Source organism: Nothobranchius furzeri, chromosome 6 (assembly GCF_043380555.1).
Source record: "Nothobranchius furzeri strain GRZ-AD chromosome 6, NfurGRZ-RIMD1, whole genome shotgun sequence".
Lineage (NCBI taxonomy): Eukaryota > Metazoa > Chordata > Actinopteri > Cyprinodontiformes > Nothobranchiidae > Nothobranchius > Nothobranchius furzeri.
This window is the reverse complement of record NC_091746.1, coordinates 60,544,924-60,663,739: the sequence shown is the minus strand read 5'-3', so window position 1 is coordinate 60,663,739 and position 118,816 is coordinate 60,544,924. Positions and strand designations below refer to the sequence as shown.

Sequence of the window (118,816 nt, the reverse complement as noted above, 5' to 3'; positions counted from 1 at the left end):
CAGTCAAACTTTGATCATGCTTTATACAGGTATTGTGCTTGTAAATAAAATTGTTTGATTTTGACATTGTACATTTGTAAATATGTATATATATATATATATATATATATATATATATATATATATATATATATATATATATATACTGCTCACAAAAATTAAAGGAACACTTTAAAGAAACACATTAGATACATCAGATCTCATTATGAAGTTGAATATCTATACAAATAACGACAGGGCAATGTCTTAGGAACAAAAGGATGCCAAGTCTTTTAATGGAAATACAAGTTATCAGCCTACAGAGGGCTCAATTGTGTAGACACCCTAAAATTGGAGTGAAATGAAGATGTGGCAGGCTAGTCCATTATTTCAAAAACTTAATTTCTGCAACTCAAAATGCTTTTCAGTATCTTGTGTGGCCCCCACGAGCTTGTGTGCATGCTTGACAACGTCGGGGCATGCTCCAAATGAGACAATGGATGGTGTCTTGTGGCATTTCCTCCCAGATCTGTGTGAGGGCGTCCCTGAGCTCTTGTGCAGTCTGAGGAGCAACCTGGCACTGCCTAATGGACCGAAACATAATGTCCCACAGATGATCAATTGGGTCAGGGGATTGTGAAGGCCATTCAGTTGTTTCAATTCCTTCATCCTGCAGGTCCTGCCTGCATACTCTTGCCACATGAGGCCGTGCATTGTCGTGCATTTGGAGAAAACCAGGACCTACTGCATCAGCGTAGGGCCTGACAAAGGGTTCAAGGATTTCATCTCGATACCTTATGGGAGTCAAAGCACCATGGAGATCTCTGCGTCCCTCCATGGATATGCCTCCCCAGACCATCACTGACCCACCACCAAACCTGTCATGTTGAACGACGTTGCAGGCAGCATAACGTTCTCCTTGTCTTCTCCAGACTCTTTCACGTCTATCACAGGTGCTCAGGGTGAACCTGCTCTCGTCTCTAAAAAGTATAGGGCGCCATTGGCGGACTTGCCAATTCTGGTGTTCTTGAGCAAACGCCAGTTGAGCTCTACGGTGCTGGGCAGTGAGCACAGGGCCCACTACAGGACCTCAGGCCATCTTCATGAAGTCTGTTCCTGATAGTTTGGGTAGAGACATTCACATCACTCCTCCATGTTCTGGAGATTGTGCTGAGAGACACATTAAACCTTCTTGCTGCAGCACGTGTGGATGTGCCATCCTGGAGAAGTTGGACAACCTGTGCAACTTCTGTAGGGTTAAGGAATCGCCTCATACTGCCAGTAGAGAGCCAAAACTAGCACGAGTGGAAAACCAGCCGAAAAAGATCAAGAGGGAGAAACTTGAAATGACCTCTACATGTTAAACCAGTCCTGTTTTGAGGGTTTTGTAATTGTTGCCACTTTAGTGCACCTGTCGTTAAGTCCATGAACACCAATACAGCTGAAAGTGAATAACAATGCCCTCAGCTGCTTAATCAACCAGGAAATGATCAGACAGGTTTAATTGATTTCATGTCAGGCCCAATAAAAAAGTGTTCCTTTAATTCTTGTGAGCAGTGTATATATATATATATATATATATATATATATATATATATATATATATATATATATATACACTCACCTAAAGGATAATCAGAAACAACATACTAATACAGCGTTTGACCCGCTCTTGCCTTCAGAACTGCTTTAATTGTAGATGGCATTGATTCAACAAGGTGCTGAAAAGCATTCTTTAGGAATGACTGCCACATGGATGGCATGTTTTTCCCTTTTCACATCATTCTTTGTAAACCCTAGAAATGGTTGTGTGTAACTGAGCAGATTGTGAAATACTCAGACCAGCCCGTCTGGCACCAACAACCACGCCACGCTCAAAATTACCTAAATTACCTTTCTTTCCCATTCTGACATTCAGTTTGGAGTTCAGGAGATTGTCTTGACCAGGATCACACCCCTAGATACATTGATGCAAATGCCATGTGATTGGTTGATTAGATAACTGCACTAAGGAGAAGTGTTTGTGTGTGTGTGCGTGTCCATGTGTGTGTGTGTGTGTGTGTGTGTGTGTGTGTGTGTGTGTGTGTGTGTGTGTGTGTGTGGTACTTACCAAAAAAAACCTTTACGATCAATACTTACTAAATGTGTTCACTTATGCCACCCATCCATTTTCAGCTGCTTATCCAGAGTCAGGTCGTTGGGGCAGCAGCCTAAACAGAGAGGCCCAGACTCCCCTATCCCAGCCACTTGGGCCGGCTCCTCCAGGGGAATCCCAAGGTGTTCCCTGGCCAGCTGAAAGGCTTATAGGGGTTACACATCTATGCGTTGCACATGTTGTTTTCATACCTGGCTGGTCCGGGCCAACATGCCCACTGCGACTGATTAGTCGGCTCAAATCCACGCCCACCATTAGGGGGAGCCCCTGAATGGCAGATATCAACCAGCAGGGGTTTCCCGCATGTGCGATTCATCATCATTCTGGATGTTGAGACCAGTGTTGGGAACGTTACTTTAAAAAAGTAATTAGTTATAGTTACTGATTACTTTGTCAAAAAAGTAACTCAGTTACTAACTGAGTTACAAGATCATAAAAGTAACTAATTACCAACAAAAGTAACTACTTAGTTACTTTTTTCATTAAAGCATGCAAGAATTACTACAATAGTAAAATATAAATGACTAATGACTGAACATAATAAAATGTATGTCCAAATGTTTTATATAAACCTGAATAATTTAAACAAATAAGCACTTAACAGGAGGAACTACTAATAGGAACATTACACTAATCTAGACTATTAAAAGGTCACTGTGTGATATTTAACAAAAACCCAATCAGCTAAAATTTAAAATTGCAAATAGAAACACCTGTAAAGGTTCCCGAGCCTTTAAATGGTCTCTCAGTCTAGTTAAATTACAGAAATAAATGTAATTTTGCACAGCATTCTAATTTTTACAGCTTCACATAATTGTGTCTTTTTAGTAGCATTTCTGTTGCTACTAATCTAGTATCGGTTAAATAAATAAATAAATATCCTTTAAAATGACACTAGAAGAGGCACAAGCCTAGGACTTAAATGTACTAACATGGGTCAGACCCAAACACAGAAGAGCTGAAGCTGGGTGGTGAACACACACAGGTAGTTCTAATAACACCTGAGCTCCATGCCGTCTGAGACTGATGCATCAGTGTTACAGCGTGACTAAAGACATGATCAGGAACAGGTTACAGCTGGATGATCTAGGAAGGCAGAAGATCAGGACGTCTGCGGTGAACAGGTGAGCGGACCTTCGGGACGTCCCGCTGTCACGCTAAGAAGGGCATGGCTGCAGACCCGCAGATTCGCTGCTGCAGCAACAAATCTGCGGGTCTGCAGCCGTAGACTATTCATCACGTCTTCCTCGTTCTTCACGGGCCGTGATGCTCTTAAACATCTGCCTCTTTAGCTCCTGATCAGCTGACGACAGCTTCAACACACCGCACTGCTTAACGCACGCATTTTCTTATCAGTAACAGGAACAACGTTTTGATAAAAGAAGACGTAATTAATTAGTTTGCTTGTTACAGAAAGACATATTTTTTATTAACGCGGTTATTTTAAACGGAGTTATTCCCGTTGTGTCTACAGAATGCAGTGACTGAGACCGTGAGGGTCTCCGCCCACTCGGCCAATCATCATCGTGTTTGTAAGTGCGTTACCGACACCTCTCTCTCCCTGGCTGCAGCTGAAGTGTGGCGGTCGGAAAGCCTCACACTGTTGCTCAACGTTCGACAAGCACATAGTAACGCACAGCGTTCCGTCCCCAGTAACGGTAACGGCGTTGCAACGGCGGGAAAAGTAATTAATTAGATTATTCCGTTACCTATAAAAGAACGCCGTTAGAAACGCCGTTATACTTAAATGGCGTTACTCCCAACACTGGTTGAGACATTAACGTCACCTCTGACTGCAGCTGTAGCAGGCAGCTCTCCATCTCCTTCTCATTTCTGTGAGGAGCGTGTGCGCGCACACACGCGCACACACACACACACGCACACACACACACACACACACACACACACACACACACACACACACACACACACACACACACACACACACACACACACACACACACGGCCACATTTGTTTAAGGGAGACACGTTCTCAGATATTTCCCCATTCCTGAGAAGTGTGTTTAAACAAACCCTCTCAGTGCAGGAGCTGGACCGGCGCCACCCAGCCCAGTCCGTGCTGGCCCAGATCAGAAACTGCCATTAGTCCCTCCAGCATGTCCTACGCCTTCCTTTAGGTCTTCTCCCAGTTGAACGTACCCGGAAAACCTCACAAGGGAGGTATCCTAACCAGATGTCTGAGCCACCTCAACTGGCTCCTCTCAATGTGGAGGAGCAGCGGGTCTACTCCGAGTCCCTTCCGGATGACCGAGCTTCTCACCCTATCTCTAAGGGTGTTCACTTATGCTTCTGTAAAATTGTGTTAAGATGTACTTGGATTAACAGCAGATTTAGTTACCTCACCTATTTTGTGAAATGAAAATAATTTTACTAAAATTCAGAACTTGCCGGATACCGAATGTCAAAGAGGGCAAATGAAGCAAAACAGGAAATATGGTTGATTGTAGCTTAAAGTCACTAATGAACAATTGAAACTAGCTAAAAGCCATGCTACATTCAAATTAAACTGTATTCCTTGTCACAAGCTTTCATAAATGTTTCCACAAATAAATTAATACCACGAGGGACATTTATAAACTCTTTAAACATGATTAAAATAAGCTTTAATGCAATTTAACACGGCTAGCCTTAACACAACATTCAGTAGACAGTTGCTAATCAGGTTAGCTAACTAAAATGAACACAGTTCACGAGTAGCCAAAGTCTCCTCCTGTTCCGGTCGGCTCAAAGGTCCCTCAACCAAAAGGGTTAGGGCTTCCGGTCTGCTTGCCTTACGACCTGAATCACACTTCAGTTTCAATGATAAATAATTACCATATGACGTAATTTGAGATTTATTAGCTTTGAAAAATTTGTCATTAAATTAACTACAAATCAGACATCGCATTTAAGCAGAATCTCTTCTCGCCAGCGTAGCTGCTACTTACCACATAGCCGGAGTGGTTTTCTCCACATTTCATGCTCCTTCTTTCATCCTGGAAAAAAGCAGCAAAGCTCGAGAAAATCACAGCCATTTTACCTCTCCCTGTCCTGTTTGATGATGCAAATTTTGCAAGATGAAAAGTTGTAGTCCTCTACATGTTTTCACACAAAATCAAAAATAACTTTTGGTGTCTGTCGACAATATGCGCTATCTTGGCATCAAACTGTGTCTTTAAAATTCACGGACACCATACACTAAATCCATGGCACATAAACAGGAATCAGAAAATAACTTTTATCCTCTCAGAAATGCCCATTCATGTTTTTGGACAGTAAACTAAGCTAAACTAAACTAAGCTAAGCTAAGGTATCTTAACCCTCTGATGCATGAATTATGAAATCTTCAACCATGATTTTTTTAACAATTTTTTTCATTCGTCTTTAGGTGTGAATGAAACAAATTTCAACAACTATTTTTGTAAAATTTCATAATTTACAAATAATTTATTACATGTCCACCTCAGTGGACAACGTGCATTCTGAGCATGAAATATGTTGGCTTGGCTTACTGAAATCCAAATGGAGGGGCTCAAATGCAATAAAGTCTTCAACAGCTGTGCTTAATGGCAAAAACAAATAAATAACAATTTTGAGTACCTGTCCACTGTAGTGACCATTATGCATCAAAGGGTTAATCCATACCACCACATTTATGAATTGTTTAAGCAAGGTAAAACAAACTGTTCATCTATCTTAAAAAAGCTTAGACAGTAAACTTATAGAAGAAAGAGCAGAAATTAATTTCAATGTGTTTGATAATATGTGGACCCAAAACCCAAAAGAAAAGCTTTCTGCTGACCTGCATTAAGATTAAGCAACAAGGTGAGAACAAAGTAATTTAAATGAAAATTTAAGGCTTATATTACTGAATAATATTAATAAAAACAATTATATCATTTTCTTAACAAACTGAAAATTTTAAGTTTTACATGGAAATTTTAACTGGATTAATAGGAACAACTATGTGAGAAGCTGTTTTTAAACAAAATGAATGTATATAATGATTCAAAATGAGTAAACACATAATCAGCATTCAGTTGTTTTATTTAAGTGAAGTAAATCTTCATGGATATGAAAAAGGTTTGACTCTGTTGTCATCCCTTGGCTCGGTAATCTGATGTTGAAAGATCAATATGACCAAACTTTGCCCTTCCCCTTTAAGCTACTTTATCAGGTGTCAGATGGCAGCAATAAGACTAATGGGAAAATGTAGCTTCTGATCAGGTGTGCCTGTGAGTGACAGTGGGATGGTGCAAACAAATGTAGGAAGGAATTTAATCTATTTAAAAAAACGATACATGATAAAGGAAATTATTATGTCATGCATGCTCAACAAGATAATTAAATATGATAGTAAGGAGTTTAAAATAAAATAGTAGTTAAAACAGAACAACAAAGTTATTTTAATCAAGTAACAAGTAACTAGGCTGCATGTGAAGGAGGGACATGACAAACATTCAGTAACGTACAGATGAGCGTGGCCAACACCTACAGAACGAGGAAGAGTCCGATCGCCATGGGGGAAAGGATTTCCTGTGGCGTTCCGTTCCGCATTTGCAGAAAAACAAACACAAAAACCTAAATTTTTTATGGAAACCGAAAGAAATTTCAGGATTTTCAACTCCTCACTAGAGGCTTCTTACTGTATGTGCCTGCCTGCTTCAATTGAACTGAATTTAAATTGAATTTATTTATTGTCATCATGCAAAAAGAAAGCACAACGAGATTACTTGGGCCTCATCTGACACAGTGCCACAAACAACGTATGTAAAAGCCAGATAATCAAAAGCAACTTTACTAAAAAGAACTCTAAAATGAGCAATAAATATTAATAATGTAATTGGCTAAAAAACATCCACCGTAAATATCCCTAAAAACATTGTCATTCAGTGGAGGGGGGAGTAACAAACTCCTTCTCTTAAAAGAAAATAATGAAGGAGGCTCACCCTGTGAAAACAGTCCTTTAACTGATCAAGAGCTCGCTCTGGCCAGATCTTAATAACTCTGGTCAAAGTCTTGGTTCTCCTGCCACAAGGAATGTAGGCAGGGGCTAGGAGCAGTGAAAGGTGGTCCGACTTGTCCAGATGGGGCAGGGAAACAGTCTTACAGGCCTGTTTCAGATTGGAATACACATCATCCAGTGTATTTAGACCCCTGGTGGAACAATGCACATACTGCACAAAAGTGGGGAGCACTGTTTTCAGACAGGCTTTGTTAAAGTCACCAGCCACAATAAAAGCACCTTCAGGGTAGGGATTCATCTGTTTGGAGATAACATCATGCAATGTTGACAGGGTTGAGGTCATATTAGCACCTAGAGGAATGTAAACTGCTGTTAAAACTACCACCGTTAGTTCTCTGGGTAGATAAAATGGTCTGCACATGACAGAAATAATCTCCAGGTCTGGGCAGCAATGGGTGTAGGAAACTTTGGTGTGTGAGCACCAGAGGTTGTTTGTGTAAATGCAGACACCGCTCTCTCTTCTCTTTCCCGATTCACCACTCCTGTCGAGTCGATGGAGACTACGACCCGGAAGCTGAACCGTAACATCAGTAACAAGTGGATGTAACCAAGATTCCACTATAATGATAGCACAGCAGTCCTGAATCGTGTTGTTTTTAGCCAATAGAGCCTGTAGTTCATCCATCTTTTTGACGATGGATCTGGCATTTGTCATGAAGATGCTTGGGACAGTAGGAGTGTGTGGCCGCTGCGCTAACCTCACCAGCTGTCCCGCTTGACACCCACGCTTCTGTCTGCAGAACCTCCGTCGGCGCTGCCTCTTTTCCCTCCCGACAGCAAGCCACTGAGAGCCCGGAATTCTGGCAATGTCCTTAGGTTTGTTGTGCAATCTCTGAAACTCGCTCGAAATCTCTATTTTACTTGCGATCCCGATGTCCCTGAGTTCCGTTGGGGCATTGAAAAAGCTGTTCCTGTGCTGGCAATCACACCAGCTCACAAACAAACATACAAAAAAAAAAATAAATAAATAACGAAAAAGACAGAAAAGCAGCACCGTGACAGAGAGCCAATAGCTGCTGCGTCCGTACATGCCGCCATTCTGGTCAGGATGACACCTATCCTCCACCATAGTCCTTGTCCCCAAGAAGCCAAGAATCAATGGACTCAGTAACTACAGACCTGTGGCACCATACCATACCATACCATACCATACCATTTATTTATAGAGATCATTTAAAAAAGCATGTCAGCTGAACAAAGTGCTTGAACACAGAAAGAAGGCAAACGTAAAAGAGACAAAACAGCAGTAATCCTATTAAAATGAGCTTTCACAATAAAAGAGTATACACCAGGCTGATAAAACATAAAATCAAGAATACAAACCAAATAGCTAAATCATAAACATTTGGTCAAACAGTTAAAGAAAATAAATACAATTCGAGGACAAAGTCTGCTAATTAAAATGTTATGGTCCAAAAGCCTTTCTGAAGAGGAGTGACTTAAGGCTGAATTTAAAATGTGCTAGTGATGGAGCCAGATGTACTGAGAGTAAAAGTGCATTTCAAAGCTTAGGAGCAGCAAAAGCAAAAGCCTGCTCTCCAAGGCATTTGTATTTCATTTTGGGAATGCACATAAGGTTTGAGCACCTGGTTATTCCCCACCTCAAGACCCTCACAGACCCCTTCCTGCACCCCCTGACTCCCCAGGTACCTACACCAGGTTCATGTTCATGGGTTTCAGATATGCCTTCAACACAATCCTCCCAGACAAACCGTCCAGATGAACATGCCTGACCCCATCTGCAGGTGGATCACTGACTTCCTGATGGACAGAAAGCAGCAAGTGAGGCTGGAGAAGAATGTCTCGGAGCTGCGGACCATCAGTACCGGTTCCTCTCAGGGCTGTGTTCTCTCCCCTCTGGTCTTCTCCCTGTACACCAACGTCTGCACCTCCAACCACAAGTCTGTCAAGCTTATCAAGTTTGCAGACAACATGTGTGTGTGCGTGTGCATGCGTGTGCATGTGTGTGTGTGTGTGTGTGTGTGTGTGTGTGTCTGCTCTGTCTTCTCGATCCCCAGTGAGTCGTGGAGGATGGCTGCTTATACTGAGCCAGGATTTTCTGGAGGTTTCCTGTTAAAAGGGAGTTTTCCTCTCCACTGTCGCTTTATGCTTGCTTAGTATGAGGATTGCTGTATAGTCACTGACACTAGTCAGTGACTTGATGCAATTTGCTGGGTTCCTTATATAGGAAACATTATTTCTGATTGGCTTAATGAACTGACCTGAATTGGAATGTTTATTATGTGAAGTGCCTTGAGACGGCTCTTGTCGTGATTTGGGGCTATATAAATAAACTTGAATTGAATTGAACTACCATCATCAGACTCAACTCTGATGGGGATGAGTCTGCCTACAGAATGGAGGTGGAACGGCTGGTGTCCTGGTGCAGCCACAACAACCTGATGCTTAACACACAGAAGACAGCGGAGGTTGTTGTGACTTTAGGAAGCACACAGCCCCTTTCCCCATAACCTTGTCTGACACTCCCATCACGATGGTGGACTCATGTTGCTTCCTGGGCACCACCATCACCCAGAACCTCAGATGGGAGCCCATCATCGCCTCCGTCATAAAAAAGGCCCAGCAGAGAATGTACTTCCTGAGGCAGCTGAAGAAATTCAACCTATCAGCACAGTCGATGAGGCAATTCTACACTGCAGTCATAGAGTTCACCCTCACCTCTTCAATCACCGTGTGGTACACTGGAGCTACCACCAGGGACATGAAAAAGCTGCAGCGGGTTGTACGCTCTGCTGAGAAGGTCATTGGCTGCAAACTCCCCTCCATACAGGACCTTTACACCTCCAGGATATTTAGGCATGCAGGTTGGACCACAGCTGACCCGTGTCACCCTAGACAGTCTTTTTGACTCGCTCTCATCTGGTAGGAGGCTCAGATCCATTCAGACCAGAACCTTTCACCACAAAAACAGTTTATTTCCCTCTGCAGTTGGACTCATGAATAACAATCCTAGGGCTGCCCACTCCAGTCGCTCAGTTTCAGTCACATGACCCGGTGTTGCACCTGAACCGATCAGGTCTGATTAGTACCTACACAGTAGCTGTTTCTCTAATTATTGCCACTTTCTATTATTATATTCATCATGATTTTACTCTTACTTCCTGTAATTGCTTATCTTTCCTTTTTATTTTTCTATATGCACCAAATACAGCAGCAATTTCCTAATGTGATTTCTCACACATATGGCTATGAAACTTTCTGATTCTGAAATTAGACATTATTTGTACATTTTTCATTGACTGAATCTTAACAACGTGTATCTCTCAGTTCCTATAATTAAAAAGCACAATTTTCCAATTTCTTATCAATTTATGTAAATTGTCACTATCTAAATCCCTAGTGCAAAAAGTAAAATATATATAACATTTTGGTGGTTTGGATTTACATCATGATTGATGTCATTTTTAAAAGTGATACTTGATTAATACTGACTAATTAATTTTTAATAATGTGATTAGAAGTAATGAAAAGTTTATTTTATATTAATTCACTCATTTTGTTTGAGTAATCTGTAGAACATGGGTTGACAAATTCCTTCCCCGAGGGCCGGTATCCAGCATGTTTTTAGTGTTTTCCCTGCTTCAACACACCTGATTTTAATCAGCAAGTGATTAACAGCTTCTGCTGAGCATGATGAGATGTTGAACAGGTGAATCAACTGTATTGAAGCAGTGAAACAACCAAAACGTGTCAGATACCAGCCCTCTGAGAAGTGAGTTGCCAACTGCTGTAGAAAGTGTTAAGACTACTTGTGGCAAATTATACAGAATTTTAAATTAATATCTAAAGAAATATGTTTACATGCTTGAAAGCTTAGAAATTCAGTTTACAAGTCATCTCTTTATTTTCCGCCCCACACCTCTCAGTTTCTATAAATCATGCCCATCGTTGTGTACTGATAGATTAATGTCATTATGCTCTCTTTACGCTAATTTAATCTCACTGCCTCAATCTTTGGGAGAACAAATTTAAGTAGAGTAGTGAGGACATATGTATTTTTATGTGTGTGTGTGCGGCAGCAGGTAAAAGCGAGATGCCCCAGCCCGTAAAGCGATCCTGGCACCATGAATAATAGAGAATGTTGTAGCAGAGAAGATAAGTTCCCTCTGCAAGGCTCCTTTTTCACAGGGCTTTCTCCTGTGGATCACGTGACCACAGAGGTGACAGTAATTTTTCATGAGATGTGTTTGTGGCTTGTATGTTCATACATCACCTAGGTAGCGAACCATCAGGTGGTGATTCCCTGAGAGTGTCCTGACTCGGGATATCTCCAACTGTGCATTCCCAGGCTCCTCCTGGATCCCCAGACTCTACCTGAAGCCAAGGGTCAAATGAATTGTCTTACACCATTAGAAACTCAAGGCAACACTTACGAAACTAAAAGCCAGGGGAAGGAATGAATAAAAGATGCCGTCGAAACAGAAAAAATCCACAACTTCGGAGGAAACCGAGGAGGTTGATGACGAAGTGGAGGAAAGCGAGCCAGATTTAAAGGAGAGGGGCAACGATTTGACCCATGGGGACACCACGACAAGAAAAAAGAGTTGGAGGAAACATAAGAGCGACGAGCACTCAGAGATTCAGAAGAAGGAAAAAGAGGGTGACAAGGTGAAAGAAAAAAAGAGGAAAAAGAAACCAGATGATGGTGCTGAAGCTGATGCTGTGGTTTCAAGCAAGGATGCTGAGAGCGAGCAGAACAATAATGAGGCTACGACCAGGCGCAAAAAGGAGAAATCTGAGTGGCTTAAAGAGGAAGTGACAGAGAACGCCAAGGAGGACAAGAAAAAGCAGAGGAAGAAGTCGTCTTCAGAAAATCTAGAAGTAGGGGAGATGGGGTCCAAGGAGAAGAAGTCTAAAGACGGTAAGAAGAAGAAGAAAAAGTCTCACAGTGATGATGCAGAGGACTCCTTAGTAGAGGAGCAAGAAGAAGAGGAGGAAGACTCAAGGAAAAAGAAAAAGAAGAAGGCAAAAAGAGGCTCAGCAGGCAGCGATGAAGACAAGAAGAAAAAAGGGAGAAAATCCAAAAGTAAACAGGTGGACTACGCTGCGATCTACCAAACCGAGTTGCTTAACTACCACACAGACTCCTCTGATGGGTATGAAGATGAGTATTATAAAAAAAAAGGTAAGGGACGGAGGTGTTGAAGGGTAAAAGTTTTCAGTCAGACTGCAAGTTTCTCCTTTTGGCCCTGAGTGGGAACAACACGGGGAATCCCTCTGTGATTGTTCTGGATGAGAGCTCAGTTATGTTCCACATGAATGGAGTCAAACAGAGGCCCCAGGGAACACGGGTGCTGGGTGCCGTCCCAGTAGCAGACTGGGAGCACCACAGGGCCACTGGCAGGAGAATCGAGAGTCAGAAGGTTATCAGATCACACCTTCACAAAGAAAAAAAAGTACATTTTATTATGTCTTTTTGTTAGAACATGTCATGTAAATATACGCTGAAGTTAATCCTTTTCATGTTGGATAAAAAAACTTCAGAAAGCATGAAATATTTTATGCAAAATGCTGAAGTTTTTATTCAACTCTATATCTTTCCTTTGTTTATGTTAAACAGAAAATAATGATTTTTCCCCAAGTGCCTCTTGCTTGAATTACTTAGAATGCCCAAAACGGCATTGCCATTATTTAGCCTGCAGAGAATTAAACTCAGTTTAAAAAAATACTTTGTTAACTGAAACCTTGTATTAAACTCAACTTAAACAACCCTCCATTTCCTTCATCAGAACAGCTGTAGCATTTCGAAGACATGTTTTACCTGTCATTAGCTTTTAGCTCAGTGTCATTTAGGTTATCCTTGAAATCCAAAGCAGTAATAAAAGTCTCTTTTTTTTCTTTTTTTACTGGCTCAGCCAACTCCCCGATACCCTGAGGAGCCTAACAAGGCTCAGTTTTACTGGTCCACTCACTTTCTGATTTTATCAGGTGTTTCTCTTTCTCGTTAATCTGGTTTTAGTAGCTCAGCTTTCTGTTAATAGGGTCTCTGTGTTCTGTTTGGACTGACCCCATGCCTTTTCTTTCACAAATGTTTCTCAGACAATAAACATATACTTTATTTTCATTATCATTTGGGAATAAATCAAAATTATTTCCAAAACTGTACATTTATAATGTAGACTTTTTAATATTTTCTATTGTGTACATCCTTCAGAAAAAAGCCTTTTAAAACAATCACCTTTCTGCTTTGACTTGGTTTACTATGGAAGCCCATATCTGCCACACTGATATGTTTGTATCTCATAACTGAAATCTTTTTTAAAAATCAGATTGGTGGAAACAGGCTTCCACAGTAATGTTTATACTGTTAAGACATTCAGTAAACATCCAGTACTGACCACTCTCTCCCAACGAAAATTTAATGTTGTTAGTGTAACTTTAACAATGGATGCTCCTTGGTGTAATTGAATAAAGACAACCATAAAGGCATTCTAATGGAATCATTATCATTTAAAAAGATAAATGGAAAATAGAGGAACATATCTCTTGTGGTACATGAGGCGTGTTTCCACTATGGGAACTTCAGGGTAATTTATCGGAAACTTTCCGGCATAATTGTGTCTCCACTTCACCGGGCCAGCCGAAAAGGCCATTTACTGGGACCTTTTTCAGGAACCAACAAAATACCCGAACAGGGGTAGGTACTCAGAAAAGCTGAGTAGAGTAGCTGGGCAGAACTTTTTTGTTAACACATGCTGATTGGTTGTAACGCAGTAGGAAGTTACTAGCCTAGTGAACTAGACCAAATTCATGCTTTGCAAAGTTTGGTCTAGGCACGCTCCATTGGAACCTCCACAGCTCCTACCAGGACTCTGGCTGGCCAATCACAGCTCTCTACAGGGGTTTCAAACACATAAAGAGCTGTGATTGGTCCATAATGGTGGGCCAGTCATAGTGCTCTATCTGCTTAGTGAACAAATCACAGAGCTTTATCTGCTTTGTGGGCCAATCAGGGCACTCTATATGCCTGGTGGGTGGGATGATGCAACAGAGTGAAACAAGATATGTCACATTAATTGTCCAGTGGAATGCAGAAATCATTTGAAAGACAACGGTAGAACCCGCCCCACAACCGAGAGCCGTTAATGGAGCGTGGCCAGCCTAGGAAGTTACATCAGCAGACGTCATCCCAAAACAACTGGCATTAGTAAAATTAGAATAGTTGCTTGTGAAGCAGGATTGGAAGCACAAGGAAATAAGTAATGTTCACGCTGCTTTGAAATCGTCATTATCAAACTCCCAACATCGATAAACGAAGCGGAAATTCCTCCACAGCACAATTCACGGATCTTTGGTATTCTCACAGAGCACCGTAAAAAACTTCTTTTGGTCACTGAACACCACGTAGTACATCGCACAGCAGCTCTCCCGGTCCTTTGAAAGAATTAAATTGCTGTACTTCGACAATAAAACCTTTAAAGTTACTCTGGATACTCTTTGTCGCTCACTTTTTATTCTGATGTGCAAAGTCTTGAAAAGGCTTAATTTGTATGGTACATGGTGTTAGGTTTTTCATTTTCCCATCCAGGGTTACCTGAAGGGAAAGTTCACCACGCAGAGGTTTTATTATCAAGCTGATCAATTTAACCCATTTTAATCTTATTAACAAAAAACCATTTAGATTTTCCAAAGTGGACAGAGAGATAAAATGATACACACAAGTCGGTGGTCTCTTTACTCTCTCGTCGGACCAAAGTCCTCCCAAGAGTATTTATTAAAAGACACAGAAATGAAAAAATGCACACACATTTAGGGAGACAAGCATGCGCTGGCACAGGGCGTTCTAACTGATAAGCTAGGACTGGGAAGAGGCAAGGTCAAACGACTGTCTGTTGCCAGGGAAGAATAAGCTGGATGAGTTTCATTTAAAACAATGTATCCATAATTTATCCAACACATGGCCTGTATTTGTATAGTGCCTTCTTGGGATTCTACAACCCCCCCCCCCCCCCCCCCCCAAGGTGCTTCACAAAGCAATCAGTCATCCACCCATTCACACACTGGTGATGATGAGCTACACTAAAGCCACAGATGCCCTGAGGCGCACTAACGGAGAACTGCAGAGCACAGGGGCCACCGGTCTCTCTCACTACCACCAGTGGGAAAGGCGGGTTGCATGTCTTGCCCAAGGACACAACAGCAGCATTCTCTGGCAGAGGCCGCGATCGCACTTACAACCTTCCGATTACCAGACAACTGGCTCTGAGCTGGATCTGCCCAGTATGGAGACACAACAGCTCAGAGGACTGGACCATTCCCAGAAATTACCCTAAAGTTCCAACAATGGAGATACGCCTAGACCTTCTTCAGATTTCCTGCTTTTTGTTCCCCGTTTTATTTTCTCATTTATTTACGTTACTTTTGGTCTCTGAATGTTTTTTATTATTTGAGGATTTTTTTAAGGAGTAATGTTTATTTAAATTTTTCTGTTTCTTCTTTCCTACAGTGTTTGAGGTGGTCACGATTACAGGTGATGTAAAAGGAGCTGGAACTGACGCTAATGTCTTTGTTACCCTTTTTGGGGATTTTGGTGTCTCGCCCAAGGTTCACTTAGCAAGCAAGTAAGATTATGTTGCTTTTGTTTAATTATTTTATAACTAATACCCTTAAGAAATCAGGACCATGTCTGGATGATTAAATGAGCGCTGAATTGTTTGAAGTTTTTTCAAATATGTGCTTTTTGCTAAATTTTCAGGCTTCTGAAAGTCAGCAATAAACTTTTCATGTTTTCTACTCTTCTCTTTTCCTTCAGCACAGAAAAGAGGTATATTTTAATCAGCCTGAAAAAGGATGGTGATGATTATGTCCTTGTGTTGGGTTTTATTGTAATATAATGCTGTATGAGAGAGACTCCCTATATCTAGAGGACATATGCATTTTTGACACTAAAACTCTCTTTAAAAGTGATCGACTTCTTTAATTAAAAGTGTTTAAAACTCAGGAATCTCTCTTGCATACAGCTGAAGATGGTGCTGGACTCAGAATATCTGGAGTAAGGAGGAACTAAATGACATGGCTGGTCTTCTTTTCCATTCAGAAAGTAATGAAAGAAGACCACGATGTCATTTATGCAGATGATCAAATGACTCTCAAGGGATTTTATGAGAAGCAAACTCCTTTTATCTTTGCACACATTGATTGTCAGATAGGGTTACCTGTGAGGCGTATAAGCTACACCAATTTATTGTCACCCACTCTGAACCATGTCACCCACACCTCACCATGGTCCCATTCATTCACCTCCGTCTTCCTCACCACGCCTTGTATTCAGTATCTCCATGCTGTGTGACTGCCGGGGTCCTTGTCTGATTAAATCCCAGATGAGGAACGTGAATGCTAATCAGTTTTTTAATGAGCAAACTGCATAGTAAGGAGTTTCGCCTTACTCCAATATACATTAGGTCCTGCCTGTATTGTGTTTGTGCATTTTAAACATCACAACACAATACAGGTAAGGAGGTTTTGATCTCTCCAATCATATTCCCCCAATTTATGTATAAAAAATCAAGACAGATGAAAATGCTTTGGATATTCAGCGTGATCTCAAATTGCATGAATTCCAAAGTTTGTAGCTTTTTTCTGTCATTGTCTTGCATATTAATTAACAAGGAGTATGAGTGTGATGGTAGTATTTTATGATCAGTATTTACCAGTTAGCATCATAATTACACGAGCCTTGGTTTTATTTGTTGCTCAAAGATTTTAGACAAATAGAAGCTGACAGGTTTGAACGTTTTTAAAAGAATAGGTGGGATGTGCTCATGTGTGCACTTAAACTCGTGTACACGAGGAAGATGAGGGCGTGATGAAGTGGCAGAGCCTGGAGGATGGTTTCAGATTATACCACCACCAGGGAAGATTAATTAGGATCAGTTGGGAGGGGGGGAGGGTGCCATTTACAGATTCAGAGTTCCACTCCTTTATCTACATGAGATAATCTCACTGGATTATATAAAGGAAGTTACTTGCTGCATCTTTCTCACACATTTTAACGCTTTTCCTATCTGTCCAATTTGCAGAAGCCGGACTGCATTTGAGAAGAATAAGACGGACGTTTTCCATGTTAAAACACACAATGTGGGACCTCTCAGGAAGCTGAGGTACAGTGTAACAGACAGAATATCTCCAAGTGCTATATCTGTTGTGTGTTTTATGATAATTTACATATGAATGCAAACTGTTAAAATGCAAGTATTTGTTTCTACCATTGAATCCAGCTCATGGCAGGAACTGGTCACTCACAGATCCATGGTTGAAAATTTCTCAGATGGGACAGCAGTGGCTTACGCTTCTGGCCATCCTGGGATTTTATTATGGGATGAAAGGTCAAGTCCCCCATCTGTTGTTGTAAATGTGTGCCTAACTGGAGGCAGAGCTGCATCACAGCCAGCCAATAGAGATTAAGCAGTCCTGAATTCCTGCTCATGAACAAAATCACACAGGTGCTTTTATTTTTTACCTCTCACGCCTCCTTCAGAGTCGTCATCGTCTCACTTACTTATCATGGTTGTCATGGAGACATGCTCCACTGACAATCAACATGTGATCTTAGTAATTGTTCACCATCTGTCTGGACTGTTGAAATGACAACGGTGAAGCAAACTTTAGTCTTTCTGTTCGAAAACGTCTTTGGAATGTAGCATTCTAAGACGAGTACTGAGCTTCTGCATCATGTGGCGTGACATCATACTTTCTTTGGAAAAGTCTTGTGTGTAATACAGATGACGTAATCAATGTAGATACTAGATATTTGTCTTTGGTATCTGATCAGTATGGCAACATGTCACATTTCATTGCTAACTTACTAATATATTAACTTACAATCATTGCCAAAACTTTTAACGTTATTATTAAACTTTTAATAAAACAAAAGCACCAATGGCTACAAAGTTAGTAACCTCATTGTTTTCTTTAAAGATGTGGACCACTCGTTTAATCAATACATTTGCACGGATCTCTAGTTGGAATGAATGCCTTGTAAGTCGTACTCAGGGGGCAAAAAACACAGGGGCACCATTTCCAGGAACTTGAAGTGAGTCACTTCACAGCTGAGCTTCAGACGGCAGGATTTGGAGTCTTATATCCTGATATTTGGACATCTCGCCTTGTATTGGATATCAGCAACGTGACTCTACCACTTTAATGTTTTATCTCCACAAATAGCACAAGCCTGAAGAGTTCTGCCGTGTGGTGGAGATGCTAATGCTTACGGTTAGCTTAAACTAGCTGAGACTTTCTCTGCTGTTTCCTGCACGCTAAACCAACAACAGCCTAGTCCATGAATGTTAAGTGACAGTGTGAATTAGAGCTGTCAAGATTTTCAAATCCTAAAGTTTCACTGTCTATTTTCTATCAGAAGCTAAAGCAGGAGACAGGTGTATGAGACTGGGCGTGGCTGACTATAATCAGAAATAAGATTTTAAACATGTTTTTTCGGTGTTCCACACCTTTAATCTTTTAATGGATAATGTTTGTGTCATTCTTCAAAGTTTTGTCTACGGATGTGATTTCCATCTGAGACAACAATAAGGGAATGCACTCCGTCGTGTTTGAAGTCTGTTTTGCAAATTAGAATGATCAAAGGCTTTGTAGCATTTGTTTGTTACAAATGCTAATGAATAAAATGTCAGATTTGCAACCAAATTACATTAACTCATTGTTAATGTGTTAATGTTATGTAGTCTGTTTGGTAAGACAGATAAAAAAAGCAATGCTTGTTATCGGATCAGAATGGAGGACTAAACGTCTTGCAGAATCCTTAGTTTGTGATATAAAATCCTATGAGACCTAATTGAAGTGCTGTCCAGACTGTGAACTTTGTAGCGGATCATTTGTGACACTGGAGCAGGTTTACTGGGGCCTGATGAAACATATCTGTTCCCATTAAGCCAGGTGAAATCTCATAATCTGGGTGTATTATTTATACTCTGGTTCTACATCATCATGCTGAGTCTCTGAGTCATTTCTGGTATCTGTCAGCTGCAATGTGCCAGAACAATTATATTTAGAATGTTTTGCTCTTGTGAAGCACCTCGTGATTTTTATCTTGAAAGGCGCAATATAAAAGACTTTCTTTTTCTTTCTTTATAGTACTTGTATAAGGAAATCAAAAATGATTCTAACATATAAGCTCATTATGGATTACCTGTAGGTGAAAATCGTTTCAGTCTCTGTTTTTATTTCTTTAGAATTGAGCACGACAACACAGGAATGAGCGCCAGCTGGTTCTTGGACAGGGTGGTGGTGACGGACGTAAATCGGCCCAATCTGCGTTATTATTTTGCTTGCAACAACTGGCTGAGTCGAGAGGAGGGTGACAACCTGTTTGTCAGGGACCTGCTGGGAAGCCTGAACCCCATGGACGTCCCAAAGTGTGAGTCCCTTAGAGAACAAATAATCTTAAAAGAATGCTAGGCAGTTTTGCTTGCTTTTAGCACCCCTACTGTCCGTTATTAATTTTCTGTGGTAAAACCAAAAATGAAACGTTTCTCCTTGCTGTGAGTTTGTCTTTTTAACACCGTAATCTAACTCCTGAAATGTCTCCTCAGCCCTCATTAGTTTCTAGAGGAGCGGTTCATCATTAAATGAAACAAATCAGCAGTGTTCACAATCTAAAACGTGCTGGAAGCAGACTGCAGCTCCACCATGTCAGTTGCACCCAACTCCACAGCTCCCTACCAGCAGGTAGCAGCCCGTCAACTCTAAAGTTGCAAGTCCGGTATTCCGGCCACAGGGGTTGGTGGGGTCTGAGTAACATTTCATCAACCCTGTAAAGGGTCACTTTAGCACATACTCAAGAAAATGATTTAAAAATATGAAGAATTTGCATACTATCTCTAAGCTTGGTGTCAATAAGACAATGTTCAGTGTTGTGTTTGAAACATATTAAGATGCCAAAAAGTTCATCCCTAGCACAAAAATATATTTTTAATGATGAGATGAAGCACTTTTTACCTGAATGGTTCTCAAACCTTTTAGCGTCAGATCTTCAAAATAGCAGTAATCAAGACATACAAACCCAGACACCTCTGATTTGACAATACAAACACAAAAGCTAAATAATTCAGGGCACAAAGAAAAACACTTCTGCTCTTTTCACTTATGTCCATTTATGATCATTTGGTTGAGCTAAAATTGTGCTAAAATATAGCTTTGGCATTGTTCTTCCCTTTTATTTTGCTTTCTGGAAATCATATGAAGACCTCCTGTGTAGTTCTTGGTGACCCACAGTGAGGTCCCAACCCCAACTTTGGGAACCCCGTTTTAACTAACACTGATGGTAGTAAAACCGTGTGTTTGACCAGCTGCACACCCCGATGCCTGATGGTCTGAGGCTCTTCCTAAAGTTTCAGCTTGAGTTTCAGTGTAATCTTCAGGTAAAACCAGTACCTGTGACCTCTGTTGTAACGTAATCCAACATCTTAGCACCTGCAGTCAATCAAGAGGACGCTGCGCCTCGAAGGAGTGGTTGGAGCTCTGCCGCTGTTGCTCAAATATAAACCACATATACAATATTTATTCATTGTTGAGTTGCAAGACATTTTTAGTTAAAACAAAAACCTTGATCTGATTTGTAGTTACTTGACTTCATTTCTATTATTTAATTGCACTATTTAGGAATTATATTGTTTTTTTAATTGAATGTTTTCTGTTCCATAATTTGCAGTGAACAAATATCTCGTGAGTGTGTTCACTGCTGATATGAAGGGAAGTGGAACCGATGCCGATGTCTTCCTCAATATCTTTGGAGAACACGGTGACACAGGTAGAGTGAAAGTCCTTGTTTTATTTGTTATTTGTCATATTTTTAGTTTGCTTGATGACATAATGGAAACAGTTTTAAGAGTTTAAATTCATTAAAATAAAGAATAATGAGAAAAAAAACATGTATTTATATAGCAACACCCACAGGTGATGTACTAAGTTAAAGCTCTCACCCCATCTACTTCCTGATCATAGACCCCCGGAAGAACGAAATAATGAATGCAAGTCATTTATATTTTTGTTCTTCCAAGAACCCATGAGCTGACTGGAGAGGGAGGGACTTAGGCTTCCTATGCAGGTGGTAGGGGTTGAAGAAAATGTTCACATTCATCCTGCATGTGAAACTCAGCATGACTTTGAAAAAGAATACATTTCACATGACTTCTCAGTGAACGAGACCATAAACGCTTTCAACTGAAGACTCATTGTGTTTTGTTTTATTACAAAAGGAGAGAGACGACTGGACAGTGACAAAGACAACTTTGAGCGGGGCTCGGAGGACAAGTTTACCATAGAAGCTCCAAACCTTGGAAGACTGAGAAAAATCACCATTGGCCACAACAACCGAGGCTCATCAGCTGGATGGTTTTTAGATAAAGTGTGTAAATACTGTCAGGCATATGAATAAATGACCTTTAACACTGAGCATTTTATTAGTAATAACACTCCTATATGTGTTGTTTCTTTGTAGGTGATGATAGATGACATGGGGAACAAGGAAATTTATGAGTTTCCAGTTAATCGTTGGTTTGCCATGGATGAAGATGATGGTAAAATACAAAGAGATGTGCTGGTTGGATCACTGCAGCCAATGGGTGAGAAAACAAGAGCCGTTTGTTCAGTGGATTAGAAATGTAGCTGAAATGAGGCGTGTTATCTGAAACTGTTTGATTAAAAAATAAACTTAGACATACTTTGCTTTCGGCTTCTAGTTACTGCACACCGAGGTAGTTTAAAGAGGTTGTTCACTGGGAAACAATTTTTAATTTAATATTTATGAAAATGATCGGTCTCTGAGTTTAACATGCAGGCTGAATGTAAAAATTGTGTCCTACAACTAGAGTCTGCCTTTGCTTCTGATAGAAAATAGGCATTTGAAAAGCCTGACAGATCTATGTCGCACTGGCACACGTCACAAGTCACCCATCTTGACTCACGACGGGGAAGGCTGTTGTTGTTTTAACGTTGAGGTAACAGCAGAGAACGTGTCGGCTAGCAGAAGCTAACTGTTAGCATTAGCAACTCCACAATATGGCAGAACTCCTGTGTTTTGTGTTATTTGTGGAGATAAAACATCAATGTTGCAGAGCAAACAGAGTCAAAGGATGTTTCTCAATGCCAAGGAAGCTTGCCTTGATGTCTTGATCCCGCCATGGTTGCCTAGGAGATCAGGAACCGCCAAGAAAAGTTCTAATGTTCGTGTTTTACCGGGGAGTGTGTTCTCTGTTTGTTAGCCGTTTAGCTAGCTGAGCAAGGACACATGAGATGTGCCTTCAAGTCTAGCCTTGGTCAAAAAACTTCCCAGAATAAACCGCTGTATTTTCTAAAGGATGGTGGGTCAGAAGCCGACAGCTACTTCAGGGAAACATTTCAAGTTTAAATGTAAGCTAACTAATTGTAGCTATCGGGCTGATATCTGAATTTTTTTTTTTAGATCCAAATCAGTTATCTATGGTTGGTTAGTTGCTTAGTAGTTGCAGCTTTGGTGGCTAGCAGGTACTAACTCACTTACATGTTTAATTTAACAAATATATACACAATATAAAACTTAAAAGGCTCATTATATATTTATATTGAAACTTATACGTATAAAATATATTGTTACTTCCTGTGTCACGTGACATTATTTGACACGTGGTCACATGATGCAAGTCTGATCCATTTAACCATTTTCTTTGACCAAGGATGGATACTGTCCTCGTAAACAAGGCGCCTGACCTCGAAAGACATCACCTTGCGAGGTCAGGCAGCTTGACTTTGAGTAACACCCAGGGTCTTGTTGCTGCTAGCCAATCAGAAGCGAGATCTCCAGATATCAGGAAGAAAGAATCCAAATCCTTCTGTCTGAAGTTACTTTCTCCTCTAGCTGAATTCTCTTTGCTGAAACAGGTGTACCTGGGCTTTTTTTCCCCAGAGTACAACTTACTTACTTATTCCTATATACTAGAGACTTTTCCAAATGTTTAAAAAATATTAGTGAAGGACTTCTTTAATTGAAAAAATTAATTGGACAAAAACAGATTAATACAATAACTAAATAATAATGGAACAAAATCTTTAAAATATTTTCATAGAAATTGCTTTTCCACAACAAAACGTTTTCTAGAAAAACAAAACCTTATTTTTTAAATTAGCAATTAATTTTTTTTTTCATCTATTCAGGAATTATTTACAATGTACAGGTGATGACTGGAAACGTTAGAGGTGCTGGAACAAACTCTAAGATCCACATGGTCATGCACGGCTCCAAGGGCTTGAAAAACAGTGGAAAGATTTTCCTTGAGGGTGGTGCTTTTGAGCGGGGTCTCATTGACATTTTCAATGTTGAGATCTGTGCACTGATCAGCCCTCTCAGCAGGATCACCATTGGACACGATAATGGAGCCGTAGGTGCTGGATGGTACTGTGAAAAGGTACTACACAGTTCTGTTTAATCACAGTCACACAGGAAGTGCCATTTATTCCTCAAAGATCCCTTTTCCTTCCAGGTGGTCATTTACTGTCCGTTCACGGGCCTTGAACAGACCTTTCCATGTGGGATGTGGCTGGACGAGGACGAGGGGGATGGACTGATTGAGAGGGAGCTCTATGAGATGGTGTCTCTCAGACAGAAAAAACATAAAAGTGGGTCATCAATTTCAACCGTCTCCCTTTAACGGTTAAAGAACTGCAAATAGCTATGGCTGAAAACATAATTTTAAATATTAGCTCCTCCTCCTTTTCTAATCACTCCAGAATACCCTTGGTCTCTGTGGATTTGGACCTCTGATATCAAAGGTGCAGGGACAGACGCCCAGGTGTTTCTGCAGATCTACGGAGAGAAGGGCAAATCTGATGAAATCAAACTGGAAAACAACTCTGACAGTTTTGAACAGGGGCAGATTGACAAATTCATGGTAGGCTGAGAGCAGAGCATGCTTTTATTGTTTATGTTTCTCAGTAATACACGGTAATCTCCCATGAGGTAATTTTGGAGCATTTAGTGATATCTTACATTTCTGGGATTACTGTAGATTGAAATGCCGGACATGGGAAAACTGCTGAAACTTCGGATCTGGCATGAGAAGAGACATCCGTTTGCTGGTTGGCATTTAGGAAAAGTGAGTCTGCTCAGTCTGTCAGAGCTGTTCTACACTGTAGCCTGAGACTTACTACATTTTTTTTATCTTGCACAAATGTCACAATGCAAATGATTGGGGGGGGGGTTGCTTTCTCACTGAGGGCAGTAATTCAACAGCTACTTTTGCATTTGAATCAAAATTTGGCTCGGAAAGATATTTCCCTCATGAGGACTCATGTGACATTAATAGTTATCATTCTCAGTAAAACCATCATCACGTTTGGGATGCATTACCATAACTTGTTGTATTCCACTTCAGCAGGTTAGAGTTTGTCGTAAAAAAACTTTGAATTCAGTCCAAATTCCACCACTCACTTTTGTTGTGCCTCTTGTTTATCACTATTTCTGAGACATTATCATATTATTGGGCTTAACTAAGCCTACTAATATGGTAAGAATTATACCTGCTGAAAAAACCCATAATGCAATTATATTTTCTTCACAAGGTCTCATGTTACACATCTAAAAACAATCTGTAGTCATTACAGTTCATATGCCCATTGGTGTCTGTTGGCATGGGTTCAAACATCTAATAGTATTGTTTCCAAAACAGATTATGGTGGATGAATATATAACTGGTTCAATCTCTGTTTTATCCAAAGAAAGATGAGAAACCAGAGTTCACGTGATAATCTGTGTGAAACAATGATGGCAGAGAAGTAAGGGTCGTGATACACTTGCTGTTAAACAACACAAACACGTGTTTAAAATGGCTGCCATGCGTTACTTGCGTTGATTTGAAATGTCGTTTGTGCGCGTCCTCCGAAATTAATGTGACGCATCTGAAAGCTGCAATATACAAGTAACCAGTAGGGGGAGTTGACAAAATAAGTGATACACACCATGGTAACTCTGTTTCTGGTTTAGATGTCTTTCATTAGCCTGGCTTGCCAGACTCATCCTCTGTCTACACAGAGAACTGGTCTGGTTACTCACAGGCAGAGAGGCACACAAGGGGCGGGACTAGCTAGCGCAAAAATAACCAATCAGAAAAAAGGCAGAAATGCAGCTGTAGTTTTTTAGTTGTAGTCAAAAATGGCATCTGGTGACGGCGCAAACGTCTTTTTTTTTTAGAAGAAAAGCTTGTAATGCTTCTTCTTGTTGTGGTTTTAAAGACATGTTCAAGTAATTTAGAAGAGAGAAAAGAACCGCAGAGAACTCCACTTCAATCTTTGTTGTTTATGAGAAACTGAGCGTCACTGTGTATTTTTTAGCTGTAGTCGAAAATGGAGTCTGGCGACGGCGCAAAGCTCTTTCTTTAGAACAAAGGCATTTAGCGTTTCTTCTTGTTGGGGTTTTAAAGAAATGTTCGTCATTTAGAACAGAGGAAAGAGCCACAGCGAACTCCGCTTCAGACGCCATGTTGATGAGAAACTCAGCATTGTGTGTGTGATGTACGCTGCTCAGCGCTGATTGGCTTGGTCAGAATTCTCAGGAGGTGGGGTTATTTGAATAGGAGAATTCCCCCGTTGCTTCCCATAAGGAAGCAAGGGCTGGCTGGTCAGGCTAGTCTTGATACCATCTATGATACCACTGCTTTTTTTCACGATGTCAAAATTAACTAGTTAGTGATCTCCTATTGACACCCACAAACCCAGCTCTCCGTACGGTCTGAGTAGTCTAATGTTCCCCCAGTGGAACAGCCCAGTACTACATGCAATGCAGTGCCATGTAGCAGCAAGAATGTGAACAAAGACACAGCCTACTCCCTGCGCCACCACAAGGTTTAACAGCAAGCATATCACTGCCTTTAGATGACTGTTTCGTAAACAGAGGGATGTGGGATTAAGACCCGCTCACAGTCGTGTCCTTGCGCAAGACACTTAACCCCCCTTGCCTGCTGGTGGTTTTCTGTGGGACTGGTGGCACCTGTGCTCGACAGCCTTGATGTATATCATCACCACCAGTGTGTGAATGTGTGTGTGTGTGTGAAGTAAGGCATTGAAGGGTTGTAAAACCCTAGAGGGTGCTACACAAATACAGGACTTTTACCATTTGATGAAGACGGATGAGACTGTCATATTCTGCAGGTCACTTTGCTCAAGACGCTAACCATGGAGAAATATTCCTTTGATTGCGGCCGTTGGCTGGACATTAATGAAGATGACAATGAAATTGTAAGAGAGCTTCCAGCTACAGGAGCGTTCACCGAAGAGCCGCTGCCCTGTAAGAAACACACTTAAGGCTTGGTTCACACAGCAGGATTTTAAAATTGTCCAACATTTTTCAAAGCATGAGAGGCCACACACATGAAGATAAAAAAGAACATAGATATACCTAGCCTGGCAACACTCCATTGATGGTACTTGGTCATGGGGCGGGTTCTACCATTGTCTGTCAAACGATCTCCGCATGCCTCTGAACAACGAACAATGTGATGTACTCACTGCAATGGATATTGGTAAACAAGGCAGTCCACTGTAGAAAGAGGCAAAAATGCATCTCTTTTCTAAATAAAGGACTTAAATACATCTATCTGCTTCTTATTCTAATTAACCCCAAGTCCAAATAGTTCAAAATTGATGTAAACGCAGTTTCAAATGAGCTGTTGCTATCTTGTTCCACTCCATCTCATCATCCCGCCTACCAAACCAATAGAGCATCTTGTTTGGCCCACAAAGTCGATAGAGCGCTATGATTGGACCACAAAGCTGATAGAGAGCCGTTATTGGCCCACGAAGCCGATAGAGCACTGTGATTGGCCCTTGAAGCCGATAGAGCATTGCGATTGGCGCACAAAGCCGATAGAGAGCTGTGATTGGCCTGCCAGAATACTGCTAGTGTCTATGGAGGTTCCAATGGAGCATTCTTAGACCAAACTTTGCAAAGCAAGAATTTGGTCTGTTTCACTAGGCTAAGATATACCAGATTTGGTCCTATAGTGTGTGGTGTCTGGTTAACACTGCAAAACCTGCCGACCCATTTCACACACAAACAATTCCCAGTCAGATGGGAAATTTCTCAAGATCAAGTGTGACTTCAGGGTAAGCAAAATTGGTGAAAGAAGGGCTGAGCAGGATGCTTCGGCCATTTTGCTTTCTGACTGACCAGATGTCACATTTAACAGGAAGCATGCTTGTTGGTCCTTGAAAATTGAACCAAGAAAGTCAAACTCATTTGAAGGCCTGGATTTATGATTGGAATGGTCATGATGCTCTTCTGAGCAAAGCAAAGCACTTGTAACAGGCCACACAAGGTAATCTGGTGGATCTTAAAGATAGTTAGAAAGTGAGAATTGGGTTAAAAATCGGCATGTCTATCCTGTCGTGTGAAACAGTCCTGAGACATTTTCAAGTAAACACACTGAACATAGTTACAGTGAAACAATAATGCCTCTATATTTTATTTTTCAGTGATAAAGTATCGTGTCACAATCTGCACTGGTGACGTCAGCGGCAGTGGAACCGATGCCAGTGTGTTTCTTAATGTAATTGGTGACTTAGGTGACACAGGCGAGCGCCTAATGGTTACGAGCAAAACCAATGTCAACAAATTTGAAAAAGGGAACGTGAGTGAACTACTTATTAAATGACACATACTTGCTTTTATGACATCAACTAGCCATTTTTCTCTGTCCTCCCACAGCACGACGAGTTTCTCATTGAGTCTGTGTTCCTGGGCCCAGTGCGTAGAGTTCGAGTAGGGCATGATGGCCGTGGGGGAGGTTGCGGCTGGTACCTAGATAAGGTGATGGTCAGAGAGGATGGGCAACCAGAGTCTGCAGCCATCGAGTTTCCCTGTTCCAGGCAAGGCACTTTTGACATGCTGTTGATTTCTAGTCAGAATAGAATGCGGATAGGGTGACATTCCTTATTAGATATAGCTTTTAAATATATTATTTAAGTGACAATGTGTAGTTTTTACCATTAATCTCTGGAAATATCCATCGACATGTTGTTGTAAATGAATTAAAAGATGAAAAATATAGGCAGTTCCATAACCATAGAAATCTGTTCTAAAATACATGGGAGCAGGTCTAAGTCTCTGGGTGACGCCATATTGGATGCCATGTTTCCTTCTACGGAAGCCCGTGAGGACAAAATGCATTTACTGATTTTTAACAAATGGTTACAAAACTTTCACCATTAACTCATTCACTGCCATTGATGACTAAAGTCGTCATTTTAAATCCAACCGTTTACTGCCAATGTTTATACTGTGTGGGCATCGGAACGAGCCCCCGCACCATGAGAACAAACATCTCAGTTCTGAAGGTGATCTTCATCAGCATACGTCACATGCCACGTGATCAGGAAGCAGAAAATCCATGTGTTAGGAGCTCGTTTTGGCACGCTGCTGTAAAAAAAGTGAGGAGCGAACCGGAAAAGCTTCTGCCGATCACAATTCAACAACGGATTATGAAAGAACGGATAACACTTGAAACGCGCAGATTCTTCCTGATGTAAGAGGTGAGTCTCCACTTTGTTTTGGTTGTTTTGGCGTCGACATCATCCTAGCGCGCAACGTTCTGTGACTCTTAAAAGAAACAGTAAAAACGGTGAGAAACGCTGGCAGCAAAGGGTTTTACCGATCAGGAAACGACTGGCAATGAATGAGTTAATAAAAATTGCTGTTTTACACATTTACTTCTTCACTTGTTGACAGTGATGAAAGGGAATATGATGTTCTTATTATTTTTGCTGGAGTTTGTGCTCCAAGAGATTTTTGACCCTAATGGCCATCCATTGTGAGGTCTTACTTGAACAAAAAGTAATGCTTGCTTTCAGTCATTTAGGTATGTACTGCCCCATATCTCCAGGGAAACTACACACTGTCACTTTAAGTACCATCTGCCCTAAAGCTTCAAAATTATGTTGTGCAGTAAATATATTTAATAAAATCTGCTTCGGGTCAGCTAAAGTTAAGACATTTAAAAGCAAATTTCACTGAAAACAATTTCTTTAATTATTATTTCTGATTATAATCAATCACACTGAGTTCAACATGGTGGCAGAACATGAAAATAGTCTCCTACACCTATCTCTTGCATTAGCTTCTGATAGAAAATAAAGGGTGAAACTCAAGGATTTGAAAATCCTGACAGATCTATGTCACACTGTCACTTAGCAATCGTGGACTCCCCCATCTTGACAGTAAAGTTTGGCATCCAGGATAAAGCAGAGAGCAGCCTAGTAGAAGCTAACCATTAGCATTAGCACCTCCACCACACCGCAGAACCCCTCCAGGCTTGTGTTATTTGTGGAGATGAAACATCAATGTTGCAAAGCAAGTGGAGTCTGTGGTCGAGTCGTGTTGCTGTTAGCCAATCCGAGGCAAGATGTCCAAATATCAGGAAATGAGACTCCACATCTGATGCTCAACTCGGATCTGGCTCATTTCTAGTTCCTGTAACAAACGCACTAGAGCTCTTTTTTCCCCAGAGTAAGGCTTACAAAGCATTCATTCCTACTACAGACCATTATGAGTGTTTTAAAAATATGAGTAAAATTGATCTTTAAAGAAGTTCACTGATAAACCACTATTTACTTTTTATGTTTGAAATGCTGTCGGTCCATTTGCGTTTCACATGCAGACTGAACAAGAAAATAGTCTTCTACCTCTATTTCCTGCATTATCTTGCATTATCAGGACTATTTAAAAATATTCTTAATAGTTATTCTGTAATGTTCTCATCCTAGATTTCTCTGGAATCTTGAATAATTTAAGCAGTTCTGACCTCTGATACAAACATCTAATAAAAAGCTTTCAAACTCATTGTAAACAGCTCATGGGTGGTCTTAATTTGTTGCCTTTGCAAATACTGTAAATAGGAAACACTGTGGACAAAATGTATTTTCATACCATAACAATGATGTGAATTTTTATTTTATTTTCTTAACAATTTATTTTTAGTGAATGTAGTAACCCACATTTCCATGCAAATAAGTAATATCAATACAATGTTTTGCATATTATAATCATATAATAATATTATCTAAAATCCACCAAGCTACCAGCCAGAAAGTTAAAACCATACCAATGTTTTCAAAGCTCTCCTAAGTGATGTAAATTGTTCATGCTTGGGTTCACTGGGTTTCTGGTGGCATGTGTTCGAGTAGTTAGGTAACTGATGGATGGCTAAGCCATTACAAATGGACACTAAATGCATGCAGCCAGCCTGCTCTCTTGTCCTGTAACTGGAGTCCAACCACAAGGCTAGGTGCAGTGTTACTTTTGAGAGAAAAAAGGAAAATAAAACATGCTTGTTAATTAGATGGTCCGGTAGCTTTAAATGAAGAAACAAGGTAGAAGAGGCAGCTGCTTTACTATGTAGCATCACACTTTATAGCGTAACGACTGCATATGACCAATAAGATGTGATAATTCCATATAAATATGAAAAATCAACCTGATTGATCTTTGAATGTTTAATCAGAAGATTTTAGGATTATTTGCTTGTTCAGGGATCATAAACATGCTTCCTATTAATTCAGGCAGAGTCAAGTACATGACAAGCTATGAATAATGATATGTGATGGAGTGTATATGTGGTGATGGAATGTGAGTTGTAGGTGGTGTGGTGTAAAGTAGATGTGTATCAGAACCTTTGTATCTGAAAGAGATTGTGAATTCTGAGTGTAAAAGAATTTGGTGTCTACTATAAACTAGAGAGTTGATTATTAATAAAACAACATCAGACGCAATCTGCTGTGTCTACAAACCCTGATCGGAGACCCCCGGTCAGATCCGGAATGTCAGGAAGTCGGGTGGACCTCAAGGCACCGAAATTCGTAGATGAACCGCGGTGCGACCAGTCCGGTCTAGAGATGTCTCCAGGTCACAACAGGCAGGAAGGTTCGTTGCATCTAAAACGGAGGTGCTCTTAAGGAGCCGTATGGCTGTGTCAGCTGGTGGTGTGCCAACAGGTTTGACTGTGTGCCAAAAGAGAAAGGTGTCTCAAGGAGGCTGGTTCCGAATTGGCCACTTCTGAGTTCCGCTCAAAACTGAGTAACTCGGGAAGTCATTCTAGTTTTAATAATCCACTTGTTGTGATTTCTGGCGAATCAGAATTTGACATGTTTGTAGGCTTTACCAAACATCCCTCAGAAAACAACACCTTCCAGATACAAGCTGTTCTAATTCTGTGGATAAAGAATCTTTAACTTTATGTGAGGTGACTTTAACCTTAATTTGCATCTAATGAACATTGTGTATGAGTGTAGATAATTATTAACTTGTTAAATCAAACAGTACTGATCATAAGATATAAATGGATCATTGTAAGAACAATATTTATTTCAACTTCACTGAATTAGGCACAGATTATTCAAACATTTCATGTAACATGTGGTTTATTCAACCATATGAATACTTAACTTATGAGTTGTAAAAGTTCACTTTTTATTCAGAGTGTCGAATCCAGAAGTCTGAGATAAGAGGACAGCCTTTGTTTGGAGACCCAGTTTGACAATCTTGTCTTCGTGGAATGTTAACAAGCACTGCAGAATCTTCTGGGTGTTAGAAGATAGAACAGAAAATCCACCTAGATAGTGGAGTTATGTCTGTAGATGACCGATCACTATGTAGGTCAATATATGGATCAAAATGGACCCTTTCTGGATGTTACAGCTACTTTTTCCTTTACTGTTTTTTTCTCTCTGCTGAACTGATTCATATTATTCTAACAGAGATCTGGTTAATATGCACATTTTATTCCAGTTTCTTGCAATTTAAAGAATCAAATAAACAAAAACAAAAGTTTGTTTTTTTCCAGGTGGTTGGACCGTAATGAGGATGATGGACAGATTGTCCGTGAGCTGGTTCCAGCCGGAGAGGGGCTTCGTCTCTTTAGTATGACCTGAAAGTTTCATGCACACAGAAGCTACATTAGGGCATTTTCCTTTGCTTTCACCTCAACATAAATATTCTACTTGCTTTCAGATGTCAACTACCACATAGCAATCAAGACAGGCAGTGTTAATGGGGCCAGTTCTGACTCCAGAGTGTTTGTAAAGCTGTACGGGGAGAAGGGTGACACCGACAGGGTCATTCTGGCCGTCTCCGACAATGACCTTCGGAACTACTTTGAGACAGCACGCACCGATATCTTCATCCTTGAAACTTACGACGTTGGAAAGGCAGGTTCTCCAACGTTCGGTAATACTTGGCAGATAACTCCGGTTTAAATATTTAAGTCTCTTGAAACATTTAATCTGGTGCTTGTAGATTAATCGTCTTCTGATTGGCCACACAAACGAGGGCTTACGGGCCGGATGGTTTCTGGACAGTGTGCAGATTTCTGTCCCCATTCACGGGATGCAGTACATGTTTCCGAGTCACCGCTGGCTTTGCAAGGATGAGGCAGACGGAAAGGTGGAGGTGGAAATATATCCCAGTGAGGTTTTGGAAATTGAAAAATGTAAATAGGAAAAATGACATGGAAAATCTCTTCTTTTCTACAAAGCCTTGTATTTTATCTCAGTACTCCCATGTCTTCTCTGTAACAGTGATCAACTATGAAGTAGCAGTAGTCACTGGTGATGTCCGCGCAGCTGGGACCAATGCTAATGTCTTCTGTCAAATCTACGGAGACGAAGGAAAAACCGAAATCCTCTCGCTGAAAAGTCGCTCCAACAATTTTGAACGTGGCACAACTGAAATATTCAAAGTCTGTAGTAAACCTTGAGTCAAATAAGCCCCTGGCTAAAGTTTCTACTTTGAATAATTTATTTTCTTGATGATCCAGATCGAAGCTCTGGATGTTGGAAAGATCTATAAGATACGCGTTTTCCATGATGGGAAGGGTATCGGTGATGGGTGGTTCCTGGAGACAGTGGACATCAAGCGACTGACGATGGCAGTGGTGCAGGTTGAAGTCAAGAAAGAGGAGACAACCAAGAAAGACAAGAAAAAGGACAAGAAAAAGAAAAAGAAAGAAGAGGAAGACGAGGTGGAGGTAATAGAGGAGCTGAGGGAGGTGGTGGAGACGTATACTTTCCCTTGTAACCGCTGGCTGGCCAGGGACGAGGAGGACGGGGAGATTGTTGTTGAGTTACTGACTGAGGACAATGAAGACTTGGAGTGTAAGTAGAGCGTGAACGCGTTAACGTTCGAGGCGAAGCTTTAAATATGGAATGATGTCAAAATAGGTCAAAGCTGTCTTGGGTAAAATGTCACTAATGCTTAGCTGCTTTCATTTCAGTGAAGTCATATGACGTGTACGTGTACACCGGGACCATGTGGGGGGCTGGGACCGATGCTAACGTGTACATCAACATCTACGGAGAGACTGGAGACACGGGGGAGCGGTGGCTCAGGAAATCCAACCACGTAAACAAATTTGAGAGAGGCCAGGTGCATTTCTTTTATTGCTTTTCTGTTTTAAAACATTAAGAGGCATGAAAAACATATTTTAAGCTTGGTTGTTTTGCAGATTTGCCATTGTAGCTTTAATTTTTCAAAACAAATTTCAATAAATACCCTCGTGCGCAACCTGTCTGTGACAGTTTTTTAAATCCTCTGTTACTCTTTTGCATGTGTGTGACACAGGAGGATGTTCTGAGCCTCACAGCAGTGGATCTTGGGGTTCTGAAGAAGCTCAGGATCAGACATGATAACAGCCAGGCCAGCGCCGGCTGGTTTTTGGACCGAGTGGAAATCGTAGACACCAAAGACGATATAACGTAAGTCCAGAAAATCTCAGAAAGTGGTTTGGTTGAGATGTAACAGCACCTTCACATTAAACAACAGCAGCTTTAAACAGCAACAACTCATTCACCTGATGGAGCTGTGGCATGTTGGTAGAGCTCCTCCGTGTGGTGTGGGATGATATTAGATTTATCTCAACTTGACTATTTTCTTAAAGTTTTTTTTGGACAAACAGAATTTTAAAGTCCTCCTTTGCATCCTAAACTATTCTGTTTAGAGTCTTCATGAACTGTTATTATTAGCATTCCTATGCTCTGTTTTAGGTACTTTTTTCCATGTAAACGCTGGCTTGCTGTAGATGAGGACGATGGACAGCTTGCTAGAGAACTCGTCCCGGTGGATGAAGCCTTTATGAGGAAGGGGGATGAAGATGAAGAAGACTCAGAGGCAACACTTGGTTTGGAGCAGAAGGGTGAGAGAAGCTCTGAATGTGTCCAGGAAAAGGAGTTGTGAAGCAACAAAAGGAACCACTGATACTCAAATCAGCTGTTTAAAATGAAATAGATAGAAAAATTCCCTCTGTGTTATTAATTTCTGCTTCTTTTTTTCCAGCTATGTCTACAACGTACACAGTAAGGATCAAAACTGGTGACAAGAAGTACGCAGGAACGGATGCTAACGTCTTCATGACCCTGTTCGGCTCCAAGGATGACACAGGTGACACTTGGGATCAATAGTTTGTGTTATATGTGTATTCATAAAACATCAAGCCTCGCATTTTGCACTTCTTCAGGAATAATTACCATGAAGGCTTCAAAGACTCATAAAAACAAGTTTGAGAGGTATACCACTGACGAGTTTACCGTGGAAGCTGTGGATCTTGGGCCGCTGCAAAAGATTCGTATTGGGCACGACAACTGTGGTACATTAAGACAACCCAACAAACTGTGCTGTAATCCATGCTAAATGAGTCATTCAAATTCACTATTACTGGTGTTTAAGGAGGGGGCTCTGCAGGCTGGTTTCTTGACTGGGTGGAGATTGATGCCCAGTCCCTGGGCCAGAAGCTTTGCTTCCCCTGCGGCCGCTGGCTGGATAAAGGGGAGGATGACGGAGCCATTGTCAGGGATCTTTTTCCTAATCCACTTCAGACGGAGTTTTACACCCCGTGTAAGTGTCAGAGTTAAAGTAAAACACTTCATTCATTCTTTTGGTTCCCTTAACTGATTTTAAATTTGTTTCTCAAGTTGTGCCCTATGAGATTAAAACCTTCACAAGTGATGTGTTTGGAGCTGGAACAGACGCGGACGTGTTCATTGTTCTGTATGGAAAAGACTCAGTGTGCACCCAGCAGAAGTCTTTGTGCGTCAACAAAAGGGAGAGGAGAATGTACTTTGAAAGAGGAGCCGAGGACATGTTTATCGTCGAGGTATAAAAAAGTGCAAATTTGTGTACAAAGCAGTTGCAGTCACCGATCATGCAAATCCAGGAAAAGCAAACATGTGTATTGTGATGCTGTTAAATTAGCAATGGTGCATTGCTCTCTTTGCAGTTAGAAGATGTGGGAGATGTAATTGAGAAGATCCGCATTGGTCATGACAACCGCGGGGTCAATCCGGGCTGGCACCTGGACAGAGTGGAGATTAGGCGTCTGCTCAGAAAAGGAAAGGTAAAATTCATTTCCCACCACCAGCATGACGATTCAGAATACATTTCTCAAAGGGTCAGACAGACATAATGTTTGTAGGGTTAATCAAGCTTTTAAATAAGGCACAAACAGAAATTCAGTGTAATTCTATAAAGTGATCTTAAAGGGCCTTTATCATTCTATTTTATACCTTCCAGAGCAACTATAGGCACTTCATGTGATAAAATATTTTTGATGCATGATTCCCATTTCATTTTTTATGAAATGCATGTTATTTACATGAGCCAATCCTTCGACTCAGGAATATTGGGTCCGATCAAACCCCGCCTCCCCTCATGTTTATTCCTTAAGAGTACACAGCTGCAGACCCGGAGACTGCAGATGCATTCTTGCTGCAGATTCAAGCCCATATGTCCCAATCAGTGATTGCCGAATGCCCCAACCCCGCCAGAAAAATCCCTGTCGGAAGGTCGACTCAGACGTAAACACTCACACGCATGAACACACACCACTCGGACGGGGAAAAGGCAGCTGAATGAACTTTTGTCCCAGTCCATCCCTGACGCTCACCCAACAGACTTTATACCCATTCGGCTAGCAGTTGGCATTTTGGCTGTACTCACAGCTCCAGCCTCTCCATTGGGCGGTTTTAACGTTGCAATAGTGCCAGTTTGAAGAAGTTCTTTGTCTGAAAATGCACTTCAGTACTGGTGGTAGTTTAACAAGCGGTCTGTGAAATCACTGTCACATTCTGGCTCAGCGTTTGACAGCTCCTGAAGATAAAATATAACCATTTCTGCAGATTAAACTATCCTTCAGGAAGACTGAACAGTTCTGTTCCTCTCACAGGCAAAATTCCATTTTTGAGTTGTAGGCATTATTTAAGGTGCAGACTAGGGATGGGTACCTTTGACATTTGAATCGATCCGGTACTAATTCCCGGTACCTAGGAATCGATACCGGTACTTAACGGTACCAATTTTCGATAGTTTTGAGTGTTTATTATTTTAACTCTCTTTTATAATTAAATATAAATTTTTCTCAATATATAACCATATTTGATAAATATCACGATAAATAACATATAACTGTTTGTATTTTAACATCGTCCTTGTAGTTTTATAAGCTGATAATTAAACTGAAGCAAACATCTTTACTGTGAACTAAATTTACTGTGTATCTTCATTCCTTTTACCGTCCTTTTTCTTTGATTTTTCCTACTGGGAAGTTAGAATTTCCGAGGAGAAAGCGAACGCACCATTAGCTGATAACGGTGGCAATGGAAGCTAATTTATCAAGCTAACGTTATCTTAAACAGTTTATTTAGCTGCTGGAGCGGATTAAAACGATGATGCCTCACACTTAGATCGTTGTCGCTGGTTTCATCTTCACCCAATCACCCGTCGCATTTAGTAAAGTGAAGCCAAACTTTAGAGCGCATTCATGTTTTTCTAGTCAGAAATTCTGAGTTCCAAGGGGAAAGCGAACGCACCATTAGCTAGACGGAAGCTAACAAATCAAGCTAACGTTATCTTAAACATTTTATTTACCTACCGGAGCAGATTAAGATGAGGATGTTTCACTTAGATCATTGTCGCTGGTTTCATCATCGTTTTTTCTACCATGCTGCTCTGTTTACAAATCGCTCGCAGCAAGCGACGACATAACGCTCTTGCGCATGCGCAGCTGTCTTGGCAAGTTCTCTTTATGAAGGACGGGTACTGAAACGAGGCACAGTTTGAAATGACGTGAATCGGTGCTCGGTCGGTACTGTGGAATTCGGTCGGTACCTTAAAAAGTACCGAATTCGGTACCAATCCCTAGTGCAGACTAGATAAAAAAATAAATTATTTCTGTGGAGATTTGCTCCCTGCTAGCTACTCTGAGGGACCACGTGTTAGTGTTTACAGCCCAGGGGAGGATTCAACACTACATGGATGGGGAGGAGCGGGCCAAGATAAAATAACAATGCCCCATCCAGGATTTTGCAACAGCTAAACAGGATTTAGTAGGAAAATGCATGTGTGAAGCCAAAAACCGCTTTGAGTTTGTTTTTCATGATAATAACAATACCTAAAGCTCCAAAAAAGTATTTTGCATAATATAGTCTCTTTAAACTGTTTATTGAGTTGTGACTTATTCAATTACATTAAACAAAAGAAAAGGTCAGATATTTATGTACAGATATAATATTCATCACTAGATGGATGATAGTCACAACCTGAGTAACTACAGTAACAATCCTCACATTTAATGCAGCAGCAGACATGTTTGTGTTTTCTAGAACTCTTTCTGGCCATTAGGTGGGGCTGTTTTTCCTCACAAAAGAGTGGTAGTCCCTCAGCAGTGGGCCTTCATCATGATATGAGTTAGGTGAGACACTTTATTCACCTTTAACCAGATCTACACATCTGGTTCTTTGCAGGGTTCTGAAACAGTCATCTTCCCCTGTGAGCGCTGGCTCGCCAAGTCCGAAGACGATGGAGAAACAGTGAGGGAGCTGGTACCCTCTGACATCATCACTGAGAAACTTTCCAGAGACGGCAACCTGAAAGTGACCGAGGTTGAGGTGGAAGATGCCCTAGAGAGTATGTATTTGTTTGCTTCCCCATTCTCTACTCTGGTGTGATCTGTTATGACAGCACTATTAATGGATGGGAAATTGCTACCTTTCAGTGTAATATCTGTATAATTGCCTGAAACCGATCAATTTGTGTTTGTTTGTGGTCATTACCCCCCCCCCACACACACACACACACACACACACACACACACGCGCAGCCCACACATACAAAGTGTCAGTAATGACGGGGGACGTGAATGGATCTGGCACGGACGCTAACGTCTTCCTCACTATCTACGGAGACCTGGGCGACACCGGAGAGAGAAAGCTGAGCAAGTCGGAGACGAACAAAAACAAGTTTGAACGTGGATCTGTAAGAAAACTTATACTTGACTAGATCTGTGTCTTTACTCCTGTCTCCCATTTTTACTGTAAACATCAACCATTTTCTGTCATTTCAGAATCGTTTAAAAAGAACATTTAACATATTTTAAGCCATTGTCTGTTAGGTGGATAAGTTCACGATAGAAGCTGTTGACCTTGGCCAAGTTTTCAAGATAAAGATTCGCCATGACAACAGCTTGGTGAGCGCCGACTGGTACTTGGACCAGGTGGAGGTGTTTGATGAAGATACAGAAGAAGTCTACCTATTCTTATGTGAGCGCTGGCTGTCCAGAAAGAGGGAGGACAGGCGCATTGAAAGAGTCTTCTACGTCAAGGTAACTCAAAATAGGACAAGTAAAGGGAGGACGTTTTGGTAAAGGTCAAAGGGTCAGTTTTTTTTTCAAATTAGCTCCATACCATCGACCTACTATTTATGTGATGCCTTTGTAAGACTTGTGATTTCTTGTCACAAATCTGAGCTGAGCTGGTCCAATTCAGCTCAGTGGCCTAGATGTAGAGTGTCCACCCTGGGACATCGGAGTTCAAATCCTGGTCGGGTCACACCAAAGACTTTAACAATGGGATCCAATGCCTCTGTGCTTAACACTCAGCTTTAAGGAGTTGGATTGGGGGCGGAAGCCCAACGCCAAGCTCAAGACTGAGCGGCTCATTTGATTGTTTTTCTGGATTTATATTTCCTTTTCGCGGTGCAGCTACGTGTCGTCTGTCTCTGTTTGCTTATTCTCTGTCCCTCACGCAGCAGAAACAGCAGAAAAGGAAGCTGAAACCACAACTTCTCTTCCTTTAAAACCCAGTTTGGATTTTTCTGATGTTGTGGAGTTACGGCCATTCAAAGGAAGCGTTAAAATGTGTCAGAGTTCATTGTTATAGTGAGTCTTTTTTTGACAAAACTGTCAAGGAGGAGTTTTAGTGTTTTGATGGTATGATGCCATTTCCTGTCATTTTTGTGAACATTACTGTTTATTTTGAATAATGTGCTGAAGCTTGATTTGAAGAAAATTGTGAATAGAACTGAAATCGTAATTTCTGCCAGAAAAATCGCAGTCAAATCTTTTCCTAAAGTGGTTCAGTGGTTCACAATGTTTCATCTTTTCTTCTTCTAGCCATCATAGGTAAGTGTCATGTGATGCTCACTCCAGATTTAGGTGTGAGTCCAAACCTGAAGAAGATAATATCAGGTATCCATGGCTCGTTCATGAGTGATGGGAGGATGGGGCGAGGGATGGACTGACAGATCAGGGCTTCGGTAATGAGAGTGTTGCTGCTGAAGAACAAGCTGAGCTGAAAGACAAGGCTCTTGAATTACTGGATCATCTTTAACCCTCACTCTTGGTCATGAGATTTGCATCATGACCAAAAAAAAAAAAAGAGATCCTAGAAACATGCAGATGAAATGTAGGCTGGAGATAAGGAGAGATGATCCAGTGGTCATTGGAAGGAGAGCCACTGCTCAGGTGGCTGAGGCATCTGATTAGAAAGCTTCCCAGTTGCCTACCACCAGAGGTTTTCCAGGGAGCGTGGGGCAGACCCAGAAATTTCTGACTTGGGATGGAGGTTGGCAGAGGGATGTCTGGGTTTCTCTGTTGGTCCTGTTGTAGAACGGATGGAAGGATCTTTTTATGTGTATTAGTGATTCCTCTGGTTTGATTAGTACTAGTTTGCCAAAGTGTAGTTTGTGGTTTATAACAATAAAGATGGTAGACTCATATGCTCATGCTTTAACAATGTAACTTGTAAAGCAAAACGTCAACTAATCTTGGTTACTAAACTCTTGTAGAGTTAGCATACGTATGTATTTTGGGTGCTTTTTAAGCTCAATATACTACACTACATTTGACCAATAAGATGTGAATTTCTATATAAATATGGAAATCAAATCTGATTGGTCTTTGAATGTTTAACTAGAAGAATTAGAGTTCTTTGTTTATTCATGGATTGTAAGAAACTTCGTATTAATTCAGAGAGAGTCAAGTTTATAAAAAGTAAGAAATTTATTTTCTAAACAATCAAAACATGACAACTAGGAAACACTTCATGTGAGGAATAAATTTGGTCTCCTATAAACTATAAGTGATGGTATATAAAACCACATCAGACGCAATCTGTCGAGTCTAAGTACCCTTTCGAAGACCCTCGTGGTAGATCCGGAATGTGTGGAAGTCCGTGGACCCCAAAGGTACCGAAGTCCGTAGAAGAAACCGCAGTGCCACTAAACCGGTCTCGAGATGTCCCCAGGTCACAACAGGTAGTTATTTGCGTCTATGGAAGACTCTTAAGGAGTCGGAGCTGGTTCAGCTTTATTCTGAAGGAACCGTTTGCGGTCGGCTGTAGCGTGCAACAGGTTTTGACAGCTTGTCAAAAGATGCAATGGGAGAAGAGGCTTCTTCCGATGGCCAGTCAGAGTTAGGCTCAACTGACTCAACCCGGGAAGGGATTTTAGTTTTATTAACCTACATTATGATTTACTTGGCCAACCAGAATTTGACATGTAAATGGGTTTTGCCAACAAACCCCAGAACACTCCTTCCTCAGATAAAAGAGCTCTGATTTGTGGATCAGAAAATATCTATGTGCAGTGACGTTAACTTTAACTTGCGTCATGGAGATATGGTGAGTGTGTCTTCTCCAGTCACGTACGCTGGTTAAATATGTGGGTCATGTATTTCATTTCATCCTCATTAATCTAAGCACAGATTAATCAAAACATTTCATTTAACCATATTGTTCATTCATTATATAATTATTTAAGTATTCCGTTTAACCATATTGTTCATGCCATTTCATCATTATTCTAAAGGTTCATTCTTATATAAGTTCATTCTTCTTGTTCTGTGAAGCAAAGCAGATAAAGATAGAGGAGACTTGAGAGGGACCTTGGTCAGGCAACAGTATCTTTCTTGCAGATTAAAGGTTCCAGTTAAGACATATGTCTCCATATGACCAGATACTGAAGAAGTCACACTGTAGATGAAAACTGATCATTTCTGGACGCTACACTCTGCGAAAGAGAAATAAGTAAATACATAATTCAGCTCCATTACAGGTTCGCTGTTGGTGTTTCCACTTTTAGAGCACTCATGTATTTTTGAAGCACAGCTAAAATCGACTTGAGCAAGCTGCATCAGCTCTGCTCATTGTTGTCTGACTGGCTCAATAGTTTTATACATCCAAAACCGTCCCTCATGGAGAAATGTAATTCTCACTCACCTCACAGAAGGTTTCATTTTGTATCTTATTCGTCTGTGAGACTTCAGCAGGTTTTTTCTAGTCTATGATGATGTTGGACACTTCGAACACCCTGCACCTGTAACAGGAAAAATACAAGCACTTTTTCTTAGTCACATTTAATGGTCTCTGTGGATTTGTTGTAGCCATCTGTGTGTTTTTGCCTGTATCACGGTTTGTCCTCTGTGTTTTAGGGTTATGAAGGAGTGAGAGAGAGCCTGGACAGTAAAAAGAAATCAGCTTTGACTCTAAAGAGTGTTGACAGTAATATGAACAAAAAGAACAAAAAGAAGAAAGATGAAGAAGAAATCGAGCTCCCAAGTGAGAAACATTATCATTTTATCTTCTGCCAAATAAACAATTGCATCCGGTAATCAACGGTTCATCTGAGTGTCTCTCTTGTGCAGTCATACCATACCACATCACCATCAGCACCGGAGAGGAGCGTGACGCGAGTACCACCAGCAGGGCTTATGTGATCATTGTTGGGTCCAATCATGCCCAGACGGAGAGGATGTGGCTGGACCTGCCGGACGGGAGTAAAGGCTTTCAGGCCGGCTCTTTGGAGAGTTTCGAGGTCAGCGGGTCAGATGTGGGGGAGTTTAAAAAGGTGGAGGTAAGTGAGGCTTTTTAGGGGTTTTCGCAAGGACTAGGCACTCTCCATGCTTTCTCTGACACACGCATACACAGTGTACAGAAAACACAACCTTGTTGCTCAAAGCGATTGTTCTTTCCCTCCCTGCAGCTCGGCCATGATGGAGCCACTCCAGAAAGCTGCTGGCTCGTTGATGAGCTGGCTGTTGCTGTGCCAACCAAAGGGGTCAAATATATCTTTGCTTGCAAGTGCTGGCTAGCCAAAGATCGAGGTGATGGCTTGACTGCTAGAGAATTTAATGTGCTTGATGCAGAGGCCATTGCTATCTCACAGAAGGTACATAATCATGGACAAATATGTACAAAAGCATATGGAAGATAACAGACACCGCAGTTAGAGGCACATTTCCTAGTTTAAAGGTACAATAAGTAAGAATTTTACAGTAAAATAATCACAAAACAGTCATCTCAATCATGTTGGAAGGAAGGTGACATTAAATCAGATTTTCTTTAGCCAGCTGAACGATTGTCAGTTTTTCTACTTTAAAAAAAAGGTCAAAAAGGGACATAGTCTTTGTTTGCAATCTGTCCCATACTTTCTGGTTCCAGAGCGAGCCAATCATATTTGAACCTGCAAGGTCGCCAAGTCATACACAGAAACACGTTGCTGGCATTTTTATTCAACACCAACTGTCAAAAGCAGTGGTGTCAGGGGCAGAATGTTAGCCAGCAAAAGGAGCGCCCCGGAAGTTATTTTGAAGAAGCTACGGCATCTTTTTGTCTTACTCTAATATTGGGTAAAAAAGACTAGAGGCTAACATTGCGCTAACAATGTTAACGGTGAATTAGAGGCAAACAGTTAGCTCTAAAAATATCTCAAGCTACTTTTTTTCATTTACTAACAACTCAAAATTACAGTGGAATGTATTCACCTACTTATCAACTTACTCGTCTTCACTCATCATCTAGAATCTTCTGGCGCTGAGCCGTGACCGGTAACAGTTGCTCAGAGCAGACGTATTTGTTTAGAATCATGGACTGCAGTACCCAAAACTGACCACAAGATGCCATTCTTACCTCATGCACCTTTACACAAATACTACTTTGTGGGAAAGTGTTTAGTGGTTGAACTGGACTAGTAAAATGTCTGATCTGTTATAGATTATCTATGAGGTGACAGTGGTAACAGGAGATGTACAGAATGCAGGAACAGACACCAAGATCTTCATGTCGGTGTTTGGTGCCAACGGCAGCACAGAGGAGATGCTGCTGGAAAAAAACGAGGACAGGTAGCTAAAAATTTGTGACTACTCCTGTTTATAAAGCGATGCACTGGATTTTAAACTCTTTATTGTTTGACGGCAGGTTTGAGCGCGGTCAGGAAGACACCTTCAACAAGGAGATTGATGACATAGAACCATTAAGGAAAATGAGACTTCGTATTGATGGCTCTGGCAGTAGACCTGACTGGTTTCTCGACAAGGTCAGCTTACATTATGTAAAATACATCCAGCTGGTTGGTGATGAAGAAGGAACTGTAAATCCTATAAATTATCTATATATGTTATAAGAAGTTTGATTAATTTATGTTGTATTTCAAAATCAGTAACACAACACAGGTTTGTGTGTTATCCAGGACATGCTAAGTCACATGCTCCTTCTGTCTGCCTGAATGAGAGCCATTATTGATCTACCCCACTTATGCACGCACACACACACACACACACACACACACACACACACACACACACACACACACACACACACACACACACACACACACACACACACACACACACACACACACACAGAGTTTCCTTAGAGAGAGAATAATTTTCTACATCAGTCAGAAACTGGTTCCTGAGAGGAACCAGAAACCCATTTTCTGCGTTGATGGGATCTCTGGTAGAAGCACAACAATTTCAGGGCAGCGGAGCGGGAAGGAGCACTCCAAAACCCTGTCCGTCTTCACCTGAGACTGTGAAACATCACTTTGACTTGACGCTGCACCGAGACTCGTGTGTTCAGCATCACAATCAGATGTTCTGTCTTTAGGGATTGCTGGCTCTTTGTGCTGAAACCAACTCAACAGTTATTGGGAGGGCATCCAGCATCGTAATCAGCCCAAATAAACAGGGAGAAAGCTGAGCTAATACCAGTGGAGCTGCCATTGTTTATGCTGACAACTGCTGTGGCACTAATAGTTCAGCATTTTCATCCAGATGGAAAATGTTTAACAGTAATATCACTATGTTACTGTTTGCTACTTCAGTGTTTTTCAATATTTTTGTCAAGTTCCCATGGTATATTTAAGTATATTTACAATCATTTCATACATTAAAGAGATACAATGCAACTTTTTCACATTTTTAAAGAATTTTCTTGAGCCAGTAATTGCAAAAATGACCATTTACAAGGTTACTAAGACCCCCCACCACCCTTTGAAGCCAGAATATCACATTTGCAACTTCAGAGTGCTGGTCTGGTCCCTGTTGGACTTAATAAAGTGGAGCTGACATGCGTGGCGCTGCAGTCTGCTTCCAGCATGTTTCCTACTTGTTTAGATCATGAACACAGCTAATTTGTTTAATTTAGTGATGAACCGCTCCTGTAGACACTAATGATGGCTGATGAGACATTTTAGCAGTTAGATGAACAAACACACAGCAAGGAGATAAATATCACTTTTGCTCTCACTATCGGTCACTAGGGGATGCTAAAAGAAAGCCAAACTGCTCAGTATACCATTTAAAGCTTTTTTAACTTCACATTAAGTTCAAGGTGCAAAGTTTTTCTGAAACCTTTTTTTGCCATTGTGTTTGAAATGCTCTTTACATGTTGATGGCAACCAATAAATGTATTGTTTTGTCAAAAAAAAAACATAATTTTAATAGACTCTTAAACACACAATTGTGGAAAAACTTCATCCAGTCATTGTGCACAGCCCGTTCTCATTAAACCACCCTATGACCCCCCTCCCCCTCTTGTTACACGTGCACAGATCGTATGGTCTTGGCTTGGAGCATCGGAACAGGAAGCAAAGCCAGAGCCCAATCTGATGAGTTCTGGTTTATTTGTCAGTTAAGGATTTTTTTCTTGGACCAAAGTGGCATCTTTGCTACTCTTCTGGTCACCAGATCACTCTCCAAAATCTTCTCTGCTCTGGTCCTGCAGCTGGGACAACATTAAGAGACGATCCTGCTGCTTTCTGGATTTTTTTGGCGTACCCGGAGCCTTATTCACAAATGCAGGAGAAATTTTTGGGGGGATTTAATACATTGTTATGTCAAATAATGACTGGAATTGACTGCAATTCAGCTGGTCTCTTTATATAACATCCAGTTTATTCAAGCTGATATAATCAAAAACTGAGGTTGCATTACTTGTGACAGTTCATATGCTTGCCCACGACTGTGCTGCCAAAATTGCATCATTTAGTTGCCACTATAGGTATAAAATCATCTTAGAGAGATCATTTTTATTTTTTAAATAATGCCTCAAAAGCTCTTTTCTGTGCATCCAGGTGATCTTGCGTAACCTGACCACAGAGGAGGTGTCTGTGTTCACCTATGAGGAGTGGTTGTCCAGGACGCGAGGACCCAAAAGGACCATGATCTGTGAGATGCCCGCTGTGGTGGATGAGGAAGTGATGGTGGAGCTTACCACCTACACCATCCAGGTCAAGACCAGTGATGTTTCAGGTACAATCGCTGCACACGGGCTGAATCATTGAAACTTGAGAATCTGGATGTCTTATTATTTTAATTTAAAATGATCATACTATTATTTATTATCATGTTTCATGTCACAGCAGGTAAAGCCAAACGGTAAAATAGCCGGTATTTGATATAGTGCCTTCCAGGGTTCTACAACCCCCCAAGGCGCTTTACAACAAAACCAGTCATTTATCCACATTCACATGCTAGTGGTAATGAGCTAGAATGTAGCCACAGCTGCCCTGGGGCACACTGACAGAGGCAAAGCTGGCGAGCACAGGCGCTACCAGTCTCTCCGACCACCACGCAAGAATTCTCCTTCTTCAGTGTCTTGCCCAAGGACATGTAGTGATAAATGTATATCTATATTTCAAATGTGGCATAGATTTAGCCTGTTTATGATCTTATATTAATTAATTGGGGCACCACCCAGCCTTTGTTAGTGTGACTGGTAACTATTAGTAATAATTTCTGAAAGGAGAACCAAGGGTGTGTGTTTGTGTGTGTGTGTGTGTGTGTGTGTGTGTGTGTGTGTGTGTGTGTGTGTGTGTGTGTGTGTGTGTGTGTGTATGTGTGTGTGTGTGTGTGTGTGTGTGTGTGTGTGTGTGTGTGTGTGTGTGTGTGTGTGTGTGTGCGTGCTTGTATGTGTGGTCGGGGTCTCGTTATGGCAGAAGATGAAAGGGGATCTTGCAGGCTAACGTGACTCTGGGATCGAAATAAAAACATGCCATAAAGAAATGGACTAATCTGAATTCATTAATCGGGTTTAGCTCAAAAGTCAGTCAGATGAGATGTTTCACAGACCTTTTTCCGTCGCCAAAGAGGTGTCCTGTGGGCTGGTTCTGCCTGTCCAGAAGCTTGAATGTGGCCTTCAGGGGCCGTAGGACTTTTTGGCACCTCAGCTTAGGTCAACGATTTCTGTGGTGTATAGAGGGTGGTGTTCTCCCGGAGTGGCTTGACTCAAGGTTCCTTCACTTCAGCGGCCTCGAAACGTGGAATTCAGATCACGGGCCCAAATTATTCCTAACGGAGCCGAATCATCAAACTGTTCCAAATTGCTCTTACACTTAATGTAAAAAACTTGACCACCACGGTTTCATGTAGACAATCAAAACAAAACAAACAGAGTTGCTTGTAAGTTTTAACGTAATTTTTGAGAGCGAATTACTGTAAAGCGCCGGGTTCTGCTGGGCCAGATGGAAAACAGCCCGCAGGGATGTGTTTAAGGCGTCCTTTATTCTTTTCTCTTCTTCTCACACGAGGTTTGCTCTGTGGCTTTTATAACCTTCTGGGTCACATCCACATGTGTTTTACTCCTTAACCACTTGATGGCACTTTGGCTCTTTCACATAACCCAGTCTTATAACCATGGGAAATTCATGCTCACAGTTTAACACAGTTATTCATATAAATCCTCAAAAAGTATTACTTTAGCATCAAAGTATTACTTTAAATGGGAAAGAATTAACTTCAGGTCTTAAGCTTGATGTATCACTTTTAGTATGGTTTTGAACTGGTGAATCACAATGTCAGTAGTTTAACATGAAAGAAAACACAAAACAAACAGTTAAGGTCTGTGGCTGATAAGATTTTAACTTAGAGCACCTTGATTTCTATTTTAAGGGTAAACAACCTAAACACCTTCTTTGATTCTAGATAAACAGAAAAATACCAGGGTTTTGATAAAAGCGAGATCCTGGAATTGACCCTTGAGAAGGTTTTACGAGCATTCAAACCTTGGGGGAGAGCCAGGTCTTGGCAGGTTGACACGGACCAGACCAAGTCCTGATAATGTCCGTCTTTTCGATTGCTTAAGGAGGGAAACAAACAAGTCACATGGTAAAATTTACGTTCCTGGGAAAAGATGTAGGAGTTAGCCAGATGTTTGAAAATGGTCTGTTGGAATTTATATGATTATAGGTCAGTTTCCAATTCCCCCTTTTTTTCTGCTAAGTGTGAAAGAAACCTTTGTGTGAAAACGTAATTGTTCTTTTCCGTGTAAATCCAAACAAAGTTAACCTGAGGATATAAAATGTGGATTTCCGCCACAGACACAACAAATGTGATAGATTGGGCTCAAACTTGCAACCCTCCAGTTACATGGCAGGTATTGAACTCCTCTGCCACAGCCGCCCTTTAGCAGAATAAAATACCTGAATCTGTGAATTTTCTTCAATTACTTTCAAGAAGAGAAATATCTAGCCTCACTTTGGGGAGCATCATATTTTTTTAAGTTTAATCCTAGCCTATAAGCAAAAATAACTGACAGGTTCAAGGGCGGTCAGGAAAAAAGGCCATCTCAGGTCTACCTGTCGGGGAGGGCGCCAGCCTTTCATCCTTGGGTCAACAGCAGGCCAGTTCTTGAGACGTTCTAACCGAACAGTGAAGCTCGGATATCTTCATTCATCTCTAAAATCCCTCCGTTTTACCTGGAAGACCCAGACGAACCCTGCAGTTTACCCATTACATCTGTCAAGCTCGTCTTTTACTTTTCACACTACCTTCAGAGGGAAGCGTCTGTCGTTTCTTCTGATCAGCAAACATCTCACAACCTGATGGCTAGCTTTGGAGCTATTTAACTTTGACACATGATTGACTAAATGTCCATCACTGAGGTTTATGTTTTCCAGCAGTATGGATCGTGGAATATTTCACGTCTGTTACAAAAAAACATCCTCTTCAGAAGTCTTCCACACAATCGCGCCATCTTTTCTTCCTGCAGTGTTTCCTCAAATGTGTTGCTGATCAGTGTAATTGCATGGCAAGGAGTCTGAGCCGACTTTAAAGCACAGCACTCTGCCTCTGGCGGTTACTAGAAGCTAAGATGTTGCGCTGCACCAAATGTTGAGGCTCTGGGAAAAATAATGAGACAGGCTGATAGACACTCGTATACAGGCTCTTGCATGCAAATTACTTTTCAGCCGTGGTTCTGCATGCGGAAACAGTGTTCTTCACCATCTAGTGTCATCAGTCCAATAGAGAATAATACAGGTGAAACTCATGTTGCTAAAGTCTATTTATTTCAGTAATTTAACCATTTAAAGGCTCGGAAACCCTTTGCAGGTGTTTTGGAGTCATTCGCTGTTTAGAGTACGACACTTTCAGTTTATAATATTGAACCTTTTCACATTATTCTAATTGTCTGAGATTCAGAATTTGAGGTTGTCATAAACTGTATGGCACAATTCTCACAATTATAACAAATAAAAGCAGAAATATCTGACTTTGCATGTGACGAGTATATCTCATATATGAGTTTCACCTTTTAAGTTGAATTACTGACATAAATGAACTTTTGCACCATATTCGAATTTTTGGAGCACCATCTGTATAAATACAATTTTTAGAAAAGCTATTTTAGGACTATCTCAACATTTTCAACACATTATACTTTATACCTTGACTGAGATTCATCCTCGTCACCATTTAATGACTGGGTGTGTTGGGTCACCTTCTCAAGAAGCAGACCCTCACCCTAACCCAGAGAGCAGGCAATCAAAGAAACGGTCAGCTGAGCACAGAAAATGCCCAGATCACCCAGATATGAACACATTCACTTATCTCATACAAACAACTTAACTACTAAAACTCAACAAATCTATTGTGATTAAATCAACGAGCTACAGCTGGAGCTATTAGCAGCTAGCTGTACAGATATTAAAATATTTTTAAAGCTTTTTTATGATAAAGAGGCTTAAATTGTCTATTCTAAATGACTTAAAAGAAGTTTAGTATCATCCATTCAGTTTGTACCCACCAGGCTGCACTGAAAATGATAAATCACAGAGAATTCAGCTCTCCCTGATCTTGTAAATTCACACACAGTATTTTGTGGTGACGGGGCTACAGCGACAGAGGAGTTGCTAGTTGGAACCCCGTCTGTTGCAGTTGTTGTGTCTTTGGGCAAGACACTTAACCTGCCCTGCCTGCTGGTGGTTGGACTTTGGGCACCAGTGCTCAGCAGCCTCACATCTGTCAGTGCGCCCTAGGGCAGATGTGGCTTGTAGCTCATCACCACATGTGAGAATGTGTGTACGCACGAGTGAATGTTTGTTTTGTAAAGTGGCTTGGGGGGTTGCAGAACCCTAGATGGTGCAATATGAAATAGGTCATTTACCAGGGATGTGTATTGGTGAAATATTGGCGATACAGGGGAGACGATACGATATATATTGTGATATATTCAGTCAGATGTTAATAGCATTAATAGACTGAATTTATTGTAGGAATATTCAATAACAGTCCAAACTGATGCCTAACATGTTTAACATGAGGTATCTGAACCATAACATAGGGATTTACTTTTCAATGGTGGAAACAAAAACCAATGCACACTGCTGCCATCTAGCGGTCTGCTTTTGAATTGCACCACAAAAAAAAAGAAAATACACATAAAAATATTAAATATAAATACACATTTGCATGTAAATTCTTCCAAAAATTAGATACACAGCTTTTGAATATTGATAGAATATTGCTGGAAAAATATCACAATATATTGCTATTTTGATATTTTCTTACATCCCAACCATTTACCATCTTGATTGTGAAAAAATCTTTGGAAGCAAGTGATAAGATGTTTGTATGCATTTAAACACATCATCACCACTGCACTGCAAAACCTTTAAATCTCCTTATCTAACTCATATCATGGGGTTTTGAATAGTTGAGTTGAAACTGGTTTTAGAATATTTTGTTTCCTACATTCTTTTGTCTTTTCAGGGGGAGGCACTGATGCCCATGTGTGGCTCATCATTTTCGGAGAGAACGGAGACACGGGAACCCTAACACTAAAGGAAAGCAACAAGTCCAACAAGTTTGAACGCAAGCAGGTGGACACATTCCACTTCGCTGACGTCCTCAGTCTGGGAGACCTCTCCAAAGTGCGAGTCTGGCACGACAATACAGGTTAGCTACTGGCTAGTTTAAAAAATCTGTTTTATTACAAATAAATCCAAACAAGAGAATTTTAATCTGAATAGTATAATCTTTCATTTGGTGAACCATTGACAAGACGGACATCATCAACTACTTATTAGAAAACTTTAAATACTTGAAGTATTCTTTAATGCTGAATCAGTCAACCTCTTGATGTGATTTTAGCGTAAACCGAACCTTCCCAAAAAAGAAGAAAAACAAAATAACACAGAAAAAGTACCAAAGAACATAAAACTGTTTAAAACATCTTATTATTAACATCTTATTTTACCGAAAGAAAATCCTTGACAATCCACAAAATGAGACACACAAGGACTCAGAAGCTCTCCATTTTGGTCAAATTTAAGGTCAGCTGAGTGCTAGAAACCTTTGCATTATCCTTAGGTTTGTCATGTTTCTCCCATTGAAGTTTAAATGCCATCTGGGCAGCTGCGGGCATCGAGTTTTGCCAAAAGCAGGCTTGTAATGCAACTTTTACAGATTTCAGAAATGGACTTGTTGTAAATCTGTAAAAGATCTGGGTTCCTAATTGTCAAAAGAAAACAAATCTCTTTAAAATGTGATTTTTCATTTAAAACAGATTGATGTCGATACTTTCTGTTTTTGCATTTATCGGTAAAATAAGTTCTGTGTGATATTTGATCTATTTTATTTGATTTGAAAATAGAAAAAGTTACAATAAACAGCATAAGACTATTAAAATTACAGTGCAGGAGGAAGCAAAAGCTAGTGAAATTTAACTGAAGCCTCCATCAAAAACTTACCATGACATCATTGATTACAAAGGTTTAAGACAATAATAAAAGAGTCTGAAATTTTCCTAAATAAAAACCCTTCTTTGATCAAATTAAATTTTAAATTCCATCTTTCAGTTCTTTTTAAAACACAGAAAAGGTTTATTTACCTGCAACGTTTCGTTTGCAGCTGCAAACATCGTCAGGCTGACGCCAATGGTGGCGTCACTTCCTTCATTTATCCGCGGGCAGCAGAGGACATTGTCGCCCTCAGCTGCCCGCTCTCCCCTCTCGATGATGCAGTCCCATGCCGTAACAGATCACTGCATGAGAGAAAACCATATAATGGACTGGGACAACACAAGGATCATAAACACCGAACAACAGAAATACAAAAGATGGATAAAGGAAGCTATAGAGATGAGGAGACGTGGATGTGGGACCATGAACAGAGACGATGGAGTTTATTCGTTGGACTGCATCATCAGAGAGGGGAGAGCGGGCAGCTGAGGGCGACAATGTCCTCTGCTGCCCGCGGATAAATGAAGGAAGTGACGCCACCATCGGCGTCAGCCTGATGATGTTTGCAGCTGCAAACGAAACGTTGCAGGTTGTTATCTTGTAAGAACTGAAAGATGGAATTTGAAACTCAACACAGCAAGAACACACCAAAGATGTTAAATTTTAAATGTTAAATAGAACACTGGCTTACCAAATAGGAAACACGATTCTACGCTATACCACCCTTAAAGCGGATAGAGAATTGACCTCCTAGATGAGAGAGATGTTTAGGGGGATAGAGATCCGTTTACTGTTCTGTAATATGTGAGTGAATGGATGACTTTACATAAAAATACACATTAAACTGTTTGGGTATCTGTCCATCAGTTAAGATTTTATGTATGAAGACACAAATTTGAGAAATGTTCACTTGATGGTCAACATTTTTAGTCTCTGGAAGAGAGGGGCAGAAGTTGCTCCTGCTTCTGATCCAGTAGCCCTTCTAACAAAGCTTTTCTGGAGAAGGAAATCTTGTTGAGAGCAGTGGAAAAAGTGCTACCCCAAATCATGTTGCAATAAGAGAGATACGGAAACAAAAGGCTAGAATATAACATGATATAGCTAACCTTCCTCATTATGCTGATGGACTTCTAGATCTTTCTTCTTATAAAGTCAACATGCATTTTTCCAACTCAGGTTCTCATCAATTTGAATTCCATCAGATTTTGTAGTTGATCGTTTGGATCAGTAGATTTGAATTTGGGTTACATTTTTATTGTAAAACATTTTCCCACAAATATAATTCTATGTAAATTAAAAAATAATTTGTTAATTTTGAACCATATATCATTTATCCCTATACCTGTCATGGTCTGTGTCTGCGTCTCCCCTCATGTGTCTCCTGTTGTCCTCCATTCGTCTCTAGGTGCTCCTTTTGTGTCTTCTAGCACTCTCATGTGTCATGTCTGCGTCTTCCTCATGTGTCTCCTGGTGTTCCCCATTTGACCTCTAGGTTTACCCCCTCAGACTTCCCTCTCCCAGGTCCTGTGCTCTCTTGGCTCCCTCTTAGCCATGCCCCTGTAGTTTCTTTCTGCAGTGTTTTCCTTTAGTGTCAGCTTCCCCTTAGAATATTAGTTATGGTTCATGCCTCCTGGTCTTTTGTTTTTCTCTTAGGTCATTTTCCTTTTTTACAGCCTTTCATTATTTAGTGAGTTTTTTCCCTCCAGTGTTTTCTTCCTCCTCCCTGAGTTAGTAATTGTGTTCACCTGGTCCCTCTCCCCACACACCTGCAATTCATCTCCCTCTCATCTTCCCAGTCTATATAAGCCCTGTCTTGTCTCTGTGTTGTGGTCGGTCCATTGTATTGTTGTCAGCGTTGTTTCGTGCTCTATGTGAGCTTTACGTCTCCAGACTTTGGTGCTCTAAGAGAGCTTTCGGTGTCCTGTGTTCCAGGACTTTTGATTCTTGACTTTGGTGCTCTAAGTGAACTTTAGGTGTCCTGTGTTTCCAGGACTTTGGATTTTTGGCTCGCTGCCTTGTGGATTTATTTTGTTTCATCCTGCCAATTAAAGGATTTTTACTTTTTACCAACTCCTGCCTCTTGTCGTCTGGGTGATTTGCATTTTGGGTCCTAACCTTCCCCACAACGTGACAAGACCAGCATTGGCATTCTCAATCAAGCTATTAAAGTTGGACAGTTGCTGCGACAGAACTAATGTTGTCATCTGCAAAAATAATTGGTGATAGCTGAGTTGATGCATTAAATATTTCATTGATATAAATAAGGAACAACATTGGACCAGTGGATCAGTAGAACTTACTGAAAATCAAGATCCTATTTTTTTACATAGGAATTGAAAACCTTCATCATCTCTTTTTTTGTTTCTTGATCCAGGTCTTGCTCCAGGTTGGCACTTGGAGCACATCGATGTGAAAGACGAAATCTTGGACAAAACTTTTCGTTTCCCATGTGACCGCTGGCTCTCCAAGAGCGATGATGATGGGCAGATAATGAGGGAGCTGGCCTGTGTGAACAACGACTATTTAGATCTCAACGAGAAAACCAGTGGGGCCACTTTAAAATATCTTTGCTTGATACCAATTATTCTTAATTTGTTTGTAGTAAAGAAGCTTTAAACTTGAAGAAAATCAAGATAAATCACTAACGGTTTTCTGTATTTTCTCTTCAAAAGAATATGAAATTTGTGTCACAACTGCCGACACGAATGAAGCTGAAACCAAAGAGAATGCATGGATCATACTTGAGGGGAAGAAGGCTCGATCAAAGGAATTTGTAATGGAGAACTCTTCGAAGAAGAGGAGGTTTTTGCAGTAAGTGCTTTGTGTAACTTCAGCTCAATTGCCTACCGAGTGGAATACATTTTTACCAATATCACTGCCATTGTCGATTAATTGTCAGTCCAATCCCTTATCAATTCCCGAGTAGTTCAATAGGTGGCAAAAAATGTATTAAACACCTGGTACTGGTTGGAAAGATCGTTCCAAATGTTCTCTTTTACGCTCCTTGTGAAGGCAGAGTCATTTTCTTGTTTGGTGTAGTGTTGCTGTAGCTTTTTGCAAAATGGACAAAATCTCTTTACAGGTGGGACTTTAGTCGCTGGATTCTGCTAGTGTGGAGGTGTGTATATAAGGCAAATGATGCTAACACGATAGGCAGTGCTAGTAGATTCGTTACAGGCAGTTTTATCAGGAGAGGATGTGCAAACGTCACCGCTGCCGCTGCATTGAACTTGACTAGTCCAGAGCGGGTCAAAAGCACATCCTTCTCTTTAAGGTATCGTGTATTTTGTGCGCAAATGCTTTTGCATATCCGGAGTGTTTCATTTCTTTGATGAAATATCTACTTTGTAAATTTCCCCAGTTGTTATCCTTTCTCGTAAAGTAACTTTCAAACATTTGTGGGGGGCGGGCGGGGCTGATGATAGTCTCCCAAATATGGCCCGACTTCCTCTTCTGGGTTTGCCTTGTTCCGTCAATGGTTGCGTCCACTCCAACGCGTCATCAGCCAGGGGAGTGCCGCTGTCCCGCTCCTCTTCTCTCCTCGGCTCTGCCTCTGCCGTTGCAAGGGAAACACAAGGAAATACCTCAGGGGTAGCATTCACTTCTCCCCAGAATCCACAGGCATGCAGGTTACAGCAACAATATTTCACGTTCCTTTACTTAGCTGTTTGGCGGGCCTTGAATTATTTTGGTTACATGGCTGGATCCTCCCGTGCCGTCCTCTGGTCTCTCCCAGGAGACAGAAACCAGGAGACAGAAAGCGCCTGTGCCGTAATCCAAGCTGGTTTCAGGAGCGCAGATCTCGCTGTTGCTCTGTTGCCGCTTCCCCGTTCCACTGCACACCCCTCCTTCACCTGCCAGTGTCCTTATAAAAGGTCCAAACCCCTCAATGGTCGAATCCCGAGCCGTATAGGTCTGTGATTATGAGCTGCGCAGCTGCTCTCAATCGGAAGTTCATTGTCCCATGCTCAAAAAAACTAAAACCAATCCATGCAAGCAAACAAGCAAACGTCTCAAAAAACATGCAATTGGTAACCACAGCAAAAACTGACTTCTGCACAATAAAGGAGCACTGCATTGACAATTATTCCTAGGAATTCAAATAAGAACCGGTTGTTGATTCCCACCCCTATCCCCCAATCCTTCTTCGCATAAAAAGTGCCCTCTTTCCTCTAATTTCTCCTTTACATTTATTCTAATCCTACCAGCTACAAACTCTTAATCCACGACTCTACTGCAGAGCAAATGTCTGTGACATGATCATAGACTACACTAACTAGTTTGAGTCTCAGTCATGCTTGTTAATGTCCTCTCTGAGGAGCTGAGTCTCATTCTGTCCCGCTCTGAACTTGAGAAAGTTATCCACACCTTCATCTCCTCACGCTTAAACTGCTGCAACTCTCCTTTCACGTGTCTGAGCAGAACCTCCCTGAACCGTCTACAGGTGGTTCAGAATGTCTGTGCTCAGCTTCTGACCAAGTCCTCCAAACACACCCACATCACCCCACTTCTCCTCCACTGGCTGCCAGTCAACTTCAGGGTTCATTTCAAGAGCCTGGTTCTGGTTCTTAGGGCCTTACATGGACAAACACCACCATACATTGGAGATCTTCTCAGTCCTTACACCCTGAGGTCCAGTGACCAAAGCCTACTGGTTGTGCAGCGCACCAGGCTAAAGGTCAAAGGTGACAGATCATTTGCTGCTGTGGCCCCCAGACTCTGGAACTCTCTCCCCCGAGCCTGAGATCAGTGGACTCCTTTAAAAAGCAGATGAAAACTCACTTGTTCAGGCTTTAGTGTGACCTTCATCACCCTCTCCTTATTCCGCACTTTCTACCAACTCCGCCTTTCCCAGGATCCACTGATTTCCCTCTTTTCTATTCATCTTCTCTCTCCCTTTCCTTACATTTTAATCACTATTTTTTTCTCAATAAAACAAAAAAATTAATCAGTTTTTTAAATCTTCATTTTTTTACCTTAATTATTGTTTTTTGTGAAGCACCTCATGGTTTCTATCATGAGAGGCGCTATATAAAAGATTATTTTCTTTCTTTCTTTCTTTCTTTCTCTCATTTCAGGGGAAATGTTGATAGATTTGAGATTTCTTCAAAGAACCTTGGTGATATCGCTGCCATTTGCCTGGGCCACACACCCAAGGATGGAAAGAAAGTTAAAGGAGAAGTTTACTGGCATGTTGAGGAGGTTGTTGTGACTGAAAAAGAGCTCGGAAACAAGTAAGATACCTGCCAGGTCATTCGCTTTTTAAATAATACTTCAATAACTGTTGCTATCTCCAGCTGAACTGCCCAATTATATTCTAATGTATCATTTTTTAAGATACATCTTCAACTGCAATGCCCTCCTCCCACTCTCTCCAAAGAGGGATGACTTCCTCACTTTTGAGTGCACAAAGTCTGTTGAGAGTTTCGCCAGCAAAGCTCGCAGCTTGGTTCCCGTCAAGTACGAGATAATCGTCATCACAGGTGACGAGAAGGGAGCAGGAACAGACGCCAACGTTTTCATCACCATCTACGGCTCCAATGGGGATTCGGGCCGTCGGCAGCTGCGGCAGAGGTTCCGAAACCTATTTGAAAGGGAGCAGACGGACCGTTTCCTGATGGAAATGTTGGACATGGGAGAGCTGCAGAGAGTTCAAGTGGAGCACGACAACTCTGGCCTCAGCCCTGGGTGGCTGCTTGACCGAGTGGAAATCACCAACACGGCCAGTGGTGTTACCACAATCTTTCTCTGTGGGAAGTGGCTGGACACAAAAAGAGCTGATGGACAGATCATCAGGGTCCTCTACCCAAAATACTAACAGGTCTGTTTCAAATAATGACAAAAGGTTCTCCTTCCTGCACTTTTTATACCTCAGGTATAATGACATTCATAGTTTTTGTGTTATCATTTATGGTCCAAGGGCAAAGCCTTTAATCAAGAAAAGAAAAGTGCCATGTTTTTAATACAGTTGGACTGCAAATTTATTTTTTTTAATAAATATTTTTTATATAAAACTGATATTTCATCTGTCATTTCTGTTTTCGTTCACTCGTACACCAAGCAGATGTTTAAAATTTGAACCTGGGCTTTTCACTGGGTGTCTAAGCGGCACGCCTCAGAGACAATTTCACTGCCACCTCAGCCCAGATAAGCAGTGGCTATGAATGCGTTTCACGCAGTTGTTCCGGTGAGATCATGAAATCACATAATGCAAGATGACGCATGACTCTCTTAGCCCTTTACCCAGGCTCCGGACAGCGAACTCTGCTGATGTGTCCTTGAGCAAGACACTTAACTTACCTTGCCTGCTGGTGGTGGTCGGAGGGTGCCTGTGCTCGGCAGCCTCGACCTCCATCAGTGCGCCCCAGGGCAGCTGTGGCTACATTGTAGCTCATCCCCACCAGTGTGTGAATATGTGTGTGTGAATGGACGAATGACACACTGTAGAGTGAAGCGCTTTAGAGTCCTCTGACTCTGAAAGGCGCTATATAAGTGCGGGTCATTTATCATTAGTCATCATCATCACTGTATCAGGCGCAGAGTGGACCATCCTAGAAGCATAATGTTGCAGTGCTCAAAAAATTGTACCCTTCAGGTGTATTTTTTTTTGTGCTTTGCTACCAGAACACGTCAAGCTCATCAGTTCAAAGCATGCCAGACAGGAAATCAAATATGGGAGCAGTGGATAGGGAGCCTAAGTAACTTCCGCATCATGGGTCCCCGGAAGAACGGAAAAATGAATGCAAGTCAATGGGGTTAAAAACGCTATTTTCTAATCCGCTTTGCCTTACACCCTAGATCGCACACATGTTGTACTGCAATTTAAATGGAAAGTAATGATGGGTGTCTCTCATGCCAGTCTCGTACTTTGAGATTTATTAGCTTGTAAAAGTTCGTAATTAGCATGGCTACAAACAAGAAATCGGCACGTCGCATATGTGACGTCACCACATAATCTCCTATCCCCAAAGCAGCTGCTACCTACCAAATGAGCAGATTTATGATGGTTCTTTCCTCCTGTGGGAAGTTTGCTGAACTTACAGCCCTTCTCCCTCAGTTTTCTCCGTGTCTGGTTCGATGACGCCTGTGAAGTGCATTTGTAGTCATGGACTTATTTTCACACAAAACCTAAAATAGCGTTCCCCCGTTTGAAAATAAACACGTTCTTGGTATCAAAATGTGTCTTTAAAATTCACGGACATCATATGTGAAATCCATGGCACAAAACAAGCGGAATTAGAAAATAGTGTTTTTAGGCCCGTTGACTTGCATTCATTTTTTTCGTTCTTCTGGGGACCCATGGTGCAGAAGTGACTTAGGCTCCCTATAGCCTCCAGCAACTTTCAAAATAAAACACATGCAGATTTATTATTGCTTAACTAGAAAGGAAAGTATGTCATTATCTTTGATACCTCATCTCAACCACAAAAATTTAAGACACGCTGCCATATTTCTCCTTGTTTGTTTGTTTGTACATGAGGAGCATACATTTGAGGGTAGTTTTACACCATATCAACATGACTTACGGTAAACGTTACCTGTGGAGCAGAAAGCAAGCAACCTCAGCGTGACTCCTCAGACTTTGATGGTCCTTCAATTTATTCCATCGAGAGAATGAAATGCTGATTGTAGTTTTTCTGGCACTGTAATTGTTGGATTTGCTCGGGGTCCTGCGCCTGCCGATGATATCATCATTCTACGGCAATCCACTTGGTCAAAATATACAGGTATTGCATCTCTTTTTCAATTCTGTTCTCTGACATATGTTTTGGAAAGATTTTAATAGTTTTGTTATTAATTTTGTGTTTCTTACTCCCTAAATGTTTTTGAATGTGGTAACCTAACTTCCGTAAGTCGTACATCCAGCCATTCATCTACTGTGATGTCACTGACAGGTGCGGGACCCCAAGCAGGCGTCTAAACCTGTGCCCGATTTTTATGGTTGTATGTTATGAAACTGCTAATATTTTTGAATGACTGGACATCATTTTATTCATTTTCAACAATGTATCAATGGATATGTCCAGAGATTAATGGTAAAAACTACACATTGCCTCTTTAAATGTGATTATTAATGAAAAAATCTGAAACCAACCATTAATAAAAAACAAAATGTTTTCATTGAATCCAGTTTATTACAAAAGAGCACATATAAAAGGATAATATATGAGCCATGAGATCAAATAAAAAAACATAACTGGGTTTAGCAATGCAAACTTTGAGATCATTAAATCATTATTAGTAGGAATAATAAATTAAGTACAAACTCCACTAAATGTGATTCTACAGATAAAAGGCTCATTCATTTCTTCATCAACACACTCGTCACTGTTAATGCGCTATTGCTTTATTATTAATGATAAATACGTTTATTTTCACATAAAATATGCTATATTGAAAACTAATGCGCAGTCACAGCTAAACAGCAGATTTTCATACGAGGATGGCGGCAGCCCTTTCACTGGCACTTTTTGGCAAATTTTTCTCTTCAGTTTAGTGTTTCCCATTCAAGCAGCAACAAAATTTCTACACTTTTTATTTCTTAAATATTTTTGTGCACATTTTTTCACCATACACTAGTATACTGGAACCTGAGAAAACATGCAGTTTTAGTAAAAAGTTGTGCTTTGTAATTATTGTCTTCTACTTAGACCAAGAAAAGAAACAGAAAATTAGGACGGACAGAAAAAAGGAAGAAATAAAAACAAACGTAAAAGGGAAGGAGAAAGATTAGCTTGGTATTCTTAAAGCCCACAGTGAAAAATGCCTCTTTCTTGTCCCTATAAATTCAAATCTAACTGTTTTAAACAGTCTGACTTGATCATTATTATTTTGTAATATAATGGCTTACCACTGTCAAATCTTGTCTTGTGTTTCTTGAATGCAACCTATAAGGCATGGTGGCTTCATGGATTGATTGTTAGTGGTGTCAGTAACCCAGAAATGTCTCCTAACACCTAAAGCGAGGCACTTATTTAGGAAAAAGAACCAAAAGGAAACACCAGAAAGATGAAAAATAAAGAGATTTAAAAGAAAGAGACAAAAAGAGTCTATAAGACCAAAGCGTGCTTTAAGAAACGGAGTTAATTCAGCTAGGCTACTTACTTTTTTTTTGGGGGGCCAGTGAGAGGGTTCCGATATTTAAACAAGTGAGTGCAAAATTCAAAGGAATTGGTAAAAAGAAAAACAATACACAAACTAAAGACCGGTTCACTTCATTGCAGTTTGTCCACATCACAGCATGGGGGACAGAAGTTGCATTGAATGGAATGTAACTAAGATCCACAGCACCACAGAGAGACAGAGAGCGGCTCAGTAGCTCAGTCTTGGACAGTAAACATCACACAGCCAGCTTGTGGAAATCAACTAGCAGGACTATATATGTTTATATATATATAGTTTTCCCTTTTTAAAGTTTTGGAAAAGTACAACTGCATGCAAAGCATTCCCGTTTTGAACAACCAAAAATGAGGTAATCATTTTTTTTTCTCTCATACGTTTTTGATTGACTTCTAAATAAATTATGATTCAGTCGCTTCCAAATAAAAAAGTCTATTGAAAAAAACTTAAACACGTACCACAATATCTACAATTAGTAATAAATTATGATTGTTAAATACTTAAGGCATCTCAACTGACAACACCCTGTGTAAACTATGACAACTTCATCACTGATGACTCCACTACAGGAGGAGGCAGTGTCAACACTGGCAGTGCACAAGACAGGGACAAGGATTGACTTTACTATCACAGTGCGTGGGACGGAGGCGATCCTGAAGGCATCCTGCAACACACAGATCTGTGGAACAGAAATTCAAAAAATAAGGTGGCGAGGGAATCAATGTGCCGGGCTGAATGGGCTCCTGCTGCTGCTCAGTCTCGTGTCTTTGTGCACTGAGAGAGGGAGGCTGCCTCCGTCGCGTCACGTCCTACACGTTCTAGTAACACAGCATAGCAACCATGAAGGGAGGCCGGTCACACAAATACACCAAATCAAAAGCTCCTCTCGCACCAAAACGCTGTGTGAATCTAGACCTAAATATAAACCAATGCAACTGCAATACCAAGGGAAAAAGGGTTTTGTTGCTATAACTACCATCACATGTGCTTGCTCTTCAGGCAATAAGGTAAACATCGAAAGGATCCCATCTAGAGGGGACAGGATAAAGACAAGCTACAGGTCAGCAGAGCAGCTGCTGACGTTCTTTAGTTGTTGTTTATGTTTAGAAAAGAGAGTTAGATTACCTAAATCATGCACAGGAACTGCTGTACCCTTTTAAATTTGATGTAACACTACCAAAGCTGACAGTCCGAGTCAACACTGAAACATGCATTTTGAGCGTCCTTTGTCCTGTCACTCACTCAGGTAGGACAAACAGCGCTGCTTCCTCCAGCACAGATTTCATATGTTTTTGCTTTTTTGCCACACTTAAATGTTTCAAACAAATGGTAATAGCAGACAAAGATAACCTGAGTAAACACAAAATGCACTTTTCCAGTGACTTGATGTAAAAAGTAAAGTTGATCCATATTTTCTACCAATATTGGCACTAAAATTGGAAATAATGAGGAATGGTTTTAACACTTTTAATGACACAATCTATCTTCACATACCATGCACATGTTATTCATCAAACATTTCACTACTCCTCTCACTCAAAAAGTCAAAAAAGGTCTAGTTTCTGAAATATTTGTTTGTTTGACACAACCGGTCTAATTTAAATTGTCTTAAGTGAAGTAGTTGTCATGTGTAGCACAAATAATGTATGCATGATAGGAGATATTTGGTGGTAGTAACCTAAAATCTTTTAGTTTTTCTTTTTTGTGAGGAGAACCTTACAAGAATTGCTATTGGTTTCTGTAATTAAGATTATGTCAAATATCAGTAAAAAAAGGTCTAAATAAAAGCTGCATCAGGACACGGAGGACTTGCTGCAATTGTAACCGTTGAATTCAATTCTGTTTTCCACCAGAAAACCCTGAAGGAGAATATTGGACAACTATCGGAACTTCGGAGTAATTTTATCGGAACTTTGGAACACGCTAATGTCTTCTTATTTTTAGGCCAGATGAAAGGATCATGTTCTGAGCCATTTTCAGGAACCAACGGAGCACCTGCTGCAGGTATTTGCAATAGCCCGGTAAAGTCACTCAGCAGAACTTTAAGTTAACTCACGTTGACTGCTTGTAACTCACAAGAAAAAGACTTTGGCAGACGTTGCCAAAACCACATGCATTCATAAAAATGAAAGCGCTGCCGCTGAGGCAGAAGGGAAGGCTAAGAAATAAGCAGCTTTAAAATTCCGGTTACAAAATTCCCAAAACTGAACAATGCAACAGGAAAAAGATGAACTTTACTCATATTTGTAATACATTTGCAGTGGTCTCTAGCAGGAATGAATGTCTTGTAAGTCAAAATGTGAGGAGAAAAGGAATCTGTGCCTGTTTCAGGAACTAGAAGTGAGCCAGATCAGAGTTGCGCTGAGCATGACAAGATTTGCAGTCTTATTTCCTGATATTTGGACCTCCTGCCTCTGGTTGGATAACAACAACACAGCTCTATGACTGACTGTTTACTTTGCATAGTTGATGTTTTATCTCCGCAAATACCACAAGCCTGAAGGAGTTCTGCCATGCTGGGGAGTTGCTAATGCTAACAGCTTCTACTAATCAAAACGATCTGTTTTGTTTCCTGGATGTTAAACCAACAACAGCCTTCCCTGTTGCGAGTCAAGATGGATGAGTCCATTAAAGTGACAGTGTGACGTAGATCTGTCAGGCTTTTCAAATCCCAGAGTTTTATCAGAATCTAATGCAGGAGATTGGTGTAGGAGACTATTTTCATGTTAATTCTGCATGTCAAACTCAGAGTTACTGGTTATAATCAGAGATAAAATAAAAAAATATATATTTTCTGTGAAGTACCACTTTAAATTATGCCATACTTTGACAGAAAAAAACTTGCCAAAGCAGTGGTGATATGCTGGTGTCTTAGCAAAGTTCTGAAAGGGCAAATTTAGGATGGAGACACAATGGCTGAGAAGACCGAGCCATCGTGTCTCCGGCTGACTTACCCTCCCCCTGCAACTCATATAGTGGAAACGCAGCTTGTGAGCTTCAACCGGCCGTTCATGCTGTAAAACCCTCCAGTGTGGATGAATTAAAAGAATTATGCAAAAAGGCAATGTGAGAGACCTGGATTTTTTTTTTTTTTTTTTTTTTGCTACCAAAGATGTAAAAACGGGTTATTAGTTTCAGGGAGCAATTATTTTGTCACGTAGGGCCAGCTTGGCTTGGATATTCTTTTCATCATCATTTGAAAACCACATTTTGTTTTTACTCAGGTTCTCTTCATCTGCACCAGAAACGTGTTTGTTGATCAAAAATGGAAGAAATCTGTAAGGGCCAAATACTTCTTCCTAACACCTCTAGCCTTGCACACCAAGCTTCTTTTTCTCCTATTTTTTGGCTTTATGTTGCAAAAGCACTCCAGTGGCTTTTAGTATGACACTAAAATAAACGTAAGCCTAGGAATTCCCTTGAACTCATACTGTAATGCTCAACATCCAAACATTTTTTACACATTCATCTTGTCACACACACACACCCTTACACACACAGACTGTGTGCAGATTCAAGCTACAACAAGACAAAGATGCATTTGGTAGTACACTTTCTGTCTATTTTCTACTATTTGAAACACAAAACCACTCAGTCACCGGGTTCCAAGGCAGTGAAAGAGGCCCGCTCACAACCCAAGGTAAAACTACAACTGTATTGCCAGAAGTCAAAGCTGCATGATAGGATCAAAACGCTTGGCTAGCTGGTGCCTGACCCCCGAGAAAGGGTCGGTGCACCAGATTTCACTTATTGGTTACTGCTACTCTACGACGACCACGGCGATCTTCAGGTAGACACGGCATCAGAGCATTAAGTATCTGTTAAGCTTGTTTTGTGGCAGAAAATTTCATTTTGACTGAATTTTCAAAGAGAGAAATATATATATTCATGTATATGGTTATATATGTATTTCTATATATGGAAAGAGACAGAAAGGAGAGAAAAGTAGCCAGCTCAGTGTGGAGTTCCATGTTTTCCACTTGTAGGACATTAAGTCATGGCTTTTGAGGACATGCTACACAGCCCGTGGTTACCTACAGTACAACACCACAACTGCAACAACACCCCACTGACAACCAGCAAGCTACAAGTAAACCCTGTGTACATGAGTGCATGTGTGTGTTTTTGTCTGCGTGTCATTTGCTTCCCGAGGGATGTGCTTCTACAGAAAGAGAGTCTTCCTCAGCTACTCGTGCAGTTCCTGGCTTGGCTCAATAAAGCATGAGTCAGAAAGGTTGTGATGTCACATGAAGTCTGGAGACATTTGGCAAAGAACCCACCAGGCGAGGGCGGGCGTTGAGGCAGGAGGGAGTAGGGATGGAAGGAAACGAAGAACAAAAAAACAGACCACACAAATGTGGGCGTTCTGCAGGGAGTCAAATCTCATCAGCTGTCGGGGTTCAGCTGCGTTTCGATGTCAACTCGACAGATTGGACACTTCCTGCTTGTGGCCAGCCATTGGTCCACACAGCCCTGATGGAAGAGGTGCATGCAGGGTAATCTCCTAAAAGCACAAAGAGAGAGATGAACACGTCAGTCAGTGTGGATTCTCAGAGGCCCCCAGCAGCGTACAGTTATGTGCTTGTTAGGAGCTTCAAAAACCACGGGGGGGGGGGGGGGGGGGGGGTGTCTAATTTTGTTCATTCAGGCGTGTCGAGACAGCTTCTGTTGAGTCATCGTTCCCACGCGCCTGTCAGACAGCTGAGACTCCACATGCTGTAATCTGACCCTCTTTTTTCACCCCAGGGCACCGTTTCGAGTCCCTGAAATTCCCTTCCAAACATGGAACACGTACAAGTGCATGTGCACATGTGTTGAAAGGATTGCACGTCTAGCACACTGCTGCTAACCACTAAAACATTATCCCTCTCCTGATAATAACTTTTTGCTTTCATTGACGTTGGATGTGCTAATACTAGTTTATCCGTTTAATTATAGATCCACTAGGATAAATACAATAAAGTTTATCTTTCACCAAATAGAATATTTACTAAGACATCACAATAGAACTATAGACACATTACTTGTCTTTGTGTGTGTGTGTGTGCGTGCGTGCATGCGTGTGCGTGTGTGTGTGTGTGCGTGCACGTGTGTGTGTGTGCGTGTGTGTGTGTCTGCTCTGTCTTCTCGATCCCCAGTGAGTCATGGAGGATGGCTGCTTATACTGAGCCAGGATTCTCTGGAGGTTTCTTCCCGTTAAAATGGAGTTTTCCTCTCCACTGTCGCTATATGCTTGCTTAGTATTAGGACTGCTGTAAAGTCACTGACACTAGTCAGTGACTTGATGCAATTTGCTGGGTTCCTTATATAGGAAACATTATTTCTGATTGGCTTAATAAATTGACCTGTATCGGAATGTTTATTATGTGAAGTGCCTTGAGACGACTCTTGTCATGATTTGGCGCTATATAAATAAACTTGAATTGCACTGGGCTTGATGGTTGTGAAACGCACGCATTTACAATTCGTTTTTGTGGATTTGACCTGAAACTACTGATCGTCAATCAAGTTTCAGATTAAAACGTACAGCCGTGCATTTTCTGTGACTGCTCAGATATATGGAATCAAAAAGTAAACACTTAAATGGTTTTATGTGACAGGACATACGTGAACAATTACACAGAATGTCACAACATATTTATCTAATTAGTAATATCCAGAATGCTGCAGCACTGAGTGAAAAAAAAACACACAACCTATAATTAAATCAATTTCCTTTTAATAACACCATGATTTCCATGATTGGGAGAATTAAAAGATAAATATGGAAGAATTTAGTAAAAAGCTATATTTAAAAAATAATAATACCTCCACAGGGCATTAAGAGGTGTGCAGAATGAAGGTACAGTTTTTCCTTTAAAAGATGAATTTTAATAAAAAAATAATCAAATATTTCTTTTGACAGACACAACAATGGGTTTATATTTACAGGTGCTGGCCAGTAAATTAGAATATCATCAAAAGGTTGAAAATATTTCAGTAATTCCATTCAAAACGTGAAACTTGTACATTATATTCATGCAATGCACACAGACCAATGTATTTCCAATGTTCATTACATTTAAATTTGATATTCATAAGTGACAACTAATGAAAACTCCAAATTTGGTATCTCAAAAAATTAGAATATTCTGAAAAGGCTGAATATAGAAGACACCTGCTGCCACTCTAATCAGCTGATTTACTCAAAACACCTGCAAAGGCCTTTAAAAGGTCCCTCAGTCTTGTTTTGAAGGCACCACAATCATGGGGAAGACTTCTGACTTAACAGCTGTCCAAAAGACAATCATTGACACCTTGCACAAGGAGGGCAAGACACAAAAGGTGATTGCTAAAGAAGCTGGCTGTTCGCAGAGCTCTGTGTCCAAGCACATTAACAGACAGGCGAAGGGACGGAAAAAATGTGGTAGAAAAAAGTGTACAAGCTCTAGGGATAACCGCACCCTGCAGAGAATTGTGACGACAAACCCATTCAAAAATGTGGGGGAGATCCACAAAGAGTGGACTGCAGCTGGAGTCAGCGCTTCAAGAACCACCACGAGGAGACTCATGAAAGACATGGGATTCAGGTGTCGCATTCCGTGTGTCAAGCCACTCTTGAACATGAAACAGCGCAAGAAGCGTCTCGCCTGGGCCAAGGACAAAAAGGACTGGACTGATGCTGAGTGGTCCAAAGTTATGTTTTCTGATGAAAGCAAGTTCTGCATTTCCTTTGGAAATCAAGGACCCAGAGTCTGGAGGAAGAGCGGAGAAGCACAGAATCCACGTTGCATGAGGTCCAGTGTAAAGTTTCCACCGTCAGTGATGGTGTGGGGTGCCATGTCATCTGCCGGTGTTGGCCCACTCTGTTTCCTGAGGTCCAGGGTCAATGCAGCCGTCTACCAGGAAGTTTTAGAGCACTTCATGCTTCCTGCTGCTGACCAACTTTATGGGGATGCAGACTTCACCTTTCAACAGGACTTGGCACCTGCACACAGTGCCAAAACCACCAGCACCTGGTTCAAGGACCATGGTATCCCTGTCCTTGATTGGCCAGCAAACTCGCCTGACCTTAACCCCATAGAAAATCTATGGGGTATTGTGAAGCGGTGGATGCAATACGCTAGACCCAACAATGCAGAGGAGCTGAAGACGACTATCAGAGCAACCTGGGCTCTCATAACACCTGAGCAGTGCCACAGACTGATCGAGTCCATGCCACGCCGCATTACTGCAGTTATTGAGGCAAAAGGAGCCCCGACTAAGTATTGAGTGCTATACATGCACATTCTTTTCATGTTCATTCTTTTCAGTTGGCCAACATTAGAGAAACAAACATTTTTTCATTGGCCTTTAGAATATTCTAATTTTCTGAGATACCAGATTTGATGTTTTCATTGGTTGTCACCTATAAATATCAAAATTAAACGTAATAAACATCGGAAATACATTGGTCTGTGTGCATTGCATGAATATAATGTACAAGTTTCACGTTTTGAATGGAATTACTGAAATATTTTCAACCTTTTGATGATATTCTAATTTACTGGCCAGCACCTGTACATCTACCAGCCAAAGGAGGGTCCCATTGCTGGTTTCCAAATATGGTAAGCATTCTGCTCGGCACAGTGAAGCTGCACTGTGGAAAATGGCGGACTAGGCATGTCAAGCAGCTGGTTCTGAGCCCAGAAGATGCTCTAATATTAAATACTGTAGTAAAATGAATTTAATAATAGAAAATTTGTCACTGGACATGGTGCAACATCAAGAATTTGATTTCTTTTTCAACCCTCGTGTTGTAGATGTGTTTTTGAATCATCCTGTGTTCCACTGCATGGCCTAATTTCAGCGGTCATAAAGAGGACCTCACATTTGACTCTAAAATATTTTGGTTTACAGAAAAGTTCATTGTCATATCAATGTCTTAAAATGTGGTGATTGGTCCTGCGGTTGCAAAACAAATTATCACCCCTCCACCACCATGCTTGATTACTGCAATTATTGTGCTTTTGTTCAAATGCAACTTTGCAAAACTAAAGTGCTCTGTTTTAACCTGTTAAAATAAACGACTAGTTCTGTTTCTTTGTAAATGCTCTCTTGCGTTGATGCAGTTGTTCCGAGCGTGCACAACCTGACCTTGACATAAACTCCCCGAAAAATCTTTCCACTGTTTAAATAATCTTAAAGAAGCCGATACCGATTATTCACTCCTTGGCTCGGTGTCAACACACATCGGAATGCTGCAGACCAGCCAGCCACCCAGAACTTTTCATAGAAAAGGTCTTTTTACATTTGGAAAAAGTAACTTACTTTTTCCAAATTATTAACATATTTCTGTATTTTGATGTCTTTACTTTTGTATTATCTGATGCTCATAATAGGTTCGTCTCTCCATCCTGTTTTAACCCCCTGCAAGAAGAATGATTGATTTTTTTCCTCCCAAATATCCATTTATACATGAAGCCTTTAATCTGGGTTAGGAACGGACTTTTTTTTAATTTTTTTTGGCCACAATCAGTAAGATCTCCAAGTATCTTCTAGTTGCCTAGCAACCATTCAGAGCAAAGATAAAGCCCACTGAAAACAAAACAAATAGTCATTTTACCACTTGTGAATACAATTAACTGAATTGAGAGCTATAATAAAGGAAAGAAGTTATTCCTTATAACAGTGTTTTATCATTTTTGGGGCTATTGAATGTTTCCCACCTGACGTCTTCTCCATCCTCCAGCATGGACAAACAGATGGTACACTTCTCATCCACATCGGTTTCCTCATCCTCCCCAATCTTTATCTGTAGAGGCTTTCTCTGATGCAGATATGAAAAAAGGGTTAACAGAAGCTGAAGAATGATCCACTGAGTGAGTCTGTGCTGCTTTTATCTGCGATACCTTCTTGTATTTGTGCGGAAAGGTGAACCTCTCTATTGTTGTCTGGACAGCTCCTCTACTGACACTCCCCAGTCGGTCCTCAAGCTGCAGCAGCTCCTGTACAAAGAGGGTAAATGCAGCTGGATTCAAACAGCATCACAAGAAAAGAAAGTATATTAAATATTTTAGGACAGATTTACCTCGTAGCTTTCTCGCACAGCTGTTGCATGCCTCGAAGGGTTCAGACTTTGCAGTGCCAACAAATGCAGCTGTGGATAAGGGTAGTTTCTGATTTCATGCACAACCTAGTAAAACAAGATTTTTCATATTAATTAATTTATACACACATTTTCTATTTAATTTCCTTTTTTGCACATTGTAAGAAACTTCCGTTTTTAAAATCCTGGAGGTGACATGAACATTAAAACACGAAGCCACAGATTACATCAGTTTGTCACTTTTGGGATGCTCTGTTATTTTCATTTGACTCATGTACAAAAAAAAAACCTGACTGAGAAAATCAGACTTATCCAGTTCTGGACCAACAGAGCGGGATCACACAGCGTACCACTTGGGCAGAAGACGTGTTCCTGGGGAAATGATGCATTCGAGGGGAGGTCAGGTAGTGCTGATAGTGCTGCGGAAGCTGCTGGAGCTGGTACTGATGAGGGAGGCCTGCGTCTACACTGAGATCCCTGCAGAGTGACAGACATGTGAATGAATCAGTATTATTCATAATAATCAGGCAAAGCGGCAGACGGGCAAATGGGTTCAGAGACATGGACTAGACAATCTACTGTCTCCGCAGGAGCCTCACCAGTCCGTCCCCTCAGCCAGGTACCGTGGCTGCTGTGTTATTGGCTGGGAAACATGGAGGGGAGTGGAGTACTCGAACCCCGAACGCAGTCTGTGGGAGTTCAGAGGGATACGCTCCGGGGTTCTTCTGCAACAGAATAAAACGTCTGGTTTTACGCTCTGTGTCCGTATATCTGTTCTCGACTGTAGTGTAGCACTACTACCTGGGGTGTGTGAGAATCCTGCGGTGCTGTGCTTCCAGGAGCTGCTGCTGGATGAGGTATTGCTGGTGTAAGGCCTGAGGTAGGAATGAAGGCCCCGACATGTCCTGAAACTGAGGGGGTGTGGGCAGGGCAGTGAGGGTTGGGTGGTGCGTGGGAGGCAGATGGGCTGCCAAGCCCGTCTGAGGGGGCTGGCTGGCGGGTCCGAGGGGGAACTCTGCCGAGATGGGAGCCTGGGGAGCACCCAGGTGAAAGTGTCGGCAGGAGGTAGCATGGCTGTGTTGATGCCTGCTGAAGTGTGCTCCTATGTGACACAAAGGCAAGTTCAGTAAAGGCTAGCTTGTGTTCTTTCAACAACAAGACAGATCTGACAGGAAATCATGAAAGACAGATGGACAGGACTGGCACTGGGTCCCCTGTAGAGCTCCATTCAAACCCACTTGACCTCTCAGCCATCAGGATGAACAAATCACATCTAACAGCTGGGGGTGTTTTATAATAATACAATAATTGAAACGCTTATCTGCAGTCCAACGCTAGATGGATTGGGTTACATCACGGTTGTTTGAAAAGACATGAAAGAGTAGATTTGTCGTTAAGAATCTTTCCCACAGTCAATCCATTCAAAGATGAAGTGTCTTTATGTGTTCCCTCCCCCACCCATCACACCAGAGAAGGTATGAGACTGAGCAGAGGCCCGTCAATATGAATAACTTCTGATATTGAGAAATCAGAGATGGAAGGAGTTACAAAACAAAATGATATTTAAATTTCCATTACAGCTCTTGAGCGTTATGGACCAGCAGGGTCTCGAGGATGGATTATTCACAGCATGATACGCTTGTAAGATGAACAAATACACAGAGCGATTTGGTTTCCAACTCAATCAGGCAGCATGAATGTGCTGAAGAGTAATGCAGACCGACGCTGGACACCTAATGTGGCCACAAGGCTAGACTTAATGTGTCTGATACAATGTAATTTATTGGAGATGTTTAATAGAGCTAAAAACCTGGATGATGTGTGCGTCTGTGTGTGTTTAGATATCTAATTCATGTATATAAAGCAGAATGTATAAACAGTCATAAGTGTTACACAGAAATAAAATGCAAATTTTAAATAAACACATTAATTAAATAATGGATAAATTTTGCCACGTTTATCATTTTAAAAACAAAACTTTGACACATTTAGCTCCTCATCAAAGCACAAGTTGGGTGCAACATTTTCCGTCATTTATTTCATTACATTTAATTAGAAATTTCCAAAATATTGTCCAGCTATTTAAACATTTAACCCAGATTACAATGATGAATAAATAACTAGAATCAAATCTAATCATAATAAAATAAACGTAAATGTAGTCATTTTCATTAGAATGTTTAGCTTACATGCAAATTCAGCTTGCCATAACGCTGGAGTAGTCTACCAAAATATAAGTGGGGTGAAGAGACCCATCTCAGCTTTGCTTCTTTAATCCATGTTCCTGTCTGGGTTTGCAAAACGGAGACCATCATGTAGCTGGGATTTTGTACACCCGAATTTTCTTTCCTGCCCGAGAAAAAAACCACCTTGCTTTTAGTCGAAAAATCTGGTGCGTTGTGGCCAAGACTGTAGGTGGCAGTAGTTCCCCGAATTGTTAGTGTCGCTGCCAAAGAACATTCCTTGGACGTAGAATAACCGTTCCTAATGTCGTCCTTTGCCTGTGGTCTTCAGTAAAGAGTGATAACTGAGCTTGTAAAAACAAGTGAGGGTTAACGCAGATCGCACATGTGACATCAGAACATTTTTGTCATCCCTCCAGCATGTGGACAGTAACTCCGAATATATATGTCCATATGAAAATACTGACTAAGCAGATTTTGCAAATCTCCATCTTGGTCGGACCTTTTGGGTCTTCAATTTTGAGTTTTATGGGATAGCCGGCTACGTGTCCAAAATACTGCTGCTAGGATTTTAACAAACACAAGCCAATGTAGTGTAACATCCAGCAATGGTCAATTTTAGGTACAGTTTGACCATTCAACATCTGGCCAAAAAGGAGACACTAGACTGTTCCCTTTAAATTGGCCTGCCTTCATCCCATCAGCTCAGAGTCTGCAGCTCTGAAGATAACACACAGATAACAAAATGTCAACAATAACATTCTCTCCTCAAGGTCCAGTCTTTCAGGATTCTTCATGCCTCCATATAAGGAACACTCGCAGCCCGGTCAAAGAATGATTTCCTAAATCAGATATGAACTTCTAAAACTTATAAGCTAGATAATCATTAAATAAATGTTTGTTTATTGCTACTTATAATAATTATAATATAATGAAATGTTTCATTAATCTGTGCTCAATGATTGAAGTTTGAAATGAATGTTATGTTGTGATTACAGTGATTGAGATATGTTTCAGCATGTTAATATGACAAGGTCATCACCATTTGCACTCACACAAGGACAAAGTAAGGTTAAGTTAAACTCTGACACATAAATAGTCCTTTACACCAGTCAGAGCATCCGTATCAAAGAAGGCGTGTTTCTGAGTTTCTTGGTAACATTTCTCAAACCTGTCAACCTTTGGTTGGCTACACAAATCATAACATGAGGACATCAAAACTGGATCACTCTCGGGTGATCTCTCAGTTCTAGAGAAAGCTTCAGACCGGCCATCTGAAGCAAAACCTCTTTAACCCATCAATGTTTTTGACACGTCATCAAAATCTTTTTGCACCTGCGAAGCTGATACAGAAACAATTCCTGCAGAACAAGCTGATATTGTTTAGACTCCTTCAGAGTCCCAGATGCGCGGTTCCATCCATCTGTCATGACCCAAGACATCTCTGGACTGAAGCGTCGGTGCCACGGTATTCTACAGCCCTTCGGTGCCAGAGGTCAGCCGACCTCTCTGACCTTCAGATCCACCAAGAGGTTCTCCGAAAACTGATGACGTAGACACACAGATAGCGTCTGATGTGCTTTTGATAATAATCAACGTCATAGCTTAATGCAAACCAAATTATTTTACATCCAGAACTCAGCTTTCCTAGATACGGAAGTTCTGACTAACACCGCATTCACAAATAGGTTCATACATCACCTTTCGTTCCATCCATCACAGTAAATGCTAAGTTAACTTGTCATGTTTTAATTGTTTGTAAAATAAATTCTTACTTTTATAAACCTGACTCTTTTCTGAATCAAAACGAAGTGTGTACAATTCCTTAATAAAGAAAGAATCCTAGAATCTTCTGATAAACACAGTAAAGACCAAGCAGGGTTGATATTCTATATTTAGATAGAGTATCACAGTTTATTGGTCATAAGTAGAGGTAATATATATTGAGGTCTTAAAGCACTCAATTTACCAAACCCTACAGTAGCCATTTCACCCAAGTCCTGGCACGTCTCCACTGGCTCTCCGTCACTTTTCATGTATGTTTTAAGATATTGATGTTTGTTTTTTAAAGCTTTACATGACCTAGCACCTCCTATTTGTCTAACCTGCTCACCCCCTATGAACCTATGTGCATATTGAGGTCAGCTGATCTCCTGCTTCTCTGCACTCCCTGGATGTGCTACAAATCACAGGGTGAGTGTGCATTTGCCCATGCCGCCCCCATGCTCTGGAACTCACTGCCTGTTATAGTTAGGCAGGCATCCTCTATGCCTGTTTTTAAGTCTCGTTTAAAGACCCACTTTTATGACTTGGCTTTCAGACAGTGACTCATTTTATCATTTTATTGTTTTTACTGTTGGGTTTTATCTACTGTTCTTATTGTTTTTACCAGCTAGTGATGCCTTGTTTAGATCCGTATTGCTTTTGTTTGTTCTGTTCTAATTGATACTGCCTGTTCAGCGCTTTGGTCAGCTCTCACGCTGTATTTTAAATTGTGCTATAGAAATAAAGTTGGTATGATATGGTACGTGTTTGAATCAAACGGCTACTCAGGCCAGATTCTTCCAAGACACTGTAATGTAAATTTATTTCAAATAACTGTTTGGCTGTTAATTTGGGCTGTTAAAATGGGCAGCATGGTGGTGCAGTTGTTAGCACTGTTGCCTTGCAGCACGAAGGTTGCAGGTTTGAAACTCGGCGGCGGCCTTTCTGTGTGGAGTTGCATGTTCTCCCCATGCATGCGTGGGTTTCCTCCAGGTACTCCGGTTTCCCTCACAGATCACAACATGCCCTATAGGTTAAAAATTGTAAGTCGCTTTGGATAAAAACATCTGCCAAATAAATAAACATAAACATAAATAAACATAATTTAAAAGTTGTTAATAAAGGTTTGTGAAAAAAGTTTCACAGCGACGAGCATCCCGGCATGTGTTGCGATCGATGACGCAATGCTCCCTGTCTCAATTCGGCAATTATTTGCACACTTGTGTGCTACGCACTCGAAGCCTCACAGCGCACTTTCTCCAAGTGCACTTTGGTGGAGTCCGCAGTGCGAGTATTGAGATTGGACCACATTCAGTGTTATTGTGAGATCTCATTTTGTCAGACTGAAAGCAGTAAAAATCGCTGCCACCTAGTGGTTGGAGTTTGTACTATGTCACACAAAAGAAATACAGCGAGTGTTTGCATGTAAATTCTCAATAAAAATTATATATTAAATTGAAAATATAAATTCAGCATGATAACATGAAATACTGCGATATTTAAAAGTATTCTTTTCTAGTAAATCCAGTTCATCTCTTTTTCTGGAGCATTGGTTCTTTAACTCTAAAAATAAAGATGAAACCAAGCCTTTTCGCTCATCTGTTCTGCTCCTTTATCAGCAACATATCCTTAGTGTCATCTGTGTAAATAGATGCAACATTTCTAGTTTTTATGTGTGCTTGGGTTGGAGGTGCTACCTGTCAGACACCACATAGTTTTAAGATGAGCAAATGTATGCATATTCTCATTGATTTGAAACGTTTTCTTTCATTATTGCTGACATATTAGCATGATTGTACTTCAGTGCATTTAGCCTTGGGCCACACAGAGAAACCACTGAACCCAGAAAGTCATGAGCAAACATTTGGCTGAGGAAGTAGAGCAGAAATGGCACACTGGTGGTCTGGATTGGTTGATGGCTGCTGGACATCAGCTTTGTATGAAACCTGTGACCTGATTGTAAATATCAGACCACTAGTCTCTGGGTCCTCCCACAGCAGACGTCAATATGAGACAAATGCCCAGCTGCTGGGATGCTCCTATTTCTGCTTTGACTTACAATAAAAAATCCCGAGTGGGGAAGAAGGGATCATAGCCACACACACAACACTCCCCTCCCCCATTGTGTGGCTGTGGCTTGGTTATTAAGCCCCGCCCACTAGCGACTGCAGCAGTCTAATATAAATCTCCCATCTCTGCAGCTTTACAAATCACAACCTTTCAAAGTTAATCCTCTCCTCTCCTCTACCTGTCCATCACTCTTCCATCCATCATGTAGCACAAACACCAGCTCACCTGCTGACATCACTGATCCACCCCGACAGAAGCTGTGATGTGCAGCCCAACCAAAAACCTGCTCTGTTCCCAACCCTTGCTTGTGCATTAGTTAAATTAGGACAGAGTAGTTTCATCATTCCAACACGACCACTGCAGAGGAGCATATGCCTTACAGCTGTTGAGTTATTTAAGTCTGTTGTCGTTTGATGAAAAATGTGCTGAGCTCACACAACTGTGTCTGGAAATCTGCACAGGAGGGTTAGAGACAGCAAAAACACTACAGCATGTATAGCTAATATTTGTGAGACTGTGTAAAACTTTTTCCCCCTGGTTTTAACCAAAATGCACACTTCTCAACAGGCTGAAGAAATCTTAAGGTGTTGTTTGTTTGTTTACAACTCATAACAAGCTATTTGCATTCCTTTGTGAAAAGATTAACTGTTGCCTAAAATATGAATAGAAGCTTTTGTCGATGTACTCTCAAACAATTTTTTATCAGGTTTTAAAGCGCAAACAATAAAGTCATCAACGTATTTGATGAGAGTTTCAATGGGTTTAATGGTTCCGTGTTTCAAATATCCAGAAGAAAAAAGTCATTTTATTTATTTTCATGTTACAAAACTGCTCTCAGCAAGCAGCTGCTTTGTAATAGAAGTGTTTATTTTTAAATATGCAAAGGTCTGCTCTGTTAATTACCAAGACGAGCCAGATGAGTGATCTGATTCTTGCAGAGGCACAACATATGAAGTGGAAAAGTGAGACCTGGTAGTTTCTCAGACACATACAACTGTTGTCACTTCTGCCTATTGAACCAAACAGTTACAACTAAACTGGCTAATTTCTTGTCCAGAATATGCATCGTACCTGTGGCAGTGTGAGCGTCCTGTCACTGTGTCCCGATTGATCATAAACTCTAGCTGGGGGGGGGGGGGTGTCCCTATGGCTGGCTGGTTAGCGCGCATGACTCACCCGGGAGTCTGAGGATCGAATCCCACCCGGGCCCTCGCTTCTCCACCCTGCCACAGTACCCATGAAAGCTACAAGCACGACGAAGAAATCTTTAACCCGGTGTTTGAAGCGGTTTATTGACAGTGATACCTCAACCAAAGTCTACATCCAGTCATGAAATGTTAATAAAACTGTAACTGACTGGCTCTGTGATTCCCAAACAAGAGCTAAAATCTGATCTAGAAAGACAGTTTTGACCAAATATCCCAATAACCTTGAAGAAGAAATACAATAATATTACATTATTAGGTTGTTTGTTGTTGTTGTGTTTAATTATGGTCTATACAAAACATGTTAGTTCTCTGCACAAAATTTCTCCTACATGAAGCAATTTTAGCAGTTTTATTCCAGACAGTTTCAGTACATTTCAGAATAAGACCATTTTAGGGCTCTGTCAGTATAAGAAAAACAAAATCAAGCCCCCGATTGGCTGCAATGAGGCAGGGGTTTAGAACAGAGCCATGGCTCCTCCAGCATTGGGTGGTTTAAGGCTAATTAACCTTACTGTGACATCAAAATGAGGAATGTTTTGAAAAAGCTTATTTATGGCACATAGCTCCAAAAATTAAACACAGAAAAATTATGCACAATTTTATTCACATTTGGAGTGTTTATAGAGCCAGCAGATACCCACACGGAAGCACAAAATTATGCAAAAAGTGAGTTTGGCATAATATGGTTTAGGGCTGGGCGATATGGCCTAAAATCAATATCACGATATATTGAGGATTTCACCTTGATAACGATAAATGGAAGATAACTATAGGTATGCGCAAAAACAAAGTTGTCCACTAGATGGAGCTGTTACATGTATTACGTTGAGTCACATTTTTACGTGACTGAAGGTGGTACAGCTTCTTAAAGGGACGTGAACATTGCCAACCTACACATCTTTTCATTTTTTTAATCATGAAATTTATTGACATAGAAAAAATTGTCTCAATAAGAGTGAGAAATTTCAATAACAACTTTTTGATTTATTGCCCAGCCCTAGTAGCCTGGCTTGCCAGACTCGACCCAGGACACGTTGGAGAGGTTACATCTCCAATCTGGTCCGGGAACGCCTTGGGGTCCTGCCGGAGGAGCTGGTGGACAAGGCCGGGGAGAGGACGGCCTGGAGCTCCCTAGTTGGGATGCTGCCCCCGCGACCCGGACCCGGATAAGCGGAGGAAGACGAGACGAGACGAGAGAGAGAGAAAGAGTCTGGTAACTCTCCGATGATGATGAAGATGAAGAAGAAGATGATGATGATATCATTTCTATAGCCTCTCAAGATAAAAATCACGAGGCGTATGCAAATAACCCCACCCCCTGAGAATTCTAACGGAGCCAATCAGCACTGAGCAGAGTACGTCTGGTTACTCAAAGGCAGAGGGGCACATGAGAGGCAGGTCTAACCAGCTCAAAAATAACTAATCAGACAAAATGCGGAAATGTCGACTGTGCCGTGCTACACTGTAGCCTTTTAGATGTAGTCAAAAATGGCGCCTGGCGATGGTGCAAACACCGTTCTTTAGAAGAAAGGCTTTTAGCGGTTCTTTTTGTTGTGGTTTTAAAGACATGTCCAAGAGGAAAGAGCCGCAGCAAACTCCACTTCAAACGCCATCTTCGTTGTTTATGAGAAACTGAGCGTTGCGGTGTGTGACATACGCTGCTCAGCGCTGATGGGCTCGGTTAGAATTCTCAGGGGTTGGGGTTATTTGCATGGGAGAGCTACTAGACTCATTCTCTTTGCAGAATTAAACGGAGGAAGAGTCTGGCAGGCTAGTATGGTCCCTTAAAGATGAAGGACGCTTGGAAAGGCTAAAACTGCTACCATTTTATCATTTAGTTCTTTTTAAAACACAGAAAGGTTTTATTTACCTGCAACGTTTCGTTTGCGGCTGCAAACTTCGTCAGCCTGTCACGTGAGCGTCCTGTCACTGTGACCCGATTGAACATGCACCCTGGCTACTTGGCCAAGGGGATGTCCCTTTGGCTGACTGGTTAGCGCGCATGACTCTCGCTCGGGGGTTTGGGGATTGAATCCTGCCCAGGCCCTCATTCCTCCACCTTGCCACAAAGACCTATATGAATTATGTCTCGCAATCATCGTCGTCGTCATCTTCCTCCGCTTATCCGGGTCGCGGGGGCAGCATCCCAACTAGGGAGCTCCAGACCGTCCTCTCCCCGGCCACCTCCACCAGTTCCTCCGGCAAGACCCCAAGGCGTTCCCGGACCAGATTGGAGGTGTAACCCCTCCAACGTATCCTGGGTCGACCCAGGGGCCTCCTGCCGGCAGGACATGCCCGAAACACCTCCCCAGGGAGGCGTCTAGGAGGCATCCTGACCAGATGCCCAAACCACCTCAACTGGCTCCTTTCGATCTGGAGGAGCAGCGGTTCTACTCAGAGTCCCTCCTGAATGTCTCGCAATCAACCAACACTTATTGGACACCCCTATATAAACTTTATCGCTCCACATACTAATCAAATAAACAGCCGAGTTTATTTCCAGATGTCCTATAAAAACACTGTTTGTGTGATTTTTTTTGCACTTCGCCAAAAGTTGTCGTGCGGGATGAGTGAAAGGACTTAAAGGAGGCAATTTCGTAAAAAATAGATGTTTAAAACTAAATATTGGGTAAAATATCAAGTATTTTCCAAGTACCGTGAATAGGTTCACGTCTAAGTCGATTCCTAAGTCATTGACATAGAAATCCAAGTCAAGTCAAAGTCTTTGAACATATTTTCAAGCCTAAAATTAATGACTCAAGTCCACACCTTGGGTATAACGTAATGTGCATAAAATCAAGTGACATCATCTTTTCAGTTTACTAAATTTACTTTAAGGGGCAAATATCCAACCATGACTAGATATGATATTTTCATATTTACTTTCTCTCCCCAGTTCACCTAAATAAAAATGGTTTAAAGCTGCAAATGTTTTCTTTAGCAAAGAGAGACAATTTATCATTTTTGGAGTAGGATTAGGCTCAGTCATAATTCTGGGATTAGAGTCAAAAACTTTTTTATTTCCTCTTCTGTAATTATCTGCTATAAGTTTTTTTAGTCATTTCAAAACAATCATGTTTCTATTATCAAGATTTAAAGTTAAGTAAAATAATAAACCACAAAGAGACTATGGCTATTTTTGGTCATGAACATACTATTATACACAACTATATTTTGTAATATTTATAAAAACAACAATGTAAAAATATTACTGCAACTTTTAGTGTCACTTATAAAATTCTACAGGTGTATTCTACAGAAAAACACTAAAAGCTGCTTAAACCTGAATTATTTACTATATCATTATCTAAAAACACCAGCTTCTTTATCATCTCTAGCCAAAGTTATTATGAGCCGTTGGTCCAATGAGCCACCTGTTGGTTGCAGACCCCTGAAAATGACATTTTCTAGGAATATCCAATCATATAAATGAAAAGACTATTTTAAGCCCATGACTTATTTATTTCTAGATTTTATAAGAATTTAAATAAGATCAAGTGTCATTACTGTCATCAACTGCATTAACAGATCTTTGTTTATGCAGTTATTAATGGAATTTTTGCTTATCAGGATTATTTTTATGAAGCATGCTGGTAATTTTTGTTCCAAATTTCATTAGCAGACACTGTTGTAACTGCAAACATCTCCCAAACACACTTTAAGATGTAAATTTCCATTAAAAAGTGACATATGTTAACACCAACGAATGGGAATGCTGTGTTTTATAAGTAAACTGTATTGTTTTCTTATTTGTTTCCAGGGGCAGAAGATTTGACTGCCTCAAAAATAAGCAGAGCGGCAACTTGAGGAGACTCTGCAAAGACAGCTGAAAAATGAGAGCACATAACAAGAGTGAGGGGACGTCTCAGTGGACATCACAGTGGACAAGGGGGGAGGGAAGGGGGAAGGAAGGACACATGGAAATCAGCAAAAAGCACACTGAAGGTTAGGAAAAGAACAGCAGTCTTTATTGGAAAATATTAGTATGTATGGCACTGTGTGATAATAGTAATAATAAGAGTAATATATATCCTACATAGCCAGAATAGTACCATGCAAATAAGACCAAAAAGTGAGGCCTGACCATGCTCTCTGTAGGGTTAACAGAACAGAAGCAGCATCCAATGAGTAGATGTGTATGCTTACAGCACATTTCATTACAGCAGGAACATCTCTACATAAAAGATTTACATTAGAATCTGCTGTTCAATGTGGAAAAACAAAATTAAAATGACCATGCATTAGGTTCTAATCCAAAAAAAGGAAAACCATAAGGTAGAAAACCACAACCAAAGAATATTTAAAACCAAAAAGACATTTAACTCTAAAAAGGAGTTCTACAGCAGTGCAGGATATACACATCCCTGTAAAATGGATAGCATTCTGGAGATGCTGGAAAAAAACTTGGATGAGGGAGGGGAGTGCGTGATTTTCCTCCCCCCTTTAAAAAATGTCAGGATGAGTTTGAAATGCCAATTTATTGTGTAAATCAATTGGTCTAACAGGAACACAGGCATTGACACATGAATTGGATTTATGACCAGCAGTCTGGACGGGAATTTGAGCAGGTGCAGTGGACGGTCATGATACCATCACCCAAACTGGGATTTCAGCTTTGAGGAATTGGGTTCAGATTACAGGACTGAAGATGAGGAGTAAAAATGTTTTTAAAAGATGGTACAATGCACCTCTTCTACAGAAGAGGATTAGGGCCACTGAAAAGAAGCAAAAGAACAGAAAAACAATTCTTACCCCCAAATTCCACTACCTCCGCTCCGCCCCCGCCTTCCGCAGCCGCTCGCTTCCGAACTCAATTTTTACTGGTACCCGCTCTACAATGGCTCCGCTCCGGTGCGGAGAACTGAGGTGGGCAAACAAGCATGCGCGGGATTTTCGAGATCTTGCGATACAGTCCGAGCAATAAAAGCGGAAGTTAGATCCAAACACCCGTTGTGTGGGGGAAGCATCGGCATGAGCTGTTTAATCTGCCCATCATTTGTGTTGAGAGATCAGCAGTGTTTGGATCAACAAAGTGTGACTACTTTGATAGTGGAAACTGTATTTATGGCTTACTTTTGTGCATTTAAACTTCAGCCGCTATTGATAGTTGTTAAAAGTTGTTAAACCTGTGCATATGAAACAAAAAACGCCTTTTGTTTATCGATTTATTGTGAAAAACGGAAATTGTGCTTGCTCCTTTTCCTGTTGGGCCGTTGTGATTTCTGTCCATTTACTGCGGAGGTGCTCCGGCGTCCGGCGAAAATAGGATCGATTCTATTTTTGCCGGACGCCGGAACAGAGGGCGGCGCACGGCGCCGCACTTTCAGAGCACGGCCGCAGTAGTGGAATTGCTCTGATTGACTACAACGGGACCGATTTTGCTCTGGCGTTCGTGTCGGAGCGGAGGTAGTGGAATTTGGGGGTTACTCTTTGTAAGAATTCTGAATTTAATCTCAGAAATCTGACTTTAATCTCATAAATCATGTCAGAATTCTGAGGTAAAAAAAAAGTTGCATTCTGAGATTAAAGGTGCAATATGTAAGAATGCCATCCTGTGGTCAACTTTGGGTACTGCAGTCCATTTTTTAATAAACAAATAGTTCCTTTCTCATTACCGTTACGTGAGTTTCATGGCTGTTGCCAGTTACGGATCAGCACCAGAAGATTCTAGATGACAATCGAAGATGAGTCATACACAGTAAGTCGATAAGAAGATTCTGGTGTTAGCACAATTGGGTGCTTTACAGTAGGAAGCACTTACTACACTTATTACGGAAGTATGTCACCGACATTAGAAGACATTTGCATCTTGCTGTTTTAGTTCTGAACGACTCATTTAAGTATGTAAAACGCTACGATTGACTCATAATTCATTTCACATGTACATTTCACTGTAATACGAGACGTTGGTAATTGAAAAAATAGCTTGAGATATATTTAGAGCTGGTTATTTGCTTCTAATTCATCGTTAGCATTGATAGCTCAATGTTAGCATTTAGCCTGCTTCACATGACATTATAGTAAAACAAAAAGATGCCGGGTAAAAGAAACAACTCTTGACCTTTTGCCAATGTCGAATAACGAATGGTGGCGCTGCAGCATTAGCCCAGTGCAGAAGTAGCAATTTTGAGGACTCACAGACTGTAAACAGTAACTACGTCCCTCTTTAGTTTTTCTTTTTATAGGAGAAAAACTGAAAAAAACCTAGTCGAAGGATAAGGAAATCTGTTTCAATACCTACATTTACATGTGCCAAATTTCCCCTATGGGATTCAAATCTTGGTTTATCAGCAACCCCAAAACTGTTTATATGGACACTAACTGAAATGATCTGATCAGACCGTGAGTATACATGCATCAAGCATTCAATCAGATTAAATAGGTTGAGCATGCACAGAGTTGTCTGTCCCAGAAAAACAATGTAAACAAACGCGATATTTTCCGCACGTCTTTTCCCTTGCATTTTTTTTATTCTTTAGCTTTGTCCATTGACTTGCTTTTTTAAATTGTTTTTATTTTTTTACCTGTATGCTTTTTTTAACTAATTGCTTCAGTTAAGCTACAGGCACTTGAGTGTATAACTCGGCATTTCTAGCCTTTCGGCCAATGAGACGTTCAATAATATTGAGCTTCCATTGCATTTCCAGTTTTAAAAAATTGTGTCTGCAACAAACCACTTCTGTTTACCTCCCGCCATGTTTTCGCCTTGCCCTGAGCGTCTGCAAAGGCAGAAAGACGTCATGCTGAAGTTGCACACAAGCACAACAATTTGAATGGGTATACGTGGACATCGATCGGAATGATGATCGGACAAAACCAACTCTCTCAATCAGAATGAAATTTCATTCCAATCGGGCCGTGTCGGATCAGATTATTCTGACCGATATGTTTACATGAAGAATTTTTGATCTGATAGGGCACTCATTCCGATTACTTGTACCCATGTAAACGTAGCTAGTGTAACCTTCCTTCCAACATGATTGAGACATTTGACTTTTTTGTGATTATTTTACAATTCTTACATATTGCTCCTTTAAAGTCAGAATGCCAAGAAAAAAAATTATAATTCTGAATAGTTTTTTTTATTTTATGTATTTGTTTTTTGTGGCCTTAATCCTTTTCCGTATCTTGCAAATAGGAGATGGAGGCAGTAGTCATACAGTTCGATCAAGCCTGGCTTTAATTGAATCCAGGAGGATCAAAATGTATCCACTTTACAGAAATTTACAACAGAATGTAGTCTATCCACACTGGATGGGAAAGAATCACAATGGCAGCCTGTAGTAGATACATCTACAATGGGTTATTCACTAAAGAGCAACGTGACAGTTTAAATAAAGACAAACTGTTTCTACAGAAAGTGTTATTCTTTAGTCGGTTACACAGAAGGATACGGTATGAGTGGGAACTCTGTTTTGATTTTTATGCCAATGTCGTCTTCAGATGGAAAGAGGAAATGAGGAAGGGGTTCACAATACAGCTAGATGCAGAGAACAGGCAGAGGCTATACGGCAGACAGCAGCAGATGATCGTTAGCTACACAATGGAGGGGGACAAAGGTCTGAGAAATGCGGAATGTAGAGCCAGCCTCGATACTATGGAACAGGAAAAAAGAACACAAATAAAAGCACAATGAAATCATTGGTGCTACTGCATGTCAGAAAATACTATTATTATTATTACATAATCAACACAGCTGCAGCACTAAGATTGGGTTTTTGTTAAGTTGATCTGCTTTTTACTTCATTTTATTGTTTTGGGGAAATAAATAATAAATAATGATCCCCAAAATAAAAGCCCGTAGAAACCGGTGCTGATGTGCGCATTTCATTAACACAAAAGAGCAAAAATAGCCTCTCTGTCACACGAAATGTAGGTTTAGACGACCAGCCGATTAACGCGGAGCCCCACAGGAGCTGTGTGTGTTTGTACTGAAGCGGGTTTTAATCCTCTGTTTGTAAAAACGGCCACGGAACCAAATTACAGCGTAAACACGGAGACGGTACCGCGCTAACAGCCGGGATTAAACAAAAGACCGGTGGAATAATTCATATGACAGCTAATCTTGCTTGGTCCACATCACAGGCTCCAGACAGTATGTTAATGACCGCTCGGATTTTATTTGTTTCCGGTCGCATTTAAAGGCGTTTTAGAGGTTTCGGTGTAAGCTAGTAGCCACACGGCTAGCTAACCCAGTGCGGCTTGTTGTTAGGCTGCCTCGGTCTTTTTAAACTAGCAGGTGTCTGTTTACATAATATGCATTTATTTATTCGTGTTTTAAAAGAAGGGGAAAACACCGAGTAAACAGGTTAAAAAAACTAGATGTACCTCTGTTTCTAACTGAGCCGAAGACGGGGAGAACCAGATATCCGACATGGACTATAACCATCCTGGGTCCTTCTTTGTTGTGAGTGCAGCCGATGAGACAGATGGTCCATGGAAATGATCCCTTCAGTCCCCAGCAGATTCATACGGACAGGCTGCGCTGCCTGCTCACGCAGAACCGAGCGACCAATCACCGGAGCTCTCCGGTGTGGGCACCGGAGTCCACCAATGGGATCAGAGCCGGGGCGGAACGTGCTGTTGGACCTCCATGGGTCCAGACTAGATTTTAAACACCTTTCCTGTCACGGTCGAAAACAACCCGTTATTAACAAGGGTTTAATTAAACTTTCACTGCATCTTGATTTTCTGTTTGCTCTGCAGAGCGTCACGGGCAAATAAAGTCCATCATTTAAAAAATCACAGAGAAAAGAATCAGATTCTCAATGTACTCTAAATCACGGCTCCCAAAATTTTGCTTCTGACTCATAAAACTAAAAACTGCAAGTTTAAAAAAAACCATGAGAATAATACAACCAAACAAACACTGTCTTCATTTAAAGCTGTATTTTTAATTTTTACATTAATCCATTATTGTCCGCTTATCTGGGGTCGCATTGGGGGTGGGGGGCAGCCTAAGCAGGGAGGCCCAGCCTTCCCTCTACCCAGCTACTTGGGCCAGCTCCTTCAGGGAAATTCCAAGGCATTTCCTGGCCAGTCGAGAGACATAGTCCCTCCAGCGTGTCCTGGTCTTCCTTTCGGTCTCCTCCCAGTTGGACGTGCCCGGAAAACCTCACCCAGAAGGTATCCTGACCAGATGGCCGAGCCACCTCAACTGGCCCTTCTTGATGTGAAAGAGCAGCAGATCCACTCTGAGCCACTCCCAGATGACCAAGCTTCTCACCTTATCTCTAAGGAAGAGCCCAGACACCCTGTGGAGAAAACTCATTTCGGCAGCTTGTATCCGCGATCTCGTTCTTTCGGTCACTACCCAAAGCTTATGACCATAGGTGAGGATAAGAATGCAGATTGACCATTAAATCATCAGCTTTCCCTTCCGGCTCAGCTCTCTCTTCACCACAACAAATCGTTACAACATCCACATCACTGCAGACACAGCACCAGTCCGCCTATCGATTTCCTGGTCTACCTTTCCCTCACTCAAGAACAAGATCCTGAGATACTTACACTTTTCCACTTGGAGCAGGACCCCTCATCCTGACCTGGAGAAGGCTTTCTATCCTTTCCCGATTGGTCTCGGATTTAGATTTCGGATTTTTCAACCCAGCTGCTTTACACTTGGCTGCAAACCGCTCCAGTTTACTTAACCCTTTGATGCATAACGGTCACTACAGTGGACAGGTACTCAAAATTGTTATTTATTTGTTTTTGCTATTAAGCACAGCTGTTGAAGACTTTATTGCATTTGAGCCCCTCCATTTGGACTTCGGTAAGCCAAGCCAACATATTTCATGTTCAGAATGCACGCTGTCCACTGAGGTGGACATGTAATAAATTATTTGTAAATTATAAAATTTTACAAAAATATTTGTTGAAATTTGTTTCATTCACACCTAAAGGTGGATGAAAAAAATTGTTAAAAAATCATGGTTGAAGATTTCATAATTCATGCATCAAAGGGTTAAATTATATTTACAAATATTCTATGAGGAATTTATTTTCATTTGTATTTGATTTCTGGAGATCATCCCAAGACCACATACGTAGTGTTTCATGGTCCACAGTGGGGTCATGACTCCAACTTCGGGAACCATTGCTCTATCTGGGGTCTGAAAACTGTCATGGTCTGAGTTAAACTCTGTGTTGTGCTGAGTCTTTCTGTGTGCAGGTGGGTGTGTACGGAGAGCAGCTGCTGTCTATCTGCTCATCAGTGGTCGGGATTTAAGGAGCGTCGGGACAAGTCATCAGTGCCGGATGATTACTCAGTATTGGGTAGTACTCTTGCCAGCTCCTTGCCAGTATCTAAGCTCGTTTTTATCTCCTGTGTACCTCGCCTCCCTGTACTTACCTGTCCTGTTTCCTCCAACCTCCTCAGGAACTTCTCCTCCACCAGCCAACCTCCATCATCAGGAAATAGACTCATTGGATTCAAACCCTGCCTGCCAGCCCTGTCGCTCAACCCTGACCGCCTGCTCTCCAACCCCACCTGCCAACCTGGACATCCCGAACTCTGGTGCTCAGCTCCCAGCCATTACTTCTGACTCTCGCTCAACCCGCCGTGACTTGCCCTCCTCTCAAAGCCTTCTCTAACAACCAGGAAACCGTAAGCAAAATCTCATAACCCCTTATGCTGCCGATCTGCAATTGCTCACTCCTGTCTCTGCTCTAGAACTCCACTGGAACCACCCGAACTCCGACCTTCATCTTCACCTCCACCGTATTAAAATAAACCTTTTTTACTTCCCTTCTGCCTCTGTGTGTGATTCTGCATGTCGTGGGTCAAAACACTACAACCCAACATGGTAAAAACTTTAAACCAGAGAGCTATTTTCTCCCCCAGTCCATCAGAATACCAGCAACTCTTCCAATTTTACAAATGACTGATATTGCTGACATAATTTCCTACTGAATTACAGCCAATCAGCTTGAGGTAGTCCCACCCAGCGACTCTATCAGACCGTTTCCGAGTACATATCCAGGTTCAAAACTCGGCTGCAGCCTTTCTGCGTGGAGTTGCGTGTTCTCCCCATGCATGCATGGGTTTCCTCCGGGTACTCCGGTTTCCCCCACAGATCACAACATGCCCTATAGGTTATAAATTGTAAGTCGCTTTGGATAAAAGCGTCTGCCAAATAAACATACAGTGGGGCAAAAAAGTATTTAGTCAGCCACCAATTGTGCAAGTTCTCCCACTTAAAATGATGACAGAGGTCAGTAATTTTCATCATAGGTACACTTCAACTGTGAGAGACAGAATGTGGAAAAAATCCATGAATTCACATGGCAGGATTTTTAAAGAATTTATTTGTAAATCAGGGTGGAAAATAAGTATTTGGTCAATAACAAAAATCCAAACCAATATTTTGTAACATAACCTTTGTTGGCAATAACAGAGGTCAAACGATTACTATAGGTCTTTACCAGGTTTGCACACACAGTAGCTGGTATTTTGACCCATTCCTCCATGCAGATCTTCTCGAGAGCAGTGATGCTTTGGGGCTGTCGCCGAGCAACACGGACTTTCAACTCTCTCCACAGATTTTCTATGGGGTTGAGGTCTGGAGACTGACTTGGCCACTCCAGGACTTTCAAATGCTTCTTACGGAGCCACTCCTTTGTTGCCCAGGCGGTGTGTTTGGGATCATTGTCGTGTTGGAAGACCCAGCCACGTTTCATCTTCAAAGCTCTCACTGATGGAAGGAGGTTTTGGCTCAGAATCTCAAGATACATGGCCCCATTCATTCTGTCCTTAACACGGATCAGTCGTCCTGGCTGTCCCCTTAGCAGAAAAACAGCCCCAAAGCATGATGTTCCCACCCCCATGCTTCACAGTAGGTATGGTGTTCTTGGGATGCAACTCAGTATTCTTCTTCCTCCAAACACGACGAGTTGAGTTTATACCAAAAAGTTCTACTTTGGTTTCATCTGACCACATGACATTCTCCCAATCCTCTGCTGTATCATCCATGTGCTCTCTGGCAAACTTCAGACGGGCCTGGACATGCACTGGCTTCAGCAGCGGAACACGTCTGGCACTGCAGGATTTGATTCCCTGCCGTTGTAGTGTGTTACTGATGGTGACCTTTGTTACTGTGGTTCCAGCTCTCTGCAGTCATTCACCAGGTCCCCCCGTGTGGTTCTGGAATTCTTGCTCACCGTTCTCATGATCATTTTGACCCCAGGGGATGAGATCTTGTGTGGAGCCCCAGATTGAGGGAGATTATCAGTGGTCTTGTATGTCTTCCATTTTCTGATAATCGCTCCCACAGTTGATTTTTTCACACCAAGCTGCTTGCCTATTGTAGATTCACTCTTCCCAGTCTGGTGCAGGTCTACAATTCTTTTCCTGGTGTCCTTCGAAAGCTCTTTGGTCTTGGCCATAGTGGAGTTTGGAGTCTGACTGTTTGAGGCTGTGGACAGGTGTCTTTTATACAGATAATGTGTTCAAACAGGTGCCATTAATACAGGTAACGAATGGAGGACAGAAAAGCTTCTTAAAGAAGACGTTACAGGTCTGTGAGAGCCAGAGATTTTCCTTGTGAGTGACCAAATACTTATTTTCCACCCTGATTTACAAATAAATTCTTTAAAAATCCTGCCATGTAAATTCATGGATTTTTTTTCACATTCTGTCTCTCACAGTTGAAGTGTACCTATGATGTAAATTACTGACCTCTGTCATCATTTTAAGTGGGAGATCTTGCACAATCAGTGGCTGACTAAATACTTTTTTGCCCCACTGTACATAAACATAATTGATGGAGGTCCCAGAGAATACAATAGAATAATGATTTTATTTAATCTTCTTAAACATGCTTTGCTCTATTTTTCTACAGTCCAAAAAGGCGGGTCTGAAAGCTTCTCTTCTTGCCTGAAGCGTCAACCCCGAAGGATGAAGAAACAGATGGACATAGAAGAGACAAACCTCCAGTCCCATATGTCCCCACTTCCATTTCCCACCATCTAATTTAAGCCTGGGGTTGAAACACAAAGAGCCTTTCATAATGCTCTGCTATCACTGCAGGTCAGATTTCCACTGTCAGTTCTGCTACTCATAACTAATTAAACTATCATTATGGATCTAATGTGGGAATAAGATAGAAAAGCACAAGTGAACACAGGCCCTACAGTGATATCACTCAGCCATCTGCAGGAGAAAACACACATTCCCAGCTCTGAGTCAGTCATTCACCGTGAGGCCACCACTCCCTTGTAAAAATTAGCATACAGCTGATGTTCTGCCCCGAGGGTGAAAGGAGCGAGCTGAAGAGCTTTGGTTGAAGGAAAAGGACCCTGCAGTCCGCATCGCTCCACTCACTCTTTGTCTTCTTCATGCAAACTCCATATGCCCCCCTAGTGGCAGGTGTGGCAGTATGACCTCTGACCCAGCATGCCACATTGGTGCATGAGCGAAAAGTAGTATTGTTCCTAGTGAGGGAGTTGCCTAGACTGCACATTAAAGAAAAGAATAAGACGTCTTACTGAGAAACATCAATGAAAGCAAAAAAGTGTCTTAACCTTTCCTGATGGCAAGGAGTTTAAGTTTCCTGGGAGTCATTTTTAAACTCTTACAAACCATCCACGTTTAAATTTTCTATTTCTGTGACGAGATGACCTTTAAGGAGTTCAAATGTCAATATTTAAACTTTGATCAGATTTTATAGGGAAAAATGTGCAATGCTTATGTTTAGTCTCCCCAAACCCACATTTTTATCCAACATCTATGACCTCAAAGCCATTTTTAACAAATAAAGGTCAAAAGATGCAGATTTGCATACTTATACTCCTCAAGAGTATCTTATGAAGATCTTGTGAAACCAGATGCAAGAATATGTGAAGGCAACAGGTGTTAAAACTGGCAGTGTAACAGTTACCCTTGTAATGATAATAGAGGGTATTGCTTTAAGTAAATTGCTTGAAAAGCCATTTATATTATTACCACTACTTGTGACCAATAGCTGTGATACTCTATATAAATAGAATACCCCCTGCTTGGTCTTAGGATGATTAATTAGAAGATCCTATGATTCTTTTAATTATTAAGGGTTCTTACACACTTCACTTTGATTCAAGAAACAGTCAGGTTTATAAACATAGTAAGAATTTATTTTACAAACACTTACGACTTGACAAATTGTTTAAACTATTATTTACTGTGAGTGGATGCAAACTAAAGGATAGTCTGGAACCTATGTGTGAATATAGAGCTCCGGACGTCATGTGACTCTCAGAGAGTAGACGCCATGTTGGCAGCCAACAAAGGTAAACAAAATGAACGGGATCGGCTTGGATTTTACTTCGTCAGAGTTTACTTCACACTTTGAAACCGAAGAAATCTTTTAATATAGTCAGTAATTAAATAGAATAAACATCTCCAACCCTTACCATGGCCCTGGGATACTTTTTAAAAACGCCAGAAGCTGTCGGAGCGGACCTGGCCAGGGAACGCCTTGGGATTTCCCCGGAGGAGCTGGCCCAAGTGGCTGGGGAGAGGGAAGTCTGGGCCTCTCGACTTAGGCTGCTGCCCCCGCGACCCGACTCCAGATAAGCGGATGAAAACGGATGGATGGATGGATGGATGGATGGATGGACAAATAACAGATTTACAGTGGGGCAAAAAAGTATTTAGTCAGCCACTGATTGTGCAAGTTCTCCCACTTAAAATGATGACAGAGGTCAGTAATTTACATCATAGGTACACTTCAACTGTGAGAGACAGAATGTGAAAAAAAATCCATTAATTCACATGGCAGGATTTTTAAAGAATTTATTTGTAAATCAGGGTGGAAAATAAGTATTTGGTCAACAACAAAAATTCAACTCAATACTTTGTAACATAACCTTTGTTGGCAATAACAGAGGTCAAACGATTACTATAGGTCTTTACCAGGTTTGCACACACAGTAGCTGGTATTTTGGCCCATTCCTCCATGCAGATCTTCTCGAGAGCAGTGATGTTTTGGGGCTGTCGCCGAGCAACACGGACTTTCAACTCCCTCCACAGATTTTCTATGGGGTTGAGGTCTGGAGACTAGCTAGGCCACTCCAGGACTTTCAAATGCGTCTTATGGAGCCACTCCTTTGTTGCCCGGGCGGTGTGTTTGGGATCATTGTCGTGTTGGAAGACCCAGCCACGTTTCATCTTCAAAGCTCTCACTGATGGAAGGAGGTTTTGGCTCAGAATCTCACGATACATGGCCCCATTCATTCTGTCCACAACACGGATCAGTCGTCCTGTCCCCTTAGCAGAAAACAGCCCCAAAGCATGATGTTCCCACCCCCATGCTTCACAGTAGGTATGGTGTTCTTGGGATGCAACTCAGTATTCTTCTTCCTCCAAACACGATGAGTTGAGTTTATACCAAAAAGTTCTACTTTGGTTTCATCTGACCACATGACATTCTCCCAATCCTCTGCTGTATCATCCATGTGCTCTCTGGCAAACTTCAGACAGGCCTGGACAGGCTTCAGCAGCGGAACATGTCTGGCACTGCAGGATTTGATTCCCTGCCGTTGTAGTGTGTTACTAATGGTGACCTTTGTTACTGTGGTCCCAGCTCTCTGCAGGTCATTCACCAGGTCCCCCCGTGTGGTTCTGGGATTCTTGCTCACCGTTCTCATGATCATTTTGACCCCACGGGATGAGATCTTGCGTGGAGCCCCAGATCGAGGGAGATTATCAGTGGTCTTGTATGTCTTCCATTTTCTGATAATTGCTCCCACAGTTGATTTTTTCACACCAAGCTGCTTGCCTATTGTAGATTCACTCTTCCCAGTCTGGTGCAGGTCTACAATTCTTTTCCTGGTGTCCTTCGAAAGCTCTTTGGTCTTGGCTATAGTGGAGTTTGGAGTCTGACCCCGGGTTTCCACGGGAGCCGTCAGCAGCACGTTACTGCAGCAGCACATCTTGCTCGCGTAAGCTGCTGCTTGGCCCTTCCCACGAGACGCGAAGCAGCAGGGCAGCAGCTGTCACCGACCGAGCACGAAGTCACACGAGTGACTTCGTCAGTAAACACAACAACAAGCAGGAGAAAACTACAACATGGTTTGTGTTTTATGTTCTGTCCGTTTTATAATCGCCAATACGGACCTGAAAAACAAAGGAGAGCGCTAGCTGTGTGATAACTTCTCACGGGGCCGCACAGTAACTGTTTTTAAAAGTAAAGCAACCGGAAGGCAGTACGTTCTTTATTCTGAAAATCTCGGGAGCTTTTCCCCATTTCCGCGTTCGATTTCCTGTCTTTCCTTCCCCAAAAATGTTGAACTTGACCCGTTTCAGAGGCGTCGCGCGTAGAAAATAGAACCGGCGCGTAAAGGCCGCGACATGCTGCTCCTGAGACGCGGCCGACTCGCGCTGCCGACGGCTCTAGTGGAAAAGGTTCTGTTGACCACAGCGGTTCCTATGAGCAGCTATGACGTGCTGCTGCAGTAACGTGCTGCTGACGGCTCCCGTGGAAAGCCGGGGTGACTGTTTGAGGCTGTGGACAGGTGTCTTTTATACAGATAATGAGTTCAAACAGGTGCCATTAATACAGGTAACAAGTGGAGGACAGAAAAGCTTCTCAAAGAAGACGTTACAGGTCTGTGAGAGCCAGAGATTTTCCTTGTTTGAAGTGACCAAATACTTATTTTCCACCCTGATTTACAAATAAATTTTAAAAAAATCCTGCCATGTGAATTCATGGATTTTTTTTTCACATTCTGTCTCTCACAGTTGAAGTGTACCTATGATGAAAATTACTGACCTCTGTCATCATTTTAAGTGGGAGAACTTGCACAATCGGTGGCTGACTAAATACTTTTTTGCCCCACTGTACATGTAAGAAGTTTAAATGGAGTGCTGTGCTGTTTGAATGCATAAAATGAACCCCAAGAGAAATCACCAGTCTGATTTTTTTCCGTGAATAAAATAAATATGTCAGGCAGGAGCGTCTCAGGATCTGTCTCGGTGAGACAGACAATAGCAATCCAAAGTGCTTTTTATGTGTGATCTGACAATTGATCAACCATTGCTTAAAAATTAAATACAGCTCAGCCGGTTAATGGGGGGGGGGGGGGGGGGGTGCTATCTCCAGCTGTCTCTGGGCATAGATGGGGTACATCTCGAACAGATTGCCAGTCCATCGCAGGGCAACACAGACACACACAGGACAAACAACCAAGCACACACACACACACACACTCAAACCTGTGTAACAGTCCTGGTTTTGGACTGCAGGAGGAAGCCAGAGCACCTGGAGAGAACCCACGCATGCACAGGGAGAACATGCAAACTCTATGCAGAAAGACCCTAGGTTGAGATTTGAACCTAGGACCTTCTTGCTGCAAGGCAACAGTGCTAACCACTGCAGTCCGTACCATGAGCCAATACTAAATAACCCATGAAGAAAAAAGATACCCACTGTTGAGCATAACTTAGTGTTAAAAGTCCAGTGCAATAAAGTCACCATTAGACTGTTTTTGTCAAGAATCCCTGAAACCAGTTTGAAAGAAATAGCTTAAGTGTTAAAAACTCTTCCTTTAGGAGTAGCAAAGTATTTGAGCTTTACTTGACACTCCTACATCTCATGAATTAGAGGAGTCCCATTAAAATCAGCCCAGTGGTTCATGGGATATTTTGCTAACACCAACACATATAGACCAATTGTCCACCATAACGAACTGATGCTACTTTGATACCCCAGCCGGTTTTTGGATGGTTCTTTCAAAAATCTAGTCGATTTCCACTGACACGGGCCTAGTATGTGCTGCTACATTTGCATGCACATTGTCACATTTACGTATGCGTTTATGTGCAAAAACAACATTGGCATGTGTGGGTATATATTTAGACAGAAATGTATTCAAGGTACAGTACATAATGGAACAGCAGCCACATCATTTGAAATAGGCATCTGGAAAACACCTGTTCAAAAGAAAAATGTGTTAAAAATACAAATATATGTAAAATAATTGCAAAGAAATTACATAAAATAACTTAAAAAAATAAACGACTTAGGCGCAGCTTGCTTCAAGATGGACACCATGCAACCAAGCAGTCCCATTACTGCTGCACTGTTTTCTTCCATCTTCCTAACATTGGTTACCAGCCGCTCTTGATGCTCGCCCTCCTCCTGCAGCATTTCCTCCATCTCCTGCAGATAGTCGAACAGTTGTGCCAGAGCTCCCCTCTTCTGCTTACCTGTGAGAAAAAGACAGATGAGTCAGTATATAATAAGCTTCCCTCAAACCTTACTATAATTATTATGGGGCATGACTAATGCTCACAGTAGCCCTTTAATATTACCTGAGATGTGTTCAATATTATGCTTTGGATTTATTCTTCTAAATATCACAGTAGAGCACATGGAACTACATAAACTACCACACTAAAGCCTTAAATACGAGTTAGTAATGTCAAAAACCTTAATAAAATATTCAAAAATGATTTATTAGTTAACAGCAGTAGAACTTTTCAGATGCTGTTCCCAACATTTGGAATTCAGCTAATCTTTAATGTATGAAATGATAAATAGTCTCTTCTGTTTAGGTCAGAACCAGAAATAGCTTCAGTTTTTAGTCAAGACTCCAAACAGACCAGGATTCACAAACTCTTGTTTGGCAACACACAAACAAACGTAACAAAACCTGTTTTAAAGTGAATTAGAACGGTTTCATCACAAAGGAAAACAAACAAAACAATCTAGACAACAAATCATTAAATAACACTATTTATTTACTCTTAAAATAGTTTTTTTTTGTTCTACAAATAAACTGATGTAAGCTGGGGACCTGCAGAAGCAACATAAACATTTGTTTGTTTAAAATACTGACAGTAAAACAGAGTTGAAACAAAAGAGCAATGACTGAATTACTGAGGAAAAATGTCTGAACGGAGAATAAAATATGCTAATAAACATAAAATGTGCAACCATCATCCAGCCACCTTGACCTGTTTTTGACTGATGTTAGTAAGGATGCATTCAATGGTCTTACCAACAATCTAACATAAATATCACAGAGCAGTTTTAGATTTGCAAGCAGAAATGATCTGTATCAGAGAATACAGCAACAGCTGCTTACAGTACAGAACAGGCCACATAAAAACTAAAATATATTTAACAAAACCGTGAGTTTGAATTGTAATCCATGTCACATCTTTTACAAAAGCACGGATTACCAAATTAAAAGATTTCGATGCACAAAGGGACTTTACAATGAACAAGAAAGTTCAACTGAGAACACAAAATTCACTTTGGTTTAAATTCTTGTACTTACAACTATCCCTTTCTGTTAACGTTTCTAGAAACATAAAAGGAAAGCAACTTTTCTTTAGGAGCAAAAACTAGAATTAGTTTCAAATTGTAAGTAATAAAGAATGGGGGGGGGGGGGGACCCCATTGATTGAGGTTAAAAATTGTGCACACACACACACACACACACTAAATGCCCAACGTCCTACACATCAACAAGTAGACATCTTTAAAAAAAATTTGTTCACAAACATTAAAATATGCAAGTGAGACGGCAAAATGTAATTTTTTAAATATGATTTATACCATGCTGAAAAACAAAAATAGTGCACTATTCAAGCCATTCAGGCCATGATGCTTTGCATTATTCAAGGGAGGATGCATTTCCTGTTATTAGGATTCCCCAGAGTAAAGGAGATCACCTGTTTAGGATAAACATACAGACTGTGAAAACACCCAAACAGCACTGCAAGGTCATACATTCACTGACGAGCAAAATCGCTTAGGGGGCAAACGATGCGACTTTCATTCCATTTTCAAATAACTGATGCTATAGATAATTCCTCACTCCTTTTGTTAATTGCTTTTCCTCAATGGGGTCATGGGAAGCTGGTGTCTAACTCTAGGATTCACTGGGTAAAAGGCGGGAGACATCTTGGGCAGGTCACCAGTCCAGCAGGCACACACAAGAAAGTCTAAAAACATACAGTACACATGCTAAACTCTGACAGCTAAATGAGCAAACCTTTCAGAGTGCATTGCACTGTGTGATGAGGAGCTGTGGATATAACACAGCGCCACCTAGCGATAGCATTGTGGATTTAAATGGTAACTGGCCTGTATTTGTATGGTATTTAGTGAAAGAATCACAGCTTATGGGCAACAAGTTGACTATCCCTGATTTATGGCCCTTTTCCGCTTCTCGACTCAACTCTATGGTTCAGGTGGTTTTGTATTACAAGTAAGAAATGGATCTAGTGGGTGGGCTCGTCATAGCAGGGCGGCTCCAGTAGTTCTTAGGTAGCGCAGGGTGATCTGTACGTGACATACAAAAAACAGAGCGCAACAATGAGGACATGGTAGCAGTATAGAAAATTTTGCGTAGTCAGGTGCTTTTTTTTGTCAGACTCAAACCAATTACTTAAAATAATTAACAGAATCGCCTAAGTGACCACACATCATAGGGTAAACACGCCAACTCTGTGCAGAAAATCTGCGTTCTTTCTGCTGCGTGGCAACTGACCCATCCAGGGCATTAAGTACCAACTCCCCGAGACCCTAGTCAAGGATAAGCGGCTCACAAAATCAACAGATGAATTTATGGTTTATATGCTGACTAGTTTTATGTCGTACTTCTAGATCAGTTCCATTGGCGCCAGGTACATTTTCTGGCAGAAAGATCACGTAAGATAAATTTATTAGCAAACATTTGCTTTAGGAGCATTATGATTTTTGAGAAATTCTTTTTGTAACTGACAAAAATGCAGAATAGTTGTTTTTTTATCAGAGGGCATCTACAGGAAAAGAAATTGCACCTTTAAACCCCTCGCTCCGTTTACATGATTACAACTGGAAACGACGCCTCTCATTTGTGAACATGCAGCTAGGCAACAGAGCTAAAGTGTGTTGTTTTAGCATTATTATTATCACATTATACCATTTATTAATATATATTTAAGGTGTAGAACACTTGTTTAATCAATACAACATGGATGTATTATCTCCACAGTTAACACAAGCATGGAGGAGCTTCTGCCGTGTTGTGGAGATGCTAATGGTTGGCCTAATCTAGCCGAGTCGTTCTCTGAGGTTTCTTGGATGCTGAACAAACAGCCTTCCCCGTCACAAGTCAAGATGGGTGAGATCATGAATATCAAGTGACAATGTGACGTGGACTTGTCACTTTTCAAATCCTAACGTTTCGTTGTCTATTTTCTATCAGAAGCTAATGCAGCTGATAGGTGTAGGAGACTATTTTCATGTTCAGCCTGCACGTTAAACTCAACGTGACCGATTATAATCAGAATTAATTAAAAAAATTGTTTTTTAGTGTTCCACACCTTTAAAGATTTATTTGTCCATTAGAAATGTCTCCCAACTGTGCATTGGTCTAGGCACATCCGCGAAAGTGCGCATAGGCTCTATGAGGGACAACTGTATATAGGCAGATGTTTAACGCTATTGGCTAATGCTGAGCAGCGCTCAGGTAAAATTACATGGGGCACTATGGGGTGGGGGCTTAATTTAAAAAAAAGTTGATTTATAGATTTCTAAAAAAAAAAAAAAAATCATACATAATCCCCGAAAAGGGGAAAACTCCAGATTGCACCTTTAATTGTAGACAACAGTTAATCTAATCACTGCTTCTCCAAACTGAGGTTATTCAAAGAGCGGCCTGTCAAAAACAGCTTAAAATTAAGTGTTTATCGCTTTTTTGCCTTTTATAAAGAAGCAGGCATCAAGTCATAATGAAAGAACTTCGTCTAGTGTGACAGATTTGATGGATCTGTGAGCTTTGGAGTTGTTGTTAGGCTGGTCATTTAGGTCAGGACAGATGCGTTTTAAGTTCCGATCCTTCCCTACAGTCTCACAACTCCTTTAGGATAAAACAAAAACCCCTCTGTAGGTATCAGACAAGCTGTGTCGACTTAAGACACTGTGCAAAGCAGGCTATGAAAGGGGACCGATTTAGATGCATATCCAGTGTGAGACCTTAAAGAAAACAAAAATTCACTCCTCAACATCAAACCTGCTCACCTACGTATGCTCTACTGTACAACAAAAAACCCCAGCAGAAGCTCGTCGTTTCACCACAAGTCAAAAATGCTAAACCACTTGTGAAAAGATCCCAGAAAAAGTCTGTAGTGATTAAGGCCAACAGCCAGAAAGTGACACTAACCGGCTCGAAGTTCTCGCTAAAGCAGCTCGCGAGCACACGACACAAACATAACCTGCACCGGTTCGAGGAGTAACTGAGGTATTAAATGAAGGGAAGATATTGCTGACAGATAAATCATTCTTGTACATTTCTACTTGCACTCATGAGTGCTGTGCCATTTCATTATGTTCCAAGCAGACAAGCAAGAGCCGGGAAATCACACCAGTAGAATGGCTTTGATACGTGATTGTTAGAAAACAAATGGGACAAAATGCTCTGAAGCAGCAGTAATCCCATGAGGAGAAACAAGTGGCTGCAAATCTAGACTCAGACACTAAGAAAGAAGGAAGCCAGGTGCTTTCAGCTGTTTAAAGGCGATATTTATGTCCGGCGTCCTCGTCCAGCGTAAGGTCCACCACTTCAGGAGGGGACACCCAGTTGGGCCGAGGGGAAACGGTAGTCCAGATCTGAGACTCATTTGTGTTGTTCAACTGCTCCACAGAGTTCTCCTTCCAGGAAGACAAACTCTTTATCACCCCTCCGCACGGATGGGCACATCTAGTTTAAAAACAAACAAATGAAAGTTTAGCATTACACTTCCTTTAGATGAGCCGAGAGGGTGGGGGTAACTACTGAGTGTCTTTACCGAGCTTTCTCTTGCACGCCGACTATTTCCACCTCACTGTCAGAGGAAGCAATATTAATCTGGCCTTTATGCTGAGAGCTCTCCTTGTGCAGCAGCTCTGCCTCCACACAGCCTGAAATAAATGAAAGGAACAGTCAGACGTTGGGAGGACGATCAAAGCAGTAGAGAGCTTCAGGCCTCGCTGACGCATGAAGACTGCAGCTGCTTCGACACAGACAAAAACAAAACAATGAATGGTCAAAAAGGAAAAACAAACACTGGATAATGGATACCTCAGATGATACACTTAACACTTATGTTTTTGGAAACCACCTTTGTACTTATAAAGGGTCAATTCTGTCTCCTTGTTGTAAGGAAGCAGTACTTTTAGAAGCGTGGGATCAAGTGTGCTTCCAACGGCGCCTTGCTGAGATAAATGGGCCTGTTTCCCACCGCCGCGTAAAAGGTGACACCCCCACTCCCCCTTCTATGCCCTTAAAAGCCGTGCCTTCACTGAGAGGAAATGATTATTTACCGGGTTTGTAACTGACCTGAGATCGAGCTCAGAGCTCTTACACACCCAGAGTGAGCTGCCATATCCTGGCCTCTGTGTGTTTTTAGCTCATGCCTTATCACCGTGGGCCGGACTGTCGCCACACACAAACTCTCCTGGTTAGAATCAGTGTCTGAAATATCATAGTGGCCCACTACTGGAGGCCCGTCTGCAGGAAACAAAGAAAACACTTTATTATTCAAATCAAGCCAGTGGGACTCCGTTTGGAGGAGACCGTACCCACAGTCGGTGTGCAGCAACTAAAACACACACATAAAAACGAAAAACACACAGCCTATCTATAAAATTTAGCATTCCTCATTTGTACTTATTAATAAATCTGCAGCAGTTTTCTTTTTCTCTCTTTCTGTTTATTGATGTTTAAAATAACAGCCATTCACATAAAAACTACACTAGAATACAATTAATACAAAACACCTAAAAATAAACTTTTTCAGTGAACGAAAAAGAAAGAGGAAGAGAGAGAGAAAGAGTGTGAGACATACACTCTGCTATCCAGACGTACGTGTGTGTGTGTGTGTGTGGGGGGGGGGGTGTCTGGACAACACGTACAACGAGAAAGCACAACAGCTGATTGGGCTGAAACACACTAGTATCAGTGTTACCAGAACAACGAAGCACTTGCCAGTTATAATGACAGAAAAGGGACAAATGTAAACAAGAGAGTCTCTTTGGTAAACATTGAGCTGTCCCTTTTTCTCATTTTGTCTGATAAATGCACATTTTAATTATTACCAGGTTCTTTCTATTGTGTTAGCAATACTGTTGATTTAAAGGTACCTTCAGTTTAACAAACCTACAAAGGCTGACGACAAATCCAAATGGCAAAAAGACTTCATATTATAAAAATAATAATGAAACCAAAGCAAAGGAAGCAATTGGATAAAACATCCCGTTTTGTCAGCATTTATCTGTATAAACAAAGCTAAATCTTGCACACATGCTGTTAATGAGAGTTGTTTTGGCCTTGCACATTCTACATATTGATATAATAACATGCAAACAGGAGGAGCAAATATGAGTTCAGCTTTAGAGGTTATTTACATACAAAAACTCACAATCCAATGCTCTAAAAGAAAAACTAAGAGCCTCTTTCACGTCTGATAGTGTTAGCAATGTGTTGAGAGCGAGTGATGGTCTGTGTGTGTGTGTGTGTGTGTGGGGGGGGGGGGGGGGGGGCACATGCTCTGAACCAGAGAAGGCCACTTTTAACCCATATCTGTCCTGTCTTCCTTCTTCAATATAGTCATGCTCTGTTGTTCAAAGCTGCTTTGATGCTCGAGTTTTAGGGTTCGAGCTGGAAAGAAAGTCTGAGCTAGCAGGCAAAATTAGTGCAAAGAAAACAAAACGACGCAAATTTATCAAGGAATATTTGATGTTCTTGGCATTGTGAGAAACAGCAGCAAACAAAACAAGTCTCATCTGACGGCCATCACTGGTTCCCCCTTCACTAGCAGCAACAGAAAGGTCAGCGTCAAAAAACATCTAATCTAAATCTGCGAGAATATCCTAACAAGTCAAACATGATGGCGTATTGCATTTATATTTCTGGGTAATTTATGATAAACGCTCTGCTGTTAGTAAAGCTGTGTCACCAAAATGAAACCTCACAAGCTTTTCCTGAGGCATTTGCAAAGTGCAAATGGTTCAAGAAAATGAGAAAAGATGGTGGAGCATTAAACCCGGTCGCTACATACACAGCAATGAAAATGCTCCATCTATCACACCATGACATTAGAAAGACAAGGCACGTGCTATCACACAGCAGCACACTACCCAGCACTATGCAATGCATGTAAATGTGTGTTTGTAAGGAAATAAAAGCCCGACAATTAAAGTACAATAAGAGCCCTGATTTGCCAGTGTAGTGAGTCATGTTCTGTGTCCGTGTCACAGATGACAGCTGAGCCAAAAAAACGGTGAATGTCAAATCTCACAGTGATTCAGTGTCAGCAGAAATGTTGGGACCTCAGGTCACCAAAGTCCAGTTTCAAAAGACCAACTCTGGCCAATCAACTGGTAAAAATCTATCTACTAGGGAGCTCACATCACCTAAGCATCATAATCCATCGCCATGCTTTCAGAATCAACTACAGATCTTGTAACTGTAAAAAATGAAGCAGAGGGGACATCTAAATATTCAAGAGTCCAGGATCTGGAGCTCCTAGATTCCCATTCTGCACGACAACTTCAGGAAGGATGTTATTGTTGTTTACAGGGGTGGGGGTCAGACTGTTGTCCTCTCGCGCCAACATGTAGGCAGCCATAGTCTCTGCAGACTCCGATGATGGCAAAAAGGAACTGGGAGGGGAAAGCCGGCCCCCCTGCTGCCCCTCGGGGGCATCGCTTGAGCGTTTGGACGAATCGTTGTCCGAGTCGAGGTGTGCGAGCTTTTCCATCCAGACGCGGAAGCGCTCCTCAGTCTGACGCTGCATCACAGCAAAGCGTGTCATGGCCTCCTCCAGAACGTTGCCGATGCCGTTCCTGTCCCACGAGCTGGTGTCCAGCAGCCCATGAATCTGGGCTCCCACTCTGGAACTCTCCGATCCGCGTCTGAAGCCAGCTTTAAAGACATTGAGGCCAAAGCCATAAGAAAATACAGTGGCACGGTCATGCTTTGGAGGTGGACGTGTGTATTAAATAGAAAATGAATGTTTTTATTTTTGGTTACGTGCAGAAAGATTCTTTCATGCTGATGAACTACATCATGCGGTTGTAGCACTCAAAACTGTGGCCAGGATGTAAAAAATGGCTGAAAACATTTTATGTACTAAAAGAGTCATAAAGGAAGAAAACTGGATGTTCTGAGTCAGCAACTATGGTCTGGAAAACATGTTAACTGGTGAGTCTTTCGAGTACACACATATAATATGGACTGAGATAACCTGAACTACAACATACATCTAATACAGTTTTGTCATCGTTGGGGGAAAAAGTCTTCAGTTTTACAAAGAACCGACTCTGTGGTCAAATGTCACAACATCTCTCTTTAGTGTCCACTTTTCACTGATTTATGTGAAATGTGACCAATAGATCTAAATGTAAATACGTGAAAATGTTTAAAAATTGAGATACTAGGCTTTACCCCTACAGCGACTACATGTAAAACGAATCAACAGAATTTTAAATAAACCAAAACAAACCGTTTATACTAAATCAAATGCAACTGGTACTTCAGTTGGATAAAACTGAAATCTTGAGGTAAAAAATTAAGCTGAAAAGGCCAGATTAAAGTAAATAAAAACATTTCTTTAAACAGCAAAAAAAAAAAAAAAAAAAAAAAAAAACCTGAGCTGAGTAAAACGTGACACCTGAACTCACTCAGGAGACTTGAGAAAAACAAACGATGCAAACAAACAACAAACCCATCCAGACAGTTAAATGAGTTTGCCTCCTGGTGTTTACCAGGGTTGAATGTTTTTATCACCACATCCACTCCCAGATGTGCATCATTAGGCCATTAGACACATGAAAATGCTGCTGAATATATAGAAAACTACAGGAATAAATAAAAGGCCATGTATGGGAAGAGTTCATTATAAAACCAACCCAGGACTTCTGCTAGAATATTTGATAAATAACAGGATATACTAAACTCCAAGCAGTAATTTGGGTGATGTTAATATTTATTCTTTAATTCTCCAATGAGTTAAAAAAAATTGACATGTATGTCTTATATTCTGGACCAACGTGGCCTGCTTCTATCAGTTTAGAGCAGAGATTGGACAGATCCATGACTCACTGGACAAAAAAAAAAAAAAAAAAAAAAAAAAAACAATCACTAAGTAAAAAATGATTATTGATCCATGGGTTGAACAATGACAACTAGAATTCCACAGCATGCAAACTATGAGACACCACAAAAGATGTAAAGTGACGAGTGACAGGACAACTCGGAACAACATTTCTACATTTAAAGACGATGAGAATGGCTATCGATGAATGAGAAATTAACAGGAAAAAGAAAAGGTGGTTGTCAAAAGGAGCACAAATAAAGCCTTGTCCTTATCAGAAAGCACACATTCTTTTATCAAGTTTAACTTTAGGTTTATGTTTGAACTTCTAAATTATACAAGCAATTATACAAGCAATATTATAAAGTAATGCTATTGTTTTCTATGTAAAGTACTGCGCTAGAAGGGTGTGATAAGGTAATGGGAGGTTACCTGGAATATCTGTCTTGATTGTCTTGCTGCCTCCTGAAGTATCATCATCTGAGGAGCTGGTGCTGGAGTCACACGTCAGCTCACTGTCACTGGTACTGCTGTCCTGCAGCAAGTTATACTTCTTCCGTGCTGCCGCCTCTCGTTTCTGCCTCAGCAGGCGCATACGCTCTTTGTGTTTCTGGCTCCGGGGACCTTTAACTTTCGTCAACTTGCCATTGGTTTGTTTCTCCTGCCCAGTCGCTATTGCCGTTGGCTGACAGCGGTTCTTCTTTGCAGCCATTGCAATCGGAGGCATCTCGCTCTCCGAATGCGACCGCCGAGACTTCCTCCCCCCAGAAGCAGTGGCAGATGCTTGTCTTTTTGCCATTTGCCCAGGATCGTTTACAGTTTCCATTCCACCCTCGTGTTCTCCTACAGGGGGAGCTGCCCCTTCTTCCCCTGAAGAAAGCGTGTCTGAGTCAGCCAAGTGTCCACTAGATGAGGGAGAGAGCATGCAAGGATTTGAGGAGTCACTCTCATAAATGTTGCGTGACGCTGGCTTGTCACTCCCTGTAGATGCATGCTGGGACTCGGGGGAGTCTCGGTGGAGCTCCTTCATGAGGCATGGCATAGAGAGGAGACTTTGCTCCCCTTCGGTATTTAAAGGGCTGTCAGCCTCCTTTTCCCTTGGGGGTGAACTAGTACTGGTGGTGGTTTCCGTTTTCAGGTTCTCATCCTGTTCTCCTTGAACAGAAACTATAGCTGATTGTGCTTCATCAAGGCACTCTGGAGGGCATTCAGCATCCAAAAACTCCTCTGCCTTCACTAAATCAGCCATTTTCTCCAGCTGATGAAGCCCAGAGCCCAAAGGTCCAGCCAATTTGGACCAATGTGCCTGGACAAGAACTCACCTGCTAAAGAGAAAAACAAGTTACTAACTCTAGCCAACAGTCAGTTATTTTAAAACTTGCCAGATTTCTGTTAACATAACACATGCAATTTAATTTAAATAGAGGGTTTGACGTCATTTTAAATATCAAACGTCTCACTTTAGCCAAATTTTCTAAAAATGGATTTACTGCTTAATAAAAAACTAAAGTTTTCGTCCCATACTATAATATCAAATAAATCACGCAATAATCCAACACGCATCCAGACAGTGAGTCACGTTTATTAATAACAAAAGGAAATACTAATAAGTTGTGTCCACGGCTAAACAGAAATCCGGCTTGAGCTGCGTAGTGAAGCTTATTTCGGTCATGAATCATAACCTTCGCAAATTTTGCCAAAATAACGCAAGTCGTGAGGAAGAAATGTGGCTTGCAGAGAAGCTGCATTGCAAAATCCTTTAAATGGAAGCAGTATCTACCCAACCACAGTTCTATTAGGCAGGCTCAAGTTAGCGGCTAACAGCTAATGCAGAGGTAGCTCAAGCAGCACTCAGCTGCTGTTAACTCACCACAGCGTCAGTATTTTATTCTTATCACAATGTCGGACATCTGGACATCTTCGGTAATCTTCAGACTGTCTTCGACGAGTTGTATGACCAGCACACCGCTCAAATCACTAACTATTTACAGTTTAAATAAAATCCTGCGTGTTTTTGACGTAAGCTGCTCGCAGGTTCGCAAGCTCTGTAACAATTAGCAGTTAGCTTCGGGTTTATTTAAAATGTCGCTCACAAAGCTAAACGTACTACTTCCTGTCTCTTTGTCACAATAGAGCGCCCTCTTGAGTCGTATTTTGGTACTACAGTTTTAAATGATTCCTAAAAACTGGTGAATTTATGGATTATAGCAAAAATAAAATATACAGTTTGATTCTAGAACAAGTCTTAGCACAGTGTCCCATGGCTTAACAATAACGTAAAGGCCATTAAAAATGTTGGTTTAATAGTTTATGATATAATGAATTTGATGATTTTCCATAATAAAAGCTCTAAAATAATCAAAATGTCTATTAGAAGCATTAGAAAACAATAATAATTATTATAACTATATCTACAACAAAATGATGCCAATAAACACTCAGATTGCATCTGTTGTCTGTATTTTGAAGCTCTGTGAGCTAAAATGTATTTTGAAAATATGCGAACAATATCTCGGAATTTATGCTATTTGTGAGTCACATAGAATCCATTTGTTGCTCTGCCAATACAGCATACTGCTGTTTGTTTTAAAATAGACCACTTTTTCATCTCCACTTAGATGCTGAGAAATGTATGTCCTAGATATTAAATCTGTGTTGGACTCTGTCAAACCCCATTTAGCATTGAAACAGTTATTTGAATCCTCTTTAACAAGCCACTGTGGCATAGTCTGCAAAATATGTTAGAGATTCTTCTTTTACCCGGACCTGTTACACATGCATTTTAAAGGCAAACATCATTGAAAAGGAATTAATTGTCTATCAAAGCCTTACTTACCAGGTTATGAAATATATTGTTGAGTATGTTTAGCTCTTTCAAAAAGGCATGGCTGTGTTAGAGGTTTTTGCAAAATTACCAAAAAATTGTAATTGCATGAAAAAAATTAAAGGCACTGTTTCACTATATGAGTAATGCTTGAACAAAACATTTATTTACTCTTCATATTGGATCAAGATAGAGAACTGAGCAGCTTCTCAGTACAGTTTTAGGGGCCACACCCTGGAGAACGATCTCCTAGGTGTCAATTTTGCTGATTTTTTGTTTCTTGATCATTCGCCATAACACTCTCTCCAGCATTTGACTTCAGCATGCAACAGCAAAATAATTGCTTCAAAAAGGTCTCCTCCTTTGGCTCTCTGAGTATTTTGCTGGAACAAGACAAACCGTTTTCCATGTTTAGGTCTTCCACAGTTGCAGCTGGTTTGACATTAAGGAAAGGGTTGATGTGTTCACAGGTATTTGAATCACTTGACTTGGCTTCCAGCACATTCTTGGAGCAAATGCTTTACTTTCATGAAGACTTAGAGCCCTGCTGGTGCAGGGTTCTGGATCAAGCATGCTGATAAGACTCCAAGGAAGAGCTGCTGAATCTGCTGTAGTCCACGGTGATGAAGGGATGGGCGAGGATCGCGCTCGGCATGATCTTCTCATTTGCATCCCAGTTCAGCATCGCCTTCAGTAACTCAATGCATTCCTTCCTCTCGCCTCATTTGGGTTGTCAATCTCTTGTTTAATCTGATAATTAAACAACACATTAAAATCAATCAAAATAATTGATTTGATTGTAAAATTATTCATTTCAGTTATTGGTGCATGAGTGAGAGTGAGATACTTACAATTTTTCCATTATCTAGAGTGCGAAATCTGCAGCTCCTCGTGATTGTAAAGTATTTCTGAGAATCCTGTTAAAAGAAATAAAATTTGTATTTTATAAGTTTAATAGGATACCATAAATACCCTTTTTAGGTTACCGAACAATTAAATGGAATATGCTACCATTGCTAATTTAAGGTAATTCTCATGACATTTTCATCTATGAAATAATAAAGAATGTTTATATTATTGTTAAACTACTGCAGACCTTTTGAAATGAGTTTCTGTGAAAAAAAAAATCCTACCTGTAGTAGGTAACACTTTGAACAGCCTCTGTTTGGAGAAACTGAGACTAAAGAGCTGACACTCCCGGTAGCAAAAAGGATTAAGCCTGATTTATGCTTCTCCGTCTGCGTCAGTGCGGAGACACGCAACGCCATTATCCGTCCTTGAGTAGGGCTCCGGCAGGCACGCAAGTACGTACGGAGTCGAGCTCTCTTTTCTATACATCCGTCGAACAAGACGGATTACGCAAGCTTGTGATTGGTCAGGACGCCGCTGTTGTTTACAGCGCCACCATTGCAAAGAGAGCCGAGGATAACTAGCGGCAGACACGGAGAAGCTTGAAGAATACATCGCGAAAAAACTCTAAAAATATGAATGTTTAATTCTCCCGTGACTGGAGGAGTGAAAAGATGCGCAGCAAGCGTTTTATTTGTGGACGGAAATGACAGGAAACGTGGGTTTAGAGGTGGGGAGCGCATGAAGCGGTGGGAGAATGAGAGACAAATGTGTCCGTGTTAAAAGTCTCTTATATACACAAAAAACACAATATAAACGACCGATACATGACAGGATACCACAGAACAGCGCTATGCCCTCTGTGGTCCTGCCGGGCAATTGCTTTGCAACACTCTCCAGGAGACGGAGAAGTAAAAGAGCAAAACGCTTCCATCAATCCGTGCGTGTCTGTCCCTTGCGGAGCTGACGGAGAAGCATAAACCAGGCTTAACTGACCAGAGATTTTAAAGGGCATTTAAAATCTCTGATCTCAGAGATTTTAGAGTGAATATTTCTGCCAAAATGTGTTGTTTACAAAGATTTATATATCTATTCACAGCAGAAATTTTGAGGAAAAGCTCTGATCAGACTTTAAAATGTATAAATGTCTAAATAATTGTGGATTGTGAAACAAAGTTTGAAATTGGAGTAAAATTCCTTCCGTTTTGAAATTTTGAATGGTTTTAAGATGTCAGAAATCCACTTTGAAACTGGCGTAAAGCTGTAGTTAACGGTTAGCTTTAGCTTTACCTGAGAAGAAATAATCTGTTTCCCAACTGAAATATCTTAAATAGTTATTTACAACAAGTAAGACACGAATTGTTCTTAAAGGTCAACTTTACTCATATTTTTCACACATTTGCAGAGGTCTCTAATAGGAATGAATGCATTATGAGTGATTCTGAGGGACAATAAAGCTCAGGTGTGCCTAGTTGAGGATGTGAAAGTCAGCCTGAGGAGAAAGTTAGACAACAGGTTTTGGAGTCTTATTTTCTGATATTTTATCTCCACAAATAACTCAAGCCTGAAGGAGTTCTGCTGTGTGGTGGAATTGCTAATGCTAACAATTAGCTTCTACTAGCCGAGACCTTCTCTGCTGGTTCCTGGATGCTAAACTAACAGAGTCGATGGGTGAGTCCAGGAATGTTAAGTGACAGTGTGACGTAGATCTGTCAAGCTTTTCTAATTGTAGATTTTCACTGTCAGAAGCTAATGCAGGAGATAGGTGTAAGAGACTATTTTCATGTTCAGCCTGCATGAAAAACTCAGAGTAACCAATTATAATCAAAAATAATCATTAAAACTGTACTTTTTTCAGAAACTCTCTTTAAAAGATATACATGACAACTTGATGTGTTTTAAGTGAAATAAACAAAACATTTTTGTTACTTGTTTTCTTGTGTTTATGCCGTGTTCCTTGAAATGTGTTTTTCAAACCCAGAAAATAAGTAAAGTAGCATTTTGGGATTATAAAGTCACCCCCTGATCAAGCTTACTGTACCTTTAGAAGCCATTGATTGTCAGTCTTGTGAAAAAACTTTTCCGTTTTACGGCCTGTGTTAAGAAGGTCCATTGGTGGAGGTCCAAGAAGGCTGATCATATAGTAGAGCTGAAAAAAAGAAACACAAAACAGGCTTACATCAGGACCGGTCACTTTCGGGAGATTAAAAGTGAGAGTTTTTTCTAAATTATGATAGTGACAAAGAGTTATGTAGAAAAAGACACAGAAGTCAAATTAAATAGCACAAATGGCTGCAACCACAGAACAAAAAAATGCAACAGGCGTTTTCATTTCTACTTATACTGAATTACTAACAACTTCATCTTCACCTGCCCCTGGGAAGGGTTTGCACTTGAAGACCATCTCTGACATCACACAGCCTAGAGACCAGATGTCCAAATCCTCAGAATAAGGGAGTCCGAATATGGGTTCAGGGGCCCTGAAAAAACATAAGAGGACATCACACATTTAAAAGTACAACATTTTATTCCTAAATGAATTACATCACTAAGTTGAACAGAACTTGCAGTAATGCACTGAAGCAGCGCGAGCTAACACTTTAAAGCAGGGCTGTCCAAATATTTCAAAACCAGGCCTAAAATCACCCTTAATGGTCTTCACGGGGCTCAAGTATTCTATTTTTATTAAATTAAATACTAACACGAATTTGTGGTAATTGGGTCAGGGTTAGGTCTAAAACATGCAAATGGGGAAAAACCTGAGATTTAAATGTTGGATCAACAACAGCAAAAGTAAACAAATCGATGTAGAAATGAAAGTGGGGGCCGTGCTTTGTACGTGCTTTCTTAAAAAACAAAACCATCAGAGTTAACAAATCTTACTTGTAACGAAGAACCTGAATAACTCTGATGGACTTGGCGTCCTTTGTGAACAGACATGTCAAAGTCAATCAACTTGACCTGCAGAGGCTTTATCGTTTGATCCACCAACATGATGTTGTTTGTTTTCACATCAGTGTGGATAACTCCAACCTTCTTCAATGCATCAAAGACAGTGGCAAGCTGCAAACAAGGGTCAAAAATAGAAAATCTAGAAATTAAAAATCTGTTAATGTGTGGAATCTTGTTTCCTCTGAAGGTGCCATACTTGCTGGATGACTATTCTGATGTCCTGTAGAGGCATTGGCGTTTTCAGTTGTTTGCTATAATCTGCGAGACTGATGCTGCACAGCTCCAAAGCCAGACTCAAATTTTTCAGGTCTGAATGAAAAAAAAAACCTGATGATGTTCTGCTCATGCAGATTGTTCTCCATTAGAAACATCAGCATTTTTAACTAAAAAGGTGTAACAAGCCCCAGGAGTTGGGCCTGTTGACAAGATTAAATGTTCCTGTAAAACAGGAAAAAGATGAGACAGAGACAACAGGTGCTGTTAATCTTTGCCTTGCTCCTGCCAAATTTTATTAATACAACCCCATGTATCTTCAACTTGCAAAACCATCACCCTTCACATGGTTAAACTAAACACTTAATATGTAGCATCCTTAAAATTAAAATCATACATGCATTTGGTTCCTCTCAGCACAGACATTCACAACCGTATGAAATGTATGTTTTAATACATTTTATCTGTGACTTTAATCCAGAATATATCTATTTATGATCTTAGTCCAACATGTTTTACTGTTTTCTTAACCAAAATATATTTATTCTGCTTCAGGTTTAAATATTTATTCTGCTTTTAACAACAGTACCCAGGCTTGTTATAATGCCCAATTAGCTTATTAGCTCACAAAAAGCATCATGGAGGAAGTATTCTGGCAGGCTGAGCATTAACATTCTTCAAAAATCACTTTTCAGAACCAGTAACCACACATTCTTTACTGCCAACGGCATCTTAACCTATTTATGAAACGTATCAGGAGAAACCAGAGCTTATCTAGCTAAAACAGCACGAAATAAGTGTGGAATAAATGTAAAATAAAAATCAACATGGCGGCCGCGGCTGGCCCGACCTCGGCATTTTTTAGTCTCTTACATTAAACCAATAACAGCATTTACACCCTGGTTTATACTTCCACATTGAGCGGTGTTTCCCATCAATAGCTTACAGCCATTTTCATGTTGTTTTACTCAGTCACTAACCTGTAAAACAGGAAAAAGATGAGACAGAAGAGACGACAGGTGCTGTTAATCTTTGCCTCCCTCCCGCCGAATTGGAGAAGGGGACCTCTAACCCTGCTACTCTGCCTCACTGTTCAAGGCGCCACCTTGCAACCAAAAGAAAGACATCAGCAGTGTCACTTTTCCTCATTTCAACCATTACAGTTTCTAATGGGGGTGGCGCTCTGAGTAGCATTTCCGTCTAGGAGCTCTCACTGTTTCCCTCGAAATTGCAAAGTAAATAGCCTTTTTACTCTCATTCAGTTGGCTAAAATATTGTCGCTTGAGGAGTGAAGTCATCTTATGCATTTATGAGCTTAAAGGATCACGCTTACTGTGTGGAAATGTCGAGTGAAAAGTCAGTGAGCGGGAGCAAACGTGTTGCGCCGCCGACTACTCCCAACAAGCCTCAGGTGCAGTCTAAGAAGAAAAATAGGGCAGAGGAGGATAAAGAAACAGAAGATGGGGACTCTACACTGATAAAGATTCTAAATGCGGTAACCAACCTGTCTGACAGATTTGATATGCAAGAAAACAAACTGGAAAGTTTAGCCGCCAAGATGGAGGAACAGCATAGCATGCTAACGGAGCTAAAGAAAGAAGTCGCGGAGAATAAGAGCAAAACAAAGCTGCTGGAAAGTCAACTGGTTAAAATACGAGAGGAGTTGCTTGCAACAAAAGAAAAGTGTAAGGAACAAGAAAGATATAAGAGGAGATGGAACCTACGACTTAAGGGTGTAAGTGAAAAAGACAACGAAGACATAAAAGGCACCGTAACTGCTATTCTGACCAAAATCGCCCCGGGAGTCCCGTGGAGTTTCCAGGATATGGTGGACATGGTGCATCGTATCGGGAAAAAAGATGCTCTCCATACAAGGCAAGTAATTATTCAGTTCGTGAAGAGAGAGTGCAGAGACCTCATCTGGAAGCTTTCCAAGAACTGTGAAGTCTGCAAGAAAAATGGTCTAAGATTTGCAGAAGATCTGATTCAGGAAGACAGAGTGTTGCAAGTCCCAGCCGGTCAAGACTCAGAAACAGTGGTCAGAGACAAGGGTCACAGAAGGGTCAAGAGGACAAGGGTTCAGGGCTTGCTGTCGGGGACAGAACTAGGCAAAGGGTCAAGAGGCAGGCTGGCTTCTCTGGATCCACCCATGGCCCCACCCCTGGATCCACCTCTGGCGGGAAAAGAAGGAATGGAGAAGAGTAAAAGACAGTCCATTTGGACCCAGAAGTCCTCAGGAATGCTGAAGGAAGACCTACAATTTGCTACCAACATGAAGATTTATGACCTGTGCTCTCATAAGAAATGCAACATGTAACTTTTGTGCCCTTATGTGAATACTGCATGAAGTGATAATGACACCAAAATGTTTTGTGTAGAGCTAAAAAAGTGTATTTGGTAAATGACCTCTTGACCTAAACTGTCAGGAGAGAATGACTTGTGACTCTTACATTGTTTAGAGCAGTCTCAGGAATGATATAAAAGGATGCAGCTCAGATCGGGGACTGGACTTTTACACAAGAGATTCCACAGGAGAGATTTAGTGGTAGTTTGGGGAGATTCTCAGAAGATAGGAGCTGGTGTAAACTAACTCTTTTATTTAATCATTTTGAACTAATCCCTCCTTGGGGGATAGCGGTTGTTTTTATATTGACTCATTTTTGTATTTTTCTATTTTGTAATAAACTTTTTTGGAAAAGAAACATAATCCTGATTATTTCAGGTTTTCTCTAAAGCTTCACGAGTGGGGGCCCTGACCATTGTTGCACAGGAGGTAAGCATGTCGATTATAGTAGGTCTCTGAATTATCAGGACTTACTTTACAGTTTATAATAAAATAATATAAAGAAACCTTAAGATAAGAGGAGTTTTGACTCCTCCCCCACCTGCGAGTAACGAGTTGTCTTAAGGGTGATAAAACCAAAATATTAGTGGTTATTTTTGGCTCTGATTGCAGGTTGAAATAGTCTCTATCAGCTGGAGGGTTGGATTAATTAAATAAATTGATAAATTTATGTTAGTCTGATCAACTAACAAAAATCATTTTATAGTTACCAACTGTGGAGGTTCCTCCAGCCATTTCTCAGTGTTAGTATTATTTAAATATCTTTTTCCACACGCTGGTTTATTATTTAATTTTGTTGCAATATTGTAAGATTACTAATGGGTGCACACATTTAGTAATTTATCTTACACATAGTTTTTTTGATCATTAACTATTTTCATTTGTATTCTGAGATTGGATGAACTGGCAGAGAGAGGGGACACGCCCAGTGTAACTCCATGCAGGAAGTGGAACATTCCATCTGGCTCCTGGAAGCAGGGAGCGTGATAATGAAGAAACCAGAAACCAGACGTTCTGAAGCTCTATTGAGTTTACCAGTTTTGTTAGGATGTATTAGTTAAACTTTTTTTTGTGGTAGTTATATTTTGTTGACTTAGTTTCCTAGGTTTATTTACTATTTGTCTTAGTGTTTCCCTTGTCTCTCCCCTCCTCGTTGTCTGTAGGCTAGCCTTTGTGTATAAATTCCCCTGTGTGTCTCAGTTTTTGGAGAGTCTTGATTGTTACTTTTAGTTAAGGTTATTTGTGGCCATTTTTTTCCTTTGGGCCCGTTTTGTTTTGATTTTGTTTAATTCTTTATGAAATAAATGGAGAAAATATTCTTTTTATACCATTGTCCTGGAGTTTTACTGCTCGGTCCCTGACACCAACCACCCACATAAGCTGTTAGAGGCGCAATTAATCCAGATAATCCAAACAATTGCTGAGAGGATTGGCCTGCCTACAGACTTCACTCTAGTATCTTAACCAAAAGATAACGAGTTTAAAAGAAGTGGACTACTCTGGGGATACTATTCGTGCAAGTCATTTCACCTTTAAAATAAAAGATACGATTCTAATTAGGAGGTCCAAATCCAGGGTCTAGTACGATAAAACTCGCCGACACCCCCACAGAACCCTGATAGATGCACTGTCTCATAAATTCTAACGGAACCGGCAAATGGGACGTGCACGCGACAAGAGAAGTGAGAAGGCTGCTGTGGCCGAAGGTGAAGGAGGCGCAGGAGAAGAACAAGAGAGCATACTTCAGAGGACCCTTTGCATTTATTGAAAACACCCAGATTTTCCCCTGAAGAAGGAGGTGGTAACGGCTTTCCGAATGAGTGGCTCTTTTCATTGTACATCAATGACTGCACCTCTAATGACTCAGCTGTAAAAATCCTGAAATTTGCAGATGACACCACTGTCATTGGGCTCATCCAGGATGGTGATGAGTCTGCTTATCAGCGAGAAGTTGAGAGGCTGGTGGTCTGGTGTAGTCAGCACAATCTTGAGCTTAACACCCTTAATACTGTGGAGATGGTCGTGGATTTTAGGAAGCTTCCCACAGTGCTGCCCCCCCTCACAATATCCAACAGCCCAGTGTCAATGGTGGACTCATTCAAGTTCTTGGGAACTATCATTTCCAGGGATCTGAAGTGGGAAACATCAACTCCATCCTCAAAAAGGCTCAGCAGAGGATGTATTTCTTACGGCAACTAAGGAAGTACGGCCTACCACAAGAGCTGCTGATCATCTTCTACACTGCTGCAGTCGAATCCATACTTTGCTCATCCATCACCGTCTGGTTTGGGTCAGCCACAAAAATGGACAAATGCAGACAACAGCGTATTATTAAAACAGCAGGAAAAATCATTGGCGCCCAACTGCCCTCTGTCCAGGAACTGTACATCACCAGGACCAGGAAAAAGGCAGTGAATATTGTCCAAGATGCCACACATCCTGCATCTACTCTCTTCCATCTCCTCCCATCTGGCAGACGCTATAGATCACTGTACACAAAAACTACCAGACACAAGAACAGTTTCTTTCCTTCAGCCATTTCTCTCCTGAATCTGTAGATTATTTTACCATCCTTTTACTATAGTTTTTAATACTTAATCAGTATACTTATATATATGTGTGTGTGTGTGCGTGCGTGCGTGTGTGTGTGGGTATTTATATATGTATGTAGGTGTGTGCGTAAATGAACATGTGTGTGGGTATACATGTTCTTATGTGTTTTTAGGTATTTTTATTCTCATTTATTATGGTTGTTGTATGTTTTAGAGAGCGAACATCTACCGAAGACAAATTCCTTGTAAATGTAATTTTACTTGGCCAATAAATCTGAAATCTGAATCTGAAGTCATTTAGAGGGACAGTTCTACTATTCACTAAGCTAGTTTTCTTTGGTGAAATCTTACATTCCTGTTATATCTAATTTAGGGTTTGTTTGTTTTTTATTTAATTAATTATTTGTTTGTTTGTTTTTCCCGTTTTTCCTTTTTGGGTTTAGATCTGTTTTGAATTCCTTATGAGTTCAAGAATATCTTTTATTTCATTAAGCGCAAGAGGACTAAAGGACATTACCAAAAGACAGGCATTATTTCTATTCTGTAAGGAACAAAAAGCACAAGTTATATTTCTTCAAGAGACTCATTCGTGTGAAGACGACAAGGCGTTCTGGAAGACTCAATGGGGGGAAAGCATCCTTCTTAGTCATGGATCCAACAAATCTGGAGGGGTGGCGATCTGTTTTAACAACTATCCGGGTAAGCTTGTGGAATATAAAGCAGACTCAAAGGGTCATTGGATAGTTGCTGTTTTGAATTGTGAGGGTGTTTTGTGGATTATTTGTAATGTTTACGGATATAATTTGATTACAGAAAACAAAATATTCTTAAATGAAATTTAAAAAATTATTGGAAAATCTAAAATTAAATATCCAACAGATAATATATTGGTTGGGGGGGGGACTTTAATGATAAATGACCCGCACTTGTATAGCGCCTCTCAGAGTAAGGACTCCAAAGCGCTTTACACTACAGTGTATCATTCATCTATTCACACGCACATTCACACACCAATGGTGATGTGCTACAATGTAGCCACAGCTGCCCTAGGGCGCACTGACAGAGGCGAGGCTGCCGGTCCCTCCGACCACCACCAGCAGGCAAAGTGGGTTAAGTGTCTTGCCCAAGGACACAACAGCAGAATTCTCTGTCCGGAGCCGGGATCAAACCTGCAACCTTCCGATTACTGGACAACCCGCTCAACCTGTTGAGCTACTGCTGCTGCCCCTTTAACTGTGTTCCTGATGAATGGATGGATAGATATCCCACTAAATTCTCTACACGTTTATAATCCAACATTGAGAATTTTTTGTGCAAACAACTCGCTGTCAGATGATTGGAGACATATTAACCCGTGTGTTAGACAAATTTCATGGATACGTACAAATGGTAATAAGTCAAGAATTGATTTATGGCTAGTATCTCAAGCTATTTTAGACCATATCTCTCTTGCTGAAATATCGGCAGCCCCTGTTACGGATCATTGTGTAGTTTCTATAAACTTAATTCCTAAGACCGGAAATATAAGTAGAAACGGATACTGGAAATTTAATGCGTTATTTTTGGATGATGAGGAATACTGTAAAATGATTAAGAAAATATTATTGTCTGTCATAGAAAATCCTCATCTTGATTCTGCAGGGAAGAAATGGGAATTCTTCAAATACGAAGTCAGAAAATATTCTATTAATTATGGTAAAGAAAGGAGGAAAAACAATAAAGAAACAGAAAGACAATTGTTGAGGGATTTGAATAAACTTTGCGGAGATTGTACACTTTCAGATACGAATAGAGAAATATTTAAAACTTCAATCAAAACTGAGCAAGCTTTATTTAAATAAGGCTCAAGGAGCTTTCATTCAGTCAAGGGCAAAATGGATAGAAGATGGAGAGAGGAATAGCTCATACTTCAGTAAATTAGAGAAAAATACAGACAAAAAATGCGATAAATTCACTAAATATTAATGGTAAGTTAATTAAAGATCAAAGAGAAATTTCAGTCAGTATATATAATTTTTACCATTATACTCTTCTTACTTTAAAGAATTAGATTGCGTAAAATTCTTTAACTACATTGAAAGGTTTATCCGTCAAATTAATTTAGAATTTAAAGAAGAATGTGATATGGATTTGAATATTTCTGAACTCGACAAGGTGATTCAAAAGGTAGCACTGGGTAAGTCTCCTGGCCAGGACGGTCTAACCAAAATTTTTTATAAATACCTTTGGAAAGATGTTAGAGAGCTACTATTTGAAGTTTTACAAGAATGTATTCAGAATAACTCACTCTTAACTACGATGAAACATGGAGTAATAATACTGATACCTAAACCCAACAAAGATAAATCTAATATTGATAACTTAAGACCTATTACATTGCTGAATGTGGACTATAAATTATTCACTCATATACTGGCTAACAGATTAAAAAATGGAATAAATGATTTCATTAGTGAAACTCATTCAGGTTTTCTTCCAAATAGACATATTCATGACAACATCCGTCTGATTCTTGATTTATTAGATTATGAAAATTTGGTAGAAGAGGATGGGGCTATACTGTTCTAAGATTTTTTTAAAGCTTTTCTCGAACATCATTTTATTATAAAGTCACTTCAGCACTTTGGATTTGGTAAAAAATTCATTGATATCATTACATTCCTATACAAAGATTTATCGAGTAGTTCTTCTTTCTTCGGGTACGACAACCAGATTTCGAGTTAATAGAAGAGTTAGACAAGGAGATCCTATTAGTCCACTTCTTTTTATTATAGCAACAGAAATGCTGACTTTACTAATTCAAAATGACCAATCAATTAAACCGTTAACAGTGGCAGGACACTCGCTTAATATAATTCAACTAGCAGATGATACTGCATTATTGTTGAATAGTACCAAGGAAATTCC

General features: G+C 40.9%; 3 protein-coding genes and 1 long non-coding RNA gene across 10 annotated transcripts; 2 read left to right on the top strand and 2 right to left on the bottom strand.

The window, feature by feature from the left end:
- Positions 1–11,152: 11,152 nt before the first annotated feature.
- On the top strand, positions 11,153–57,703 carry loxhd1a (lipoxygenase homology PLAT domains 1a). Its single transcript, XM_054744470.2, has 41 exons — positions 11,153–12,306; positions 15,628–15,742; positions 17,201–17,281; positions 19,370–19,554; positions 20,848–20,946; positions 21,395–21,543; positions 21,637–21,760; positions 23,328–23,578; positions 23,654–23,789; positions 23,901–24,061; positions 24,179–24,265; positions 26,316–26,451; positions 27,639–27,793; positions 27,871–28,031; positions 32,000–32,076; positions 32,167–32,363; positions 32,452–32,644; positions 32,733–32,893; positions 32,972–33,308; positions 33,428–33,579; positions 33,775–33,908; positions 34,197–34,345; positions 34,486–34,590; positions 34,667–34,795; positions 34,879–35,043; positions 35,121–35,302; positions 35,426–35,542; positions 37,947–38,109; positions 38,303–38,457; positions 38,594–38,803; positions 41,909–42,035; positions 42,122–42,330; positions 42,460–42,645; positions 43,470–43,597; positions 43,674–43,791; positions 45,832–46,009; positions 50,747–50,932; positions 54,092–54,262; positions 54,390–54,528; positions 56,796–56,951; positions 57,055–57,703. The coding sequence occupies exons 1-41, from the start codon at positions 11,589–11,591 to the stop codon at positions 57,533–57,535; spliced, it is 7,263 nt and encodes a 2,420-aa protein (XP_054600445.2). The 5' UTR covers positions 11,153–11,588; the 3' UTR covers positions 57,536–57,703.
- Positions 57,704–59,818: 2,115 nt separating this feature from the next.
- ark2ca (arkadia (RNF111) C-terminal like ring finger ubiquitin ligase 2Ca) lies at positions 59,819–85,842 on the bottom strand. Of its 3 annotated transcripts, XM_054744469.2 has the most exons (9): positions 72,274–78,169; positions 72,094–72,192; positions 70,706–71,006; positions 70,504–70,629; positions 70,255–70,381; positions 69,887–69,991; positions 69,708–69,803; positions 69,525–69,625; positions 59,819–65,341 (listed from the first exon to the last, which is right to left on the bottom strand). In XM_054744469.2, the coding sequence occupies exons 3-9, from the start codon at positions 70,804–70,806 to the stop codon at positions 65,224–65,226; spliced, it is 774 nt and encodes a 257-aa protein (XP_054600444.1). In that variant the 5' UTR covers positions 70,807–71,006; positions 72,094–72,192; positions 72,274–78,169; the 3' UTR covers positions 59,819–65,223. The 3 variants fall into 3 exon arrangements, with proteins under 3 accessions (XP_054600444.1, XP_015798476.1, XP_054600442.1); XM_015942990.3 differs by lacking the exons at positions 72,094–72,192; positions 72,274–78,169 and adding an exon at positions 85,458–85,842; XM_054744467.2 differs by having other exon boundaries at positions 72,094–78,169.
- A 7-nt stretch (positions 85,843–85,849) lies between these two features.
- Positions 85,850–87,876, top strand: LOC139070339 (uncharacterized). The gene is made up of 3 exons (XR_011520880.1): positions 85,850–87,404; positions 87,508–87,735; positions 87,802–87,876. It is a non-coding gene; the product is annotated as an uncharacterized lncRNA (long non-coding RNA).
- A 7,078-nt stretch (positions 87,877–94,954) lies between these two features.
- On the bottom strand, positions 94,955–106,268 carry ark2n (arkadia (rnf111) N-terminal like PKA signaling regulator 2n). 5 transcript variants are annotated; one of them, XM_015942985.3, is made up of 5 exons: positions 106,046–106,268; positions 104,608–105,500; positions 100,419–100,589; positions 99,889–100,000; positions 95,827–99,800 (listed from the first exon to the last, which is right to left on the bottom strand). In XM_015942985.3, exons 2-5 carry the CDS (start codon positions 105,422–105,424, stop codon positions 99,611–99,613), a joined length of 1,290 nt encoding a protein of 429 aa, XP_015798471.1. In that variant the 5' UTR covers positions 105,425–105,500; positions 106,046–106,268; the 3' UTR covers positions 95,827–99,610. The 5 variants fall into 5 exon arrangements, with proteins under 5 accessions (XP_015798475.3, XP_015798471.1, XP_015798472.1 ...); XM_015942986.3 differs by having other exon boundaries at positions 104,608–105,497; XM_015942988.3 differs by lacking the exon at positions 100,419–100,589 and having other exon boundaries at positions 106,046–106,267.
- Positions 106,269–118,816: the final 12,548 nt, after the last annotated feature.

Bases quoted from the DNA above. Each gene is read 5' to 3' on its own strand.
- loxhd1a (XM_054744470.2), top strand. From the start codon at position 11,589: ATGCCGTCGAAACAGAAAAAATCCACAACTTCGGAGGAAACCGAGGAG. The intron at 12,307-15,627 runs GTAAGGGACGGA...TCTTTCCTACAG, and splicing joins TGAGTATTATAAAAAAAAAG to TGTTTGAGGTGGTCACGATT. The intron at 38,458-38,593 runs GTAAGAAAACTT...ATTGTCTGTTAG, and splicing joins ACAAGTTTGAACGTGGATCT to GTGGATAAGTTCACGATAGA.
- ark2ca (XM_015942990.3), bottom strand. From the start codon at position 85,518: ATGGTTATAGTCCATGTCGGATATCTGGTTCTCCCCGTCTTCGGCTCA. The intron at 69,992-70,254 runs GTACGCTGTGTG...TTGTTTTACTAG, and splicing joins ACACGTCTTCTGCCCAAGTG to GTTGTGCATGAAATCAGAAA. The intron at 69,804-69,886 runs GTAAATCTGTCC...CTCTTTGTACAG, and splicing joins CTGTGCGAGAAAGCTACGAG to GAGCTGCTGCAGCTTGAGGA.
- ark2n (XM_015942985.3), bottom strand. From the start codon at position 105,424: ATGGCTGATTTAGTGAAGGCAGAGGAGTTTTTGGATGCTGAATGCCCT. The intron at 100,590-104,607 runs GTAACCTCCCAT...TGTTTCCTGCAG, and splicing joins AATCAAGACAGATATTCCAG to ACGGGCCTCCAGTAGTGGGC. The intron at 99,801-99,888 runs GTAAAGACACTC...TTTTTAAACTAG, and splicing joins GGCGTGCAAGAGAAAGCTCG to ATGTGCCCATCCGTGCGGAG.